Below are 143,431 nucleotides of genomic sequence, written 5' to 3' on the forward strand. Positions count from 1 at the left end.
TGGGATACCTTCATCCCTACAAGGTGTGTGTGTGTGTGTTGCGGGGGAAGGAGTGGGAACATGGAATGCTTTCTCTGTCGCCTTCATCCAGCACTGCAGCATCACAAAACAGTCACATGGTTCATGCGAGTCAAGCAGCAGCTGCAAGTGACACTATGACCCTGCTGCTGGGTTTGTCATTTCATCCCTGTGCTATGAACTCATCTGGGCTTGGCCACATTGGAACTATTCTGCTGTGCCGGACACCCTCAGGATGGCAGGGCTATTGAGCTCTGCCTGGTACCCTAACAAAAAAGCAGGACTGATCTGCTGGGCCTGACATCTCAGCTCTCTCCTCATGCATTCACCAGTGCAATCTTGTTTCAATCTGACTGCTAAGAGTTAAGGCATTGAAGTGGGCCCCAGGGTTTCTCAGTTATAATGCAGCTCACTGAGCACAGGGTCTCCATCTGGGCCCATCACATCATGCCACGGGACTTGGGGGCATAAGAACCAGAGCTATCGTGGTGGTGCAACTGCTGTCTGCTGCGCTGAGGCTCACTCTGATCATACGGTCTACTTTTAGCACCAATGGATGGCAGGTTTACTCCTAACAATCCAGAGGGTGGGGTTCTTCTCTAACAAAGATAAAAGAAGGCAAGATAAGATTTTTATCTCTCTCTTTTTAAAAAGATTTTATTTATTTATTTGACAGAGAGAGACACAGCAAGAGAGGGAACACAAGCAGGGGCAAAGGAAGAAGCAGAGTTCCCGCGGAGCAGGGAGCCAGATGTGGGGCTCGATTCCAGGACCCTGGGATCATGACCTGAGCCAAAGGTAGGCACTTAACGACTGAGCCACCCAGGCGCCCCAGATTTTTATCTCTTAATGAAGAATATAACTATATTCTAAATGGGTTCCTTCTTCCATTTCTTTTTCCTTTGTTCACCCATTAGAAATCACTTATTTAAAAGATAATGAATTTTACAAAGAGGTATCTGTACCCCCATGTTCACTGTGGCATTATTCACAATAGTCAAGACATGGAAACAAACTAAGTGTTGATGAATGAATGGATTAAAAAAATGTGGTATCTATTTATCTATCTACACACACACACACAGAGGAATATTATTCAGCCATAAAAAAGAAGGAAACCCTGCCATTTGGATAAAACTTTGATGGCAATAGGCTAAGTAAAGTAAGTCAGACACAGAAAGACAAAGATCATACTGTACGGTCGCAGTTACATGTGGGAATCCAAAAAAGCCAAACTCATAGAAACAAAGAGTAGACTGGTGGTTGCCAGGGGCTGGGGGTGGGGGACACGGGGAGATGTTAGTCAAATGTTATAAACCTCCAGTTATAAAATGAGTAAGTTCTGGGGATCTAGTATACAGCATGGTGACCATAGTTAACATGTGTTGTGTATTTGAAAGTTGCTAAGAGAGTAGATCTTAAATGTTCTCACCACAAAATTTTTTTAAAAAGTAATTGTAAGGTGAAAAAAAAGATACTGAATTTTAGCACAGCTAGAAATTTTTTAGATTATACATTTGGATAAGTTTTTGTTTGTTTTTAGAGCTCCTTGCAAACATTATTTCAAGGCCTGAAACCAAAGTTGTTAAAATATTTTTTTTAAAAGGTTTTCTCTCTTTTTTTTTTTTGATTTTATTTATTTGAGAGAGAGAATGCGAGATACAGAGCACGAGAGGGAAGAGGGTTAGAGGGAGAAGCAGACTCCCTGCTGAGCAGGGAGCCCGACGTGGGACTCGATCCCGGGACCCCAGGATCATGACCTGAGCCGAAGGCAGTCGCTTAACCAACTGAGCCACCCAGGCGCCCCAAAGTTGTTAAAATATTTGACACTTTCATGTCTTTTATAAGCAGGTATAATTTTAGGTTTCCTGGTAGTTTTTTTTAATGTTAAACACTCTATAAATTACACAAATGTTTTAAAAATCTGAAAGATGGGGTGCCTGGGTAGCTCAGTCAGTTAAGAGTCTGACTTAGGATGAGGTCAGTCTCAGGGTCCAGGGATCAAGCCCCATATCTGGCTCCCTGCTCAGCAGGGAGTCTGCTTGTCTCTCTCCCTCTGCCCCTCACCCCGCTTATGCTCTCTCTGTCTCTCTCTCAAAGTTTTTAAAAAATCCAAAAGATTAAATACATATTTAATTTATTACATATATTACATATTAATTATATTTATTACATATATTATATATTAAATATACATATATATTTTTAAAGATTTTATTTATTTGAGAGAGAGGGAGCACAAGTAGGGGGAGCTGCAGAGGAAGAAGGAGAAACAGACTGCCTGCTGAGCAGGGAGCCTGATGTGGGACTCGATCCCAGGACCCCAGGATCATGACCTGAGCTGAAGACAGACGCTTAACCGACTGAGCCACCCGGGCACCCCTTAAATATATATTTAATTTATTATATATTATATATATATATATTTTAAAAGCTGTTGATTAGGAAAGAAAAAGATCTGGACCTTTAGTCGACTCCACATTTTCAATTTTTCAAAACTTTTTACTATGCATATTCTCACACCTACAGAAGAGAAGGAACAGAGGATAAGGAACTTCCATGTATCCATCATCAACTTTAATAATTCTCAACATGTCGCCAATCGTATTTCATCTACTTCCACCCACTTTTTTTCCCAGAGTGTTTTCATAGAAATCCTAGACACTTCATTTCCCATGTAAATATATGTAAATCAATCTTAATACCAAATAAAGAAACGCAATATAAATAGAACTACAATGTATAGATGAAGGAATATACCTGTGCCATTCATTCATTAAAGCCAGATACCTAGGCACACTATGCTAGGTGCTGGGGCTATCAGAGAGAGAGAGCTACATGAGTATAGGAAAAGACAGTAAGTTCAGAGGTTATTAGGTGAAAAAACAAATGCAAGAATTATTACTCCTAAGTGATGATGATGGTAATAGTTAATATTTATAGATCACTTACTGTTTGCAAATGTTAACTCATTAATTCTTCACAATCATCCTCTGAGGTAAATACTATTATTACAGATGAGGAAATTGAGACCCAAGAATTGAAATAATTTGCTGGAGAGCATTCAGATGGTAAGTGGTCAAGCTAGGATTTTAACCTAAGTGGTCTGATTCCAGAGGCTGTGTTCTAAGGGGGGGGGGGGGGGAAGAGAGAGACAGAGAAGACTACTCTAATCTTCTGGTATAAACAATGCTATTTATTCACCAAACCATTTCATTTTCTACCTAGGCACACAAGAAGACTGTATTTCCCAGCTCCCTAGCCTTTATTTTAAAAAGAATTTATTGGGGTGCCTGGGTGGCTCAGTCGTTAAATGTCTGCCTTCGGCTCGGGTCAAGATCCAAGGGTCCTGGGATCGAGCCCCATGTTGGGCTCCCTGCTCAGTAGGAAGCCTGCTTCTCCCTCTCCCACTCCCCCTGCTTGTGTTCCCTTTCTCGCTGTGTCTCTCTGTCAAATAAATAAATAAAATCTTAAAAATAAATAAATAAAAAATAAAAAGAATTTATTATTGGGGCGCCTGGGTGGCTCAGTTGGTTGAGGGACTGTTGGTTTCAGTTCAGGTCATGGTCTCGGGGTCCTGCGATCAAGCCCTGCATCTGTCTCTGCGCTCAGCGCAGAATCTGCTTGTCCCTCTCCCTCTGCTCCTCTCCCCAGTCTCTCTAAAATAAATAATAAAATCTTAAAAAAAGAATTTATTATTGAAGTATAGTTGATATACCGTGTTATATTAATTTCAGGGGCACAACATAGTGATTTAACAATTTTATATATTAAGCTATGCTCTCCACGGTAAGTGTAGTCAACATCTGTCTCCATATAACATTATATTATTATTGACTACATTCCCTATGCTGTACTTTTCATCTCTGCAACTCATAACTGGAAATTTGTACCTCTTAATCCCCTTCACCTATTTCACCCATCCCTCACTCCCTGGCCCTCACTGCAGCATTATTTATAATAACCAAGTTATGGAAGTAACCTAAGTGTTCATTGATAGATGAATGGATAAATAAGATATGGTATATATACAGTGGAATATCACCTAGGCATAAAAAAGAATAAGGTTTTGCCATTTAAAACAACATAGATGGATCCAGCTCCTAGCCTTTAAAAGGGCCATCTGACTAATTCTGGCTAATGGAATTTGGGTGGACATAAAAAAATCTCCCAGTTAGAGTGATGACTTCCCAAGGTAGAAGGAGCCTGAATCTCTGGGTTATTACTTAGAGCTTAGGGTAGTATGGGCTTCTCCATCAGGTACATCTTTCCTGAACTTTGTGAGCATGAGAAATAAACTCTTACTGTGTTAAGTCACTGAGATTTGGGGGTTTGTTATGGCAGCTTGTGTAAATTATACTAATAGAAACACTTTAATTTAAACTTTAACAAATTATGAAATCTTCAAACATACTGAAAAGTACAGAATATATATATATTTTTTAAAGATTTTATTTATTTATTTGACAGAGAGAGACACAGTGAGAGAGGGAACACAAGCAGGAGGAGTGGGAGAGGGAGAAGCGAAGCAGGCTTCCCGCAGAGCAGGGAGCCCGACGCGGGGCTCGATCCCAAGACCCTGGGGTCATGACCTGAGCCGAAGGCAGACGCTTAACGACTGAGCCACCCAGGCGCCCCAAAAGTACAGAATATATTAACAATCATCTCTCCCTACCCAGATTTAATAGATACTAATATTGTCACATTTCCTTCAGGTATTTCTTCAGTAAACCCATTAAATATAACAAATAGCTAATAACCAATAATGCACCACCTCATCCCTCATCCCTCCTGGTAACTACCACTCTGAAATTGCTGTCATCCTCATTTACATTTTTTACTTTGACTACAATATATGAAATTATAGTGTTATTTCGTGTGCTTCAAAAATGGACAGAAGAAACAAAACAAATGAGCGAAGGAAAAAAAGAGAGAAAGAGAGAGACAAAGCAAGAAATAGACTCTCAAGTATAGAGAACAAACTGATGGTTACCAGAGGAGAGGTGGCTGGGCAGGGGGATGGATAAAATAAGTGACGAGGAGTAAGGAGTGCACTTATCACAATGGGCTCGTATAAAATGTATAAAATTGTTGAATATACTGTACGCCTGAAAATAATATAATAGTGTATGTTAACCATACTGGAATTTAAATTAAAATTTAAAAAATAAAAAAACAGGGGCGCCTGGGTGGCTCAGTCGTTAAGCGTGTTTTCAGCTCAGGTCAGGATCCCAGGGTCCTGGGATCAAGTCCCGCATCGGGCTCCCTGCTCGGCCGGAAGCCTGCTCCTCCCTCTCCCACTCCCCCTGCTTGCGTTCCTGCTCTCGCTCTCTCTCTCTCTCTCTCTCAAATAAATAATATCTTAAAAAAACCCTAAAATTAAAAAATAAAAATGGACAGAAATGGTATCAAAAAAGATTGGTGTTTTCTTTCAGTTTTGTTTTTGAGATGTATCCACATTGGTACATGTAGGTCTAATTCCTTCATTTGAACAGTTACATAGAAATACAGTAATTTGGGGCACCTGAGTGGCTCAGCAGGTTAAGCAGCCAACTCCTGATTTCAGATCTCAGGGTCCTGCCACTGAGTCCTGCTTCGGCTCCACACTCAGCGGGGAGTCGCTTGAGGATTCTCTCTCTCCCTCGTCCTCTGCCCCTTCCCCTGCTCAAGGGTGTGCTAATGAGTGCATGTGCTCTCCCTCTCTAAAATCAACAAATCTTAAAAAAAAAAAAAAAAGAAATACAGTAATTTACTTAGCCATTCTTCTACTGAGACAGTTAAGATCATTCACATGGTTTGGCTTCAACAGTAGGGCAATGAAATTCCTTGTACATTCCTAATATCATATAGTCAGGGGAGGCCTCCCTGAGGATTTTCTCATTTATGCTGATACTGGAAGGATGAGAAGCTAGCCATGTGAAGAGCTGGGAAACAAGTGCTTCCCATATTTGGAACAGTGGACAAGCCCTAACACCGTAGAAAACAGCACATATTAGACCCAGTGAGGTTACAGGTATAGTAAGTGAAGGAAAGAGTGGCAGGAGATAGTGGTAGAGAAGCAGGCAAGGGTCACTCTGTTAATGGCTTTAGAGACCACAGTAAGAAGTTTGGGTTTTCTTTTACAGGCAAAACAATTAAAGTTTTCTCATTTTTTCTAGGGTGGTCAGACCACACAGTATTGTGAGTTCCTTTCCTCAACTTTACCATGAACGGAGCATCTCTTGAATGAATGCAGTTATTGCTTTTGATCTCTGTTTTGGAGGAACTGGCTGCAGAATCTCATAAAAAGAAAGAAAAAATTAATCTCTTTCCCATTCATTTGTGTCTGAGGGGCAGCTGTATGCTTCAAAATGAAACTATATTTATCACAATTTCATTTTTCCACCAAGAGGGCTTAAAAGGAAATGTTCTCTTATTTCTCCATATTTTGCAATCAATTTCTTTTATTAAAATCGGATTGACTTCATGAAAGATGCCAAGTGTTTGGGTCAATTGAAGAGCCAAGGAAATATCATGCTGCTAGTTCTTAAACTATCTGACGTGTGGCAGAATCTGGTGATGACTAAATAGAGGAACAATTGAAAAATGTGAAAGAATTATGTATATACACTACAGTGCCAAACATTGTACTGTAGGCTTTAAAATTATAAATTACACGATTCCCAAAAGTGATTCAGATGAGTCATTCCTCTAGTAACTCAGCCAAACATGCTAATATTTTTTCTCCTTCCCCGTTCATTTCTTCACTAGCACTTCCTGTATTTGTCTAGTGGCTACACTATCAGGTTGGGAGGTGGGCTATCACCTCTTTGAGGAGCTTCCATTTATATTACCTCCCTTATTGCCAACAATTCAAGCATAGCACCTCTCACAGTTCTATTCCTTGATCTTTGCCCTGTTTTCCTTTGGACTATCTTTTTAACAAGTACTTTTCAATTTTTAAAGGTATCTATTGAAACACAGAAATTTCAATAGAATCTAATCTGATGGATGTGGGTGAAGTCTTCTCTATTCTAAAACCACCCCATCCAATTAATTTTTCTCTTTTATTTGCAAGTTGGTTGTACTGTCTCTAGGTAGAACCTTATTGCCAAATAGAATGTATACCACAACACATGGTGTATAACTGTGTTTAATATATGCAATAAGGCAGAGTTAAAATCCTATCAACATCACACAGAATCAGAATCTGAGAGTTAGAAAAGACCTTAAAGACCATCTTGTAGGACCACCTACCTTTCCTGTGTTTGTGACCACCGGCTTTTTTTTTTTAACTCAAGTCAATAGTTTTCAGAAAGGTTGGGGGGGAACTTCAATAAAACAAATCAAAACAACTGCAAAAGAAATGGTACCATTCTAGCTAACATAAAAATGTTTGTTCCCTGAGGTAACTTGCATAGGGAGGAATAATAGTCTGGGCCCTCCAGCAACTGCACCTGTAAGGGGTGTAAGTACTCCTAAGGCATTTTGATGAGTACCATGATGATAACCGCGTGTAAATGTGTTTGAAGGCCACAAAAGAGGGAGCAAGCGACTATACTCCAAAGGTTACAGGTGAATGGCCTTCAAGAATGACTGAGAATCACACAAGTGGACAGTAAGAGTATTTTAAGCTTAAAGAACAAGGGCATCTCCTACACCTAAGAGTACAGATATGAAATCTGCAAAAGGATGTTTCATAAAAGGGTCGCAGCAATTGACGCTTTTTAACAGTGGATTTCTACCTTAGCTGCACATAAGGAAGATTTTAAAAACCTCGAACCCAGATCTCACATCAGACCACTTAAAGTCGAATCTATGAGCTTAGCCTAAGTATTTTTTAAAGCCCCGCCCCCCGACGCCCCGCGATTCCAACGTGCAGACTGGGTTGAGAATCACCATTTTAAAGCAGGAAGCAAAATACTAAACGTGTTTTTTAGAAGGGGAAAACTGGAGGTAGGGCATAGAAAAATAACTGAAAACCCTGGGAGGGCAGGGCGTCTACTGCAGGAGCAGGGACAAGAACCGAGTGAGAGCCAGCGGTAGAGGATTTAAGGGCTGTTTCTGTGGTAGAACTCCCGCTTTGGGGGTCGGTAACGAGAGCAGCATATGTCCAACTCCATTAAAGTGAAGTTATTCTGCCAGCAGCCCTGCTCCTACCCCCCAACATATTTTCTCACATCTTTTCCCACACTTAAGAAAAAAAAAAAAACTGACGGAAACGTTGTCTATCCCACGAAAAGCGCATGAGCAGACTGTGGGAGGAGCAAAGATCTGAGAAGCCACAAGAGCGGCAATAGCCGCTACAATTTCTTTGCGATTCCAGAACCACAACTCACGAACATCTTAGGAGGGAGACTCCCCAGCAGCGTTTGCGCCCCACTGGGGAGCGCTGATAAATACCTCAGTGTAAATTGGAGACTTTTAAGCACCGGAGGGCGGCGACGGCAAGGGCGGGGCAACTACTGACGTTCGCGGTGACGTCGCCGGCTCCGCCCCCACACCCGCTTCCGGCGACGCGCGGCCCCCGCTTCCGCTTTCCCGGCCCGCGCGCCGGCCCCGCCTCACTCCCACGCGCCCCCAAGCGTCACGGCGACGGACAGCCGGAGAAAAAGCACAGGTTGCTGTCGGAAGTCCCCCTGCAGGTTCCCCTTCCGTTTTGCCTAACGACTTCCGCTTTGGGCCGTCAACATGGACGCTGCGGCTGCTTGCCGAAGCGGCCTCTGATCAGTTGCGGAGGCGCAGCTTCTCTGCGGAGGCCGCCCCGCTTCCCCGCCCTCCCCGCCTGCCCCCGCCTCCCCCCCCCGCCCCTCGCTCCAGTCGCTGGGGCCGGCGGGCTCGTCGCTACATGGGGGCGGGGCTCCGCGGCCGGCGCACGGCTTCCTGTTCGGAGGCGGCCTGGCGGTAGGCGGCGGCGACTCTGCCCGCGCCCACTTAGGCGCGGTGACCGAGCGCCTGGGAGACTCGAGGGCTTCATCTTGTGCCGCTGCGCCAAGCCCGGCCCTGCGCCGCCATGGCTCCAGTGCAGCTGGAGAACCACCAGCTGGTCCCGCCTGGAGGCGGTGGCGGGGCCAGCGGTGGTCCCGCGTCAGCCCCGGCGCCTCCTCCTCCCGGAGCCGCCGTGGCGGCGGCCGCTGCAGCCGCGGCCAGTCCGGGCTACCGGCTGAGTACCCTCATCGAATTTCTTCTGCACCGGGCCTACTCCGAGCTCATGGTGTTGACGGACCTGTAAGTGCCGCGAAACCCATGCCTGCTCCCCAGCACCCCCCCTCGCTTCCCGCCCAACCGGCTTAGAGAGGCTAGCACCTCCCCACGGGGCTGCTGTTTTTTCCTTTCCTCTGGGCTACTTAGTCTAGAATTTCTGAACTCTTGGGGCTCAGTGGACGTGGAGGAAAAGCTTTGCATTTGGGGTCTTTCTGGAGATGGAGCAACGGAGACTTGTTAATTATGTATGTTAGACTCACTGAAAATCCCATCTTTGGGGTTTTTGCTCGAGTTGCCAGCAGAACCCGATTGATTTCTTGGTTGGAAGCTTTTTAGCCGAAAGCCCAAGGTTAGGGTTTAGGAATACATAATATTCGAATTCCCAAAGACAGGAAATCTGTTTTACAGCGTCTTGACGGTACATTTTAAATTTAGGTTGTAATTGTTTCTGACAGTTTGAACTCAGGGGATCTATTGTGTATAAAATAATCCAAAATTTTGGATTCCAAGGTTGGTTTGTTTTTTCCTGAAATGTTTGAGAGTGTTTGAAGTTTTAACGCATTTAGTGTAAGTAAAAGATTTATTGTAACTGGTCTTCTGTTATTGTCTCTTGGAGTATGTAGGGAGTTTATAAATCAAGTTACCAATGAAATGCCTTGGGATATGATTAGGTTGTTAATCCCTTCAAAATAGGATCAGAATACACTAATTTTCAGTGTGTGAAGAAAAGGCACTATAAAATTTGGGGGTATATATACCTTAATTACTGTTATACATTTTAAATCCAGGTTCAGAAAAAGTAAGAATTTTAAGTTTTTACTTAATTTAGTTTTTATCTTTTATCTTGTTACACTCCAGATCAGTGTTTTCAATTGTATGCATTAATATGTAGATATTAGGCTGTAAAGTGGCATAGTAATTTCTTACCAGAGACTTAAAATATTTGTTCGCGGATGACTGAAAGAATTAGAATAGGTTCCACTTACTCCTGTAAAACATCATTCTCACTCAATTTTGACATATGGTACTTTGTTGAATGGAACAGAAAAAAGCCTTCCCCGTCTAACGAGAAACTTAAATAGCTGTCATGATTAGGTGTTATTCTAGTAATATACTTCTCTGAACCAATTACTCTTGGATTTCATGAAAATTTAAGTGTCTATGAAAAAATTTCACATATGTAAAGATCACCTACCCAATGTATAGCTATAGAAAAATGCTGAAAACTGCTATCAGTGATTGTATAATTTGTTCTTTCATAGAGGATTTCTAGAAATTTTTTGAATTATATTGTGTTCTTCCTATTTTACAACTTAGTTACAAAGAAATGTCTATTGCAGTAGAGTAAGTGTATAGTTTTAATCCTGCACCCTTTATATGATGATGATTCCCATACTTCTGTCTCCAGCAGAGACCTCTCCACTGAACTCCAGACCCTATATCCAGATGCCTACATTTAAATACCTAATGGGCATTTCAATCAATTCCACTTGATATATCCCCCCCCCCCCCCGCCCCAAACCTCTTTTGTCTCACTAAAGAGTATCTCCATTCTTCCTGTTGTGGCTTAGGCCACAAATTTGGAGTAATTCCTTTCTTCCAGTCCCATACCCAGTACATCAGCAAGTCTTGTCATCTCTGACTTCAGAGTCTGACCACTTTTCAACATTTCCATCAAGTGTGAATTCTTCTCCCATGTTAACTGCAGTAGTCTGCCAGTTGATATCTCTAACTGCTGCCCTTGCCCCTTTACAGTTTTTGTCATCCATAAAATAGCCAGGACGATCCTTTTAAAACTTCTCTGCCCCCAACTCTGCAGTGGTTCTCCATCTCACTTATGGTAAAAAGGTTTTATAGTCACCTGTATTTGGAATGACCATAAAACTTATGGTCCAGATCAGGACACTTTTGAGCATGAAAGATGGTGTTCTTAATAATAATGCCGGGCGCACCTGGGTGGCACAGTCAGTTAAGCATCTGACTGTTGGTTTTAGCTTAGGTCGTGATCTCAGGGTCATGAGATCGAGCTCCATCCTCAGTGAGGAGTCTGCTTGAGATTCTTTCTCTCCCTCCGCCCCTCCTGCCTGTGCTCTCTCTCTTTCTAAAATAAATAAATCTTAAAAAAATGTTGGCACAACAGGCATGAACCAGGACTGTCTTGGGCAAACCAGGACATGTGTGTGTGGTCTGTGCCTTCTCCCCCTTCCCTCTTTATCCTCATTTCCTAATACTCTCCTCTTTGCTTATTCTGTTTCGGCCACACTACCCTTCTTGATGTTTTTTGATAGTGCCAGGTACACTCCCACCTTAGGGCCTTTGTTTTCCCCCCAGAAATCTGTGTGGTTTGCTTTCCTATTTCCTTTAGGTCTTTGTTCAGATAGAACTTACCAGAAAGACTTTCTGTGACCACCCATGAAAAGCACTCTGCCCCTGCTGTCTCACTGCTTTGTTTTTTTCTTATCGCTACTGGGTACCAATAATTTATTGTCTACCTCCTCCCCACTGGAAGCTCCATGAGGATGGGAATTTTTATTTGTTTGCTATGTTCCCTGGGCCTAGAACATAGTTTGGCACATAGTTGGGGATTAACTAAGTATTTATTGACTTAATACATTAACAAATGAACTTTTAGAATTGCCATTGTAGACCATGGAGTATTTAATGGGAAAATACATTCCTGCTCTTCATACTTGGGTATATAAAATAACTCTTTTCTCTTTTGATTTGTGCTAGCCAAATTAGTTTAGGAGCTTACCTTGGAGTTCCTAAATCATGTATTTTTCCTTGTTCCAGGTGGGAACTGTCAGAATCAATGTATTGATGTAAAACTAGTGTTCTAGGTTTACTTTATAGTCTTATTTCTGCCATATTTGATGTTTGTGAACTATTGAAAGTAAAAAGGACCGCCTTGACAATTTCAGTGGTTTGTTTTTGGCCACAGATTTGTTTCCCCCTCCCCGCTTCTGCTTGTCTACCCCCACCTCCTCCCCAACACGCATGCTCTCATCTGAGAGTTTATACTCTGCCTTGACTTCTTAGGGAATTAGGTTCTACTCTTTTTTTTTTTTTAAACCTGTTTTAATTAAAATTAGAAAATGCTAGGATCTCAGTCACGTAAACTTGTCTTATTACACTTCAGTGTAAATAAGTGTCTGTGGGGCGCCTGGGTGGCTCAGTCGTTAAGCGTCTGCCTTCGGCTCAGGTCATGATCCCAGGGTCCTGGGATCGAGCCCCACATTGGGCTCCCTGCTCCGCGGGAAGCCTGCTTCTCCCTCTCCCACTCCCCCTGCTTGTGTTCCTGTTCTCGCTATGTCTCTCTCTGTCAAATAAATAAATAAAATCTTAAAACAAAAAAAAAGTGTCTGTGACTTCCAAAAATTTGCATTTTAGGGCTTTTGCCCCTAATGGTGGATTTGTTATCCATAAAGGAATTTTAAATAGATTAGGAGGAATTAGGAGGAAAGGGATGCAGACAACAAAGCCTAATCTTTGTCCCCGAAATGATTCCGCCTCTGACATGATCCTTTTAGGATCTCTGGGGCAGGTGGGAAGAGCTGGAATAATGTTTCCTGTTCTTTCTACCCCCAGAGGCTCTCCTCTTTTGTTTCTGTCTGTCTCTTATGCACACACCTGCATTCATGGTTCTCATTCTCCTTCCCTTGAGGACGAGGGTTGTGGCTTCTCAAAGGGAGTGTTCTCGGGAGCTTTCACATGTAGAGGAACTTGCCAGTAGTTGTTTTTCCTTGCAGTCTTCTAAGGCCTTAATTTCTGCTTCATCTGATCCTACTGGCCCTTCCAGCTTGTACCTAGTTTCCTTTATCACCTGGATCATAACTTCAACTTCTATCTCACTGTCTACTCTCAGAATTATTGTTAACTACAAGCCAGAGCTCATTTTGATAGTTTCCTCTCCTTGTACCTCGAACTCTGGTTTTATTTTTTCTGCACCTGTGGCCCGTGGGTGGGAGAAGAGAATCTAAGTGGCTCAGTGTGTGTTCTTCAAGAAGGGATTAGATGTAGAGGAGGCTTTAGAGTTGCTCAGGCCTTTGAATCTTGAGCCATGGGATAGAGGTTTCCAGAATGTGGTGATTCAGGAGGCAGATCAGGACCTTTGTAAGCATCAGTGGACGTGAGAGTGTTAAATGGTATAATTTACCAGGGAAAATAGTGACATTGGTTGCTGGCTGTTGTACTGGAGAACTAGCAAAAAAGAAATCAAAACCTTACTGGAGCTTAAAAGTAATCATTTACATCTAACCACCATGCAACATCATAATTACCATAAAACCATTGGCTGACACTAGTCCTTTTGTGTGCTTAGCTTCCAGTTTTTGCCCATCCTGACAAAACATGGAGAGATTATTTCTTGGAAGCAAGGTTCCATTGGATACAAGGAGGCTAGCAGCTAGTATTCTGCATCCGTGTCTATTTTGGTTTTAAAAGAATATTTTCTCTAACTATGATATAGTAGTGTGTTTAATGTACGACTTGAACTTTTTAAATGTTTGAGGTTCATGCAGTACGTTTTAGACCATCTTGAATGGGGAGGAATGTTCTTTGTTGGTTTTTCCCCTTATAGCCATATTGCTAGAAACTCGTAAAAAAGAGTAGGTAGCCACATAAGCCTGTAGTGGCTATTTATCTAGTTTTTCTGAAACACTAAGGTGTGTAATAGAATCAAAATAAAAACCGTTATCATAGTTTGATGAGGTATGTGTATATTTAGTCAATTTCTTTTGTTTTTCTTTTTTCTCTTAGACTGCCAAGGAAATCTGATGTGGAAAGGTGAGTATGAAAAAAACCTTAAATCTGTGTCTGTGTTGGTATATCTATGAGAGTGTATGTGAGAAAGAGAGAAAGAGAGAGAGTGTGTGTGTGTGTGTGTGTGTGTGTGTGTGTGTGTGTATGTATGTATGTGTATGAAGGGTAGGGCTGTGGATTGGAAACCTAGGTCCAGAGAACCTAGGGTGATGTTTTACACCATTTGTTTAGGGAACCCTGGGAAATGTGATTTCCTCATCCTTGACAATTGGTGTAGACCAGCTCTGGACCTTGTGTTCTGAAAACTTTGTTAAGTCCCCGAGGGGGAGAGGAAGATCTAGAAGGTATAGAACTTAATAGAAGAAGCTGAGGAACAGACTGACTTAAGTTGGCTGTTGATTTACCGTTTGCTATGAAGATGCTATTAGATGTCTTTAGAGAATCGACATTTGCATACTGCTATTGCCGTTTCATAGTTGAATTTTGATTGAGTTGGAGTTTGGGGCTTAAGACATAACTAAACACCACTGTTTCATAGGCCAAAGGAACAAGATAAATTAAGGTTTCAAAGTAATCCTGTGATGGAGGTTTAAGTTCTGGCCACAGTATAGGCTACTTGACTGTGTCTCTGGCACTCTTATGCTCCTTGGTTAATTTTTTTTTTCCTAAATACCAAGTCACTAGGGAAGATTTATTAGTGACTCTGCTCCCCACCCCCACCACCAGCTATCTTTCTGATGGAATTGGATCAAAAAGGTAGAGATGGGAGAGACCGTTGAAGCATACTTTTGTTATGGTTTGGCTGGTCAGTTTTAAAGGAAGGAAATGTAAATCCGGATTTCTTCTGTCCGCTCTGGGGTGGGAAGGGAAACTGGGCCTTGAAAAACTGACTCATGCTGCTGATCACTTGAGATTGCATGGTGTCAAAAAAGTCCTGTTACAATAGTTTACAAAGGTGGGTGTTTGCTTTCCAGTACAGGAGATCATTTGGGGAACCAAGTTAATAATAGACAGATATATTTGCTCTAGGAGAAGAGCAGAGAGCTCACGTGCTCTGTTAAGTCATTGCTGAGTTGGAATTTGAGTACTGGGGCTCCCAGCACTGAGATGGTGCCAGGTCTTAATGTATATTTCCTATTTCTGCTGTGCTCCAGTCTTGCCTGTGATGCTCTGCTTGTTACCTCTCTTAAGATCCTTCACAGACACTGGCAAGGAGTCTTAATTGTATCTGTGCCCTTGCTTCTTCTCTTTGTTCTACCAATAATCATACTGCTGGCTGAATCTTAAGGAAGCCTTTTCAGGTTTTTTTGTGGGCTACGCACACATGCTCTCGCTAGGAGTTAGACTCTGTAGTCCTCAGTCAGGATTATACTTTTATCAGGATTATACAAAAGCTTTTATTTTGGTGCATTGCCTCATGGTGTTGCTATTGGTGAGATACAGAGATGTGGGTTGGATCTGTAGGCCATTGAACAGCTGTACTGAGATTAATATAGGTCAGAGTCCACTTGGAGGGAGGTTGATGTCCTGCTGGGTCCTGTCATCAGTCCCGGCCTGTCGAATATATTTTTCAGTATCTTAGGGTAAACTATGAAAGTGATTTTCAATTTTATAGCTGTCAGGAAATTGAGAGGTCTAGCTAACATACTGACAAAGCTTTTAAGGCTTTATGGGATGATGAAAATACTGATGAGTATTGAGAGAAAAAGCATCGTAGTGGATATAGCATAAAAATAGATATGGACAGACCATCTAGCTTTTATTTTTAGTGCTCAGCTTACTTTAACTTTGTTTAGATGATTTAATATCTAAGTTTGTCACTGAAATTAGTTTGGTAAAGTGTTGCATAGTTCTTTGATTATTCAGGTGTTTAAATCACACTCTTGCAAGATGGGAAATGGGCCCTTGCTTTTGTAGAAGTGAGACACTTTCAAGCTTTGGTAAAGATCTGTTTCAGTTCCTTTCTCGTAACAAAAAGGTTGCAAATTCATAACTCATAGTCTTAATTATGAAATTCCTGACTCTTAATTTGTTCCTCTCTGTGACCTAGTTAACTTTTATGTTGTGCTTTTATATCTGTGAATTGGGTATAGTTCAGTAAACAACTTTTATTGTCACACAAAATTAATTTTTAAAATGTGATGGTGGTTTATTGCTAAAACATTTTTTTGGATTTATTACTTGGAAGTAGAAAATAAAAATGCATGCAGTATACAAAATGTGACAATAATTCATATTTAGGTAAGTACCTTAGGTGGTTCATTTTATTGTAATGGTTGTAAACAAAGATTGATTCATATTTTAGCCCAGATGAAATAAATTGTGAAATACTCTTTTCAGATATGTTGGTTCATTAAGAATTGTTTTATTTTATAGGAAAATAGAAATAGTGCAGTTTGCTAGCCGGACACGTCAACTCTTTGTTCGACTATTAGCTTTAGTAAAATGGGCTAATAATGCTGGCAAGGTGGAAAAATGTGCGGTGAGTTAAACTTTTGATTTTATTTTATATAAAATAACTTTTTGGGATGTCAGTTTATAATAGACATAGCTTCTAATTTTAGCTTTAATTTATATCTATTGATTTGTTTTGAGAGACAGTACTTGAGTAATCCTATTTCTGTATGAAAATGTGTAGGGGCACCTGGGTGGCTCAGTTGGTTGGTTAAGCGTCTGCCTTTGGCTCAGGTCATGATCCTGGGGTCCTGGAATCAAGCTCCACCTCAGGGCTCCCTGCTCAGCGGGGAGCCTGCTTCTCCTTCTGCCTCCCTCCCTGCCCCCGCCCCCGTGCTTTTTCTTGCTTTCTCTCTCGAATAAATAAGTGAAATCTTAAAGAAAAATGTGTAATATATTTCTGTAGAAACTTAGTATTTGATCACCCGAGCAGGAAAAGAGAGTAGGTCGTATCTGGAGACATTGTTACTCTAGAAGACATTAAATATGAGACTTAAACTATAGGGGGGAAATAGCTTTACATTTGTACGCTTCCTTAGAGTGTGCAAAGTACTTCCTTGAATTTTGCCTGTTGATTCTTGAAAACCCTCTTGAGCATGGCAAAGTTGGTATTTTCTTGTTTGGAATAAGGTTCTTAGGAGCTAAATGGCTTCTTCAAGGTCACAGAGCTGATAACAGCATTTATCTGTTTGTTATTCATCTACTGATTCTCCAAACCCTTTAGTGAGCACAGGGCATAGGATATGGCAGATGAGATTTAAGAAAGGCACAGCCCCTGCCCCCAAGAAGCTCATAGGCTTTGTCTGTTAAATCACTCTTGAATTCAGAGGAGGGACATGTAGTGAAGTATACCAGAGATGCTAAAATCTGCCTCCCCCGCCCCCTAACCAAAAGAAAAGAAACCCAAGTTATGAGCTCATAACTTGGGGAGGATGGCGCCGTGTTAACAAACGAGGCACATGATTACTCCCTTCTGTTTTACTTCGGTCACTTCCTGTGAGGAGAGTGGAAAGAGAGTAGAGTACCCTTTATTCATATTGGAAAGGGTAGAGTAATCATAAAGTGAATAAAGTCCTAAAACAATGAGAGCATTTATTCACTTTGAGGTCAGCTCTACAAGGCAAGTAACCTTCTAGCCACTGTCAGTTACATTTGGAAAGTAGGTAGATTCTCTAAGCTTGACACTGATGCTCATACTTTCTTTTCATTCAATTATGTAATAACATTAAAAATTTTTTTATCAGTTTTTATCAGTGAAGGCAGAAAAACAGCTTTACATTGGTTCAGTTTTATTTGAGTTCTTTTCAAATTCTCTTAAAGTTTACAAATTAAAATGAGCAGCCACCTGGTCAGTATAGAGGTACTGTAATAAATTTCTTTTTAGCACCCTGACAAGCTAAGTTGAAAATATTTTTATAGTACTTTTATATTTGCAAGTCTATCAGGGTTTGCCTCTTCCATAAAATCCCACATCAGAAAGGAATCTAGGACACATTTGTGTTTCCACATGTGATATCCTGACCTCTCCCCTCCATTGTAGCCACTGCATTCACTGTCCTCGGTTCTACTGGGTTCCTCATCATTAGACACAGAGCCTAGGTGAAAGTTGCTAAAGTGAAAGGAGAAAAGGGGTTGTGAAGAAGTTGAGAATTGTAAATTCTAGAATAATAATTTTTTTAAGTTAAAAATAAAACCCAATTTTCACTGAAGTTGATACTCAATTCCAGCTCTACCAACTAAGCTAGTGACAATGCTAGAAGAATTCTACCAAGATAAATTCCAGCCATGTATCTTTTGTCCATAGGAGTAAGCTGTCATCCTTCTGAAATACAACCTCGATCACAGGTTTATTTAGTGGGAGAATATTTTGTACCCCATATACTGTTTTTCTCATAGGGGAAAATGTTCTTTGATTCATCTGTTGTCTGTTGGTATGATAGGGAAATTAAAGTTTGTATTCAGAAGGTCTTTTGTCCACTGAAAAGCATCATTTAAAGGATAGTTGTGATTATAAATATTAATAAACAGACTTATACCAACCTTATTTATCAGAAAGTTTTATAATTCGTTTTTCTGGAAATTTGGACACCAAATGTAGTAAATCTATTTTGGTTGAAATGAAGAAGCATGGTATAATATTTCTGAAAAGCCTAGGGTTTCTTTTCAATAATTACTTAACTTGGGGTAATCTTTTCTTAAAAATGTTCAAACTTGCAATGAAAGTTAGGTGTCACTGAAGTATATCAAATCCAAGTGTTCAGTCTTTCAAACGTGGTGTTAAATCCCTAATTATATCATGGGTATTTCAGTTATCTGTTTAATACTACTGAGTTGTGCTTCAGTAACATAATGTCAAGGAAAATCCAAAACTCTTGGTTTTGATATTGAGCCGTATTGTAATTCATCTTTCATTAATTCATAGTTCAGCATTCTTTTATTAGTTTTTTGAATTGGCTGTTCAGATAAGTCACATTCTGAATAAAGTCTCATATTGTACTTACGTAAAGTTTTGGTATTTTTGTTTTGTGAATGTAGATACCACAGATGTGTTTATGTCAGGCATTAAGTCCATCAACTAGAGAATTAGAGGATTATTCATGTTTTGATTCTTCTGTTCTCAACCTAATGATTATTTACCTAGTCTCATTTGAGGTTCTTAATAGATAATGATCTTTAGCCATACCAGACATATTAAGTGTGTAACAGTGTATAATGTATAAATACAGTTTATAACTCTAATGATAAAACAGTCTCGATCAGGTTTTATCTAAGAAAAAAAATATCTCTCATATTCCTGGAGCTTTTTAAAAAACAGCTTTATTGAGATATAATTCATATACCATACAATCCACCCATTTAAAGTATACATTTCAGTGGTTTTTAGTATATTTAGATATGTGCAACCATCAGTCAATTTTAGAACATTGTCATCATCTCAAAAAGAAAATATGTAGCCTTTTGCTGTCACCTCCAAGTGCCCCCTCCCCCCGCAGCCCTAAGGAAGCATTAGTCTGTTGTCAGTAGATTTACCTACTCTGAACATTTCATATAAATGGAATCGTAATTTGGGGTCTTTTGTAACTGGCTTATTTCACTTAGCATAACGTTTTCAAGGTTCATTCATGTTGTAGCATGTAGTAGTTAGTGCTTCGTTTCTTTTATAGTTGAATTGTATGGATCTACTATATTTTGTTTATCATCAGTTTGTGGACGTTTAGGTTGCTTCTAGTTTTTGGCTGTTATGAATAATGTCGCTGTAAATATTCATGTACAAGTTTCTGTATGGACATATGTTTTCATTTCTCTTGGGTATATGCCTAGGAATTGAATGGTTGGGTCATATGGTGACTATGTTTAATCACTTGAGGAACTGCCAGACTGTCTCCCAAAATGGCTGTACCATTTTACATTACCACCATCAATGTTTGAGGGTTCCAGTTTTTCCATGCCAATACTTGTTATTGTCTGACATTTTGATTCTAGCCATCCTACTAGGTGTGAAGCTGGTATCTCATTGTGGCCATCCTATTAGGTGTGAAGCTGGTATCTCATTGTGGTTTTGATTTGCATTTCTCTGCGGACCAGTGATGTCAAATATGTTTTCATGTGCTTTTGGCCATTTATGTATTTTTCTTAGAGAAATGTTTATGAAGTGCTCAGTTAAATTTGAAAGGAGAATATTAACCATATTAACAGCTGGCACGTGAGTGCTTAAAAAAAAAAAAAAGAATGTGATGATCATTAGGGACCTGTATAGTTTTACTAAAAACTAAGTTACTCAAAACTAAAATTTTATGTTTATTCATTAGATTTCTAAGTCAAAGGAGTATAACTGAAGCTAGTGTATTTTGAATTGAGCCAGAGTGGTGTTGAGAATGTTTCATTAATTACCCACGTTTAAGGTGGAGCAATGTGGGCTGGATGAACTGTAATACCCCACTAGGGTTGATGCAGGTGTTCCCAGAGGGAGGTCTTTGGTATTCTTTGGCCTTGGCTTTGGTCTGATAGGCATTTTTACAGTGTCCTGGATTGGAGACTTGGGATGATCTAAATCTGAGTAAAAACCAGCTCAGAAGTTGAGAGAAGTAGGGGCGCAGTCAGTTGAGCATCTGACTCTTGGTTTTGGCTCGGGTAGTGATCTTAGGGTCATGGGATGGAGCCTGCATCAGGCTCCATGCTCGGTGTGGGTTCTGCTTGAGATTCTCTCTCTCTCTTCCTCTGTCCCTCCTGCTCGTGCTCTCTCTCTCTCTCTTTCTCTCTCTCTAAAATAAGGATTTTAAGATTTATTTAAATCTTAAAAAAAAAAAAGGTTAAGAGAAGTAGGATCCAAATGGTTTTAATGTGTTAGAATCAGACAGCTTACAGTTCTGCTTTAGTTTCAGGATGGAAAAAGGGCCTTGCCTGATAGAGATTCATGTACAAAATATCAAGTCCTTTTAGTGGACTCCCAGCTTGCTGTGTGTTAGCACTGTCATTGCTGCTAATAAGTTAATGTTGTTGTTATTGATAGAAATCCATTTTAGTAGTCATGCAAGGTAGCACTTCTGGGCAGTCTAAGAGAAGAAACATTTTTTGGTTCCAATTTCTCTGATTGTTGGCTTTCTTTGGGCAGGTGTCTTAACCTAAGTCTCAATTTTCTCATATCTAAGGTGATAGTCATTATCTGGTTTTGTCTATTTCCTAGAGTTGTGAAGATCAGACAATAAAAATGAGTATGGAAATACTGAGAAAATGTAGGGCATTGTGTACCGGTATTAATTGTAGGTGTGATGTGGTATTAATTCTGGATACCATGTTTTAAGTTGACCACTGATAAATCGGAGTATTTCCAAAGCAGCAGAACAAGGGTGGTGAGTGAGAAATTTGGAGATAAAGACTAAATGAAGTGACTTGGGATGTTTAGCTTGGAGATAGGATGGGCTTCCCCTATTTGAAGGACATAAGAGACATTACTTCTCCAAAATGGAAGATAAAAGTTTCAAGGAAGTAGTTTTCAGCTCCGTGATGAGCTCTGCTAGTTCAGGTACCCTTATGAAATGCATTCAGTAGAGAACTGATGGAAAGGATTTCTGACATGAAGTTGGCCTAGATTTCATACAACAGGCAACATTTATGGAGTATTTTATGTGTTCTGGGCAGTGTTCTGAAGGTTTTGTAATAACTTTAAAAAAAAAGATTTATTTATTTATTTGAGAGAGAGAGCGAGCACTCAAGTAGGGGGAGGAGCAGAGGGAGAGAATCTCAAGCAGATTCCCTGCTGAGCACAGAGTCCAATGCGGGGCTCCATCCCATGACCCAGGAGATCATGACCTAAGCCGAAACCAAGAGTTGGACGCTGTAACTGACTAAGCCACCTAGGCAAGCCTATATGCATTAGCTCTTAATCCTCAGAACAACCTTACGAGGTTGGAAATCATTATCTCCATTTCACAGTTGAAAAAACTGAGGCCCAGAGAGGTTAAGTGACTTGCCTAAGGTTATTGGGATAGTAAGTTGCAGAGTTAAAATTGAGACTAAGGCAGTCTGGGTCTAGGAGTCCATGCTTTTAACTACTTTGTTACCAGCCAACTCCAGAAGTCTAGGAGAGTAAAAAGCATTTTATTCTATTTATTTTTCCTAACTTCTGATAATGTACTGGTAATGTTAAGGATGGAGAAACAAATTGGAAAACCTTTTACTTAAAGTGATAGAAAGTTACTGTTTTTAATGCCGAATGCAAATGTATTAAATATTTCTTCACATTACTGGGAAATTTCTTGAAGAAATGTTTCAAAATGTGGAAAACTATTAATTCCCTCAAAGTTTACTTTGGAATGAATAAATGATATTTGAAGTGCAAAGCAGCTTGTTATCAATGAAGCTTAATATATTTACCCTTTGCTTTAAAGATGATTTCAAGCTTTTTAGATCAGCAAGCCATCCTGTTTGTGGATACTGCTGATCGCCTAGCCTCGTTAGCTAGAGATGCCCTAGTCCATGCACGCCTGCCTAGTTTTGCCATCCCGTATGCCATTGATGTACTGACTACTGGGTCTTACCCACGACTGCCCACCTGCATTAGGGTAAGTGCATTGCTCAACATTCCCCTTCTTAAAAGTTGGAAGAGTTTGGCAATGAAGTCTATTGTGTTATTAAGGAGCCCAACAAAACAACTATTCTCTGTTTTTAAAACAATTATTTCATGTAATTCACTTGTTTTTCTATAACTAAAATTGTGGTTTTTTGAAATAAATTGAGGGCCAGAATGTGAATAACTATCAAAATGGATGAATCTGTGTGTGTGTGTCTGTGTGTGGTTAAACATGTGCACATTAACTTACATCTATTTCAGATGTGAAAATACTACATGCTGGTTGCTTTTTGGAAGGTTGGTTGTTTTTTTTAAGTACTATTGTGGTAGTTGTTTACTGACTTGGTGCTATTATATTTTATACTTTTAAGAAGTGGTGGAAGTCATCTAGTGACATGAACTTGGTCTCATAAATAGAGCATGAAGAAGATCGTGTTGTATTACTGACTTAGCTGGGTGACTAGTGGAATCATTGGCATTCTAAAGCCTGATAGTAATGGTCATGTCACTATTATTGGATGTAGACCGCAGAAATGAGTGTTGAGATTCTCTTGGGCAAAGTACAAAAATACTATGTTAAGACAGGCGCAGGTAAAGATTGTGTCTCTTTGTAACATTATTTTAAAATCACTTAATTTTTTTTGTAGGATAAAATTATTCCTCCAGACCCAATTACCAAGATTGAGAAACAAGCCACACTTCACCAGCTCAATCAGATTCTTAGACATCGGCTTGTGACCACAGATCTTCCTCCTCAGTTAGCAAATCTTACAGTTGGTATGTACCTGAAGTTTATTTAGTTTTTTTTAAAGACTTGACTTGTTAGAATTTTTTTTAAACAGCTTTTGGGGTTTCGTTCGAAGAAATACTATTTTGAGGTTTTGGCCTGCAATTCAGGTGGTGTTCAAATATGTGACTTGTCATCCCGATCATTTTTCTCTTTAGTACCTGGGGATAAAATTTTAGTGCCTGGAGATAAAATGCTAGTATGTGAAGCTGGGAGCAGGGAGATCACCTAGGACTGGAGGAGAGAAGAAGCCCCCCGAGTTACGCCTCAAGAGAAAATTGTTAGTTGATGTTAGAAGTGTTAACTGCCTTTGGCTATTGCTTATGCAGGAACTACTGAATTCTTTGGACACTTAGGAAAGAACTCTCAAGCTATTTAAAATTTCTAAGTTAGACTGAACGTTCTAGGTTAGCAGGAAGCTGCTTATTTTCTAGCAAGTAATCATGTTTTTCTTCTAAAAGCAAATGGCCGGGTGAAGTTTCGAGTTGAGGGAGAATTTGAAGCCACCTTGACTGTGATGGGAGATGATCCAGATGTTCCATGGCGTCTTCTCAAGCTAGAAATTCTAGTTGAGGATAAGGAAACAGGAGGTAAATCATAAATACAGATTTAAATCATAAATAGTAATTCAGATGCTTGGTGTTTCTATATTATTGAAACATTCTTGCAGAATAATAAATGTTCAGCAGTTTATCCTGTCGTTTGAGGCAGATGTTAGGATGATCATACCTACCTACCTATCCGTAGAGGCTTTAGTATTTCTCAAGTATAATGTTCTCTGGTTTCGATAGATAACTTCAGTTCTTTTTTCTTTTTTCTTTTTTTTTTTTAATTGTGTTAGTATACTCTTCCTTAGTTGGTAGTATAATATGATCTGTACACTTTTCTGATTAACCACCTTCTTTTCTCCTGCCAATGGAAGATGGGCGAGCCTTGGTTCATAGTATGCAAATCAACTTTATCCATCAGCTGGTGCAGTCTAGACTCTTTGCTGATGAAAAACCTCTTCAGGACATGTATAACTGCCTACGTATCCTTTTGAAATTTGAGACATATATTTGTAAGGAATTTGTGTGTCTCTCTCTTCCCCACATTTCCATTTGCCCCCTCATCCTGAACTGTAGCAGACTAAAGTCCCCCTTCCTTTTTGGGGGTAGAAACAGGGCTGGGGAACAGGTCAGTGTGAAGAATAATTACACATCTGTAATAAACCAAATTTTAAATTTTACTGTTCACTCCGCAGGTAAAAATAAAAATGAATTAGAAATAGTACAACCTGGAGGAAAAAAACAGTGCTATTTGGTCTACACATATTCTCTAAACTGATGAATTAGCGGGCAACCTGGACCTTACGGTTTGTTTATGTTGGTTCAAAATTAAACATAAAACTTCTAAAATTGTGCCACAAATCATAACACTTTTTAGTATATGTCATTGGAGAAATATAATTCCAGAAATTTCTTTCATAGCCAGCTTTTGGGGAAATAAAGCTTTCGTTAAATGAAGTTTGCTTGTACTTCATTGGCTGTTGTAGTGATTTATTAAGTTTGCTTAACGAGACCCATCAGATTCTTTCTGCTTATCGCTTCAGTTAGAAGTGCTACATTCCCAAACTCTAATGTTAATCCGAGAGCGGTGGGGAGACCTTGTGCAGGTGGAAAGGTACCATGCTGGAAAGTGCCTCTCCCTCTCAGTTTGGAAGTAAGTGAAGTTGATTCTGGTGAGTTCATGCTGTGACTGTTAATACTCTGTCTTTTTCTTCCTTTTTTTCTCTCATGCATCTGATTTACTATACACCAATAGCTGTGTACCTCTTAGCTACATGATTTTATATAGTAAGGTCCCTGGTATCATATAAACCACATAGGACATCTATAACTGACCCCTTTCTTGGAACGTGGCATGTTTTAAATACGTAGACCTTTATTTGTACTAAGATTAGCTTTCTTAAAAAGTTAGATTACCCTGGGCTCATACCAGATTGCTGAAAGACCATTAAAATTGTTGGGTATGTTTTAAAACATGCTTGCTTATCATAGTTTTCCATTTTGAATTGTGCCTTTTAAGATCTTTTTTGGGGGAGGGTTTTGGGGAAAATCAGTATCAGGCTGTTTACAGTCCTTGATTCCCTGGAACTTTGTTTGATTCCCATTTTCTGTGAAGGAATCAGATTAGTAGACACCTCTTAGAACACAGGTTGTTTTGTTTTGGGATTTTTTTTTTGTTGTCTGTGTGCATGTGTTTTGTTAAATTCTGGGTCTTTTTTTTTTTTTTAAAGGACATAAATACTGTGTTGGATTATAGAATAGTCTGTGGGCCTCTCATGTTCTAGGCTCTGGCTAAGGTACACAATAGATTGTTTCTGTTTTATTCCAAAAGTTAACAGGCTGTTTTGGGAAAAAATTTTATTAATATTTCTTTTTTTCTTGGGGTGCCTGGGTGGCACAGTCAGTTGAGTGTCCACCTCTTGGTTTTGGCTAGGTTGTGATCTCAGGGTCATGAGGTCAAGCCCCGTGTTGGGCTCTGCGCTCAGTGCAGAGTCTGCTTAGGATTCACTCTCCCTCTTCCCTCTGTTCTCCCGCCTGTGCTCCCTCTCAAATAAATAAATGTTTTTTAAAAAGAAAATATTTCTTTTTTTCTCTTTAGTCAACAGGTTCTTGGGAGAAAAACAGGGACGGCATCTGTTCACAAAGTTACAATTAAAATCGATGAAAATGATGTCTCTAAGCCTTTACAGATTTTTCATGATCCTCCTTTGCCAGCTTCTGATTCCAAATTAGTAGAAAGGGCCATGAAGGTAAAAGATCTCAATATATTTTAATACTGTTTCGGTTAAATGAATATAACAATATTTATACTTAAAACTTTTAACACAAATTCTTTAAAATACCCAGTTTTTCCTAAAACCCTTTATGAAACTTGTTTTAGACAAATGTTATGCTTTTGCATTTTTTAATAACAAATGTTATATATATATAATTTTTTTAAATGTTCTTTCAAATTTTTTAACTTAGGTCAGATCACCATTTTATTCTGAAGTTCTGCCATTTAATCACTGATAACCAATACATATACTGTCTTGATACATACTTGCCAGAATGTTAGCTGTGGTCTTTAAGCTACCAGTACCATATACTACTGTATATTTCTTTTTAACTTTAAGCTTGCTTTCTTTTACTGGTTAAAAAATCAGTGTGATTCTAAAAGGAACTGTCTTGAAACAATAATCTGCTCTCAGACTTTTAAAGTAAATATGTTTAAAGTGCACATACGATTCTGTTGTTTTCATTTATGCAGATTGATCACTTATCAATAGAAAAGCTCCTGATTGACAGTGTCCATGCACGAGCTCATCAGAAACTCCAGGAACTGAAGGCCATTCTGCGAGGCTTCAATGCCAATGAAAACTGTAGGTTCTTTTAAACTGGCATTTCTGCCTTTCTTTTGTTTGTTAGTATCCACTTTTATGAAGCATCTTTCTTAATCTGACTTTTTTTCCTGGTTTTGTTGTGGACGTTGGGCATTTCTGCATTTTAATTTGTGATCTACCAAGCTTGTCCTAATTTTTCTATTTTCTTCTTACTTTTTTAGCTTGGCCTTATTTTTGAAATGTATGCATATTGACTCTCCTTAAAGCCTTTTTCCTATTGAAATGGAAGTTATTTTAACATCTTACTATGAATCTTATTTTTTTTAGGTCTTCTAAGAATAAGGCAGCTTTGCAGATACTTATTTATAAAATACGTCTTTTTGAGGGAAGCAGAATTTATCCCTCGTCTTTTTAAAGATTTTTTTTTAATTGTTAATACATTAGCAGGATTCAGATAAGAAATATAAACACACATAGTGCAAAAATCTTCTAAGTTTCCTTACTTAGTATGTTTAGAGCTTTGGGGGACAATCACTTAGAAAGCCAGTGCTTTCATTCTAGAAATAGTTTCACAGTATCATGAGCATATTCACTCTCCCTACCCCACTTGTTTTTGGTTGTGATTACCTCATGCTCACAGTGAACAGCCTTTAATTAAGTGAGCTGATGTAGGGGAAGTGCCATAAATATTATGATGTCTTTAATAGTTCTGGTCGCAAAGGGACTGCCTTTCATCGCCACAGAGCCCAGCCTAGTCCATTATACTTTAAAAAGCAGCTTCTTCTGTACCACTTTGACGAATTAGGTAAAAATACGCCTGAAGGAAAGACAGTCAGGCAAATACATTTGTATTTAGAATACAACAGTCATTCGAAGAAAGTGAAAGAAAAGAGGTGTACAAGAGGGTCTGAAAACAAACTAAAGACTAAGGGGAAGGGCAGCTTAACTTAACAAAACTGCAAGTGTTGGCCTTAAATCTTGTTTGCAGGGACATGCCCACTAGCCCCATCGGGGCTTCACAGATTTATCAGGTTTTGGTAATTTTAATTTAATTACAAGATGCAGTGGAAGTCCTCATCCCCCACCCACCTCCATTTTAATCCCTCAAGCAAGGATGTTCAATACAGACCTAAAATTTCTGATTGTAAAGTATACAAAACTTTCATTGGGGTTAGAAAGCACACATACCCCCCCCTCCGTTTTCTTCCTTTTTTGTAATAGTTTTGAGATAAAATTCACATACAATTCACTCATTCGGTGGTTTTTAATATACTGAAGAGTTGTACAACTAGCTCCACAATCTAATTTTAGAACATTTTAATCATCCCCCAAAGAAACTTTGTATCCATTAGCAGTCACTCCCCATTCATCCCTCCCTTCAGCCCCTGGCAACCACTAATCTACTTTGTCTCTTTAGAATTGCCTGTCCTGGACATTTCAGATAAATGAAATCATATAATGTGTGGTCTTCTGGATATTGTTGTTAGCATAACGTTTTTAAGGTTTGTGCATGTTAAAGCATGCTTCAATACTTCATTTTTATTGTCCAATAATCCATTGTACAGATACACCACGTTTTGCTTCTCCATTCATCATTGATGGGGTGGCATCTGATGTAGTTTTTGGATGTTGGTGTGTTTGGTGGGGTCCAGAGCCAATGGCCAAGAAAGAATTCTTAAGACGTCTTCGGTGCAAAATGGTGGTTTTATTAAAGCATGGGGAGAGGACCCGTGGGCAGAAGGAGAGGCTGCCCTGGGATTGTGAGAAGCAACAGATGATATACTTTGGGGTGGGGGGAAGTAAAGATAAGGGAAGTTTCAAAAGGATTTTCATATGCTAAAAGAAGACTGGGGAAACCTGAGGCCTAGCTGTTGTCAAACCAAGGTTGTTTTTCCCTCTAGCAAGGCATTAACATTAAGACGGTTGGGATCTTATACTCTGCCTGCCTCAAGTATTTGTTAGTGGGCTGCAGGTTATAAGGACATCTAATTTTATCTACATTTCCTTCTGTCTTTGTTTCTCACATCATTCCCCCCCTTGAACAGTTTTGACCCTTAAATCTTTAAGGTTGCTGAGGGTGGAAGGTCTCATCTTCTGTAACTTCTCTGTGCTGAATAGGGGTGTAGAGATGTCCCTACCTATGGGTCAACATTGGTCACTTGGGGAATTTATATATAGGAGTTACAAAGGCAAAGGCAGCCAGTCCAAGGTAGACAACATATACGAATCTCCTTGAGTAGAAAGGGTCATCCTGTCAGCTAGAAGTTACGGCAGTGAAGGAGTCTTGGCACCAGGCAGGGAGACACCGGAAGAGACAACAAAAGAAGGTTAATATTATAATGAGAATGAGAACTCTGAATAAAGGGACTTTCGATAGTTAACTAAAATTTTCCTCCAGTCCTTTATTGTTTGAAAAGAAATTTGAGGTCGTCACAGGTTCACAGGAATAAAAAGGCATGCTAGAGTTTGCTCGTTGGTTTCCTGTGAAGGAAATACAGGTTTTATTCTAGATATGTGAGTCCATGAAGAGTGCCCCTCTAATTTTACTGCAGTGGGAGTACATAATATGACCTGGTAGGGGCCCTTCCATTTTGGAGTTAAATCCCCTGCTGTATTAGACTTCCAGTCCTTTAAATAAACCCTGCATCCAAGGTTTATATGGGGTAGGTTGCTAGTGACTGTCAGATGAGGTTTAGGGAGGACATGGTTTGCATATTCATTTAGAGGTTTATGAATATAATATAACCCAGCCTCAAGAGAATAATTTAACAAAGCATTATAGTCTCCATCTTTTGATAGGTTTACGGTGAGAAAAGGTTTTTCATATAGTAACTCAGAAGGATTTAACCCTGTTGGTTGTTTTGGGGCAATCCTCATTCGGAGAAGCCCTGCTGGTAAAAGAGTAATCCAATTTTCTTGATTCTCAATGCTTAAAATCTAGTATCTACAAAAATGTGTTATTGAAATATTTTCATTTTTAATCAGAGATAGCCATATCAGGACTATTTTGTTTGTAAAACAAGTCCAGTTTTAACAAACTTGGCCTAATGATTTACATAAGCTCAACAAGAATAGTGAGTGATCAAAGAGAGCTTTTACAGTTTGCTTTGCTGGAACTTTTTAAAAGGAATCTCTAGGTTTAACTTTTAGTAGCCTCCCGAGGCCAGAAGCCAAGCCAAGTGCTTGCCAGACATGCCTGCAATACCTGTAGATTTGGGCAAATTCCTCTTTTTGAGATCCTCAAAGTATCCAGAGGTTCCTGCACCTGCCAGGAAGTGATACTCTTTACTCACCTGGTAAGGCTGCTGGGAACTCTGTAAGCAAGCTATCAGGCCAACAGTTCCAAGGGGCTCTGTTGGCTCCATGATTCATAAAGTCAACCTTAGTTCCTTAAAGCTGTATGGTCATATCTGAGTCAATGCTGGTCCCTCTCAAATATGACATCCCAGTCAAAGCCTTGGTAAAATAACCACTGTTACCAGTGGTGTCCTGTTACAAGGAGAACACTTATTCTTACTGAACTTAGGCAAATGACTGTAACTGCCATGGAAGAGAGAATACTTTTTGGAGACCTTTTGAATTTCAGAGGGTTCAGATAGAAAAGTAAAAGGCTTCCGTTTGTTCAGAGGAATATTTATCTTATTTTTCCATATCATAGATATCTTAAGAGAAAGTTTCCTTAGTCTGGAAGTACAAATATTAAAGAACCTGCAAAGTTTAAAACAAGAGTCAAACTATAATCATCCTCAGTTTAGTTAGTTCTGGAAGGTCTTAACCATTTCAATTTTATGATCTTAAAGGTAGAAAAAAATCTGTATTTATCAAAAGCCCTTTTTATGATTCTCCTTGAAGATGAAACACGTTTTGCAAGAGAATAAGAACAATAACTATAAATGAAAAGACTCAAAAATGGACATGGTTAAAGATCTGATAAGAGGTTACAACCATAGCTGGCAAGGAAATTTGGTTATTTCTGTTCAGTAATCAGAATATTAAGTAATGGCCTCATACCAGAACATATTAAAACTTTAGAACTGCATATCATCTCTAAATGGTTATAGCATTTACCCAAATGTAACCTAAGGCTTATTATTTGTTTAACAGTGCTTCCAGAATAACATACCAATAAAAAGGCCTAACGAGTCAAAGAGACTTTATTTCCAATTTAAATCTTGGGAAGTTCGTTAAAAAAAAAAAAAAAAAACTCAAAGTGGAGCGCCAGGGTGGCTCAATTTTGCTTCCATTTTGGAGTTGAATGGAGTTAGCAAAACTTAACTGCTTTAAGATTGAGAAGTTTTAACTAAGTGATCAAAGACCTGATAAAGGCAAAACATAGAAACAGGTTTTCTGGGCAGACAAAAGAGAAAAAAACCTTTGTTTACATTTTCTTACCAACAGCACACCAGTTAATTCAAGAAAACTTCGTCTTTTGAAGAGAGAGAAAAGCAAATTTCAATCTTATGCCCATGTACTTTTAAAAATCCCTTCATTTTAGGGATGCCTGGGTGGCTCGGTCGGTTAAGTGTCTGCCTTCGGCTCAGGTCATAATCTCAGTGTCCTGGAATGAGCCCAGTATCAGGGCTCCTGCCCAGTGGGGAGTCTACGTCTCTCTCTCTTTCCCTCTGCCCCTCCCCCCCGCTTGTGCTGACTCTCTCTCTCTCTCAAATAAATAAATAAAATCTTTTTAAAAATCCCTTCATTTTAATCTTAGTCCGTCTTGACCACATGTAAAATTCCTTTCCAAAGATTTCCCTACAACAGACCCACAACTTTTTCATTCAGAGTTGCTTCCCTTATTTCCATCAGTCTTAATTACATTTAGCAAAATTTTAACTCTTAGAAACCTTAGTCTCTAGTGAAAGCTAAGTAGTAACAAATTGTGAACTGCTACACCAAAACTCTTTAGATGCAAGTTTATGAATCAGTTAAGCACAGAACATGTTTACTGACAGACCCAAATATCCTTAGTTTCTCTGCAGTAAGAAGTCAGAAGCATAAACTGACATCCAGTAATCAGTGCTTTAGCACTTTATCCTATTTGGAAAAGATCTAGATGGCTAATGAACTCAGTCCCACTTATCTAAGCAAAACTTTAAAGTTTCTGGTTACCAAAGACTTGGAAAGCTATTTTAACAATTACCCATGAAAGCTTGAGACCGTTAACCATCATTTTAAGTCATCTTTTTGCTAATAAATTGCAACAGAGATAACACGAGCTTATTTGACCTTCAGTAAATCTTGATAGAATAAAAGTTTCACCTTTAATGCTGTTAACTTTAAAGAAAGGTCTACCTTAAACCAACAAACTTAAGTTGGTTTAAATAACTGAATTATATTCCACCTGGATTCTCTTTTCAAAAGTCAGTTTGTTCCCCATTGTCAGTATATCAGGAGGAGTTTAGTGGTCTGATTACGACCAAACACATTCTGCAAGAGGCCCTTAGGTTTGGGACACTGGTGGGGCAATCTCAAGTGGGTGGTGTTAAGTCCAGGGGATGCTCTTCTTCGCTCCTTGATAGTGAGGGAAGGAGGAGGAGGTACGAAGAATGGTCTAGAAGCCAGTTATGCAGGCCACACTCAAGGTGATGCAGAAACAGGAGGAGAGCGAGGCAGAAGAGGCAAGGGGCTGCCAGAAGGCAGAAAAGAGGGTTCCCAACTCTAGAGCTTATCAGCTCCAACAGAGGAGCAGATGCTGTTTTCCCACCAACAAAAGGAATTGGGCAGCCCATGGTAGGCCGGAGAAGACAGGGAATTTCCCCAAAACATAGGTGGTCTCGGCAGCTCCTTGGGAACATTCCTTAAAGTCCCCATCCCATGGTAGACTAAGCAGAGCACATTGGTTCCAATTATATCCATTAACCTGGGAAATGAGGGAAAAACCCCCATGTAGTGCTAGAGTAGCCTGGGTCTATTAGGAGGAATAGTGAGAGAGTCCCCTTTGCAAGGAATGGCCTGTGTTTCCTCCAGTAACCTGAGTTTATTGGGAAGAGGCCTATGTAGATAATTATCATTCATATATCAGGAGGGAGTTTAGTGGTCTGATTATGACCAAACACGCTCTGCAAGAGGCCCTTAGGTTTGGGTCCTAATTTAGAGCCCTGAAGGCCTGGATGGACTTAGGGTACCTCCATCTGTTTGCTGTTCCTTGCAGAAGAGAGCTGACTGATAAGATCCTACTGAGGCCATGTGGTACCTTTCTTAAATTTTGCAATCCGAATGGTTTCCAGTGGGTTAAAAGGCATTCCAAGGGAGAGTCCTTGGGGACTGAAGAGAAATGGTCCGTTACCAAAAGCCCCCCTATCCCTGACTCCCAGGTGGGGTCCCACGTGCAGGATATGTCAGAGGTTCCTGATGTCAAAGCAACACGGGGCGTCTCGAACAAAATCGCTATGATCACTGCCTGCCATAAAGGCCTTGTAGGAGGGAGGCATGCCTTCCCCCTGCTTCCCCATCACATTCTGCACTACAATGGGTGCGAGCGTATGGACCCAGTTTACCTTACTTTGAAGGCCTATCGTGCCTTGGCTTGCCTTGCTGAAGGACCCACTGTGAAGGCCGCACTGTGCCGTGGCTTACCTTGCCGTGAAGGCCACACCGTGCCTTGGCTTGGCTTGGCACAACGGTCACGCTGCGCCTTGGCTTGCCCTGAAGGCCCCGCCATGAAGGTCAGACCGCACCTAGGCTTGCCTCGCCATGAAGGCCACAAAGAACCCGCCCTTTTTAACCCATGGAAGATAGTAGAAAAGTTTTACAAGAGGAAAGTACCCAATTTTGTAACTTAAGTAGTTAGAGGACATTGACAGAAAACAGTAAAGAATAGAAATCCATGATGATCTAAGTGACATTCCAACACATGTAGTCTTTACAGCCAAATTTCCCTAGGAAACCAGTCCCAGGTGGGGTTTTAATTCAATCGGGTACTGGTTTCAGCCGGATCCCAGTGGAGGTCTTGTGGCCAGAAAAGGCAAGACCAAGGATGTGGAAAGGGATCACATTTGACCAGTGAGGAGGAAACCTCACGTGGGAGTCTTAAGATTGGTAGCCATGCTAGTCACTTAGGTGGCTGTTATGTGTCCAAGACAGACAACTTTGAGGACAGGAATAAAGAGAGGGCATCAAGTTCCTGGGTTTTGTTACCATTCCGGCCATTGTACTAACTTTCAGCCAAAAGGCAGGCTTTCTCCTCCCTGTAGAGTAGCCACGGGCTAGAGGATTGGAGCTTGGGCAATCGACATGAAAGGGTTCCAGTAAGAGTGTACTCCTTGAAGAGCCACTGAAATGAGAGTAAAGGGAGAGCAAAGTACTCACCAAGTGTGTACCAAAGCTCGGAGTCCAGCGGAGTCCAGATGAAAAGACCTTTGAAGCCCCACGTTGGGCACCAAATGACGTAGTTTTTGGATGTTGGTGTGTTTGGTGGGGTCCAGAGCCAATGGCCAAGAAAGAATTCTTAAGACGTCTTCGGTGCAAAATGGTGGTTTTATTAAAGCACCGGGACAGGACCCGTGGGCAGGAGGAGTGGCTGCCCTGGGATTGTGAGAAGCAACAGATGATATACTTTGGGGTGGGGGGGAAGTAAAGATAAGGGAAGTTTCAAAAGGATTTTCATATGCTAAAAGAAGACTGGGGAAATCTGAGGCCTTGCTGTTGTCAAACCAAGGTTGTTTTTCCCTCTAGCAAGGCATTAACATTAAGACAGTTGGGAGCTTCCTGGAGGAGCATTATACTCTGCCTGCCTCAAGTATTTGTCATTGGGCTGTAGGTTATAGGGACATTTAATTTTATCTACATTTCCTTCTGCCTTTATTTTCCACATCACTTCCACTTTTTTTTTCCTATGATGAATAACACTGCTTTGAACATTCTTGTACAGGTGTTTGTGTGGACCTGTTTTCATTTCTCTTGGCCATGTACCTAGTAGTGGAAGGGCTGGGTCTTTTGGTAACTGTGTTTTACCTTTTTACATGTTTAACACCACCTTATAATCCCATCACCAGCAGTGTGTTGTGAGGTTTCCAGTTTCTTTGCATACTTACCAATAACAGTTACTGTCTTTTGGTTTCTAGCTGTCCTGGTGGGTATGAACTGATGTATCCGCTGTGGTTTTGATTTGCATTTGCCTAATGATTCTTGAACATCTTTTCATCTCTCTTCAGTTTCATAGTTTTAGCTCTTAAATTTAGATTGCTTTCTGAGTTAATGTTTGTATGTGGTGTGAAGTAGGGGGTCCAGCTGTTTTCTTTTGTTTGGGGATATGCAGTTGTTCCAGGAACATTTGCTGAAAAAAAAAAACAATTTTCCCATTTAATTGTCTTGGCACCCTTGTAAAGAAGACTGTTAAGGATTTTTGCAATCTTAATTTTTTCTAACTTCTAACTTTTCAAAATAGTAAAATGATAAAATTTGTTGGCATTGCGGAAAATCAGAGTTTGTGTTCTTTTGATAGGCTCTGGTTTATTTTAGTATCCTCCACAAACAAGGCTTATTTATTAGTAATAAGTAAAAAACTCTTTGTGATTGCCCAGGGGATATTTAAATTACTTTGAGAAATAGACTAACCAAGTATTAACATAAGAATAGTTTTTTGTCTTGTTAATATAAGTTGCAAAAGATTTTTCTTCAGCGCCATTTTGTAGAGATCTCACTGGTTGGGCAGCCAGAAGGTCTGAGTTGAGCTGCATGCTCTTGAACAAGTAACACTCTTTGGGCCCCATTCTCTTCTGTAACTCAAGGATGTTAGTCCAGGTTCTTCCTAGATCTCTTACCTTTAGTGGGAGTGTGCTCCAGCAGTGGTTTTCATGTTCTACGTGTCTGTAGAGTCCTGGGTGTGAGAGAAGGGTGCTTTGGAGACTGTACTGTGTTTCGGAGGAAGGAGAGGGTGCTTGCGTGTGGCGTTGGGCTCCTCAGACCTGCTTTAATCAGAACAGTTCTGGAAATGACGACTGCTTTAGGAAAGGGCCTGCGGACCCACCGTTTTACAGCATATGCTTTAACTTGTTTTTAAACTCGTGTTCGTGCATTTGTATTCTTCATGCAGTCTTACTTGATCCCTTTTGTGATGGGAAAACATGCTTTAGTCACATCCTTTACTGGGACCAAGGACTGTTCTTGGAATCCTTTAGGGCAGTTACCCTTAATCACCTGGCTTTTCTTCCCACTCCTCGCTGTCATAAGCCCAGGAAATGAGTAGCTTGGACAAGGGAGCATTTCAAGGGAGGGCTGGGGGAATGGACAGACAGCAGGTTTTGGACAGTCTAGATGGCAGTGTGTGGTTTCATGGGGGTGGGAATGTCTCGAAGCAGAGTAGGCAGAACTTTGGAGAGAAGGTCAAAAAAGGCAGTGCAGGGCACGTAAAGTCACGTGTCAGGTAGCCCCGTTTGCAGCATTCCTGTCTCTTGAAAGCCAGGGGAGTCTCCCTCCTGTTGCGATGCGGCAGTGCCAGAATCAGGGTAGCGGGGGCAGTTCGGAAGCGGGCTTAGTTGCCTTTCTTTAATCTTCACACTTTATATTACTGTGTATCGGTCCATTCCTCATCTGGTCCTCAGTACATAGATAGGGAGAAACAAAAGAGATTTATATATACATTCCTGCTGCAGGAAGAAGTAGTGTACCATCCTGTCAGCTTGCACAGCTTTTAATTCTTCTATATTTTATTGGTAAGTTTTGCCTTGTTTGGATACCTTCAAACCAGTTGCCTTTAAATGCTTAGGGCCTTATAGATTTTATTTTCCGTAAAGAAAAATATGGACATTGGCAGTTAGAAGGGATACACACCAAAGTATTTTTTATCTTTTGGACTGTGCTTTCTGTATTCTCTGCCCTGTCTTTTCAGGAACACTCAATTTTGATAATTAGATTGAAATTACAATTGTTACCCCAATTGTCAGAATGAGCTTTACATCATTTCTCCACTTTAAAAATGGTTTTGCTAGAGAAAGACAATGATCATATGATCTCACTCATGTGGAATTTAAGAAACAAAACAGAGGATCAGAGGGGAAGGGAGGGGAAAAATAAAACAAGACAAAATCAGAGAGGGAGACAAACTGTAAGAGACTGTTAATCATAGGAAACAAACAGGGTTGCTGGAGGGGAGGGGGTGGGGGGCATGGCGTAACTGGGTGATGGGCATTAGGGAGGGCATGTGATGGTGATGAGTACTGGGTATTATATAAGACTGATGAATCACTGAACTCTGCCTCTGAAACTAATAATACGTTCTATGTTAATTAATTGAATTTAAATTAAAAGAAAACAAAAATAAAAATGGTTTTGCTTTAAAGAATACATTTCTAATCCATTAGGAATTATAACAGTACAGATATGTTAAAAATCAGCAGTCTTGCTTCAAATCTATAAGCACTGTTTATTATATTAACAGTAAATTCAGCAAAACATAATCTGAACTAATTTCTCACACTGCTCTGAATTATAAAATATCGTAAAAGAAATTTCTATACCTTTTTGTTCTTTTGTGTTTGTTTTAGGTGATAGTTCTGGCTCTGTATTGTTAAACATTTCTTTACAAATATGTGGTAGATCTACTTGAAAGAAATTTGTTTTCATCTGATTAAATATGTCTCCTGCTATTTTTTGGCTTTATTTACTTGTTTGATAATTTCTTTGTACAGATAGCACCAACAGTAACCTCACCCATTTTAATTATTGTGCAAATTCCTAGTAAGAGGTTTCGGTTTGTTTCTTTGATTCATAAAGGATAATGTACGTTGTTGAGCACTTTGCTTTTTAAAGCACCTTCACAAACTTGTCATTTCTTCCTCCTAAGGACCCATGGCATGGACAGGAAGATGTTATTGTTCTTGTTTAACAGAGTAGCACAGAGAAGTCACCTGGTGAAAGGCTGGGCCTACATTACCACTCTCCTCACTGCCTGCCTTTTCTTCTGTGCTGTAGTGTTAGAGGAACGTGGTAACTAGAAGAGTGTATTCCTTTGATAACTCCTCAATCTGACAGGCACGGGCTGCGCTTTCAGTGCTTTGCTCCTTTACTGGGTTTTGTTATGCCAGTTTGTGGGATTAAGGGAAGAGTTAATTGGGCCTGGTGGAAATACTATGAAGCTCTAGAACAAGTATATTGGCAGCTTTGGGAATTGGTGTTTAACAGTTGCTTGTGTTCTTATTTCATCTGTGACTTAAAAATGAGGTTGCATAAATAACTGGGAAAAATTTTTTTCCTATATAAGCAATAATGTGTAATGGTTTTCAGGTCTTTTTTTTTTTTTTTTTAACACACAGGCCCTAATTGCCAGAAATCCTCTGTTTATGAAGAATAGCATTGAAAATATTGAGGCCGTAGATGAAATTTATTCTATTTACCAATTTTCTTCCCACGTATCAAAAAGAAAATCCTTAAAAACTAACTACTTAGTAATTACTGAATGGAAGTAAAACTAGAATTCAGCTTACTGATGAAGTTCATGTTTTCACTAGCTCTTTTAACCTTTTTTAAGGAATCTGGGGATTTTTTTTGCTGTAGTATTTCGAGAGGGGTCTGTTTGTTTCAAGTCACCTCGAGGAATACATTCTTCCTTTTGAGCTACTAATTGACATAATAGTACTATTCCAGTTTTGCAAATTCCTGTTTTTCCTTTAACATTCAGGATTGTTTGATAGTTCGTATGTTTCTACTCACTGAGAAATATTTTTTTTCTGTAAAATATTCAGATAGAAATATAATTTTTTCCTTCTTAACCGTTCAGCTTCCATAGAGACTGCACTTCCAGCTCTTGTTGTTCCCATCCTGGAGCCCTGCGGTAACTCAGAGTGTCTGCACATTTTTGTAGACTTGCATTCTGGAATGTTTCAATTGATGCTTTATGGACTTGGTAAGTGACTCAATGATACAGTCACTCAGCGTAAAAGAAGAATGCTTTAACAAAAGCAAACAAATTTTTCTGCCATTACCTCTGGTATTGGAGGGGGTGGTTTAGCAGTACAGAAAGTCCATGTGGAAGGGATAACTCTGGCTGACGTCTGTTCCTTGAGGCCAATTTTAAGTCTCCTTTGGATTTTCTTGTATCAAAAATTAAACCTCCCAACATGAAGTGCATTCATGTTGTTTCTCTTTTTGTAAAAGTAATAACGTTGATGGCTGATGTTTCTTAGATTAACGATACTACCATTCATAGTTGGGTGACATGGAAACAACTACAGGGGATTCTGATGTCACTCATGGCTGAAGAACAAATTTATGACAGTGTAAACATCTAAATGTTAACTTAGGTTACAGAATCCTGGAGAAGAGGGTTTTTTGGTTTTTTTTTTTTCCCCTAGCCTAAACACAGTAGACATTAACGTTGGATTTCTAACATGATCTGTTACCAAGTTGGTGGTCTAAAATGATGAACCACTTGGCACTTAGTGTTTTTGTATTGCTAATGGAACAGTGTTCTTGTACATACTAGCACATTTACTGCTTGAAATTAATATTAAGCTAGATCAATGAAAATAAAAGGTTTTCTGGTTATACTGTATGAAGATAAATTTGTCTCTGAATTGTTCATAGAAGGCTGGTCTCATTACTTTGAATCATGTTGCATTTATGTTGGCTAAATGATAAGTGGCACACTTAGGAATTACCTTTTAACTATGGTTCCAAAGCACAAGGCAATTGTTAGTTCTTCAAAAAATTTTTTTATTTAAGGTGTTTTCTTGACTATTTACATAATACATACTCGTAAATAAGGAAGATGAACATGTAAAATGAGAGAAACAAAAAATAGTTACCTGTTGGCAGTCATTCTTGTTTTAGAGGATATGCTTGGCTCAGTTCAGGCTACCATAACAAAGAACCACAGAGAGGTTTGCTGAAACAGTAGAGTTTTACTTTGTCACAGTTTCGGAGTTTGGAAGTCTAAGATCAGGTTGCCAGCATGGTTGGGTTCTGGTGAGGGCTCTGTTCCTGGCTTGGAGATGTAGGCCTTCTCTCTGTCATCACGTGGCAGGAAGGAGAGCAAGCAAGCTCTCCAGTGTCTCTTCTTTTAAGACACCAATCACATCATGACCTCAGTCCTACCCTCATGACCTCGTCTAAACCTAATTATCTCCCAAAGGTCCCACCTCTGAATACCATCATATTAGGAGTTTATGGCTCCAACATACAAATTTCCATAGCAGTGGTATTCTAATTTTCTCCATACTTTTTTCTTTAGTTGAAATCATTTTATATTTTGCTTTTTGTGCAACATGCTATTACAACATTTTTTGGTGTCAATAAAGATTCTAAGTGACATTTAACAAGCTGAACTTAAGCCAAAAGCTCTTGCTTATGCCAGAAATCATTTGTGTTTAATAAACATTTTATTTTTTATTTTTTAAAGATTTTATTTATTAGAGAGAGACAGCAAGAGAGGGAACCACAAGTAAGGAGAGTGTGAGAGGGAGAAGCAGGCTTCCTGCTGAGCAGGAAGCCCGATGTGGGGCTCGATCCCAGGACCCTGGGATCACGACCTGAGCTGAAGGCAGATGCTTAACAACAGAGCCACCCAGGCGCCCCAATAAATAAACATTTTAATGGAGTTTTATAGTTTTTGCATTTTTAAGGTTCTAAGTTTAGTGATACTAGGAATTTGAAATACATGTAAGTGAAAAAATTAACTACACCGAGAGTTTTGGGAATTAAAATGTAGGCAAAGAATTAATTCCCATATTTGTTACTTGTTCTTCCTGCTAGTGTACATTTGCTATTAATTAGTTGTCTTACCTATAACGAGGGTAAACAAATTGGGTTAATTTATGCCTAATGATACGTTTAGTTTGGTTTTTCTCTGACTCAAAAATAACATTACTTTCTGCCTAAAACAGTAATTTTCATGTAAGTTTTGGGCTGCCTAAATATTTTATGCCTCATGTAAGCAGTGAATTAATGAAGTGCTATATTCTATAGACCAGGCCACGCTGGATGACATGGAGAAGTCTGTGAACGATGATATGAAACGAATTATCCCTTGGATTCAACAACTGAAGTAAGCTTGCTTATTTAGCTCAAGACTAAAAATGGAAAGTTACTTTGATACGATATATTTTCTTCTCCATCATTACTCTTGATCAGTCACTGTCCTTAATGTTTATGACATGAAACTTGAGCACCTTTTGGTACTTGGAATCGAAATTCTCTTGGAATAGGGCCAAGATGGCAGTGTTTTGTACCCAGTTCCCTTCCAGAGCAAATACAGGTATGAAGGGCATGGCACTCTACTTTTCATTCCTTGCCACATTTCCTCCTGTAAAAGCACTGTACAAATCGCTTACAATGAATTTTATTGAATCTAGTGTTCCCTGCAGTAGAGTCTTATTCTTACCCCGGATAATCTTCATGGTATGAATCTACCAGCTGACACTTCCAGAATAGTTGTTTCTGCTTCTCTAGTACTGTCATTCAATACTGCTTCAAAATCCTTTGAGTGCTTCATACTGTTAAAGAACACTGAAAATGGAGCTAAAGATAATTCTATGAGGTTTCATTACCATCCTGGTACACAGAGGTACCGTTATGGCAACTCTAACAAACTCTCTTTTAAAATTAATAAAACAGACTTCCAAGGGATAAAAATAAATTTCAGGGGTCAAAACCCAAACTGGCAAATGGAGAAGGGGGGAGGGGGCTAGACTGTTCAGAGAGATCTGTTGATTTTGTGATCTAGCCTTACCCCTTCTCGTTGCCAGTTTGAGTTGTATAAATATTTGAAGACTTCACTATAATCAAGTAATGTTTTCATTAACAAGATAAGATTTTTAATGCCAGTAGATAGTGTTTTATGAGCCTCCTTTTGAATAGCTGCTTAGTTTAATTGTATATGAAAAATGATAATCGTTATTCTGGGTAACACATTCCAGAATTTTTAGTGATTTAGCATATTTTTGTGCATTTGGCTAAACAAATAAGGTTTAAATACTTAAATGCTTAATAACTCACATCTTGCATGACTCAAGGTTATCTGGCAGTCCAGCTAGCAGAAATATAACATAAAACCAGAAAGCTAGGTCCCCAAAGCCTTAAACTTATCAAATGTGTCTCTGTACTTAAACACATAATTTCTAAGAAAGGTCCCCTGGTTATCACTTACAATAGTGCTTCTCAAATGATCTTTGGTGAATGACCAGTTGATTGCTAATCTATCATGGGACATTAATGTTTTTGAAATGACTTTATTGAAGTATAATTTCTGTACCATAGAATTCACCCATTTTAAGGACTTGTAAATTTACTGAGCTTTGCAGCCATAATCACAATCCAGTTTTAGGACATTTGGAACGTTTTCATCACCTCAAAAAGGTATTCATTTACAGTTAACCCCCATTCTCAGCCTGAGCCCCAGGCAACTATGAATCTACTTTCTGTTCTTACAGATTTTTTTTTCTGGACATTTCATATAAGTAGGATCATAAAGTATGTGGTGATTTGTGACTTGCTTCTTTCACTTAGCTTAATGTTTTGAGGTTTTCATCCATTTCGTAGCAGGTATCAAAGCTTAATTCCTTTTTATGACTGGATAATATTCCACTATATGGCTTTGTACCACATTTTGTTGATCCATTCATAGTTTGATGGACACTTGGGTTGTTTCACTTTTTTTTTTTTTTTTTAAGATTTATTTATTTTAGAGAGAGGGTGCACACAAGCAGGGGGAGGGGCAGAGGGAGAGAGAGAATTTCAAGCAGACTCCCCGCTGAGCAGGAGCCTGATGTGGGGCTCGATCTCATGATCCTGAGATCATGATTTGAGCCTAAATCAAGAGTCGGCCACTTAACTGATTGAGCCACCCAGGCGCCCCTGGGTTGTTTCGCTTTTTGGCTATTATGAATAATGCTGTTCTGAATATTCATTATAAGTCTATGTGTAGACATGCATTTTCATTCCACTAGGAATGGAATTGCTGAGTCACACAGTAAATTTATGTTTAACTTTTTAAAGAAACTGCCAAACTAGTTTCCAGAGTAGCTGTGCCTTTTTAAAATCGCATCAGCAGTATTTGAGGGTTTCCGTTTCCCTGCATTCTTGCCAACACTTGTTACTGTTTTTTCTGTAACCATCCTAGTGAGTGTAATGAGGTATTGCATTGTTTTCATTTATATTTTTCTAATGACTGATGATGTTGAGCATCTGTTCATGTGATTTCTTATAACGTGCAATGAAAACAAATTCTAAAAAAAAGAAACGAAAAAACGTGCAAAATATAGGCCCCAGTTTTTTATTGTAAGAACCAACAGAAAATTACATCTCAGTAAACATAATCAGAACAGTATAAAAATGAAGAAAAAAATCTATACACATTTTTCATTGGAAGTGTACATAGTTAATACAGAAAATTCACTCTTATGTTCAGATTTTTTGTTACATGAAATAAAAAAAAGTTAAGAGTAAAATGACAATTCTGTGTGCACATTGAAAAGAGTATCTTGTATTTAAAATTTATATAAATACACATATATATTTAGAATTTGTATTGATATTATCTTGTATTTAGAATTTTTATTTTTATTTTTATTTTTTTTTATTTTTTTTTTTTTAAAGATTTTATTTATTTATTTGAGAGAGAGAGAGGGAATGAGAGATACAGAGCATGAGAAGGAAGAGGGTCAGAGGGAGAAGCAGACTCCCCGCTGAGCGGGGAGCCCGATGCGGGACTCGATCCAGGGACTCCAGGATCATGACCTGAGCCGAAGGCAGTCGCTTAACCAACTGAGCCACCCAGGCGCCCTGTATTTAGAATTTTTAACGTGACAAATGGGCTTGTTTTTTGCTTGTTGGAACTAGTCTAGATTGGGTTGATGATGATGCTAATCACAGGAAATAATATATATCTTAACTGTTTCTATTTTTCTTCAAAAACATACATAGTAGAGATCCCAGTCTCACAAAGTCTCACATGTTGATGGGAATGGAAATAGAGATTTGAAAGCAGTTTTGGCAAGTTCAGAACATTCATTTTTAACTTTTATCTAAAACATAGCAAGTATTGTTGCATTTTCAAAATTTATCTTCATTTCTTCATTTGTAGCCAGTTCTAGCAGTTGATCCTGTGAAGTTGCAGATAAATTTAAGTTGTTTTTCAGTGAAAAAGACTGCTTTCTAGACTTTATACATTTTTGGGTAATAGTTGACAAACTACCCTTAAAGTGTTGTATGTTATGACATGGTTTTACTGCACGTACAAACTCTGTACTAGTCACGTGGTTTTACTGCACGTGACTAGTACAGAGTTTGTACCACATGCAGGTCACTACACAAGTGCAGCAGCACCTGAACTGGTCTACACCCTGTTCAGCAAGGCCAGCCTACTGATCATGAGCTTAGATGTTGTTGTAATTGTTACGTTGCTGTGGAAAGTTTCTAAATTTGTATTCTTATACTCTGTAGTTATTTCATTGTGAACCAGTGAGAGTTTATGGACCAGTCATTTTATGACATGGTTTTGCTGCATGTGACTAGTACAGTACTTTTTCCATATATTTTACACACACACACACACACACACACACACACACACACACACACACACACACAGTGTCTAGCCTCAATGATAGCTAATCAGATAAAAGAAGTGAGAGGAATATTATAAAAAGCATCAAACTAAAATCTGGTGGCTTAACCGAGAGAGAGGAGGGAAAAAAGGTAATTAATACTTATTGGCACCTGCTAGGTATAACCATCACTTCACACATACACAGTATAAAAACTGGGACTATATATCTCTAGTGATATTAGAAAAATTAGGTACATTTATACCTGTTTATTGTTTGTTCTATTTTCTTTTATAAACACTTCAGGTATTTTATAAAAGATGTTGAGGTTAGTTATTGCTGTCTTAATAAACCATAGGAAATTCGTCATTTTCTTTAATACACTGCTACAGTGTCCCAGCCTTAATACTAGTTAATTCTACCTTATGACTAAACAAAATCATTCACATTGTAGTTTCAACTCCTTAAACAGAACTAGAACTAACAGACCAATGCAAAACTTGGAGAAATGATTCATCATTATGGTTATGTGTCTTTTTACTAGGTCAGTTAAATTTCAGATTGTTATTTTTTAGTGGTCTTCAGTAATCAGTTTATTAATCAGTTGCACACAGTTAATCAGAAGAACTTACGATTTTGTGATGTGCGTTATCTCCTTTCAATTAAGGTTTTGGCTTGGACAACAGCGTTGCAAGCAATCTATAAAGCATCTGCCTACAATAAGCAGTGAAACATTGCAGCTGTCCAATTACTCAACCCATCCTATTGGAAACCTTTCTAAGAATAAGCTGTTCATTAAACTTACCCGTCTTCCTCAGTACTACATTGTAAGTATGCAAAGGGGGGATTTGGGTGATCAAGTTCAGTAATTCTATTAGTATTTCACATGATTTATTGCTTAATTTAATTGCAAACATATTTTATTGGATATTTGACTTTAGTGATTCTCAACCTAGGAGGTAGGGATGGGGGAGAGAGGAAAATCATGTCTAAGAAATGATACAGTGATCAGGCAGGGTTGGGGAATATAAGGTATGTCTCCATCCCTCTCACCCTCAGATCTTTCCTGTAGTGAGGCCTAGTTTCTGCTTGGGATGAAGCATCTCCTCTATATGGGAGGGAAAGCATTGAAAGCAACTACTGTGAAGGTGTGGAGATGTTTTGGTATCAGATAAACTTGCTTGGTTTTAATCAAATGTTAACTTGCATAATGCATCCTTTTAAATACAGCTGGCTGAAGTAGCTTTATATTCTCATCCTTAATTGACTGAAGGCATATATATAGATTTTTATTAATTGCGTTTTTATTGATTGCATGTACCTTTCAGTGCACAGTAAGATCCTTTCTTATTCTTTTTTCACTCTAGATTTCTCGGTGTTATCGAGTTAGTTTCTTTGAGATCTTTGAATTGGTTAAAAGTTGTAAGAATTTGAAATAATGAACTCACCCTAAATATATTTCCCTCCTTGTAGAAATTTCTGTATATACCACATAGATATTTTTGGCTAAGAATCTGAGATATTTGAGAAACTTAATTCAAGCTTGTTGGTGAAGGTAATAGGAGTGAATTTTTTTAGGGTTTTGAGCTGTATTTTTAAAAGATACTATCTTAAAAAACATGTACCCTGTCTAGCCTGACACATCTTAGGTTAGTGTTATTTATATGGAGCAATAGGTTTGTCATTGATATGAACTTCACTTTTTTTCTGAATTTTAAAACCCCAGCTGTTGAACTAGATTTGGTACATGACAAAGGATTGTTGTCTCTGTCCTTGGTGAGCTGCCTGGTCTACATATAAAATGATACTCAGAATACATGTATAATAATCAAACCTATGAACACACAAAGATCCTTATACTCAGCCACAGACAAAATGGCTTTATTATTTCTGACCTTATTTAGTATCAACAGAAACCAGATGTTAGTTTCAATGACTAATGATTTATTATAAAGCAATAATTTGTTGCTCGTGGCTTAGACCAAAACTGAATCTATGTTACTCTTCATCCTTCTTATTTCTCACTTAGGAGTGATACATTCATAGAAATGGGAAAAACTACTGTGGACATTAAGAACAGAGGAAAGGATTGGTCCCTTTAAATGTCTGCCATTTTACTTTTGTCAGCTTTGTTAAGATATAATTTACATATGGGAAAAGTTTAGACTGTGTCTGAGTTGTAATAAATGCATACACTATTGTAATCCGCCTCTCAGCAAAACACAGAACAGATCCATCACCCCCAAAATGCCCTCATGCTGCTCCTCTATAATTGGACCCTCCCCCCACTCTCAGTTGGTGACCACTGACCTGTTTTCTGTCTATATAGGTTTTCCCATCAGTCTAGTTTCTTTCACTCAGCATAATGCCTTTGATTTTCATCCATATTGTGATGTGTATTATAGTTCATTCTTGTAATTGGAGCAGTAGTCATGGTATGGATATACTACAGTTTGTTTAACCAGTCTCTGGTGGTAGGACATCGGGGTTATTTCCAGTTTGGTGCAATTATGAATAAAGCTGCTGTTAAGCATTTGCATATAGGTTTTTTGTTTTTGTTTTTGTTTTTTTTTAGTGAACTTAGGTTTTCACTTCTTTGGGATAAGTAACCAGGAGTAGGATTGTTAGGTTAGGTTATAATGTCAGTGTATGTTTAGCTTTTGCCAAACTGTTTTCCTAAGTGGCTGGGCCATTTTGCATTACTGATGGCAATACAAGAGAGCGCTAGATGTTCTGCATTCTTGTCAGCACTTGGTATTATAATTTTTTAAAGTTTAGCCATTCTGGGGGTACTTGGCTGCGACTCTTGATCTCAGGGTTGTAAGTTCGAGCCCCACATTGGGTGTAGAGATTACTTAAAAAATGAAAAGTAAAAATCTTTTACAAAATAAGTAAATTTTAGCCATTCTGATAGATGTATAATGGTGTGTGTTTTTTTGTAGTCTTAATTTATGCTGCCCTAATGACTGATGATATTGAATATCTTTTCATGTATTTTTCTTTTTTTGCCATCTCTATATTTTCTCTGGTGAAGCATCCATTTTCCTTTTAATTCTTCCATTTCCTCATGCATCAGTGTGTTATTAGGTGTTAGCCTAAGAATTTCCTGAAGAGAGTGTGTCGGGAGGGGGTGGGGTAAGGGAGAGAAAGGAGGCAGGAAGAGAGACAGGAAAGCATATGTTGGTCAGAGCAGTGGTCCAATGGCATTTATTTCTCCCCTTAAAGTATTTAGGGGACTTTTCTTAAATTTTAGGTAGAACTTGAAAACAGTAAACTGGTAGAGTGGGTAAGAGCAAGGTCTCTGGAGCCAAAGTGGAATCAAAGCATGAGTCCATCGCTTCTCAGCTCTTGAGACCTTGGGCAAGTAACCTAAGTATTTCGTGCCTCAGTTTCTTCATCAGAAAAATGAAGGCAGTAATCCCTTCTTTACAGAGTTATTAGGAGGTCTGAATGCGTTAACATCTGTCAGGTACTTGGGACAGTATGTGGCGTCTAGTACTCTCTATATCAGTGTTGGCTGTTGGTGGTGGTGGTGTCATCCTCACAATGACCATATCTATCAGGGTTTATTTTTATATGCTTCCAATTGTGAGAGTTATTTGTCATTTTTCTCGGCTCTAACAGTGGAATTCTTAGGAGCTTTTGTTTTTCTTTAAGATTTCATTTTTGAGTAATCTCTACACCCAGTGTGGGGCTTGAACTCACAACCACAAGATCGAGTTGCATGCACCACCAACTGAGCCAGCCAGGCACCCTTAGGATGTTTTAATGGTTAAGGAAAACAAGGCAATTTGAAATAGATAGATACCATTCTAGAAAATCTAGCAGATCTGCTTTACTTAAGCATACAATGTTTTAAGCTAAGATATGAATATCCAGAACACTTAATGCTATAATAGTCTAAATGTCCCATTTACTATAGTTTATGGTGGTTTTTGCTTTTATTCATTAGTCTGATCTATTTTTTAGAGAACAAAGTATATAACAGGAATGCTTTTTTTGTTGAGAATCATGATTAATTTGTCCTCGTTTAAAGAAGAAAGACCATCTGTTAGAGTTACAATTCTGAGCCCTACTTGCTATAAGGTGGAAAATATGCAACACTCATTAATTATTTCTCTGAGTCTCATTTCTGACTTGGGCCTTCTTAGGTTGTGGAGATGTTGGAGGTTCCCAATAAACCCACGCAGCTGTCGTACAAGTACTACTTCATGTCTGTGAATGCTGCGGAACGTGAGGACACCCCTCTCATGGCTCTCCTGCTGCAGCAGTTCAAGGAAAACATCCAGGACTTGGTTTTTCGCACCAAACCTGGCAAACAGCCTAGGACCGGTCCCAAGCGCAAGGTAGGATCACATATAGAAGTGAGTACAGGATTGGTGTGTATTAACTCTCTCCTGTTCTTTAACCATTTTTAACATGGGAAAAGAATTAGATCCGGTTTGTAAGAGATTGGTGGGCAATCAGGTTTAAGTAACAGTTTTCTACATTTTCTTGAAAATGCCTCTCTCTTAATTAATAATTAATTTTACACCATTTCCACAAGAGAGCTTGCTAAATACACAATACTTACATAAATTTCCAGTATTTAGGTTGAAATATTTGCTCAATAAATACTTGTTGAATGCATAACATTTGTTTTTGTTAACCTTGAGCTATAGTAGTTTAACTGCCTTAACTAATTGCATCACCTGTACTTTTTTACCCCAATTCTAGTTGTCTGATGATCCATGTCCAGTAGAACCCAAGAAAACCAAACGATCAGGAGAAATGTGTGCCTTCAATAAAGTTCTAGCTCATTTTGTTGCTATGTGTGATACAAATATGCCATTCGTAGGACTTCGGTTGGAGGTAATTTTTTGAAACAGTTTTGAGTACTCTATATAAAAGTAATTTTTAAAATGCCTTGCTAAAGCTACGTGGATTCCATTAGGAGAACCAGAATAGCTGTGATCTTGTTCATTTTGGGAGGGATGGGGTTGAAATTATAGCATCTCATGGTGTACTTGTAAAACATGACTTATATTATTTCATTTTTCTGATTCCAAATTGTGAGCGTTCTTCCCTTTATGGAAATGGAAAGTAAATTCTTCCTAATTTAAAAAGACAATTTTTGAGTATTAACATCTTACTTGCATACCTCTTAGTAGGAACATTATCTCTTAGAGGTGATTAGTTGATAAAGGGGTGGCTTATTTTTGAGTTGGTGAAGCTATACATATTGCTTAAACACCAATAAAACCGGGTTCCTTTCTGAGAAACAGGTCAGAAAGAATATTAAACCCGATTTTTACTCTTGTCATGTGGACTAAGGAATAGACTTACATAGAATTAGTGTCTTTCAAGAATACACAGTTGTGGTATCCAGCATTATCCCCAAACATGAGAGTAAAGGGCAGTAACAGAATCTGCATTTTTATATTTCCAAAAAGGACTCCAGCCAAGGATTGGCATCCCTTTAAAAGGGATACACCAAAACCTTAATTATTTCCCTCTATTTTAAAGTTTTACTTTTTGTAAGACTCCTCCCCTTTGTAAATTATTGGGAATGAAGTGGAGACTTTTGCCACAGTAAAACTAAAAAAAATATTTTTTTTGATGTTTATGAATAAAACAATTGAGGATACAAAAAAAAAAAAAGTAAAAGAAGAGACCTGGGAATGTGGAAGTGGATTATTTCAGTGAAACTGATGATGATAGTCTTGGGAAGACTTGTTGAACACTTTCATGGCTTAGAGCAGGAATCGCCAAACTTCTGTAAAGGGCCAGATAGTAAGTATTTTAGGTATTGTGAGTCATATGGTCTCTTATTATAGCTACACAGATCTGCTTTTGTAGTGTGAATCAGCCATGGTTGATGTTTAAACAGATGAGTTGTGGCTATGTTTCAGTCACACTTTATTTACAAAAACAGTCATTGGGCTGCATTTGGCCCATGAGCTGTTGTATGCTGACCCCTGCTTTGTAGGGTTTCAAGGTCTGAAGCCAGAGGGTGAGGTGTAAAACTATGAAGAAGGGAATAGCCCAGAGAAATCGAGGCCCAGAAACAGGCATCTAAAATAGATACTCATGACCTTGATGTCCTAGCTCCTAGAACTGTGAGCTTGATGAATGTCTTCTTGCCTGGGTACTGGCCATTGCTCCTAAACTGTACAGACAGTGTCCATGCTTCCTATCTAGTTGACTGTGTTCTTGGGCTTTTTTTATTGTGCCCTGTGGATTGATGACATGCATGTCATTCATTTACTACCTTTGTAGTGGGAAGGGAGGCTACCTGGTACCTGGGGGCAATGTGATGTCTCTCTCCCTGCCTGCCCTCTACCCTCACCACCTACAAAACTTGCAAAAACTTGTCTCTGTAGTGCCCACATAGACTAACACCTGTAGACATAGTCCTCTCTGTCCCCCTTCCCTGTGCTCCTATACCTGTTGCACACATAGGACATGTAAGAACATTGTATAGTAGTACTCTGTTGAAACCCCCTCAGGCTCTTAAACAGCCTACTTTTTCTTATCTCAATGAAAAAGCCATGTTGAAGACAAAAGCAAACACATTATCTGCCTAAAGTACTTTATACTGAGATGTGAATCTCAATCTAATCTTACCAGGGATGTTTATATCTCTGATCCATAGGACAGAGATGGTGTTTTTGAGTCCTCTTCCTTGAATCTGAACTCCTATGGCCTGTTTGGTTAGCAGCTATTTTTCTTAAACCTCTGCTCGTCCCAGGCCGAAAGAACAGGGCTCAGTCAAATACTTAGTGCTGCTTTAAATCCTTTCTGGAACAAGGTGTGTATAAATAAATAGCCTGCCATAGAAGACCTGTGAATATGTGCCAAAGACAAGCTTCTCTTTGGTAGATCATCAGATGACTTTTTGGCATACCTACATAACCTGCAGTTTCACTTACGGGGTCTCAGGCACTCTCCCTCCCTTCATCTTTTTAACTCACTTTCTGAATCCTCCAGTTGGGAAAGCTATCTCATTGGGTAAATGCATAAATTGGAAATCTTTTCTTCTTGGGTTTCACAACAGGAAGTAGTTTAATTGTTAAAAATAAAAATGTATTCCAGAGGGGCACCTGGGTGGCTCAGTCAGTTAAGTGTCTGCCTTCAGCTGGGACCGAGCCCCAGGTCAGGCTCCCCTCTCAGCGGGGAGCCTGCTTCTCCCTCTCCCCCCTTCTTGTGCGTTCTCACTCACTCTCTTTCTCTCAAATAAATAAATAAATAAATAAGATCTTTAAAAAAAAGTATTCCAGAAAAGTTATATGCTAAAAACTATTGTTTGTGATTAAAAGTGGGATGTGACTATGACTCAGACTTTGTTTTGAACAGACATAATTAAGACAAACATAAGAAAACCAGGCTTATTTTACACTTGCATCATTTGGAACCACCAGGATTGATTCTGGATGACTTTTGGCTCACTGCCGGAGTAGATTAGTCTCCAGAATTCTGAAGATTTGCCACCCGGGGGTGTTTTTGTTTTGTTTTGTTTTGTTTTGTTTTGTTTTGTTTTGTTTTTAACTAGAAGCTCTGGGTCATCTTTGGGTTTCACAGGATTTAATATAGTTGCCCAGGAAATCAGATGATGGAACTCAGTGTGCATGTCTGACATGTTGTTCCTTTGGAACAGAGTGGCCCTGAAACAGGTGCCACGAGAATAGACACTAGTACTTAGAAAAGGTAGTTTCCTTCGTAGAGTTGGTGGTCTGATCTTCCTGCTTTTCTCTTACCAGTTGTCCAACCTGGAGATTCCCCATCAAGGAGTGCAAATGGAAGGCGATGGCTTCAGCCACGCAATTCGCTTACTGAAGTAAGTCCCTGTCCTCTGTCTGCCTCGGTGCTGCACATTAGAGCCACACTGCTAGAGCTACTCCTCTCCCGTGACGCAGCATAAAGCAGAGTTTGGCACCTGCGGATGTCACAGATTTCTGCACAGAATTACTGTGGTCTGGGGGAGGCTTCCTTTTCACCTGCTGAGTGGAGATCCAGCACCACTTGGTATCTTAGGATGTCTTTCCTCTGCATTTCTTTTCATTCATGTAATGGATGTTTGCTCAGTGTTACTGTTTATCAGGTTGAATTCTGCTAGGGCCCTTCAGGATGCTGTGGGTTCATATAACAGGAGGATCTGAGCTAGTTCTGAAGCCAGAAAGGGTAGCCCTGAGGAAGTACCAGTTATATTTGGACTGAAGGAGAGGTGAGAATTAGCCAGAGGAAAGAGAGATTTGCGGGGGTGGGGCAGGGAGTGCTGACCAGAAGGAATAGCTGCTAAGGTGGAGGCAGTTTTTCTCTTCTTTCTCTTTCTCTTGCTTGGGGCAAGAGAAAAAAAGCTCTGTACCTGGGAACTGAAAGGAGGTCAGAGTGGCAGGAGTTGAGAGAGACGAGGCTGGAGCTGAGCTGTAAGTGGGAAGGGATCAGATCCTGGAGGGCTTTTTTTTTTTTTTTTTTAAAGATTTACTTATTTATTTTGAGAGAGTGAGAATGAGAGAGAGAGCACATGAGAGGGGGGAGGGTCAGAGGGAGAAGCAGACTCCCCGCCGAGCGGGGAGCCCGATGTGGGACTCGATCCCGGGACTCCAGCATCATGACCTGAGCCGAAGGCAGTCGCGTTTTAACCGACTGAGCCACCCAGGCGCCCTCCTGGAGGGCTTTGTAAGTGTCCTTAAGGAATGTAGACTTGATCCTAATGGCAGTAAGAAGCCATCAGATGATTTGAAGCAGAAACTGGCGTCATTAGCTAGGTGTTTTTGAGAGCTCATCCTGAAAGCCATATTGAGAATCAGTTGGAGGGGGACCAAGACTGAGTGGTGAAACCGGTTGCTGAAATGGTTCACACCGGGGTTGGTAAGCTTCGACCTGGGAAGGTTCCACAAGGACTTAGGGGATGGAATATCCAGGGGTTGGTGAGGAGATTGGTGTTGAAGGTAAGAAAGAGAAGATGGCACAGGTGCCTGTTGGTTTTATCTTGGGCACGTGATGGGTGATGGTGGTGTTTTCTGAGATAAGGGACACCGAAGATGTGAGTTTGAAGGGGCCTCGCTAGCTTTGAGGTGCCTACGCATCCCTTTGGCCAGGCAGGGCTGGATCGCAAGCTCTGGTGACGGGGCTGGGCAGGAGAAGTAAATGAGCCATCACCAAGGTGATCGTAATTGAGCTGGGATAGTAAATAGATCACCGGGAAAGAGTATACAGAGGGAGATGGGCAGAGGGCTTGGCTCTAAATGGATCGAGGACCAGGGGCCAAAGGATGCTTAGAAGGAAAGCCAATATGGTGCGTGTGCTATGAAGGCGACCAGGATGGACTTGGCAAAACTAGCGTGCCATTTACGAGAGCAACCTTTCTGGTGCAGGAAACAGTTTTTGGGGGGCAGGGTAGGGTGGGCATTTGTATTGTTTCTTAGACATTGCTTACCACTACAAATCACAGAAGCAGTTTTTATTTATCGAATTCCTCCGACTACCAAGACATGGCAGCTCTGCCAGCGGAGCTCTAATTTTTGTTACTTGGGAATCCGGTAGTTTCTGTGGAAGATGGGAAGAGCTAGCCCACAGCACGCACTCTACCGTGTGTCAGGGTACTCCCCTGAGACCGAGTGGAAGAACTAGGGTAGCTTCCCTTGCCGGCTCTCTGAACACCATCGGTACAAAAAGTTCTCAGGAGAGAGAGCTGGCCTTGTAATGCACATCAGTGGGAAAATGTGACACTTCTAATGGCTTTTGGTTTTCAGTTACTTCTGCCTAAAGTATAGGGGCTTGGGGTTTTTTGTGTTTTTTTTTTTTTTTAATCTTTTCACTCTTCTTGGCAACTGCAGATAAATAGATAATGTTAACATTTGTGTTCTGTTCTCTTAGTTATATTTTTCATGTTTTGCAGGAGTCTTAAAATATCTTGTTCTCAGCATTTTTATGAAGAAATTTCAGTCCCCTTCCTTCTTGAATTCGAGAGAACCCATAATATAGTCCTACCTAGGAAGGAAGCATTTCCTATTTTTTAAGCTTCATTTAATAATAATTTTTAAAAAGTCTTTATTATTTCCTGGCCATTATTTTCTTTATTTAAAACTCAAAAGGAAAAAATACAGAGAAGTGGATAATTTAAGATAATGAGTTTGTCTAGTACCTGCTGTCCGTTATGAGGATTATGGGGATAGGGTATAGAAATGAAGAAGGAAACAGTAAACAATAAATGTCTAAACATGATTTTACTAAATTAAAATCTAACATAAGTCTACTTAGTATATAATTGCTCTAATGCATTTAATCTTCAGAAAGTCTTAAGCCTTTATTCCTAGACATATTAATGGGAGTATGAGTTGATACATCAAAGCTTTAAAATTGAGCACATTTTTCTCCTCTTTGTTAAAAATATGTTCTGTTCTTGTTCAGCTTATCTTTTTGAGACTCCGTTGAACAGGCCTCCTTGAAGTATCTGTGACAGTGTCATGGTAAATACCTTAGATTGCTATGGTTCACGGGCCTGTTGCCCTGTGTAGATTCCAAAGAGCCTTGATCCGACAGCACAAATGACTCAGGTCTTACTCAGGTCTCAAGAGCAGCATGCTCACAGTTGCCTCCGTTTGAGCTCTTGAGCAAACTTCCCACCTTCTCCTAGGCTAACATTACACTACTGGGCAGTGTAATGTGCTGGTTTGCTAGCCACACCCACAAGCTTTATTCATCTTGTCCATTGTGTTTCTTTGCCTCTTGTAACCTATGCAAATAATGCATAGGCACAGTTCATTTTTGCAAGGTGTGTGATTCAGTTTCTATCAGTTGTGTGACTCAGTCCTTCTGCATTTGCACGTGCAACCTTTATGAAACCCTCTTCACTTTCCTTGTGGGCATAATTGCACTTCTTTTACTTAAAAGCACGTTCAGTGATCTCCCCCTCGTGCACTGCAGGGTTTTAGGTCCCTAAAACTCCTCAGAATGAAACTGACATAGAGCACATGATTGGACAGCCAGGGCCCAAAAGGAGCAGTGCTAACACACATCTACCCTGGAAGACCAGAGCCCAGTTCCTACATTCTTCCATACTCAGAATTGCAGAGAGACATCAGTCAGGAGTAGCTGTTTAGATCAAAAACCTTTTTTGGATTGGTAGAAATTTTCAGATAAGGTTAAGCCATTGTCCAGGAAACATCTTTCTCAGTTCTTCATTTTTTGGTGACTCTACTAGTATTTTGCCCTATCTTGAGTTTGTAACAGTTTTGTTTCAAAAGTTTCCTTTTGGGGAACTGTTTTCCTCCTCACATGGGGGAGGATTAAAGTTACAATTATAGTTTATTCTGTTACATTTGTAACCCTTAAAAGCAAGTAAATAGTTTACAGGTTCCTTGAAGCTGAGCCAATTACTTGTGTGTGGCAGATGAAGAAGGTGACATAAAATGCACTGTTAGGGGTCATGCTGCCCCTCAGAACATAAACTGAAAGGAGTCTTACTCTTCACTTGAAGACATGCTGGCTTCTATGAGTTCATTTTCTAACCAGATGGATTTCACGAAACACCTATTTATATGAAAGGAAGATAATGTACTGCATTTGTATTTTTTTTAAACCAAGATTTAAAACTTGATCTGAATTGGCTGCTTTATAACTCCTATGGGTTGGGGTTATGTTTTCAGGGATAAGGATAAGCAAAAGTCTTCAGTATACCTACGGAATTGACAAGGCTGTATGCGATGTATGTGATTTCTGTAATTTACCCCAAATAATATTGGACAAAATCTTTCTGGTTGTGAGTGATAAAAATTATGTAGTATGAAAGATAAACTTTTAAAAAAAGATTTTATTTATTTGATAGAGAGCGAGCACAGGAGCAGGGGGAGGGGCAGAGGGAAAACAGACTCCTGGCTGAGCAGGGAGCCCTACTCCGGGCTCATCCCAGGACCCTGGGATCATGACCTGAGCCGAAGGCAGATGCTTAACTGACTGAGCCACCCAGGCGCCCCAAAGATTAACTTTTGAAATGTTGGGGAAAAAAAAAACAAAAAACACTATACATCTAAGAGGAGCTGTGGTGGAATTTTTAATTAATTGACAAAATTTTGGTACTATGTTGATTTTCTTTTTATGCAACCTGTGTAGCTGTTTTCTCCCCTACAAATTTTTTTTATCATCTGCAATCTCTGTCTCTCTTTTGCCCTCTTAAATTTTTTATTCTAGGCAAGTGGTCCTTAACCCCAGGGCGATTTTGCCCTCCAGGGGGACATTGGGCAATGTTTGGAGGTATTTTTGGTGATCATTAACTGAGAAGAGGGAGTGGGAGATACTACTGGCATCTGGTAGGGAGAGGCCAAGGCTACACAACAAAGAATTATCCAGCCTCAAATGTCAGTATCGCTGATGTTGAGAAACCCTATTCTAGGTGTTTCTGAATAAGAGGCCTAAATCAAGATTCCATATTTCCAATTTTTGTTAGACTTAGATATAAATAATCATTATACCAAGTCTGAGAATTAACCCACCATCCCTAGGAGTTAAAGGATAATGTGTAATTAAAAAATATATTGTCTCATTATTTCATCTATTACTGAAAAAAACATTGAACATGTATTACTTTATAATGTTTTATGACAAGATAGTCCATAAAGCTGCAAGAGGAAAATGGATAGGTAGGTATTTTACGACACCAAAGCTAATACATTCCTCTCCTATATGTGACATATTTAAGTGAAAATATGTTAAATGAGTTGATACATGCAAAGCTTTATCACATGAGTGTTACCTTTACTGGAGAAGGGAGGAGAGATAACAAACCTGGCATTTTATCTTGGCATCAGTGAGACTTGGTTTTACCACAAAGGGAGCTAACATACACAAATACCTATTAGCTGCCATGAACACTTTACGTACGGTGTGTCATGTTTCAAAATCAGTGACCCATAAGGTAATTATCTCCATTGTGTAGTTGGGAAACTGAAATTCAGAGAGGTTAATGTGGCTGGGGTCAGAATTAGAATGCAGGTCCCTGATCCAAAGCCTGTGTTCTTTCCACTGTATCATTCTGTTCTCAAGGGTGGTTTTACACCTTAGCTTTTCCTTGAGGATGTTCTAGGTAGATTTCATAGAAAGCCAGTATCTTTGATTTTCACTCTGAAGAATCATAGTGTTTCTAATGATAGGAATAAGGATGAAGACAGACACACTTCGTTAAAACACTCAGACACACACTTAGTTAAAGCAAGAGGTCCTAATCTGCGTTGATGTGAGTAGAAGTGGGTTCAGTGCTGTGAATTGCCATGAGTTGCTATGAATTGCTTCCTTCTTTTGCAGAAGGCGCCTAGTGTGGAGCTTGAACTGAAGCGCTAACGAGATACCCCGAATGTTGTTGTGTAGATTGTGCTCTTGTCTTTCTGTGATGCAAAGTACACTTCATATGCTCTTTCATTGCCAGAATCCCTCCCTGTAAGGGTGTGAATGAGGAAACCCAGAAGGCTCTGGACCGCTCTCTTCTCGATTGCACTTTCCGATTGCAAGGTAGAAATAACCGCACGTGGGTGGCGGAGTTAGTGTTTGCGAATTGTCCACTTAATGGCACTTCGACTAGAGAGCAAGGTGAGCTGCTTCACACACTCTGTCTTTGTGTAATTTGGGGGTTTTCTTTTTAGTATTCACAGCTATTAATCCTCTTTTTTAATCCTGTAGGGCCATCGCGACATGTTTATCTGACATATGAAAACCTGTTGTCTGAACCCGTTGGTGGTAGAAAAGTGGTTGAAATGTTCCTTAATGACTGGAATAGCATTGCACGATTATATGAGTGTGTGTTGGAATTTGCACGTTCTCTACCAGGTACATGGGATAATCTTCCTTTTGGGGGGTACCCCTCTTTTCTAAACTGAAGAAGTAAAACATTGTAAAAAAAATTTTTTTTCAAAAGAATATCTAATGAAAAATAAGTTTGCCTTCTACCTCAGGCTTTTGCCCAGAGACAACCACTGTTAAGTTTCTTATGTATACAGGAGTTTTTTACTCCGAGCTCTACCATATTATAATAACAGGGAGTATTTATTGAGAGTCTGCTATGCGCCATACAGTGTAACAATTTGCTTGTGTTAACCCATTTAATCCTCACAGTCACCCTGTGAAGTAGTTGACTTATTCCTCATTTCAAAAATGAAGAAAACAAGTCGCAGAGACTGCAGAACTTGCTGAAGGTCGCACAGCTAGTAAAGAAAGGGTAGAGCTGGAATTGGAACCGCCCCACTGCTGTGCTGTACGGCTTCAGTACTCCGCCCCTGCCCTGGACCCCTTCTGTAGAAATGGACATGGAAGCCCACTGTCTATGCCATCGCTTTCCTTTTTTTATTTTTAATTTTTTTAACAAAATTACGTATCTAGAGATCTTTCCAGCTAGGCATATGATACTGCCCAGATGCCCTCTTCTCCAAATATGTGTTTTAAAGTTTTGCATGTATCATCTTAATCTCCTTTTTGCTTCCTTTCTCTTTAGACATACCTGCTCATCTAAATATTTTCTCAGAAGTCCGTGTTTATAATTACCGAAAACTTATCTTGTGTTATGGAACCACCAAGGGAAGCTCAGTAAGTCTATGAACTAATTAAAACTGAAATTCCTCTCATAAATCCTTTAAAAATGAAGAATTTGGAAGTTATGAAAACTGCCTTGAACTAATTGAGGACTCAAGTAAAAATTAGGGTTAAAATGGTAAATTTTAAATACTTTGATGATATATAGTAGACTAGTATACTAGAATGCTTAACTCTTTAAAATTGAAAGCGAAAATTATGCCTTCTTTGATGGGGTATATAATCTTGATGAGTTTTGGACCAGGTAATGTACTTTTGGTGTTTGTATTTTTTTTTTCTTTACCGATTTCAAATCTGGTTAGCAACATGATTACTATAATGAAGATTATGAATGGTTTTGAACAATACTGTACGTTTATGCTTTTGGTCATGTGATTATTAACATTGTTTGATCCTGTCCCAGTCTTGAAGGCATTCCCCGTAATCTCTGTTTCCTCATTTTCTTCCCACTCCATATGTAAAGTCCTAGACATTTAGTATAAAAATTCAGCCAGCTGGCTTCTTTCTGGACTCTTCCACGTCAAGTAATATCAGAAATTGAGTGTTTAAAATCTATAAACTGAAAGCATCTGTGTTAGAAGTGGCTTCCTTTCCCTTTATGACAATGCTCATATAGAGGATGACTTTTCTTCAGTCCTAGATAAAAATGAAAAATAAGAAACACCAATGATCATTTTCAAATAAAGTTTAATCCAGATTTTTTCTTTAGCACCTTCTCTTTCTGTTTTATTTGGTGGAAGTGGGCTAATACACACCTACTTCGCGAATGTACTGGGCCATAGTAACAGCACTTCTGGAGTTTATAGAGTCCAGTCTTCTGACTGGCTTTCCAAAAAGACCTCATGTTGATCTTTGGCATTTTGCCTTACTGTTTAAACATTGTTTTTTCTTCTACTTGAATCTGTTACTTTCTCAGTTTCTGAAACATGTAATCTCTTTGATTTAGATTAGCATCCAGTGGAATTCCATACATCAAAAATTTCACATTTCTTTGGGCACTGTTGGCCCAAACTCAGGTTGCAGTAACTGTCACAATACCATTCTCCATCAGCTTCAGGAAATGTTCAACAAAACACCAAATGTGGTTCAGTTATTACAGGTAATTAAGTTTATTTTCTGTGTAAAAATATGACTCCATCAGTGTTAGTGTCTCATGTAAAATTAAAAATCATGTGGGCTTGTCTTCAGTGACAAGGGTGCATGTTTTGTGTTTTATGTCTCGCAGTCTTCTTGGAGAATTTTCTTTGATTCAAAGTGGATGCAGTGATGTAGTTTGCATTCTCTTCAAGGGAAAGGTACATGGAATATGCCAGGAAGACCTTGGCTCATTTATGACTGTTAGACATGGAAGATTCTGAGACTTCAGCATTTGTACGGAAACTGGCTGGCTCTCACTGTGTGTGTTCCTTTTAGGTACTCTTTGATACTCAGGCTCCGTTAAATGCCATCAACAAACTCCCCACTGTGCCGATGTTGGGCTTGACCCAGAGGACCAACACTGCTTACCAGTGCTTCTCCATCCTGCCGCAGTCGTCCACCCACATCAGACTGGCCTTTAGGAACATGTACTGCATCGACATTTACTGCCGGAGCCGAGGCGTAGTGGCGATTCGGGATGGTGCCTATAGTCTTTTTGATAATAGCAAGTTAGTGGAAGGTTTTTATCCTGCACCCGGACTAAAGGTAACCAACTTTAGTATTCTAGCATAAATAAACATAAATGTCTCTAAAACAGTTCCTTTAAAAGGGGGAAATAATGGGGAAAAGCAACAAATTTCTGTTTAATAAGCAGCTGTGTTAGTTTATCACCTCCGCAGCGTCCTTCCAAAGGAACAGGAAGTTCTTATAAAGCGCTGTGCCTATGTGTATGAGATGATAAAATCTCCTTTCCTTGTAATGCATATGGTGAATGATACCGAAGAGAGTCCTGTTTACTAGTTGGAACTTTAAGGAACTTCAACAATGTCTTTCTCATCGATTATTGAGAAAGTTTGATTCATCAGTTCAGCCATGAAGTTTTTTTAAAATGTAGGGTCCTGGGCCACAATCCCTGCAGATTCTTGTATAATAGCTCAATTGTATGTGCTTATAGTTTAGAGTCAAATAGTTCCAAAGGCTTGTTTTGAAAATTAGTTGCTTGCAACCCAGTCTTGCCCTTTTCCTGCTCTGTTTTCAACTCTTAGGTGGTGATTCTCTTGGTATTTACATCTTTATCTCTAAATAACATGCTTACATTGCTGTTTGTGGACTTCTTAGTTGAGGGCATTATCTGATCCTCACAATGGAAGATGAGGGTTTAATTCTTTTTTAATTCTTATATGCCTCTTCATCCTCCCAGGCTGCTCCCAGTACACCTTTCCTACTATCCTTGCAGTATGGTTAGGCAGCAATTTTGATCAGATGATTTTTCGGTATTCTCATTATTATAAATATGTAAACACTGTACACCAAGCTTACTATAATTATTTTTCCTTTCTTGTTCAACATTTTGTTTTTCTGGGAGTTAATTTACTTTTTTTGCTTAACTTTTTGTATACTTACCACTACCTCAACCTTAAAGTCTCTCCCCTATATATATAAAATCTCCCCTCTGTGCGTTCACATCTCAGAAACCTCACTGGTTTCATCTTGAAGAAATCTCTTCTACAACCGTCTGACCTCCAATCTGGAATGGCAGTGCCCCATGCCCTTTGTGTTGTGTTGATTTAGGAATCTGTAGAAGGATGGGAAGAGGGAGAGTCCTTGGCTTCTCTCTCGCGTGGCATGCCCTGTGGTGTGGACTGCAGGTCTTTTTCTTGGTTTACTCCATTGTTTCGGTAGCATACCTCTATGTAGTTTCCTGGGAGAAGGTATGTGGGAGATTATTTTGAGACTTTTGTGTGCCTAAAACCATCTTTAGTTTACCTCATCTAATTGAGAGAATGGCTAGGTGTAGAATTCAAGATTACAGTCGTTTTCTGTAAGAGTTTTGAAGACATTGCTCCATTGTCTTCTAACTTCCACTGTGACCGTTGAGTTGTTTAATCTCATTCTAGTTCTTGAACCTTATGTAACTAAGTAGGTTCGTAGGTTCTTTCACGCTGGAAACTACATCCTTTGGCTCTGGGAATTGCCTTGTGTTATTTCTTGATTCTTTGTTTTCTCTCTCAGCTCTTTCTGGTACCACTACTATTCTGAGGCATGGTATCCTGGACTTATTCTCTGATTTTCTTATCTTTTCTGTTTTTATCTCTTTGTATCTGGGAGATTTCCTCATTTTTTTCCTTTCAGTCTTTGTATTTTTGATAATTTTTTTTGCCATCTTTAAAAACATTTCCAGGAGCTCTCTTTTGTTTCTAAGTGTTCATTTTATGACATCTTTGTTGTATATGGCTGTCTTATCTTCTCTTACCCCTTTTCTTCCTACATAATCTCCATTTCATGCACCTTGCTTTTTTTTTTGTTTTGATCTCTTTCATGTTAGTGATTCTTAACTCGCAGCTCTTACTAGAAGGTGAGACTTGCTGACTGTGGTCTTCATTGCAGGATGATCTGCTCGGGCCATTTCTTTGGGTAACTCCCAGCGTCAGTAGATTTAGGTCTTTTTGTTGGGCTGGTAAAGTACCAAGAGAGGAGTATTCAAGTCTCTGCATAGATGGTGTGCATCTGGCCCCCAATTTTTGGCAAATCAAATAAGAGAAGGAAACTACTATTTTCAACATTCAGTATGTAAACTTTAATCTTCTTCTTTTTTTTTTTTTTAAAGTAATCTCTGCACCCAACGTGGGGCTCGAGCTCACAACCCCGAGATCAAGAGTCGCATGCTCTTCTGACTGAACCAGCCAGGTGCCCCATAATCTTCATTTTTAATACGGCATTCCTCTCGATCAATGCTAGAGTCCCCCTAGTCAAAGACCCTCCACCAGAGTGGTAGAAGTCAACCTCACTCAGTGAGAGTGACAGAGGCTCTGGGAGGCTTTCAGTGTCTCTTAAAGAGACTTTTGACCAGTCCTATTTTTAATCCCACTTTCATCCCCACTTCCAGAGGTGTCTAGTGCTGCCAGTTCCTACGTGTCTTGAGGATCTGGACGGAAATAGCTTTGCTTCTTGGCTTTCCCCAGTGCTAGCTTTAGGATACAACTTCCTCACATTGGATAGTTCACTTACCACTCAGCCATCTGCTCCGCAGCCTCCAGAATTCATTGCTATTTTTTTCTTCTCCCATTCTTTCTGTATTTGTAACTTATTGCTTTAAAAAAAATTTTTTAGGAGTTTCAGTGGGGTATTGGGGAAGGATAAAATGTGTGTTGTGAATCCATCATCTTTTATTAGAAATCAGGCAGTGTACTTTTAAAAGCTTTCTAGTGATCCTGGTAAGCTTTTGATCTCTGTTTTTGAGGATGGGGAAGGTGGAGAGTATTAAAAGGAAGAGAATGCTTGAGACACAAACTCTGGTAGCCTTGCTTAATTTTTGATGACCTATCCCATAAAACGAGATTGTCCCACTCTTGGTGGTTTAAGATTTCAGTCATGTAAGATAAAAAGAGGAAAGATGGCTTAGTTTCTGCATTCAGTTTTCCTCTGTCATATTTTCTAGCTTACAAAATGACGACTCTCACCCAATAGGAAATTTCCCAAGTCACTGAAATTACTTAGATGGCCAACATACAACTTTCCTTTTGTTTCCTGCATTTCTGGTTCAGAAGTTAATAAGAAAATACTTTGACCTGGTGTGAGGAGTACCAGGGTGTACTTCTCTCTTCAACTTTGTACTTGCACAATACTTCTTAATGGACAGGATTTTTAACTTAGATTTTGTTTCTGTTGTTGCAGTTAACCAGTTTCCTCAGTTTCCCCCCCTTCAAAGTTATCCATATATCTTCCAGGTTGTCCTCATAATAGTGGCTGTGTACCAAACTTCTATTTTAGAGATGGGTATAGTATATTTGTTTTTCTTAAAATAGTCTAAATGATTAAAAATATCTTACTAAAGTTAAGTAAAATAATCTGAATTCTACCTGTTTCTATCCATAGACATTCCTGAATATGTTTGTTGATAGCAATCAGGATGCTCGAAGAAGGTCTGTAAACGAGGACGATAATCCCCCTTCTCCCATAGGAGGAGATATGATGGATTCTTTAATCTCACAGCTCCAGCCACCACCCCAGCAACAGGTGATGTCTTGCTGAAATTCCAAATGGTATCACGTTCGCGTCACTTAATGGGTTCTTCAGGTGTCTGAGTGTCTTTGTTGAAAGGCAAGGAGGTCCTTGGTGGGCCCAAGGTGTCCGAGAAGTCCATATGAAAAAATAGTGACAGGGAGAGAAGGAGGCTTCTAGTGATGGCAAGTAAACAGTACCAGAAGTAGCATTAACCTCAGACTCGTGCATTTAAAGTGATGTGGGGTGATTAGCCATGTGGATCACGAAAGAGGATGATATCCAAACGGCTGGTAAGCACAGAAAGGGTGTTCAACATCATGTGGCACCACAGAAATACAACTTAAAACCACAATGAGATAATACTCAAAACCCACAAAAAGGGCTTTAAGAAGAAAATTGCTCATTCTTGGCAACATTTGGTATTAGCGGCAGCTGAAACTCATTTACTACTGGAGGGTGCGTAAAACGGTATAACAACCATGCAGTGGTGTTTAGCAGTATTCCAGAGCACTAAATCTGAACATTAGGCATACCTGTGATTTAATAATTCTACTCTTAGGTATATGTACAACAGAACTGCATCCAAAAAACACAAGAATGTTCATAGGAACGTTATTTATGTAAAAAGTGTAAACTAACCCAAGTATCGAGCAACAGAATGAGTGAATAAACTGGGTCTATTCAGTATACAATAGAATACTTTACAGAAATGAAAAAACAAACTACTACATGGTGAATCTCACTGACGTGATGTTGAACAAAAGAAGCCAGACACTCAGAAGTACATTCAGTATTTATATGAAATATGAAAACTGGCAAAATCAAGCTTGAGTGACAGAGATCCGAATAGTGCTTACCTTTGGGGAAGTGATAAAGCCTTGGAAGGTGGCTGAGGGGCACTGGTAGTGTTCTTCAGGGTCTCGATCTCTGTGGTGGTGACATTTCTGAAAATTCATCAGACTGGACATTTTCTAAGATTTGTGTCCTTTACTATATGTGATTTGTACCTCAACTGAAAAACTAGGAAGGATTTCATTGTCCTAGGTTTTTCATTGCTGGAGATGAAGGTAAAGGTGAGGAGAGGTCAGGTTAAACGACTGTATTTCGTTGCCTTTAAAAACTCTGCCAAGTGTAAGATGCACTACTTTTTATGAATTGCCAGTTAAACTGTGCCATGCCAGGAATCGAAAGATACACCTTGACTTCAGAAATACTAAAGGGATGGGGAGAGAATCTTAGAATCCGGGAAATGGGAGAGAAACAATACAGATAAATCAGTGATATGGTAGATAAAATAAGCAAAAAACATCTTGAGGGTTAAAAGCAATGGTATTACAAGGTCAGGAGTGAGTTCTTGCTGTTTTTTAAACATTTTGAAAGTCGGGGAGTCTTTCAAAACTTGTGTATTTTGTACACATACAAAATGTGTATTTTGCACATTTTTGCATCTTGTGTTTCCTGTTGGTAACCAGTGAACTGTGTAAAGGTTAACTCTTCAGCTGTACGTACTATATACTATACGCGCGTGGCCCGTTTGACCAACATGTACTTTTTTTCTTTTCAGCCATTTCCCAAACAGCCGGGATCGTCAGGTGCTTATCCCCTTACTTCACCCCCTACATCTTACCACAGCACAGTTAATCAGTCTCCCTCTATGATGCACACACAGTCTCCAGGTAAGATATTACTTACTCTTTTGTTGTATTCAACTCTGACATCCGGAACATACACGGACACACCCAAGCACCACACATGTAGCCCTTCCTTCAGAGACCACTCCCTTATCTGTGGCTAGGTATGTGCCATTCGTTCCTTATGGCAGGGTTGTGAAAGCTGCGTTCATGACTCGGGAACACGTTGAAAGGTTTGAATTAAGTGGAGGTTTTGTCACCCAGAGCCAGGCTCGTGGCACAGCTCCAAGGAGAGCTGATCACAACACCATCCTGCCCATCACCTGTTTCTGTAGTTTTGGGGGAACCCAGCCACACCCATTCATGCAGTGTCAGGGACTGCTCTCCTGCTAGGACGACCCCTTACAAAACAAGTTTGCCGAGCCCTGGTATATATAAAAGGTGCTCTGCCCCGCAGAGTGGGCCAGTGCAGAGCCTGCTTGTCCAAACAAAATGACTCTGTAGGCAGCCCCATGAAGTGCACTATAAAATTGCTTGAGGATGCCTAATTTTTACTTTTAACGAACAATTTGCTGGTATTGCTTAAGTTCTTGCCCGGGGCCAGATGCTCCATGGCGCTGGGGATGCAGCAGCAAGCCAGATACCAGTCCTGCTCTCAAGCGTATCGTCTAGCAAGGAAAATGGGTATCAGATTCCTTGGGTACATGACCCCTTACCTGCTCAGCAGAGATGGTGGAACCACAGATGAAGATTTGGAAGTTATTGTCATGTCACTGAAGGTCACTGAAGGCTGGGCTGGGTGGGTGAGCTCAGCCCCTGCGGAGTACCAGCAGCTGCTTCCCAGGTGTAGGAGCCTGAGAAGGAGCTGCTTAGGGAGCAAGGAGGAAAACAGGAAATGTGGGCCGAGAACCCAAGGGGCATGTGTCTCTAGGATATGAGTGAGGTTTTATGTAGAAGGAAGTAGAAATACTGATTTTGAAATAATTATAGTAGCAGACAGGTATATAGTGCTTGCTGTGTGCCAAGCCGTGTTCTGAGCACTTTATCCATTTAATCCCCACAGCAAACCCACAGCTGAATATCTAAACATGACACTCAAAGGTTTATCGAGTTGATGAACATACTGCATGTAAGGCACTGCATTAGGTATAGAATGTAGAGAATATGAAATTCTCTTAGATGGTAGTAGAGAATTTGAAACATGTGAATACTGAGGATAGTGATGGTAATGTAGCAAGTGTCTCTGTGTCGCATTTATTCATAGTTTGGGGAGCATGGTTCCCCCTTTCCTGATCCTCAATTGAAACTAGTCCTGTGGCTAAATCCCATCTTTAAGCTCACTGCTCTCCGTTTTTTAATATCTGCCATCTAGACCTCTCCCCTGAACTCGAGTCCTGTGTTTTCCAGATGTCTAGTCGGCATGCCCTTGTTAGATGGGTAGACAATGGCTGAGACTCAACTCCTAACACCTGCCCCCCCCCCCCGCACCCTGCCCCCTGCCACCCCAACTCCGGAAACGGCAGCCCCTTCCTGCCTGCCGCTTGGCCAGAGCTGTTAGAGTCCTGCTGGACTCCTCTTTCTTTCACACCCACTTCAGTCAGTCCCAGATACTGTCCACTCTGTACTGAGAATTTATCCAGACTCTAACCCTCCTCAGCCTCCACCCTCACCCAAGCCATTAACCATCTCTCACTTGGATTATTACTGTTGCCTCTAACTGGTTTCCCTGCCCTTGCCCTATAGTCTGTTTTTTACACAATGGTTAGGGTGATCCTTCCAGAACACAGGCTAGTTTATGACTCCTTCACTCCAAACTTTGCAGTGGTTTCCCATCTCATTCAGGGTAAACCCTAAGTCCTTAGAGTGGCCTCCGAGTCCCCATGTGATCTGGATCCCCACCGCCACCTCTCTCTCCTCATCGCCTCCCACTTCCCCGTGGCTCCCACTGATCCAGCCACACTGGCCCCCTTCCCGTTATTTTTGCTGCCGCCTTTGGGGCCTTTGCATTAGCTCTTCTTTTGGCCTGGAATCTCTTACCCCCTGGGTATCTTCACGCCTTACCCTTCACTTACCCATATGCCCCCTTCTTAGAGCGGTCTTCTGGGGTTGCCTTACAGAAAGAATGGCACCCACCTCTGCCATTACATGATATTGCCCCCTTTCCTTGCCCTGGTTTTCTCCATAGCACTTATCACTACCTGACATACATTTGTTGTCTTTCTCATTCTACTAGAATAGAAACCTCCGCAAGGGCAGGAATTTTTGTCTCTTGTCAACTGCTGCATCCCCAGTGCCTACAGCATTGCTTGGCATGAAATTAACATTCATGCCCACTTGCTGAAAGAGTGAATGAGCGAACACAAAAGTACACTGGATTTTTTTTTTTTTTTTTTAAACTCAGGTCCATATAAGAGCTAGAAGTTGGGCCCCATGGAATTGATCTCTCTCTCTTTTTCAGTAACAAAATCATTTCAGATTTTCTCTGTGCTATTTAAGGGAGCTTTACTACTTATTTAATCTGTAGAGAGAGTCTTAACTTGAGGTTCTTGGCCAGGACATGCTATGTGTCCTGCAAGATCATCTGTAATTATTTTCCTTTATTAGGAAATCTGCATGCTGCCAGCTCCCCCAGTGGGGCTCTGAGGGCCCCTTCACCAGCGTCATTTGTTCCAACTCCTCCCCCATCCTCGCATGGAATCTCAATAGGACCAGGGGCCAGTTTTGCTAGTCCACATGGTGAGTCCATACATGGAAACCGCGATAGCATAAGAATTTGATGTGGAAGTAGTTTTCTGGTAAATAAATTCTTTTCGTATTGCAAAATTAGCACTTTGTTCATTGGGGAACTCGCCAAAGAAAATGAATTTGTCCTCATCCCACCACGCAGAGATCTACCAGTTAGTCCGTCTGCTTTGGACTCTCTCCCCCTCCCCCCTCGCTTCTGCCTTGCTCTTCCCATCACGCACGCCCTGCTCGCCTGCCTGCTCGCCTCTCTGTTGCTCTCCACCTGTCTGCTTGTCTCTCCTCTCAAACACCTCCCCCCACAATTGGGACTGTACCATATGTAGTTTTGAGACTTGAATTTTTTAGCTTTTTAACTCAAAAATTTTATTTTGAATTGGTTCAACTGAAGAATAGAAGAGATAGCCAGGGGAGTGTTTTGATGCCACCAACCACCCAATTCCTCTTCCCAGAGGCATTCAGTCTTGTTAATTTCTTATGTGTCCTTGCAGAGATGTTGTCTGCATACACAAGCAGATGCCTGTAAGTGTTCTCACTCCTTTTACACATACTTCAGTGCCTTACTTTTTTCATCTTTTTTTCCTGAATGCCGTGCCAAATCACAACATAAAGGACTTCCTCAGTTTTTACAGCTGTGTAGCGTCTGTGGTTTTGTGTATTATTAATATTTGTAGGGACATTTCTATCAGTAAAAACTCTACATCGTCATACTAAATGGCTTCATAGTATTCCCTTGTCTTGACATAACATAATTTAACTGCCCTTCTATTATATGTTTAGAATGTTTCCATTTTTTTTGTTTTAACGACTGAAGATGGTATCATCTCTGCTCACATGATTATTCCCTTAGGTAAGTTCCTAGACATGGAATTGCTGTCTCAAAGGGTTTGAGAAATTCTAAAGCTTTCGAAACATATTGCAAATTGCTCACCTGAAAGGCTGTACCAATTTCCTCTAGCATCGAACAAGAATGTCTGTTTTCCTGCGTCATTGCCAACATAGGGTATTACGACTTTCAGAAAACTTGGTCATTTTGATAGGTGAAAAATGGTATCTTTTTGTTTAATGTGCATTTCTTTGATTATTAATGAAGTTAAACCTTTTTTCTCTCATGGGTCTTTGGTATTTCTTATTTTATGCCTGCCTATGTGTTCCTGTGTTTTTTCTTACCAATTTATAAGACTTTTAAGTTAGGATCATTTACTCTCTGATATATGGTAAAAATATTTTCTCAGTATCCTTTGGTTACAGAGGCGTATAAATAATACGTTAAGGGTAACTGCGGAATGACATTTAAATATCAAATTGTTCAGGAAGTTGCTGCTTTCTTTTTTTTTTTTTTTAAGATTTTATTTGTTTGACATAGACACAGTGAGAGAAGGAACACAAGCAGGGCGAGTGGGAGAGGGAGAAGCAGACTTCCCGCAGAGCAGGGAGCCTGATGTAGGGCTCGATCCCAGGACCCTGGGATCATGACTTGAGCTGAAGGCAGACACTTAACGAATTAGCCACCCAGGCGCCCCTGGAAGCTGCTGCTGCTTTCAAAACTTGATTCTTGGTTCATTTCTCAGTCAGTGTAGCCTTTACTAAAGAAAGAAGAGGGAAAATTTCCCTCTCCTCAACCTTGAGTAGAATGAAAAACATAATTTGTCAGGGTTACTTGAAAAATACAAGATTTCTGCCCTGAAATGAGCTTTGAGATTTTTTTGCTTAACATTTTCAAAGACGTTTGCAAATGGGTTTTGAAAATAGTAGGTTGTTGCATAGTGTAAAGTAGATTGTTAATACATTGCACATGTTGAAGCTTGTGTGAAGGTAAATTTTATCCTTTCTCATTCTGTATTTTTCTAATTTTGTATCACGTTAAAAAGTAGGTAAACTATACAAAAGAGACATTCAGATGTGCCATATGAAGAAGCATCATACTTGAGTGAAATAGCGAAAAGAAAAATAAAATGATCGCCTTGTAAAGTGTCGGGCATTTCAGCACTATCAAGTACTTTTCAGTTATTAAAATACAGGTTTTGAAAACTATCTGTTCACTTGTTTACAGGAACCCTGGACCCTAGTTCTCCGTACACTATGGTGTCACCAAGTGGACGAGCCGGGAACTGGCCAGGGTCTCCTCAAGTGTCCGGCCCCTCACCAGCAACACGCATGCCTGGAATGTCACCAGCCAATCCATCACTACATTCTCCAGTTCCAGATGCTTCTCATTCCCCTCGAGCTGGAACAAGTGAGCGTCATCACCATTTTTGTGTTGGTTTTAGTCTAACCTCCAGATGACCTGTTTTTTTTTTCCATCCTCACATTTGAAGTTGTGACCTACTTGTTAAATGGGGATCCTTAAGAACTTAAACTTTAATCCATTTAGTAAATTGGTTAATGATAGTTAATTTGCACAGTTAAAGCAAAATGTAAGAAAGGGAAATGTCTCCTCCAGAAGTCTTGTGAGGTGAGCCCCAGTACCTTTGTTATGTGTACTAACTTAGCTGCAAAACTAGACCTTGAGGGACACCTAAAGTTAACTGACAAAGTTGTACAAATTAACACAGAACAGAATTGTGCACATATGTTAGTTAGCTTTGCCAGGTAACGTTTAATGACTTAGAAGAGCAATCTTATTATTAGCTCACCATTCTATAGGACGGCGATTTGGGCTAAGCCAAGCTGGGTGATTTTTCTAGGCTCTGCTTTGCTCACTCATGTGTCTGTGGTCAGCTCCTGTGTGCGCTGGAGCCTGGCTGGTCTAAAATGGCCCCAGCCGGTGTGGCTTCCTCTGCTCCATGTGGTCTCATACTTGATCACAGGCTTGATCACCTGGTGGCTGGATGGGGTTTCAGGAACATGAGTGAAATCCTAAGTTTGCAGCCGATACCACGTCCCTTCCACTGCATTCTTTAAGTCACAGCAAGTCACAGGGCCAGCCCAGATCCCAGGAAGAGAAATAGACTTGTCCCTCTATAAGGGCTTGCTCCAAAGTCACTTTGTAAGGAACCTAGCTACAGGGAGAAGAACCCTGGCCATTTTGCTAACAGGAAGCTAACATATGCTTGTTATGCCACAAGGAGTAACGAAAACAGTATGGATTGCTTTAGAATATCAAAGATTTATAATAAAAGCAAAACAGGACAGTGGGACCGTGTGTATTTGTGACTGAAATGACATGTTTTCCTTCCCAAAAGGTTCCCAAACTTTGCCAACAAACATGCCTCCACCTCGTAAACTACCTCAGCGCTCCTGGGCAGCCTCCATACCTACCATCCTCACTCACAGTGCCTTGAACATTTTACTGCTGCCCTCTCCAACACCAGGCCTTGTGCCTGGCCTGGCAGGTAGTTATCTTTGTTCTCCGCTTGAGAGATTCCTTGGATCGGTCATCATGAGACGGCACCTTCAAAGAATTATTCAACAAGAAACGGTATGGGTACCTAGTGAACTCCTCAGTGGTGGTTGTTGAAGGCGGGTGCTGATAAGTTGCCCCACAGAACAGCATCTGAACTAAAATGATGTTCCCTCACTTCCTTTAACTAGCTCGCTGGAACTGTGCTTTCAACCCTGCTCTGGCATTAAAAACGGACTCCACTGTTTTCTTTTCCATTCTTAGGTTAACATGTTCCTGCGTTTTATGGTTTGCTGTGCTATGGCTAAGGGGCCCAGAGATAGGTCCCACAGGGTCCCCACAGTGCCATGGGACAAATGCTCCCAGGATCTGCCTTTGCAGAGAGTAGCGTACAAGCAACTATGGGCCTTCTGGAATCCCCTTGCAGGCAGGCTGACTTTGAATCGGATTCTCCATTGAAATAAAATTATTTATGATCACAAGGTTGAAAACTCTTTAAATTCATGAACAACTGAACTGATTTAGAAAAAGTCAGAAAAAGACTTGTGTCCTGTGGTGATACCCTCAGGAGATAGTTCAGAGTTGATAGCCCCAGCTCCAGAGTCCGACTCTGTGGGTTTGTACCCAGACCATGCCACCAGCTAGTACAAGCTTAGGCAAATCCCTTTACCTTTTTGATAATGGTAGATAGTAGTATTTACCTAACTCATAACAATTGTGGGAATTCGAGATACTTCATATAAAGCCCTTAGCATAATGTCTTGGTATTATTCAGTACCTGTTAGTTATTTATAACTCTTGATATATGTATGTGTTAATGAGGTAGAATGGTGAATGTTTGAAATATCTACTCCATGGACGGCACCAAGCTATTTTGCAACCTTTATATTCAGATTTGAAAATAATAGAGGTTTTAACATAAGTTGAATAAATTAGCATTTTATAAAATGATTATTATGAGACCTGTGATCTACCCTCCCTCTGCCACTTACAAGCCATGTAAGTTTTCAGCTCTTTGAACCTCATTTTGTTCATCTGCATAATCAGTATGTTACGATAGAGCGCAGGGGTCGATAACTACTGGCCCTGTGGTGGGGGGTGGGGAGGGCAAGTCCTACGCACCACTTGTTTGTAAATAAAGTTTTACTGGAACGTAGTCACACCCATTAATTTATGTATTGTCGATGGCAGCTTTCAACATCGATGGCATCATTGAGTAGTTGCGACAGAGACCGTGTAGCCTAAAATATTTATTCTCCATTACTTTACAGAAAAATTTACCAACCCCTGGGCCAGTGTAAGGTCCCAATCCAGATCCAACATTTTGTAATGGTACTCTTTATTCTTTTCTTCTACTGTGCCCTTTTTTAAAAACTTCTTGTGGAAAATTTTAATCATATATAAAAGTTGAGAGTATAAATAGTATAAGAGGGTATAATGAACTTCTGTGTTCTCATCACCTACCTTCCAGCAGTGAACCCCTGTCAGTCATGTTTATTCTATAGCTCCTTCCCCAGGTGGTTTGACAGCAAATCCCAGACATCGTTTCATCCATGAAGACAATTTCTTTATCATCAGATAGCTAGTTGGTGTCCAGATTTCCCAAGTTGTCACGGTTTTTACAGTCTAAAGCAGAACCCAGACAAGCCTTTAAGTCCCTTTTATTGTTGAAGCAACTATATCCGTTGTCTTGTCGAGTTTCTCACAGTCTGGATTTTGCTGATTGCGTCCCTTTGGAATTATTTAACATGTTCTTGTGACCCTCACATTTCTATAATATTGATCCACCCTGCAGATCTAACTACCGAATTCCAGCTCAAGTTTGTTGTTACTTTACGAGAATATTCCATAGGTTGTGTTCTCTTCTTCCATTGAGAGGCACCTAATGTATAGTTCCTTCTTTGGGATGTTAGCAGTTCATGGTGCTCAGTGCCTAGATATTTTTGTTTGGGAACGGGTATCACCTTTTAGTGGTTTTCCCTCTGAAACAGTTCTCTGAGCAACATTTCCATTTCCTCTTTGTCTTACTTGTCTAACTTGATGCATCCTTCATGTTTTGCAGCTGCAGCTGATAAATTCCAACGAACCTGGAGTGATCATGTTTAAAACTGATGCCCTGAAATGCAGAGTAGCCCTTAGTCCCAAAACCAACCAAACACTTCAGCTAAAAGTGACACCTGAAAATGCAGGACAGTGGAAACCCGATGAACTTCAAGTTTTGGAGAAATTCTTTGAAACAAGAGTATGTGTTTCTTAGTGCATAGTTTTAATACAGGCATGCCTCGTTTTATTGCTTCACAGATACTGTATTTTTTTACAAACTGAAGGTTTGTGGCAACCAGGCATGGAGCGAGTCTGGCAGGGCCGTTTTCCCACCAGCATTTTCTCACTTCATGTCTCCTTGTCACATTTTGGTACTTCCCACAATATTTCAAACTTTTTCGTTATTACGGTGCTCCATGATTGTGACTAAAAGCTCAGGTGGTGGTTAGCATTTTTTAGCAATAAAGTATTCTTTAAGATAGATACATTTTTTTAGGCATAATACCATTGCACACTTACTAGACTACAGTGTGGTGTAAATAAACATAACTTTTATATGTACTGGGGAGTGGGGAGCCAGAAAACTTCATGCGATATTTGCTTCATTGCGGTGGGCTGGAACTGAACTCCCATCTCCAAGGTATGCCTATACAGTCAACAAAAGAGAAGAGTCAAAGTAGAATGCGGAGTAACTTGCTTTATTCATCCCCGTAGGTTGCAGGACCGCCGTTTAAAGCCAATACTTTAATAGCCTTCACCAAGCTGTTAGGAGCTCCTACACACATCCTCAGGGACTGTGTGCATATTATGAAGCTAGAGCTGGTAAGTTACAGTGAAATGCATACTTCTGTATATAGCAAGGTCTCTGAAGAGGTTGGAGTTGGTGGGAGCAGTATTTATTGGTTTTCACCTATTTATGCACTTCCGTTTTTCTCTTACACTCTTCTTATTTTTTAAGATTTTATTTATCTTTGAATAGGTAACACAGTCCTCCTGTATCTTTTGACTTGAGATCAAGATGTGATACAGGGGGAAATTTCCCATCTATCCCTGTCCAGCTGCCTAGTTTCCCTCCCCTACAGGCAACCCGAGTTACCAGTGGCTTACCTCTTACAAAAGCAAATACATTTAATTCACTCTTCCTGCTCCTGGATACTGAAATGATGCTCCCATGGCTTCTTTTAATACTGTTATGGATTCATTTTTTAAATTACTTATTTAAATTTTTGATCCACTTAAAATATACCTTGGTGTCAAATGTGAGGTGTGGATCTAGCTTTTTCACATGCCCCCCAATTGGCCTAATGTCATTTATCAAAAAAATCCGTCCTCCCAGGGGAGGTGAATTCCTCCTCTTTCCTGTGAAAGTATACAGTATGGAATCCAGGTGGTGGCTGATCATATTTTTCCAAGCTTACAGGACTTGGGTTCAAATGTTTTTAGTATTGTTTGGGGTAATTCAAAATACCTCACCCCTTTTTCCAGTCGGTGTTTTACTGTTAATACCGGGGATGGCAGTGTTCCTTTGCTAATAGTCTCAACATTTGGCTTCTTTCTGCTCTGGTAGCCTAGAGGAAACAGTACTTATAGTAAAAAGATATCCATTTGAGTTTTTGAAGGAGTAAGTATTCATGTGGCTAAAAAAAAGCACCAGTTGGGGGGCGCCTGGGTGGCTCAGTCGGTTAAATGGCTGGCTCTTGATTTCGGCTCAGGTCACCATCTCAGGGTCCTGGGATCGAGCCCTGTGTTGGGCTCTGCACTCAACAGGGAGTCTGCTTCGGGATTCTCTCTCTGCCCTTCCCCCTGCTCGCGTGCACTCTTTCTCTAAACTAAATAAATACATCTTTTAAAAACAAAACAAAATACCAGAGAATACAGTTTGAAATTATTAACATAGTTTGACAAGTATGTTTTAGGGAAGGAGCTGGGAGTGAGGCTGGGAAGTCTAGGTTGGCACCAGTTAAGAAGGGCCTTGAATGCCAGGTCTTGGTCCTGGCGGGGTAAGGGAAGGGAACAGCATGTGTCACTGCACATCACTAAACATTTGTGAGCTCGATTAGAACTGTGCTCGAGGACATTCTCCTGGCAGTGGTAGATGGAGGAACCAGGAGAGGCAGCCACTGGAAGAGACTGTTAGGGGCCACAAGAGAAGTCATGAATCCTGGAGCTTGGTGGCATCTGTGAAAATAGAGAGGTGGGAACAGATGTCAGAGACAGCAGGGAAGCAGAATCCATAGGCCTTGGGAATTAATGGAGTGGGAGGGAAGGAAAGGGGAACATGTCACATAGGTCTGGAGTGGACTTTTCATGTAGGAACGTCATGTATGCACTTTCTTTGAGATAATGCAGGCTGTCATCTTTATGTTCTGTTAATAATGGATTGTATAGGGACACCTGGGTGGCTCAGTTGGTTAAGCAGCTGCCTTCAGCTCACGTCATGATCCCAGGGTCCTGGGATCGAGTCCCACCTTGGGCTCCCCGCCCAGCAGGGAGCCTGCTTCTCCCTCTGCCTGCCAGTCCTCCTGCTTGTGCTCTCTGTCTCTCTCTGACAAATAAATAAAATCTTAGAAAAAAATAATAGATTGTATAAAATAAGATTTTGACCTTTCAGAATCTACTCCTCTACTAGAATGTAATTTTAAATGTTTATATCACTTTATCATGATTTCACGAACAGTTTCCTGACCAGGCAACACAGCTAAAATGGAATGTCCAGTTTTGCCTGACGATCCCTCCCAGCGCACCGCCGATTGCACCCCCGGGAACACCTGCTGTGGTGCTGAAATCCAAAATGCTATTTTTTGTAAGTACCACCCAGCGCGCGTGCACGTGTGGGGCGGGGTGTGCGTGCGCGCATGCACACGCTTGCACAAGGCCCCTGAGGAAAAAGCATGCAAGGATAATAGAACAACTTTTGGATTACTACAGAGTTAACCGTCACTGCCAGACACAGGTTCAGATTCCTTAATTGTCAGTTTAGACGTGATGTATTCCCGGTTCCTTTAGTAATAACAGAAATGTATTGAACTAGATAATTGTGTGGCACGGTTGCATCGTTAACCATAATGTTCAGTTGTCACTTTTCTTGTCATCTCTAGTTTTCTTATGCCCGAGGTATCTTAATCTGATAGAGTAAATAATAGTACCTTTGATAAATGTAGGCAAATGTTTTATTTTCTTATTACGTTTTTATTCTCTTTGTATGTGTTGTGTGTCTTCAGCTTCAACTAACTCAGAAAACATCGGTCCCTCCCCAAGAACCTGTTAGTATTATAGTTCCAATCATTTATGACATGGCTTCAGGTACAACCCAACAGGCAGACATTCCCAGACAGCAGAACTCTTCTGTTGCTGCTCCCATGATGGTCAGCAACATTCTGAAGAGGTTTGCAGAGATGAACCCACCACGACAAGGTACATGACCAGTAGATAATATTTTATTGCGTATATGTTATAAAAGTTCTTTTGAGAGATTCCTCCTTCTTCCCTCTGCTCCCTCCTTACCCCGCCGCCCCCCCCCCCCCCCCGTCCTAGTAACAGAGCGCTGATTGCTGTGGCCCTCTTAATGTCTGCCTGTCGCTTTCTTCCTTTCTCACTGGTTCTTCATTTTTGTCCATGTCTCTGCTGCCTGGACCTCATTTTTGTTAGTGATTTACTATTGGGACTGACCCAGTTGCTAATGCCAGAAGCTTGTATTTCTAGCACACATTGCCACAGAGCCGTAGGTTAGGATGATAGACTTTTTCATGGCTGTGAATTCCTGCCCTACCATCGATACCTGCCACTCTGTACATCACCAGTTGAAATGCATGTCGGTTTCTCATATTTCATGGTTCAATCATGAATAGAATATTATCATTCAAAGTTCTGTATCTTCTAAATGTTTTGTGAAGAATAAAAGCTGATACAAATGGCATCACTGCTTTTTGGGCTTCTTATATAAGTGTCAGGCGGGTGCAAGTGAACCTTTTCACCAAGTGCACAATGAAGCTCTCAAACAACATTTTCGAGGAACTCTGAATGTTTCTGGCAGGTAAACCAGGTCCCTTCCATACTGTGGTAGCCTACACGGAACACACAACTCCTGGCAGTTTTGAATGTTTTGTCACAAAACCTAAAGCTCAGCAAAGAGAACTTTTCTTGCATTTTGCTTGTTGCTAATTTTAAGGAAATTAAATTTAAATTAAAATTTGCTTATTTCTACTATTAAGGAAGTCCTCTATAGCTTTCTGCTTAGAGTAGTGTAACAGAATTATGTTTTTAAATGAGGGAAAGTTGTTCTCTGAAACATTTTTTAGGTACCACAGTGTTAAAATTTTACTAGAAACAGGAATCATGGGAGAAATTATATTTCTCACTGTTTATTTCTCCATATTGTATATACATAGGCAAGTTTTCACTCACATAGAGTTTACAAGGAATGCACCGGGCAGTAGAGAAGGGTACGCTTCTTTTGTTGTAAGACTTCTTCCACTTCTTACAGTTTTCTGCTTTCATCCTTTGACTTATCTCTTCTTTCAGCTAAAAATAGGTCCTTCAGAATCGAAGTTTAAAGCTAAAATAATTTTCAAAGTAGCAGTCCAGTAGAACTTTGATGATAAGACCATTCCTTCACAAGCAGATGATTATCATTATGTCTTGTGGAATTTACAATTAAAAGGAAAGAATGTTTTGATCCTCTTGGGATCAAACACGTTTTTCTATCTGTCAGTAATCAAAATGTGTTTTTAAAAAGGAAAAAGAAGGATATAACTTTTCCTTTTATTTGAGAAATTGTTGGGATGTTTTGGGAGTGTTTTTCTTTTTCTTTCCTTTTTTTAGTCTTTTTTTTTTTTTATGTCTACCTTAGACTGGGCAAACCTGGGGTTCCATTTTTTTTTTTCTGTACTGGTTGGAGGGAAGCTTGCAGTAGCTTGCACAGGGTCACTGCACATCCCGCCCTTGGCCAGAAGGCCATTCTTCCCTCAAGGCCTCCCGTTCTCTCATTCGCGGCCACCGTAGCATTAGGCCACGTACCAGGAAAGGGACCCAGCTTTTGATTTATATTATTTACAGCTGGTTTGGGTTTATTATATTTAAGTCTGTGTAATGTTCACAAGAAGTACGAGGCAGGGTCTCTGGGTTCTTTGAGCAAGGGGGAAATTGAAAGGATGAGTCATTAGCCCCCACCCCCAAACAAGTCTTGTTTTTGGATTGTCGGTGTGCCATACTTCACCGCCCCCCGCCCCGAACCCATCACTTCCTCCCCTCCCAGTGAAGTGCTTTTAAGAAAAGTCACTCTCTTTTTATTAATTGATATTCATGTTGAACTCGAGAAGTTGATCATTTCCTTTACATTTGAGAAAACTCCGATATATGTCATAGAAGTGCACTGCCCAGTATAACTGTCACTAGCCTCATGTGGCTATTTAAATTCAGGCTAGTTAAAATTAACTAAAATTCAGTTCCTCAGGCACACTAGCTACATGACAGGTACTCAGGAGCCACAGTGCACATATAGAATATTTCCATCAGCACAGAAGGTTCTATTGGACAGTGCAATCATGGACATTTTTGTCTGGCTTTTAAAGCAACATTAGAAGGACATCATTGATGTTGTAACGGATGCATAAATCTAAACTAGATCTTTTCATTAGATTCAAAATACATAAACTGGCAGTACTCTTGAAACCCAACTTTAAAGGCTTATTCAATGCTCCAGTGTTTCAGTGGAGAAACTCAAGGCATATCTCCTTAAATTCAAACCTAACTGGGACTTACCCAGAATTTCCCCATGAGAAGAAAAGCAAACAAAACCAAGTATTTGATACTTAACACCAACGCTTAATCCCCTATAACCTGTGCAGTTAAAGTTTAGTCTTTTATTTTGACCCTTGAAGTTCTTGCTGATTTTAGATTTAATTATCCCTACCCCCACCGGTGTGTTGACAGCATCTTTCCTGTATTGCGAATAGCTAATGACCATTTTTCTCTGTTGCAGGTGAATGCACAATATTTGCAGCTGTTCGTGATTTAATGGCTAATCTTACACTGCCCCCTGGTGGGCGTCCATAGACACTATTGTTTTTAAACCAGGAAGGCTGACAAATGAGACAAAACAGCAAAAAAAAAAAAAAAAAAAAAAAAAAAATCTGAATTTAGCCTTCAGTTTAAAAAAGGACTTTTTGACTTTAAGAGCTAAATATTCTAAACTGGCAAAAATTTTCAGGGTGCACTTCTTTCATCAAAAAGACCATCAGTCTTTTTTGTATAGTGAACTTGTATAGTGTGTTTAAACGGGACACATTTCAAACTAGGAAAACATTGGTGTCCGCTTGCCAGTAATAGATTTAATATTGTTTTATACTATAAAGTTATGGAAATGCCAAACTTGTTTATTTAATTGTTTTCTTATGTTTTGGGTGTAATAGTCCTTTTTTTGGTTTTTGTTTTGTTTTTTAAGGCAGGTCTGTCATTTTTGAATACTGTAAAACTGTGATAAACTTTATATTGAAGCTGTATTTTAATATGCCCGCTTTGAATCCTTACATGAAATGTTCTGGGAGTTGTTATAAACACATCCCAAAGAAGCAATATTTAATAAAACTAGGTTTAAAAAAAAAACAAAAACAAAAAACAGTGACACTCACTTGTGTGTATATCAGCTCTATAGACTTCTCCTGGCCTCCCTTCATCTTTCACCTGGTGGGGCCAATAATTAATTTCTAATGATACATGTCTGAAATTTGGCCAAAAACATCTTCTTTGTTTCAAGTTTAATTTATTTTCTTCGAACATTCCTAACTTGACTGGTGGTGAATGTTTAGCACCGTAGTTGTCTTTTAGTGTAGGATTTGGGTAAAAAAGAAGGTGAACCCGTCTTTGAGAAGAGACAATGAGTAGTTCATATTGATCAAGGATCCCAAATACTGCAATCATTCTCATCTGTTGAAGATATGGAAACTTTTCTGTTAGGCAAATTTAGTTTACAGGATACTTCTGCATACAGCATGAATTAGGAAACCTAGAACTTGAGTGTTCCACCCTTGCATGAAATTTCTGTGACATTTCTTTATCTTGCTTAACTTCTCCCCCCTTGCCTTCCCCACCACACTTGGGGTTGTTCTAAACAATCCCACCTTAATTCATTGTCAACAAAACGGTAAAATGTTTTGCTTGGAAGAAACCTGGTTACAGTGCCCTCACTTTGAAGAATCCAAGATCCAGTGCCCGTCCAGGGTCAAGTGGAGTTTCTGGTAACTGACACATCTCAGCAGAGTTTCTTTTTGGAGCACCGTGCTGTCTCTCCCAGTGAGTCAGGGACTTTTTTAAGCTTCAGAGAATGTGATCAGAAGCAAAGGTCTTCTGGTGACCTAATGTTATTTGGGAAAGTTTTTTATATGATAATACTGTACTGAGTTATCTGGTCACTGGAATATTGGCTCTCCAGTAAACTGTAGACACTCTAAGTCCACTTTAAGGTGATTTGAGCTTCTGTTAACTATCAACTACCAAATTCTAATTTCAAGCATCTCACTGCAGCTATGTCATATCTATTCTCAACTTCGCTTGATTCTCCATTCACTTCTGGTCAGAGTCGAGGCCTTCTTTGCCTTTCTTTGGTGTCTTATTTCTACTGTTATCCCCTGCTTCTCGCCCAGCTCTACCGCTGTTCAGGAGCAGGTGACTGGACTTTATCCTTCCTTTAACTTACCTTTATCCTTCGGTTTTCGGTTCTCCTTACAATGGGAATCACATCAGTTTGGCAATCTAACATGTCTTTATATCAAGGGTCAGCCCTTTTCTGTCGGGAGCTGAGTCCTTTCTTTCATGTAGAAATCTACATGTATATACAAGAAATGTATTTTTATCTGCAGGATAATACTGTCTCAAATTTTATGAAAAGAGTAAACTTTTTGGGTATTCTCCTTTTTAAGTGTGGTTTTGAAACGTTAATTGTATTTTTTAAAACACGATGCATTCAGTGGTTACTTTTTTCCTGATTATAACTTATCTCTGAATGCCTCGTGCAAATCAAAATAGGATTCAGTGAGCAGAATTTGCTTTCGATGCTTAAGAATAAACCCATGAATATGAATTTTGATATGTTTGGTACTTGGAATTGGTATATACTTTATTAAAGCTTGAAAACACTAGCATTCAAATCTTAGGTTTCAGCATAAACCATGTCTTTTGCCTCTTTTGTTACCCAGGTTCAATCAAAGGGACTGGATGCCCATAGTGATTTTTTTTCTGATAGGTGGTTGGGGTCTTCTAAGGTGTTTTCAATGTGATTTTAGTAATTTCGGTAATAAAATTTATACAAGTTTCAGAGAACTACCAACTCTCTCTAGTTAATTTGCATGGAGATGTTTTGGATAGTAGTCTGGTTTAGCATTAGTTTGATCTCGAAAGAAGAAATTGGTCCTGATTTGCCAACTTCTTTTTTTCATTTGCTGAAATGCCATTTCAGAATGTATAGAAGTACTTTCAGAATTAGGAAGAAACCGAAAAATTCAATAGAACATATCAAGTTATTAATAGCAGGGGCTGAACCTTATGTTTGAAAGTTAACTCTGAGCTAGTGCAAGCAGAAACTAAAATATACATGATTTGAATTTAAATACCACTAATAACTGTGTTGCAGTTAATACAATAACTCATTCAGCCACAGGATACTAACCGTTTGTTAGTCATTTGGACCATTATTAATTCGGTAACTTCAAAAAGTAAAATTTTGCTACTCTAAATTCAGAATCCAATTTCTATATTTAAAAAAGTTCCTTTCTTTCATGATTTTTCCCACAAAGAACTACCCATTATATTTTACTTTAATATTTATTATCCAAGTTCTTGGTATAAAATCAATATACAGAAAATTTTAAGAGAACTTATCAGGAAACTTAAGGGACAGAAAGGAAAACTGTTAATGTATATTTCATTATTTCTTGGGGAAGTTCCTTTTTCATTTGGTTTGATGGGAGTGGACAGTATGTCCAAGGAAATGATTTGGAAATTTACTTAGGGTGGATTTAGTATTGAGGTTATTAAGAAAAAAGCAGCAGAGGTCAGCCAGCATGCTGCTGCACAACCCCAGGAGACTTCCAAGTGGCCAGTGATTTGTTCAGATACCTTGCCCAGGAATATGACTGATTGGTGGAAGGGCGCGTTTAGATCAATGTAAAAATAATAGCTAATATTTACTGAGAGCTTACTATTGCCAGGCACTGTCCTAAGTATTTCAGTGTGTATTTAATCCTCACAACAACTCAGTGGGGTAGGTATTATTATCCTCCTCCTACAGATGAGTAAGCTGAGGCCCAGAGAAATGAAGTATTTTGCTGATACCAAAATTAAGTTTGCTTAAGATCAAACAGTTAAAAGGGGGCTTTTTAAATTCAGAGCTAGAGCTCCTACACACTTGTGCCACTTTGCTCTTAACCACGAAGTCAGGGAAAAGTTTTGTTTAGACTCTTCCCCCAGAGCCCTTTGACTACACACAATTTTAACACTTCCAAGCTCAAGAAGCTCACTAAAACGCAACTAAAACTGAGAGGACCTCTTGTCATACGGAGTTGACAGTCCATTGCCTTCTGATCCTCATGGCACTTAACTTGGAAGTTACTGCCTTATGTAAGAAGCACTAATTATAACCGAGAGTATTAAATAATCGTCTAAGCTGGATTCTTCGGTACCATAGTGGAAGAAGCCCTTATCCGGCTCCGGGCGGTGCAGCCCTCCACAGAATCCAGGGGATGCGTCGTCCTATTTGCTTCTGCTAGATGGCCCAATGGCGGATGTTTTTGAGCTTTGTGTCACCTTGGCACTGCAGACGCATGGTAGATGCGTGCTGCAGGTAGCCAGCGGTCACACTGCACTAATGCCCTTACTTGCTACAGCCAATCTGTTGGGCTTAGGGACAAAATAAACTTTATAGAATTGTATAATGCAAGGAACATAACGTAATTCAAAAAGTGCGTTGAGCATCTTCTGTATTTTTACAGTAAAAGAGCACAAACATCAGGAGAGGGAGTCGAATCGGGGGCTGGCAGGGTCTCAGTTTAGGGGAAGAGACAAGAGGGCGTTAAGAGTTTCAGGTACAAGCTCTCTGGGCAAGCATGGGGTAAAGGAATTACACATCTGCTGTCACCTAACACGGGGGGGGGGGGCGGGGGCAGGCGTACCCTTGAAGCCGGAAGGCTCCGCCCCGAGATCCAGGGCGCCGCGCGGAGAGCTCTGGCCCTGCCCTTCGCCCGGCACGTAGGGGCGGGCTCCGGGCGGGGCCGGCGGCACCGACCAGACGCCCGCGCCTGCGCACTGCCGCTCGCCCCGACCCTCGACCGTGGTTCAGTACCCTCCCGGGCCCGAGCGGGACATGGTGCTGTCAGAACTGGCCGCGCGCCTCAACTGCGCGGAGTACAAGAACTGGGTGAAGGCGGGCCACTGCCTGCTGCTGCTGCGCGGCTGCCTGCAAGGCTTCGTCGCCCGCGAGGTGCTCGCCTTCCACCGCGGCCTGCTCGCCGCCGCCCCCAGCCTGGGCCCCCGCGCCGCCTGCCGCAGCGGCTCTCGGTGTAACCCGCGCGCCCGCCAGGTGAGCCCCTGGCCCCCGCGTCCCCCGTCCCGGTCCCCGAGCGTAGGGTCCCGAGCCCTTCCTGGGGCGGGGCGGACCGCAACGCCCCGGACTCACTTGCCCAAGACGCCGCCCCTCCCTCCCGGGCCCCTTCTCACCCCCGCCCCCTGTAGTTTCAGCCTCAGTGTCAGGTTTGCGCAGAGTGGAAACGGGAGATTTTGAAACACCACACCAACAGGAATGGAGACGTCCACTGGGGAAACTGCCGGCCGGGCCGCTGGCCCGTCGACGCCTGGGAGGTGGCCAAGGTAAGCACCTGCTCAGGAGGGTAGGAGGTGACCCACCAGGTCACATGGAGCCCAGGGCCCCAGAAACAGGTGCAAAGATAGAAAGAGAGGAATGGGTGTTTGATCTAGGGTCTAGTGTCCAGGCGGTTCAGAGCTGCTGTCTGGATCTGATCTAGCTTAGCGAAGTAGAAGCTTGCGTCTACCTTTCTTCTAACAAGGCATTTAAGTTTGCTATCCCTGCTTGGACAGCTGTAGCAAAGATTTCAACAAGAGACGCTGACCCAAGATGTAGAGCGAGCATCGTGAGCACAGGCCCAGAGGGAGAAACACATAAGGCGTTTTTGAGTGTAGGCTCCCTGAGTAGCTCATTTTGGCTATAGGGTGCCATCAGGATGGCAGAGGAAGCCAAGGGAAGTTAGGGCTAAAACAGAAAGGACTTTAAGTGGCCAGGTAAGGAATAAAACTTTGGGATGGTCGGGTGGAGTGGGCAGCCAGATAGAAGGCTTTTAGATCTTGCCACTCTGACTTGCCAGCTGGGCCATTCGGGGATTTTTTTTTTTTTTTTTAATGTCTTCCAGAAGCCCATTAAGGGGTAGGGCAAGGCAAAGTCACCTCCTAACACACATTAACTTTCGTAGTCCGTCTACATGCTGATTAGCAACAGGCACAGGGTTGGTGCCTTGGAAGCAGGGATCAGAGTCCCAGCTCTGCTGCTGTTGTGTGACCTTAGGCGAGCCTCTGTTCCCTAAACCTCAAAAATGAGGAAGTTGGACTTGATCAGTGGCCACAGACTTGTGGCTATCGTGGACCCATAAACCCACCACATCTACACCCTCATCCCAATTTTTGTTGTTGTTGCGACCATAGAATTGCCAACTCTTACTTTTACCTACAAAAGAAAGAAACTTAAAATTCTGCCCTTTACTGTGACTGTCCCTCACCTGTTTGGTCTTCGTTGCTGCTTTCATACCCTTAGAATTCTCTTGAAGCCCATGTCCCCTGCCCATGCCCCTTTTTGCTGCTGTCACCCACAGACCTTCTAGTCCAACCCTGGTGTTTATGTTCTCCAACCACATCCTCCTTTTTTTCCTCCTTTCTCTGAACTTGCACAGCCCAACGGCAGCCCTGATGACACCATCACCTACTTGTGCTCAGGGGACGAATCTCACGAGGGAACTGACCGGTTTCACTTTTAGTTCTTGATCCTGTGCCCCAGTGGTCTGGCCACGGCTCTGTAGAGGGCTCCTGTTCCTGGGGACAGCTATTGCTGTCTTTCCCTCGCCAAGCTCCGATTCCTCCACCCTCACTCCCAGCTGCTGACTGTGCATTTTCCCTGCAGTTGATGCATGCCCCCACATACATGCTTCCTCATCTTTTTACCAGACCTGCGAACGTACCTCCACGTGCACCATCTTCTTCCTTCTGCCACAGAGGAGGAAGGGTGTCTCTCTTCTTACCACCTTGGCCCTCCACTTGTAGGTCGGACCATATCCCCTCCCACCTGCCTACAGACTTTCAGGCCTCAGGTATCTACTCTGTCTCCCTCGCGGCTTATTCCCATCACCATACAGGTAGCTTTAATATCGCCTCGGTTTATTCAGTTTTTTTTTTTTAAAGACAAGATTAAACAGGGTTACTATATGACCTAGCAGTTCCACTTCTAGGTTTATACCCAATGAAATGAAAATACACATCCGCACAAGAACCTGTGCTGTATGAGTGTTCATAGCAGCACTATTCATGACAGCCAAAAGGTGCAAACATAAATGTCCATCAGCCGATGAATGGATGAGCAAAATGTGGCCTGTCCATACAATGAGATGTCATTTAGCCATGAGAAGGAATGAACTGGGGAGCCTGGGTGGCTCAGTCGGTTGGGCATCTGACTCTTGATTTCAGCTCAGGTGGTGGTCTCAGAGTGCTGGGATCGAGCCCTGCATCGGGCTCTGAGCCCAGCAGGGAGTCTGCCTGGGATTCTCTATCCCTCTCCCTCTGCCCCCCCTCTAAAATAAATAAAAATCTTAAAAAAAAAAAAAAAAGGAGGGCACTTGGGTGGCTCAGTCGGTGAAGCAGCTGCCTTCGTCTCAAGTCATGATCTCAGGGTCCTGGGATCAAGCCCCCATATCAGGCTCCCTGCTCAGCAGGAGTTGGCTTCTCCCTCTGCCCCTCTCCCTGCTCATGCTCGCTCTCTCGCTCGCTCGCTCGCTCTCAAATAAAATCTTTAAAAAAAAAAGGGGGAATGAAGTACTAATACATGCTAGGACATTGGATGAATCTTGAAAACATTATGCTAAGTGAAAGAAGCCAGTCATATATGATTCCATTTCTATGAAATATCCAGAATGGGCAGATCTATAGAGACAGAGATGAGTGGTTGCCAGGGCCTGGGGGTAAGAGGGAGATAATAACTAATGGAGGTAGAGGGCTTCTTTTTGGGGTGATGAACATGTTCTAAAATCGACTGGTGATGGTGGCACAACCCTGTGAATATACTCAAAACCACTGAACTGTACATTTTTTTTTTATTGAGGTATAACTGACATATAACATTGTATCAGTTTTAGATGTACATCATAAAGGTTTGATATGAGTATATATTGAGAAATGATGCCACATCACTATACATAGTTATAAAAAGGTTTTTTTCTTGTGATGAGAATTTTTAAGATCTGTTTCAGCAGCTTTCAAATATGCAATCCAGTATTATTAACTGTAGTCACTGTGCTGTACATTACATCCCCAGGACTTACATATTTTATAATTGGAAGTTTGTACCTTTCGACCCCCTTCACCCATTTTGCCCACCCCCCACCTCTCACAACCACTGATCTATTCTTAGTATCTATGAGCTTGGGGTTTTGTTTCATTTTGTTTTAGATTCCACAGAGAAGTGAGATCATACAGTATTTGTCTTTCTCTGTTTGACTTGTTTCACTGAACACAGTGCCCTCAAGATCCATTCGCTTTGTCCCAAAGAACTGTATGCTTCAGGGGCGCCTGGGTGGCTCAGTCAGTTAAGCGTCTGCCTCCGGCTCAGGTCATAATCCCAGGGTCCTGGGATCGAGTCCCACATGGGGCTCCCTGCTCAGCAGGGAGTCTGCTTCTCCCTCTGCCCCTCCCCCTGCTCATGCGCACGTGCGCGCGCTCTCTCTCTCTCAAATAAAATCTTAAAAAAAAAAAAACTGTATGCTTCAAAGGGGTGAATTATATGGTATGTAGATTATATCTCAATAAAGCCATTTTAAAAAAAAACCTTGAATAAATATTTGGAAAATAAAATTTAAACAGAAAGGAAAGCTTCCCTTGAGCCATTCCCTCCAGCTCTCTCCCCATTTCTGTATCTGCCTCCCATACCCATACCCAGTGGAGCTTCTCAGAAAGGGTTTTATGCCTGCTCCCTCTTCCTCAGCTGCCGGTGACTCTTCAACCCATTCCAGCCTGGCTTCTGCCCCTGCCAGCCCACCGCGTCTTTGTGTCGGGCATGCGTGACCTTCAGTTCTCCAGCCTCCCCTTCCTTCCTCTCAGGCATTTGGCGTGACTGGCCCCTCTTCTTGAAACACCCGTGGCTTTGTGACATCATTATCCCCACACGGGCTCCTCCTCCTCAGCCTCCTTCCCGTCCTCGGCTGGCCTTTGTCAGGCCTCTTCTGTCCCCCTCTTCTGCTCTGGCCACACTGCCCCGGCCCTTGGAATTCACCGTTAAATACTACACTCATGCTGATGGCTCCCCAATTTGTCCCTCCAGCCCTGCCCTCTCTTCTGAGCTCCAGGTGCCCCTCTCCAGCTGCGTGCTCCACCCCTTTCCTTATTCCCGCCTGGGCACTTCTGAGTTTATTTTTCAAGCAGGATTCGTCATCTCTACTCCCCAAACCCACGGCCGTGCCCCAGCAGCCACGACCTACAACCACCCTCGCTTCATCTTTCCCCGCTCACCGCCCCCTTGTTTACACCTGCAAACTAGTTTTGGATTCCTTCTCTCTGACTCCTGCCTGGGTTCTCTCTGACTCCTGCTTGGCCTCTGGCGACAGCCTCCCACCCGGCCACCTCTGCCGCTGCTCTGGTTGCCTCTGGTCGCTTCTGGTCAGTTCTCCACACAGCAGGATGTGTGGTCTTCAAGGGGGAATTAGATTTAGTTTTAAATTAGCTTCCCTTGCATAAAACCCTTGGCTGGCTTTCTGATGTCCCTTTTAAAAAATTTTTTTTCTTAAGATTTTATTTATTTATTTGACAGAGACACGAGAGAGGGAACACAAGCAGGGGGAGTGGGAGAGGGAGAAGCAGGCTTTCCACAGAGCAGGGAGCCTGATGTGGGGCTCGATCCCAGGACCACCTGAGCCGAAGGCAGACGCTTAAGGACTGAGCCACCCAAGTGCCCTCTGATGTCCTTAGAATAAACTCCAAACTCCTTTCCAGGCCAGTAAGGCCCAGCGTGATCCGACCCCTGTTTGTTTCTGCAACCTCATCTACTCACTGAAGAGACAGGAGAGGGTAATGGGACGCAGTAACACGCATTTCCCACCACTGTGCGTTTGACATCTGGAACACAGTGGCATGTGATACCATTTTAAGAAACTCCTTTCGGTGGCAAGGAGGCAGCAGAGCCTCCCTGTCGGCTTCTAGTTCGGAAGAAAGGGAATAATTGCGAGAATGAAACGTGAATGTGGAAAAAACAGGTCTATATTGGTGAGAAAAGGCCAGGTGCAGGACACACCTTGCCATGGAAAAGAAAAACTATGCCTGGTTTTGAGGCACCTAAGACCCCTGGGATCATCCTCCCAGCAGGAGCTGAAGTAAATTTTTTTTCCTTCAGTTTTGTTGCACTAGTTTGGCTGTGATACAGGAGTTAACTTCTATGTTAACATCATAGCATCCATGGGCGCCTGGGTGGCTCAATCGGTTGGGCCTCCGACTCTTGATTTTGGCTCAGGTCATGATCTTGGGGTCATGGGATTGAACCCCACGTCGGGCTCTGTGCTCAGTGCTGAGTCTGCTTGGAATTCTCTCTCTCCCTTTCCTTCTGCCCCTCCCCCTGCTGGTGTGCTCTCTCTAAATAAATAAGTAAATAAAATTTTTTAAAAAAATCATAGCATGCATCATAGACTTTCAGAGGCTCAGCATGTCAGTGGCTGTTAAGACATGGAAAGAGTGATGGTACTGGCTACTGTGCCTTCTGATATGGGCCATTCATGCATACAAAGTTCTTTTTTTTTTTAAGATTTTATTTATTTGAGAGAGTGCACGAGAGAGCACGAGGGGGCGGGGCAGAGGGAGAGGGAGAAGCAGGCTCCCCGCTGAGCAGGGAGCCCGACATGGGACTCGATCTGAGGACCCTGAGATCATGACCTGAGCCGAAGGCAGACGCCCAACCAACTGAGCCACCCAGGCACCCCTCCAAAGTTCTTAATTATGGGAGGCTCCAGCAGAGGATTCCACCACTGTGAGGAAGGTAGCCCTGACTCTCCTTGGGGTGTGTGAGCCCTGACCACAGCCCTTTTTGGAATACCGTTACAAGCAGGACTGTAGGGAGCATTGTGGTTGCTTGCCTGCTGAGATGTGTTCCTTTTCAAGGGAACAGGTCTCTTTAGAATTCTTACTGCAAGCAATCTTCATATGTCATCTTTTCTAGTCCCTTGGCAGGAATGTACTGGTGAGCTTCTGAGCTTGGTAAAGTTTTTGCATTCAGGTGTAAATTTGGGATTGTTTCAGGAAAGAAATATACCCAAGCCTTGTGGTGACACCATTTTGGGTGTCCGTGCCTTAAAATCCTACAAAAGGCAAGATCATGCTAGAACAAGTCCCTTCTGATACATCGAGCATCTCAAACCCTAGGATTCATCTGTAACTCCTGGGGAGGTCATGCTCGCCTTGCACCATCAACATAATAATTGCCAACATTTACGGCCTAATTGGTTTACCATGTGCCAGGCACCGTGCAAGTGCATCCCCTGCATTAACTCATTTAATTCTCACGATGTCCTTCGAGGCGGATAAGGACACTTATCCCCTCCTTACTGATGAGGAATCTGAGGGTAAGTAACTTGCCCAGAGTCACACAGTTGGCAAGTGGCAGACCTGGGATTTGAACCCAGCTGTGTCACACTGCAAAGCCCGGGCTCTTTATGCTACCACACGAACTTGCTCAAGTCATCTTTATTTTTTTAAAAAAGATTTTATTTATTGGAACGCCTGAGTGGCTCAGTCGTTAAGCGTCTGCCTTCGGCTCAGGTCATGATCCCAGGGTCCTGGGATCGAGTCCCACATCGGGCTCCTTGCTCAGTGAGGAGCCTGCTTCTCCCTCTCCCTCTACTGCTCCCCCTGCTTGTGCTCTCTCTCTCTCTCTCTGACAAATAAATAAATAAATGTTTTACAAAAATAAAAAATAAAAAAGATTTTATTTATTTGAGAACGCACAAGCAGGGGGAGCGGCAGAGGCAGAGGGAGAAGCAGGCTCCCTGTGGAGCAGGGAGCCCGACGTTGGGCTCCATCCCGGGACCCTGGGATCATGACCTGAGCTGAAGGTAGACGCTCAACGACTGAGCCACCCAGGCATCCCTTGCTTCAGTCGTCTTTAAAGTGCCCATTTGGAAGTAACTATTATTTTTAAATTTCAAATCTTCTCCACAACTCAGCCGCTGAAATGTCAGTGCTTCCTACCGGTGCAGCCTGCTTCTACACCATTAGGAAAGGACAAGAAACCAGTTCTGTTGAGTGTTTAAGTATTTCCGATAGCAGAGGGGACAGGCAGAGCAGCCCTTCGGTTACCACCCTTGGCCAAGGCTTAGCTCTGACACCGGTTCCCGAACTTACGTTTTGGACTCACAAGACTCGACCTCGAAACCTCAGTAAGAGAATTTCAGTCATCATTTGGGAAGTGAGCAAATAACACCTGCCCCTCTAGCTCCTAGGGTTGGAGGAGACTCAGGTGTCCCTTGTGCGTCCCCTACCATAGGCCTTCATGCCCCGAGGACTGGCAGACAAGACCAGCCCCAAGGAATGTGATGCTGTTGCTCTTTTAAGTCTCATCAACTCCTGCGATCACTTCACGGTTGATCGAAAGAAAGTCACAGAGGTAAGAGCCGGTGGATTTAAAACCATACAGTGAGGGTCAGTCGGGTTGGTACTGTGAAGACCGCCTGAGAGACGCACCCTGTGGTGCCAAAGCAGCCGTGCACACATAGCATGCAGGCTGGCCCCAAAACAGTGGTGTGCAAGGAACGTTAAGCTTTGGTTCAAGGTTGGCGTCACTAAGTGGGCTAGCGGGGCTCACGGCACATGTGCCTTCTATATGTCCAAGAAGCCCCATGCGAATGTAGGCAGGAGATTGACCCCTTAGTTCTCCCTCACTGAGGTTTCCTAGCACCTTGATCTTATACAGTTTGCTACTAAAATAGATAAACCACAAATTTCTCTTCCCTGGTATGCCATAAACGGAAACAAAGTAATCTTCTATATTAAAAAAAAAAAAATAGAAAAGCAGCGCATCACTCTGTCCATTGTATGCCAGCATCTGAATCCTGCCCTTCTGCATCTCTTTGGCTAGAACAATTGCAAGACCAAGGCACATAGAACTGAAGGAAATAGAAACACTAATGGACAATGTCAGAATAGATCGCAATGCTTGTCAGATTTCCTCTGGGGGATTTAGACTTTCTCTGTTTCACCAGAGAACAGCTCTTGCACATTTATTACTCTGAGAGTTATCGAAAAGAGTGTATAACATATCTGGATTATATATAACATGCAGAGAAAATGCATGTGTATTTTACTGGCATGCCAGCAGCTGAAAGGACTGAGAATCTTGCTTGGTATCAGCAGAGGCAAAAACTGTCACAGTACCAAGTTGCCCCTTTGTATCTTTTAACCAAGAATGTTGAAGACTTTATGTGAATTATATATTGATATATGAGACATGGGGCACCTGGGTGGCTCAATCGGTTAAACGTCCGACTCTTGATTTCAGCTCACGTCTTGATCTTGGGGTCGTGAGTTCAAGCCCCATGATGTATATTTAACCCCTTGACCCAGCTTCCTGGAGTTCCAACAATATTTAAAAGATTTTCGTATTGTCTGCTTCAGCCTTTGGGTGTACCCAGAGCCAGAAACCAATATTCTTGCTTTTTAGCATGTGGTTTTAAGTTAAGAGATTTGAGGGATTGTGTAAGAGTTAACCAGCCAGTCACAGGATTTCAAGAGCTAACAGTAGTTGTAGGCTTGATTGTATTTCTTATTCCAATGACTCCCAAGTAGCAAGCGGTTGAACATCCCCTCAAGCCCTGGTAGCACCTATAGGCCACGCTTGTGGATTTTGTAATTAACAAAGCCTTTCTGCAGTTTTTCTTTTTTTTTTTATTCCACTTGACATAATGTCATGTGGCATAGCTCTTTTTTTTAAGATTTTATTTATTTGAGAGTGAGAGAGAGAACGAGCACAAGCAGGGGGAGCGGCAGGCAGAGGGAGAGGTAGAAGCGGAATCCCCCTCCTGCTGAGCAGGGAGCCCGGTGTGGGGCTTGATCCCAAGACCCCGGGATCATGACCTGGGCCCAAGCAGACCCTTAACCAACTGAGCCAGCCAGGCGCCCCTGTAATTTTTCTTCGGAACTTCAAAATCTGTTTACCTCGTCATTTGACTTTGAAACCTTCTATCCTTTTTGGCCTTTCGGTAGGTGATTAAGTGTCGTAACGAGATCATGCATTCTTCAGAGATGAAAGTGTCTTCTCTGTGGCTTCAAGATTTTCAGGTGAAGATCCAAAATTTCCTGAATGAATTCAGGAATATTCCAGAGATTGTGGCAACATACACCAGAATAGAACAGGTAAAAATCAGATTTAACAGTTCTGGCATAAAGAATTAGGGGGGAAAAGACAACTGCAGTCACTCATTAAAAGTTGAAGTTTGTTAGATTTAAATGAAATTTTAGAATGTAAGCTGGGGGGAAAATGTTGATATGAAATCCGTAATTGTACTGGGCTTGAGAAGCTTTTCTGTGGCCACAGGATATTGCTAAAGAGGATCCAGTCAAAGATGTTTAGTTACAAGTTCTTTGAGCAACCCAGTGGAGCATCTTTTGCATTCCATCATTCACACATCTGTTCGGTAATCCAACAGCTGCTGACATCTGACTGGGCTGTTCACATCCCCGTCGAAGATCAGCGAGATGGGTGTGAATATGAAACAGGAGTTTACCTGAGTGAGAGCCAAGTCAACGAAATAGAAATGGAATTACTAAAGGAAAAACTTCAAGAGATCTATCTTCAAGCACAAGAACAAGACGTGTTGCCTGAAGAGGTAAAAAAAAAAGAAAAGAAAAAGGTATCGTATGCTTTGTGTGAGTAAACAAAACAAAGAAAGGTGCCAGGGAGGAAGAGTCGCTCATTTTAACAGACTGCCAGCTCTGTTTCTGGTTGAGAAGTCAAATCGTTTCCAGAAATGAGTACGCTTTTGGCACACACTAATATTACCTCTCCACAAATATTTTCACTCAATCAGCAAACAGTTGAGTGCCTAATGTGTGCACGGAGTGGACCAACACGGTAAGGGCTACAGCGGGATTCCGAGCAAAAGGCTCAGGGGGTTCTCGACAGGTCAGGGGGGATTGCAAAAAAAAGACTTTGCCGAGAAGATGCCGTTGGGCCGGGACTAGCAGAATCACACAAGCATGTGGCAAACTGGCAAGAGCAGGAGGCTATTGTTGGCCGAAGGAGCTGCACTTGCAGAGGTATAAAAGAATAGCAGGGCCTGAGCAGTGACAAGGCAAGTGTAGGAGGGAGGGTCCGATGAGCTTGGAGCCGTAGTTTGAAAGGTTGCTATGCTGTTCCAAGGGGCTTGGGCCTTGTTCCCAAAAAGCAGTGGGGAGCCAACAGGTGTTTTTAAGCAAGAAAGAGTAAATCGAATCGATCCGATGTGGCTTTTAGAAAGTTAACTCATGGTAGTTGGAGACTGGAAACTAGCAGGAGACTAGCAGGAGGCTGTCACAGCCGTGTGAGAATGGAAAAAGGACAGAAACTAGAGGTGCGGCTGAGGGGCCGGATTCTGCAGGCATTACTTGGGCAGAGCTGATGGCTCTTAGTGGCTGCTTGGATTACTTGGAGGGCGGCATGGGGCTTGAAGAACATGGGGAAGGAGGGGTTAAAGGATCAACAAGGTTTCCAGCTTAGGACACAGGCAGGCTGATGATGGTCTTAAGTCCTGCTAGGGAACACAGGACAAATGAATCCCCTTTGTTACATGCAAGGTATAAAAAAAGCCAACAGTAGTAGAATTGTATTCTAGTAAAGTTCATTCATGATTTTATTTATTTGGGTCCTTTCTCTTTTCTTTTTGATAAGTCTGGCCAGGGGTTTATCAATCTTGTTAATTCTTTCAAAGAACCAGCTCCTAGTGTCGTTGATCTGTTCTACTGTTCTTTTGGTTTCTATTTCATTGATTTCTGCTCTGATCTTTATTATTTCTCTTCTCCTGCTGGGTTTAGGCTTTATTGCTGTTCTTTCTCCAGCTCCTTTAGGTGTAGGGTTAGGTTGTGTATTTGAGACCTTTCGTGTTTCTTGAGAAAGGCTTGTATTGCTATATACTTTCCTCTCAGGACTGCCTTTGCTGTATCCCAAAGATTTTGAACAGTTGTGTTTTCATTTTCGTTTGTTTCCATGAACTTTTTAAATTTTTCTTTAATTTCCTGGTTGACCCATTCATTCTTTAGTACGATGCTCTTTAGCCTCCATGTATTTGAGTTCTTTCCAACTTTCCTCTTATGATTGAGTTCCAGTTTCAAAGCATTGTGGTCCAAAAATATGCAGGGAATGATCCCAATCTTTTGGTACCAGTTGAGACCTGATTTGTGTCCCAGGATGTGATCTATTCTGGGGAATGTTCCATGTGCACTAGAGAACATGTGTATTCTGTTGCTCTGGGATGGAATGTTCTGAATATATCTGTGAAGTCCATCTGGCCCAGTCTGTCATTTAAAGCCCTTATTTCCTTGTTGATCTTTAGCTTGCATGATCTGTCCATTTCAGTGAGGGGGGTATTAAAGTCCTCTACTATTATTGTCGATGTGTTTCTTTGACTTTGTTATTAATTGGCTTGTATAATTGGTTGCTCCCATGTTAGGGGCATAAATATTTACAATTGTTAGATCTTCTTGTTGGATAGACCCTTTAAGTATGATATAGTGTCCTTCCTCATCTCTTATTACAGTCTTTGGTTTAAAATCTAATTTGTCTGATAAAAGGATTGCCACCCAGCTTTCTTTTGATGTCCATTAGCATGGTAAATGGTTTTCCACCCCCTTACTTTAAATCTGGAGGTGTCTTTGGGTCTAAAATGAGTCTCTTGCAGACAGCATATCAATGGGTCTTACTTTTTTATCCAATCTGACAGCCTGTGTCTTTTGATTGGGGCATTTAGCCCATTTACATTCAGGGTAACTATTGAAAGATATGAATTTAGTGCCATCGTATTGCCTGTAAAGTCACTGTTTCTGTAAATTGTCTCTGTTCCTTTCTGGTCTGTGTTACTTTTGAGCTCTCTCTTTGCGTAGAGGACCCCTTTCGATATTTCTTGTAGGGCTGGTTTGGTGTTCACAAATTCTTTTGGTTTTTGTTTGTCCTGGAAGCTTCTTGTCTCTCCTTCTATTTTCAATGACAGCCTAGCTGGATATAGTATTCTTGGCTCGTATTTTTCTCATTTAGTACCCTGAATATATCATGCCAGTCCTTTCTGGCCTGCCAGGTCTCTGTGGATAGGTCTGCTGCCAATCTAATGTTTCTACTGTTATAAGTTACAGACCTCTTGTCCCAAGCTGCTTTCAGGATTTTCTCTTTGTCTCTGAGGTTTGTAAGTTTTACTGTTAGATGTCGGGGTGTTGACCTATTTTTATTGATTTTGATGGGGGTTCTCTGTGCCTCCTGGATTTTAATGCCTGTTTCCTTTCCCAAATTAGGGAAATTCTCTGCCATAATTTGCTCCAATATACCTTCTGCCCCCCTCTCTCTTTCTTCTTCTGGGATCCCAATTATTCTAATATTGTTTCGTCTTATGGTATCACTTATCTCTCGAATTCTGCCCTCGTGATCCAATAGTTAATCTTTTTCTCAGCTTCTTTATTTTCCATCATTTGGCCTTCTGTATCACTGATTTTCTCTTCTGCCTCATTTATCCTAGCAGAGCCTCCATTTTTGATTGCACCTCATTAATAGCCTTTATGATTTCGACTTGGTTAGATTTTATTTCTCCAGAAAGGGATTCTCTTGTGTCTTCTATGCTTTTTTCAAGCCCAGCTAGTATCTTTATAATCGTCATTCTGAACTCTAGTTCTGACATCTTACTTATGTCCATGTTGATTACCAGTTGGTACTGCCTCTTGTTCTTTTTTTTGAGGTGAGTTTTTCCATTTTGTCTTTTTGTCCAGAGGAGAATAGATGAATGAGAGAATAAGATGTTAAAAGGGTAACAACAACCCCAGAAAAATATACACTAAACAAATCATAAGAGACCCGAAACCAGGGGGAAAAGAAAAAAAAAAAAAGAATATGATCAGACAGGTGAGTAGAACAGAGCCACACTAGATTTTGGGTGTATTTTGGTCTGTTAGAAGAAACTGCCTCTCAAAATTTTAAAGAAAAAAAAACATATGATGAAGGAATGGAATATGACTGTAAAAATGAAAATTAAGATTTTAAAAAAGGAATTGATAAGTTGCTTAAAAATTTTTTTTTTAATTGAAAAATTAAAAAAAAAAGAGAGAATGTGATCAGGCCAGTGAATAGAACAGAGCCATACACTAGATTTAGGGTATATTTTGGTCTGTTAGAAGGAACTGCATCCCAAAATTTTAAAGAAACAAAAGCTTATATATATACAAAAAATAAGGATAAGTATGATGAAGGGATGGAATATGACTGTAAAAATGAAAATTAAAAAAGATTTTAAAAAGGAATTCGTAAGATGTTGGTTGAAAAGGAAAGAAGAAATATTCAACTAAAAAAATAGAAAAAGAAAAAAAGAAAATTTTAAAAATTAACTTTGAAAGACTAAAGAAAGCATCATGGGAAAAAAGCCCCCCTAGCGCTGGGGTTTTGTAGTTGTCATTGATCGGTAAACTTGGTCTTGGCTGGCTGTTCTTGCTGATCTTCTGGGGGAGGGGCCTGTTGCCTGGTTCCCAAACGTCTTTGCGGGAGGCAGAATTGCCCCGCCCTTGCCGGGTCCCGGCTAAGCAATCTGCTCGGGTTTGCTCTCGGAGCTTTTGTTCCCTGCGAGCTTTCCGCACAGCTTTGGAGGACGAGAGTGAAAATGGCGGCCTCCCAGTCTCCGCCCCCGAGGAGCCAAGAACTCGGGGCCCCGCTTCTCACTGTGCCCCCAGAGAAAAGCAGCCAATCACTCCCATCTCCCCGGTCTCTGGCTGCACTCTGTGCTCACCTGGCCTGTGACCAAGCATTTCTATCTCTGGCACCCGACCCCGTGTGGAGTCTCCAAACCCGGCTGATCCCTGCCTTGCGATCCCGCGCCACTCCTCCCGGGGGAGGGAGGGGAGTCTCCCCAGCTCTGCCGCTTGTTAGGTCCCTGCTGGAGGAGCAGTGGCCCGACTGGGCCGCAGATCACCGTTTATGGCAACCCCGAGCTGAGAGCCTGTGCCTCGGCTCCGTCTGTGGAGCCGCTTCCCTGCTCCGATACCTGGGAGCTCTGCCGCACTCAGGCACCCTGAGTCTTTCTGTGACCCCGAGGGTCCTGAGACCACACTGTCCCATGAGGGGTCCGTGTCCCCCCCCCCCCCCCCCCCCCCCCCCCCCCCCCGCTTAGCCACTGGAGCGACGTCCCTCAGCGGAGCCGACTTCTAAAAAGTTCCGATTTTGTGCTCCGCGGCTCTACCACTTGCCCGTAGCGGCTGATGGAGGCCCCCTCCCCTGCCGTCTGTCCTCCCAAATATCACCTTGGATTCACTTCTCCGCACGTCCTGCCTTCCAGAAAGTGGTTGCTTTTCTGTTCAGAGTTGTGCTCTTCTTTTCTTCGATCTCCTGTTGAGTTCGTAGGTGTTCAGAATGGTTTGATCCCTCTCTAGCTGAATTCCTGGGACCAGACGAAATTTAGGTCTCCTACTCCTCTGACATCTTGGACCAATCCCTTCTCTAGTAAAGTTCAGACTTATTCCAGTACTTGCTGGCTTAGAGTTCTAGATCACCAGGAGATCTTGGACAAATCATTTTACCTCTCTGTTCTACCTTGTCTCCAAGGAAAGTAGTTTTGCTGGTTACCTCTTTAAACAGTGTTTATTTCATACAACGTGTGTTTCATTCATTAAGCCATGCTCCTCACTGCTCCATAGGCCTCTGTTAACCGTTTTGACCTTGACCTAGCTGCTTCATTCAACTTGGTGAGCTCCTTTAGCAGAAGGACTGAGAACCCCTGGTTTTTGGATGCTCCCACCCCAGCACACCGTAGGCGTTTACAGTGATGAAAAAGATGATTGTGTCTTCTATTCTCTAGATCCGTGTGTTTTATCTGAGTTTATTTTAAAATACCATTAGAACCAGCCCCAGTTTTGTTTTTGCTGCTTCCATCAGAAGCCGTGTGGAACAGGGGCACCTGGGTGGCTCAGTCGGTTAAGCGTCTGCCTTCGGCTTGGGTCATGATCCCAGGGTCGTGGGATTGAGCCCCGCATTGGGCTCCCTGCTTGGTGGGGAGTCTGCTTCTCCCTCTCCCTCTCCACCTCCCCCTGCTCGTGCTCTTTTGCTCTCTCTCTTACACTGTCTCTCAAATAAATAAATAAAATCTTAAAAAAAAAAAGGCCGCGTGGAACAGGAGAAGACACAACCAGGTCAGGCTTAAGGCCCCAGAGGTGTCAGTAGCTCCGTCTTCTCTCTTGAGGGAGCTGTAGTTCTTTTTTCTGTTTGTGTAACAAACAAAATGCCTCTGTAGCGGTGCGCTCAAGCCAGGAGTCTATGTAAGTTAGGAGCTGTCAGGGAACCTGGCAGGGACCAGATCCCCCTGCTTTCCATGCGAGGCAGCAACCGCTGACAGACTCCAGGCCACACGGCTGGCGAGTGAGGGCTGGCTCTGGGGGTCTCGCTGCTCTGGTCCTGTGCCTTTCCGCATGCAGCCCTGCAGCTTCTGCCTCACCGAGGAGCTAGCTACTGTAAATTTTGAACCCTCGTTATCTCTGTTTCACAGACAGGAAATTGGGGTGAGTGGGCTTGTCTTCTGGGTCCCCAGAGTCTCTGGATAGAACTGATAAATTCTCATTTTTCATGCTTTCTGTTCAGTAGGCCATAGCATCTCTCTTGATATTTCAATTGATCAAAATGTAAGTTAGGATTGATTAGCATGTCATCTCGAAGAAGTTGAAGGTTGGCTTTCCACAATGTGTGGAAGTGCTCTCTTTTGAAAGTTCGGTACCGTATATGGGCATCCATGTTCTTTATCTGTAAGAACTGTAAGACACCATGAATCCAGTTACTTCTAAGAAAGAAACAGAAAACACCACTGCTAATTTATTGTAAGACACTATCAACTGTAAGGTGCCTTCTCATCTGAGATGCTAAAAGATGAAGAACCAGGCATCCAGGAATTTAGAAACACCATGCTTATAGTAGGTGTTTGTGAAAACAGCATGGCTAACGTTGGAAAACCACGGTGAGAAGAAATGGTTCGTGGTGGTAATTTAGGGTGCCAGTTTCCAGCAGCGCGTCACGGAGCATGGGGGTGCCAGGGACCGCAGAGCAGACAGAGCTCATCACCTCCGTCCTGTTCTGTTCAGGTGACGAGCCTCAGTGATGTCTCGCATTATGAAAAGGGGTTCCCATTAAAATACACTCTGCCTGTAGAACTGTGATTGTGAAGTGCATTCCGCTCCAGAGCCACGGAGCAGCAGCTGCTCAGGCCCCTTGCGACATGTGTGGACTGTGTCCACCATGGGCCCTTCCGCAGCAGCCTCCGGCCGCCGCCCAAGACCCCTCCATGTCACCCTGCCAGCCCTCAGTGCTGTTAGGATCCAGCGGATTTAACCATTCAGCTAAAGCACGTGCAGTAAGGGGCTGAAAAAGTGCAGTAAGGGGCTGAAAAACATGTAAGGAATTTGTGCATTCTTTAAAATCATTACTGATTTCTTAAACCCTGGTGAGGAAACTGTCTCACGCCTGGGGAGCCTTGAGCAGCAGGGGCAGGGACAAAATGTACCTGCAGCAGTCAGGGAAAGGGTCGAAATGACCCTTCATTTATTACATTTCAGAAATAGTTACAGAGCCTGTGCCTCCAGTGTGCCAGGCCCTGTTCTAGAAGCTTGGTGTGCATCAGTGAACAAACCAAAGACCCCTGTAGGGGGAGACAGTAAATAGTCAACGTAGTAAGTAAATGACGCTCCTAAGCATTAGAAAAAGTGCTATGTAGAGCACGGTGTGGGGCATCAGGAGTTAGCAGAGGGGGGCCGAGTAGCAGGTTGCGTTCTGGTGGTCAGGGGGGCCTCGTGGAGGATTGGCGAGGCGCATAGCTGGAGGAAGGGCCTTCAGGCAGGGGGCGTAGCAGGTTGAGCAGGGCAGCTGGTGTGGGGGTAGAGAAAGAAAAGTGGGTGAGGACGTTAGAGAAAGGAAGGTGGAGGAAGCAAGTCCTTGTGGCCTGTGAGCCACTGGAAGGGCAGAGGCTCTTCCTCCTGACATGGCAGCCGTAGGACGGGAGTGGGGAGACCCAGGAGGAGACTGCTGCCTGTACCAGGTTCAGACCAGGGTGGAAGTGGAGACATAGGGTCACCGGTGAGAAGGGGCACAGAGACACGCAAGACAAGCCCAAGAGTTTGGAAGAATGGAGGCACTAAGCCTCTTTTGCCTGGAGCAGTGCATGGCTCGTAATAGATTAGCTCGGGATAAATATTTGTGGAATGAACATAGAAAGCAAGGGATATGCCGGACACAACGCTAAGCACTTGGAGTAGATTATTTCTAGTCCTCATGAGAATCCTAGGTGGTGTTGGTATCACCATCTTTCATTTGCATACATGCAAGGAAGCTCAGAGAGATCAGGTGTCTGGCCCAGAGTTACACAGCTGGTTAAGTGGTAAAGCTGGGCTTCAAAATCCAAGTCTGTCTGACTACATTCCATAAGTTTTCTAGTACTTTCAGTTTTTCCACCTCTATTTCCTCTTCTCCCTTTACCTACAAATGTGCATAAGTCTTCCCCATTCTGAATTTAAAAAATTTGTTTTGACTGTGTCAAACTGGTTTTTTACTTTGTTCCCATGTGTTCATTTTGAATTTTGTACCTGTACGCTTACTACTATTAAACTTATGAATATTTTATAAATATTTAATAGTAATAAGTGTATACATATATGTAATAGTAATAAATGTGCGGGTACAAATGCCAAATGAAAGGGCTTCATTTTATTTTATTTTTTTAAAGATTGTATTTATTTATTTATTTGAAAGAGCGAGCGAGCATGAGCGGAGGGGAGGGGCAGAGGGAGAGGGAAGGACGGAATCTCAAGCAAGACTCCCCACTGAGAGCAGAGCCCATCAAGGGGCTCAATCCCACAACCCTGAGATCATGATCTGAACCAAAATCAAGAGTCGGCTGCCCAACTGAAAGCCACCCAGGTGCCCCTTATTTTATTTTTATATATACATATATATGTATGCAAATATGTGTGTACATACACATATAGAGATAGATATATAGCCCTTTCCTACAAATGTAGGAGGTTTTAAAGCAAAAAAGAATTTTTAAAATTGTTTCCATTTTTATTGAGATATAATTGACACTGCATAAGTTTAGGGTGTACGGCATGATGAGTCAACCTACATATATTGTGAAATGATCACCACAGTAAGTTTAGTTAACATCCATCAGCTCATCTAGGTACAAAAAGAAAAAAAGAAAAAATCTTTTAAGAGATGCGAACACTTGGGATTTACTGTCTTAACAACGGTCTTGTGTATCACACAGCAGTGCTAGCTGTAGTCATTCCTGTAGTACGTTCCGTCCCGAGTGCTTATTTATCTTATAACTAAAGTTTGTACCTTTTGACCACCTTCTTCGCATTCCTCCTCCGCCTACCCTCTGCCTCTGGTAACCACAAGTCTGATCTCTTCTGCTAGGAGTTTGTTTTGGGGGGCTTTTTTTTTTAAGATTCCACATATAAATGAGATCATACAGTATTTGTCTTTCTCTGACTTCTTTCGCATAGCATAATGCCCTCAAGGTCCACACACATGATCACAAATGGCAGAATTTCCTTCTTGTTGATGGCTGAATATCCCATTGTATATATACACCACGCCTATTACCCATTCATCTATCAGTGGTTGCTTAGGTTGTCTCCATGTCTTGGCTATTGCAAATAATGCTGCTTATGAACACAGGGGTGCAGATAATCTCTTCGACATGGTGTTTTCATTTCCTTTAGATATGTTCCCAGACGTGGAACTGCTGGATCATAGGGTAGCTCTATTTTTAATTTTCTGAGGAACCTCCATACTGTTCTCCATACTGGCTGCACTAATTTACATCCCCACCAACAGTTCACAGGGCTTCCGTTTCCTCCACAACCTCTCCAGTGTTCGTTATCTCGTCTTTTTGATGACGGCCATTCTAACAGGCATGTGGTGAGATCTCATCATGGTTTTGATTTGTGTTTCCCTAATGATGAGCGATGTCAAGCACCTTTTCATGTATTTGTTGGCCAATCATACACCTTCTTTGGAAAAATGTCTATTCAGGTCCTTTGTCCATTTTTCACTGGATTATTTGGAGGTTTTTGGCTATTGAGTTATACGAGTTCTTTATCTCTTTTGGATATTAGCCCTTAAAAGTAAAAAAATTTGGGATGCCTGGGTGGCTCAGTCCGTTGAGCGTCTGCCTCCAGCTCAGGTCATGACCTCAGGGTCCTGGGATCGAGTCCCGCGTCGGGCTCCTTGCTCAGTGGCGAGCCTGCTTCTCCCTCTGCCTGCTACTCCCCGTATTTGTGTTCACTCTCTCTCTCTATCAAATAAATAAATAAAATCTTTAAAAAAAAAAAATAAGCAAAAAAACTGGAGGAGACAAATACCCCCTTGTGTGGTCCCAGAACCATCTGTTGGCGGACACATGAGCAGGAGCCAGTCTCGGACCTAGTAAGTTTTCCATCTGAATTACAAGCCTGCTGTAAAATGATCTAAGCCGTACATTATATGGTTTCCTCTTGCAGATCTTAAATCGACTGCAAGTGGTGAAAGAATTTCTGAGAAGCAACAAGGATCTTAGAAATGGTCTTAGAGAAGATCTGCAGAAGCTAGACAGCCTCCATCTACAGCAGCAAAAACCAGATTCCAAGGAACCTGGGGCCCAGAAACCTGAAGGGAAGGCCTGAGGTGAGTTTCCGCATATGAAGATAAGTAAGGACTGAATATTACCTCATCACCTTGATGCTTGTTCTCTTATATAAGGCCATGATGAACACACAATTTAGTCTAACCTGAAGTTTCCCTGTGTCCTTATTATTTGTTTTTTTTTTTAGATTATTTATTTATGTATTTGACAGAAACACAGCGAGAGAGGGAACACAAGCAGGGGGAGTGGGAGAGGGAGAAGCAGGCTTCCTGCTGAGCAGGGAGCCCAATGTGGGACTCGATCCCAGGACCCTGGGATCATGACCTGAGCTGAAGGCAGATGCTTAACGACTGAGCCACCCAGGCGCCCCGTGTCCTTATTATTTGAAAGAAGGGACACTGAGCTTTGTGCTCTAATTGATGGTTCTCACATCTGTGAAGTAATTCAACATAATCTCCCTGTCAGCTTTGTTTATAAAGTCCAGTATACCTGAAGTCACTGGTCTAGTCTTAAGTAAATCAACTTTCTAACTTAAAAGCCTGTCAACCCTAAAATGATGCCACTGCTGCCTAGCTCTTAGCAACTTGTTCATTTCCGTAAGAAAAACTTGTTAAAATGACTGTCTCTGATGTTTCATGGTTTTCCCTTCAAATAAAGAAAATTAAGTGTTTTAGGTTGCCCTTTGACAAAAATCAGGCGTGTTATGTGAAGGTCAGTACGGCTTCAATCTCAGCTCTTCTTTTTTGGGCAAAAGGAAACACCAGAGTACCCCGCCCAAACAAGAAGGAATTTTTGTCGTCTTTCCTGGACTTCCTTTGACTCTTTGGGAATATTTTTTTTTTAACATTCATAAGCTTGGTGTCGTGTTATCTGTAACCGCCCAAAAAATGTTAGATGTTGCTGTGCCAAAACTTGCTATCATCCAGGGTTTTTTTTGTTTTGTTTGTTTGTTTTGATTTTGGGGTCTTGAGGTTTGGGGTTTTTGTTTTTGTTTTGTTTTGCTATTCAGAAGGTGAGGTTCTTTTCTGGTCCTAAACTTAAAGGTGCCTCACACAGTGAGGTCTGTGTTTAGCCAGGCCTGTGCGAAGGGTCACACAGAGTTCTCTGCCTGCCTGCACCCAGGCCCTCTCCCCACACCCATTCCTGAAAGTCTCATTTACGAGGATGCCCAAGGGGTGGGCTGTGATACAAATGTTGAGATATAAATCCTTCCTTTTTGAAAGAAGGCAAGAAAACAAATCGCCTGGAAGGCCATTTCCTAGCCTTTTCCAGTTAGTACAGAACTGTTGCTCCCCGTTTCTGGTAGGCCACGGCAGGAGGGCGAGGAGGTGGGCCCAGGCTGGTCAGGGGGCACCGGAGAACACGGTGACTTGACTGACCAAAGCAGGCAGAGGGCCCAAGCCAGCATCACAGATGGGGATGTCGGGGAAAGCTCCGCAGTTGCTGGCTTGTGTGTGGTACTCCTGGGAAGAGTCACCTCCCGTAGCCATCACAGCTCTTTCTTGGTCAGTTCTATATATTCCGAGTGCCGAGCACAGGGCCCAGCCCTTGTGTGCTCTGTGGCTATTTGTTGACAGAAGGATCCACCGACAATTTATTCTTACACATGAATGTGTGTCATACTGTTAAACTAAGCCTGGTCCTTTGTTAATGAGATTTAAGGATGAAATGTCACCGTTCTTCTGGAAATTCAAAGGCATCATCAGTCTCTTTGCACAGATGGACAAATTCATTTGTAACTGCTTCTATTGCTTTACCCCAAGAGTCTTCCACTTCTGACTTTGTCCTGTTTGTTTCCTCAGCTACAGAACCCCTGTCCAGTCGTTTGCAGTGGTTCAGGGGATCAGCCTCACCCTCCCCTCCATCTGCTCCTTTTCAAAGCCAGCAGCACTTAACTGGGCCAAGTCACCTCTGGACCTTCGGGGACAGAAGTGCCACCTGCCCCGCTCCCTGGAGGAAGTGCTTCCACTCCAAGCCCAAAGGAAGCCATCCTTCACTTGTCTAGCTGCCCATCAAGAACGTGGTCTGTAGACACTGGGCAGTGGGTGGGGGTACATTTGGTATGTTTTTACATTATAATGCTGTAAACCCCGGATGAATGCAAATGTGCCTGTAACTGACTATTTGGTCTTGAATCGTACATTTTCTTTGTCCGTTCACTTCATGCCGTTCCTTCAGAAGACTTCCATAGTAAAGTAAGAATCCTCATTCATCTCGCAGCTATGCCCAAACTGAGAAATTTGCCAAGACGTTTCCCAGCTTCTAGATGTAAGGTATATCTAGAAGGTGGGATCCAATTAAATCTTGATTCACTAACCAAGTTAAGACCTGATTTCTAGCTTTAGGAACTTGTGGTTATGAACACTTTTGTTTCATCCCTCCTGTATCCAGTTAGCTTCTCCTTCTCTGTCCAACATTTATCAAGTGTCCGCCATGGCCAGGTGCTGAAATGGATGCAGATGTGAGGATTTATAAGATGTGGACAATGGTATACATGCCGTCATCTCTGGATTTATTGTATGCTCTGATAAATGAATGATACTGTGCAGAAAACATTATACTGGCAACGGTTTAATTACCTTGAAATCGAAGAAAGGGAAGACATGTCCAGAGAGGGCTTTAAAGCAAATGGAGCGTGCATGGGGACGTCAACCTGTGGGCCTCTCCTCTATGGATCTGTGCACGTGGCGCAGGATGTGCACACAAGGGTGCTCACAGCAGCGCTGGCCGCTGGGCATCAAGAGATGACTGGGTAAATCCCAGCGCGTCCACGCCACAGAGCATTATGCAATTGTAAAGAATGTCATACTGCTGCAGTGCAGTAGTATGGACTGCTCTCTAACACACACGAAACGGAAAAGCAGAATGTTCAACAGTGCATGGTATGCTATAAAACTATTTGTCTTTTTCAATAAAAGGTCTGGAAAGTCGTGTGCCTTTCCCAGGCTCCTTTGCTGGGTTACCTCTGGGAGAGGAATTGGGGTCAAGGGGTTGGTTAGCAGAAATCTGGCTTTTCTGTTTTGGGCCTCGTCCCATATGAAATGTGTGCAACAAACACATGCTCCTAGTATTTTGAAAGTTCTTAATTACAGTTTGTTCATTTCAAGATAATCAAGAGACGTGAACAATACAAATTCAAACTATAAGACTTATGTGTCACATTTCCTGGAATAGGCTGTAGCCTCCCATTTTTGTGGGTGTCAGCTCCACCTCTAGGGGCACTTGGGAGGCGTCAGGGTCCAGAGAAGCCCAGGAAGTGGTCTCCTTTCCACACAGGGCTGTTTTGTCTCTGAGGGCCTGGTTTTCATTCAGCAATATGATTTACTCTCTCCGCCTCTCCCTGCGACACAATATGTGGAAAGAATTAGAGGAGAAAACGTTTCGGCATTAGGGTTGCAAAGGTAAGGCCGTTCTTTGCATTTTAGCCTGTGCTTTGCCCGGGAACTCAGAGGACCTAAGGAGAAGGACATTACTTTTTAAACTCAGCATAAAGCACGAATTCTGGGTAATAACGAAAGTGTGTCAGTAACAAAAACTTCTGGAAAAATAGCCCTGCCAATTCAAAATGTTCTTGGCTTCATAAAGTAGCAGAAGAGATCTGTAGACAGGTTAAATTGGCAAGGCCAGAAAGGATTGTGTTTGAGAGTTTGGGGAGATTATGAAGTGATTGTTACCCTAATGATTTGAAAGGCTCATTTTTATTAAAGTATTAATCACTTATATGGCTTTAAACATGAATATCCTAGGCAACAAAGGGTGCGACCTCTTGGGTGGGCATACTACAAATTAGATCCTGTAAGTGGAGCATTGCCTGAGAGTTGGAGGCATTGGAATCTTTTGGATTTTTTTCTCTAATCATTTTGCCCTCTAAATTGTAAATGTAGAGTGATAGGGAATTATCAGTAGGGATTATTACCCACTTTTGCCTTACCAGGTCAATTAGAAACCTACCTGCCTTTGATCGAAATATACTCAAATTACAAAATACATGTTGTAAGACAGATCTAAAAATATATTAATTTCTACTCACATAGTAGTGAAGGGAAAAATTCCTTTCAAGTTTTAATAAAAACCTTGATAAAAGGTTATGACTCACTTCAAAACTTTAAGAACTGGTTTTTATTATTACATTATAGTCTGAACTATCTAAAATATGAAAATACCATCTTCCAGAGACTTCTTTCCCTCTTCTCAAACCCATGCTTCATGATATATGCATGTTAGTTATGACCACAAAAACTGTAAACTGAGCATTTTGTGACGTCTTTTGGGGGAAGGTGGGTGATGACTTGACATGCTTTATTACTTTCTACTGAGTTTCAGAAAGGCATGAGAATTTTTATTTCAGAACCATATGTGGTAGCCAGCCTCCAAGATGGCCCCGCAAAGATCCCTGCCCTCCTGGTATTCCCATCCTTGTATTTTCCTCCCACAATGTCCTGGGGTTGGTTCATGTGGCCAATAGGACACAGCTGAGTGATGGTATGTCACTTCCCAGATGATGCTATAGACTATGGCTTCCATCTTGGGCTTTCTCTCTCTTGGAACACTTGGAGGGAAGCCCTGTCGTGAGCAGCCCTGTGGCTCCCGTGCCAAGGGACTGAAACCTGCAAACAACTGTGTGAGTGAGCTTACCACTTACTGCAGTCCAGAGACCGCAGCCCCAGCAGACAGCTGAAACCCTGAGCCAGAAGCACCCCGCTAAGCCCCTCCCAGATTCCTGACCCTCAAATTATGTGAGATAGTATTTGTTGTTTTACACTAAGTTTCGGGGTGACTTATTACATGGGAATAAATAACATACACAGTAGTTTTCCAGAGTTTTTCTCCCCCGTATGCAGAGTGTAAAATGCAGAAACTGCCTACAAAAAGGACTACTGCTTAGATGCCATAGAAGATAAGGTAAGGGGCGCCTGGGTGGCTTAGTCGTTAAGCATCTGCCTTCGGCTCAGGTCACGGTCCCAGGACCCTGGGATCGAGCCCCACATCGGGCTCCCTGCTGGGCGGGAGGCCTGCTTCTCCCTCTCCCACTCCCTCTGCTTGTGTTCCTGCTCTCGCTGTCTCTGTGTGTCAAATAAATAAAATCTTAAAAAAAAAAAAGATAAAGGGGAATCTTCCAGAGTTCCACTAACGTTGTGCCTGTCTTATCTAAGACCTGATGTCTTCAGAACCTTTCAGAGAGTTGTGTTCAATTTCTTTGCATTTGAAATCTTTTTTTTTAAAGATTTGTTTTAGAGATAGAGTGAGCGAGCATGGGGAGGGGCAAAGGGAGAGGAAGAGAGAAATTTTAGCAGACTCCTTGCTGAGCTTGGAGCCCAGTGAGGGACTCTATTTCAAGACCCTGAGATCACAACCTGAGCCCAAACTAAGAGATGCTTAACCAACTGCTCCACCCAGGGGCCCCTCTTTGCATTCAAAATCTTTAACAAAAGCAGGGTTTAAGCACTCTTCACCCAATAAACCACTCTAGAACTTCCTGCATCCTTCAGAGGCAGGAAATTTGGGGTCAAGTCCTAGAGGGCAGCCTCTGCTGCAGAGACAATGGCCTTACACTCACAGCCCCACCCTTCTCTTTCCCCTCCTCATGCAACCTGGTTTAAGACAAGTCCTTAGTTTCCTAGGGGGACACTGTGGGCTAATTACCGTTGACCACTGACCCTCACCCCCAACCCTAGCTAGCATTCAACACAGGGCAATAGGCTTACCAGTTTTACCAACTGCCATTTCCCAAATTTTTAGGCATGAAGAAAAGAGGAAAGGATTGTGATTTTGTCGTTCTTATTTTCAGTTTACCTAGAATCCAGGGTTGACAGCAACTAACCTCAGAGTTATTTATCCTGTTTCCATGGTAGATTCTATAATTCCTGTCCAATCACCAAGAGATTCTAGGTTCTCTTAATAAGTACTTTTTAAAAGCCTAAACTGGTTTTTCACTGAATTCATTTAAACCCACTTCGAAGTATTTCCCTCAATAGCAGTAACCCCCGACTTATTTTTGCCGTAGAGATTAATGCCTGTACCAAGTTTTAAAAATCATTTATGCTACCGAGCAGCGTTATTTGGCCTGGACACCCAAAACGAGGAACAAAACACCATCTCAGGAACACTTTTCATTCAGTTTTCCTCCCCCTGTAAAAAACTAACCCTCGAAGTGAGGGTCCCATGAAGAGGAAGACCAGCAAATCTACCCTCACCTAAAGAACATTTTATTTCCAGATCACAAAATAAACAACACTCAACACTTTGCGTTCTGTGCTATTTTCTATTTTTTACTAACCAAACTGCAAGTTTCAATCAGACTCCGCACTGTTTTATTAGAGTCAAAACCAAACTTCCCTGGTCTCTTCTTCAGGGAGAACAGTTCAGTGCTTGTAAGCTGCAAAGATGCGATCGGGCCCTCTCAGCCACGTTTCGGGGACCACGGGTTGGGGCAGGCGGCTGCTTAGCAGGAGTCGTCATCCTTAAAGTCGCAAACAGCCACAGGATCGCTGGTGGGACCGGTGGTGGCAGCAGTGGTGGAGGCCTCGGTGGCGGTGGTGGTAGCTGTCGCCGGCGCGGCGCTCCCGCCGTAGTGGTGATCCAGGTAGCGGGTCAGCTGCACACTCTGCGCCACCACGTTGGTGCTGTGGCACGCCAACAGCAGCAAGTTTCGAGGCTGTACACGATAGGCGAAACGCATGAAGGCCATCGAGTAGAAGAGGAACGCTGTTGTCATACGGCCACTGATGATGTCAGGCGGTTCGTTCATGTCCTTAAAGGCAGCCGCCGGTAAGCCGCAGTTGACCACGGGACCCCAGAAGTGCGTGCTGGTCACGTATTCCCGGAACTCCTTGGTCTTCAGGTAGTCCCTCGCCCTCCGCCACAGTGCCGCCACCATCGCCATGATGGCCGAGCCGTGAGAGCACCAACGAAATAAACAGCCAGCCCACAATGACGTAGGACGCAGAACTTACCCCGCGCAGCGTGGGCCTGTGACCTCGCGCCTTCGCGTGGCTGCCAGAAAGTGCTCCACACAGCACGTGCGGCTGTCGTGCGTGCCTGTGGGCGCGGGAGGTATAGCCACGACCCCGCAGTGGCTTTGCGTGACTGCCGTAAAGTGCGTCGGACAGGCACGTGCCGCTGTCAAGGACGCCTTTGGGGGCAAGGGGCGTGGCTTCACCCTCACCCCCGAGCAGTATAGCCGTAAAGTGTGCAGAGCATGAATGCTCTCGTGTGTGCGTGCGTGTCTGTTTCTCTAGCAAGGGTGAGACCACAGCCTCATCCTTCGCTCGCCATTGGGCTGTGACCACCGTATAACTCTCAGGGCTCCACGCGCCACCCAGGGAGGTGAGTGTCCAGCTGTGTGCTTCTCCTCAACTATCCAAAGGGAAAATTTGCCTGTTCTGCCAAGTCCGTGGGCAGTGTTGACTAGATGTTGATACAAAATCCTTCAACCAGGTACACAATTTTAGTCCTTACACAGTTCGCCTGAGTGTTGCAGATATAGTGACATCTCACCCATAAACATTTCCGCATCTGGCTCTCAACAGGGACATTCTCCTACTTAACCACAGTACAATAAACGACTCAGATACTTAACATTATGTACAGTGCTATTTAATATGCAGTGCATACTTAAATTTTATGGTTTTGTGGCTGGTGTTTTTTGTTGTTGGAGAGGGGAGATCCAGTCAAGATTCACATTTAGTTACCTCTTTTAATCTCCCTTAGTCTAGAGGAGTTCCCAGCGTTTTTTCTTTCATCACATTGACATTTTTGAAGAGTACAAATCAGTGGTTTTTCAGAATATCCTTAATTTGGATTCATATGTTTTCTCATAATTAGACTAAACATTTTGGGTCAAGAATACTACACATGGGATGGTGTGTCCTTAGTGCATTGCAGTGGAAGGCACATGATGTCATTTTGTTCCATCATTGGTGATATTAAGTTTGATTATTTGGTTTTTTTAAGTTTGACTATTTGCTTAAGGATTTGTCTGCCAGATTTCTCCCCTCTAATCAACAAATAATCCAAGGGGAGCCTCTCTGAGAGTGTATGGAAGTTCTACTCCCAACAGTCTTTCACCTAATAGTTAATCTCCATTGATGAAAATTATTAATGACAAAACTGATGATTATTTTCTAAGTGTTTTCTGTTTTTCTAATTGAAAATAACTATTGAAAAGTAGTTTTCATACATTGAGATACTAATACTTTAGTGATTTATAAACAAGACCATGGTATCTTTTAAAATTAATACATTCATTATCTTTATTTACATCCCAAATATTTCACAGATGTAGCTTAAAATATGTAGTATAATCATTGCTCAGAAGGAAAACAGCATGATTTTTAGATAACTTTTTTAAAATGCTGGGCTTCCAAATACGGATGAGTGGTATACTAGTGTAAATTAGTTCAGTATAAGTTTGGATTAATAAATCAGCAACCATGAATTGAAAGACATTTTAGGCCTACACTGTCAGATGCTCGATGCTCCAGTGTCCTAAAAGAAAGGTGAGTTACCACTTCTGTCCGCACAAAAACTTTCAGTACTTGTAGATCATCTCACTTGGGTTGTTACTTCATTTTGATTACCTATCGCTGTGTAATAAATTACCCTAGAAGTTAGTGGCTTACAACAACAGTCCTTTATTTTATTCACAAATTTGCAACTTAGGTGGGACTCAGTAGCTGTCCTTATCACCAGCTGAGGCAGCTCAGTTTGGGGCTGGAAGATCCGCTTTCAAAATGGCTCACTAACATGGCTAGCAAGTTAATACTCGTTGGTTAGGAGCTCGGCTAGGACTGTTGGCCGGGAGTCCTCAGTTCCTTTTCACAAACTGCTTATACTTCCTCACAGTATGGAGGCTGAGCTCCAAAAATAAGCGTAACAGGAAAATCAAATAGAAGCTCTGTGGTAGGCAGAATTTTACCCCCAGTGATCCTTGCCCTGGTATATCTCCCCTTGAGTTGGGTGGAACCTATGAATATGATTAGATTTCACTCCCATGATTATATGACAAAAGGGATTTTGCAGGTGTAAGTAAGGTCCCAAATCAGTTGACCTTAAGATAGGGAGATTTTGCACGTGAGCCTGATCTAATCACTTGAGCCATTTTAATCTGGGTCCATTCTAGAAGCCAGAGACAGGATGTCAGAGATTTGAAGTGTGAGAGGGATTTGATGTGAGGGAGATTATCTACAGCTGGCTTTGAGGGTGGAGGTGGCCATGTTAGCAAAGAATTTGGGTAACCTTTAGGAGCTGAGCGCAGCCCCGGCTGACAGCCAGCAAGGAGAGGCAGACCTCAAGTCCTGCAACCGCAAAGAACTGAATTCTGCCAACAATGCTGGGAGCTTGGAAGCGGATTTTCCCCTAGACTGTCTGAGAACTCAGTCCAGCCAACCCCTTTAATTAATCCTTGTGAGACCCTGAGCAGAGAACCCAGCCGTGCTGTGCCTAGAATTCTGACCTACGGACTGAGCTAATTAGTGGGTATAAGCCACTAAGTTTGTGGGTAATCTGTTGTGCTACAATACGAAACCACCAGTATCAGCTAGACTGACTTCTGTGATCTAGCCTCAGAAGTCACATAACATCGCTTTCTCCAGTCACACGCCCACCCAAAATCAATGAGAAAGGACATAGACCCACCTCTCAAAGGCAGGAGTATCAGTCCCACTTTAAGAAGAGCATGTGGGATGGGAAATATTGTGGCCACCTTTGGAAAACACAGTTTACCTTATTACTTAACTTGAAATCACATAATTCTAGACCATTGGAGTTGAAAGGATCTCACGGATTATCTGTAAAATGGGGATAGTGGCCCCTACCTCACAGCAGTATTGTGAGATTTCAGTGTGTTAATCCTTGTTCAGTGCTTAGTATAGGGCCTGGTATATAAGTGCTCCGTACATTTCTGTCATCATTATTGTCATCATTATTGTCATCCACTCCAACCCCCTCATTTTACAAATTAAGGCATGAAGCCTTAAGACATCGTGTCTTTTGCCATGGTGACACAGTGAATTGGCAGTAGACCGGGATTAAGGTTTCCTATTTCTCCCATCAGTCCTCTGCACAAATCACTTTATTTTTTTAAATTTAATTTTAATTTAATTTACTTATTTGACAGAGCTCACGAGCACAAGCGGGGAGTGGCAGGCAGAGGGAGAGGGAGAAGCAGGCTCCCCGCTGAGCAGAGAGCCTGATGCGGGGCTCCATCCCAGGACCCTGAGATCATGACCTGAGCTGAAGGCAGACGCCTAACCAACTGAGCCACCCAGGCACCCCATGCACAAATCACTTTAACATCTGATGTGTTTCTGTCTTTCCAGCTTCGTTGTAAGTTCCCTCAGACCAGGGAAAATATCACCGAAGAAACTGTTCCTTTTCCCCATGAGCCTTTTTCAGATGTGCTGACTGGACATGGTCCAAGTTGAACATGACAAGGTCTGCCTTTCAGTGGGGCATTTTACAGCTAGAGAAATGGAGGTACAGACAATGTGTGACTTTCCTGGTCGGTTCCAGGCTGGTAGATGCAGGCTGAATACAGTCTTTGTATAAGGTTTGTGCCTCGTAGATATTTGTTGGTCGTTAGAGTTGAAATGAACAGCCCCATTGGAGGGTAAGGCATTGTCATGGAGCTTGGCTAGCACTTGAAGAGAAACTGGAGGAAGTATACAGAGCTAGGGATGAGCAAAGCTATAGAAAATCCTACCTGACTGAGGCAAAGATGGTGACAGAAGAGTTTTAGGATTAGAGAACAGAAGTAATGTTACCGAACCCAAGCTCGGCTGCCCACTGTCTGAAAGGCCAGTACTCAAGAGACGAGTGTTGATTGGAAAGGGATATGAACTTTATTCAGGCGGCCGGCCACCTGGGGAGAAGGCAGACTCTTGTCCAAAAGCCAACTCCGAGGTTTCTGCCTGGCCCAGAGATTTTTAAAGGGATTTAATCAGTTAAGGGAGTGCAATGGTTTGTGACTTTTTTTTTTTTAAGTTTTTATTTATTTGACAGAGAGCACAAGCAGAGGGAGTGGCAGGCAGGAGGAGAGGGAGAAGCAGGCTTCCCACTGAGCAGGGAGCCCGATGCAGGACTCAACCCCAGGACCCTGGGATCATGACCTGAGCAGAAGGCAGACGCTTAACCACCTGAGCCACCCAGGCTCCCTTCTTTTTTTTTAATTAACATATAATGTCTGTTTCAGGGGTACAGGTCTGTGATTCATCAGTCTTACACAATACACAGCGCTCACCACAACACATACCCTCCCCAGTGTCCATCACCCCGCCACCCCATCCCTCCACCCCCTCCACTCCAGCAGCCCTCAGTTTGTTTCCTGAGATTAAGAGTCTCTCATGGTTTGTCTCCCTCTCTGGTTTCTTCCTGTTTCATTTTTCCCTCCCTTCCCCTATGATCCTCTGCCTTGTTTCTCAAATTCCTCATATCAGTGAGATCATATAATACTTGTCTTTCTCTGATTGACTTATTTCACTTAGCATAATACCCTCTAGTTCCATCCATGTTGTTGCAAATGGTAAGATTCCCTTTTTTGGATGGCTCCATAATATTCCATTGTATATATATACACCACATCTTCTTTATCCATTCATCTGTGTCAATGGACAACTTGGGCTCTTTCCATAGTTTGGCTATTGTGGACATTGCTGCTATAAACATTGGAGTGCATGTGCCCCTTTGGATCACTACGTTTATATCTTTGGGGTAAATACCCAGTAGCGCCATTGCTGGGTTGTAGGGCAGCTCTATTTTCAACTTTTTGAGGAACCTCCATACTGTTTTCCAGAGTGGCTGCACCAACTTGCATTCCCACCAACAGTGTAGGAGGGTTCCCCTTTCTCCGCATCCTCACCAACGTCTGCCGTTTCCTGACTTGTTAATTTTAGCCATTCTGATTGGTGTGAGGTGGTATCTCATGGAGGTTTTGATTTGGATTTCCCTGATGCCGAGCGATGTTGAGCACTTTTTCATGTCTGTTGGCCATTTGGATGTCATCTTTGCAGGAATGTCTGTTCATGTCTTCTGCCCATTTCTTGATTGGATGATTTGTTCCTTGGGTGTTGAGTTTGATAAGTTCTTTATAGATTTTGGATACAAGCCCTTTATCTGATATGTCATTTGCAAATATCTTCTCCCATTCTGTGTGACATTTCTTGATTACATGCAGACTCCATGATGCTAGCTACAGAGTTCTCTGGGTGCTCAGAGGTTGTGCAGGAAGTTCTAGACATTCCTTGGTGCCCCAGGGGGTAGGGGAAGGGGTTGTGCAAGAAGGTCTGGTTCCTTGGTACTTTGGGGGCTGTGCAAGAATACTCTGTTCTTTCTTTCTTTTTTTTTTTTTTTAAAGATTGTATTTATTTATTTGACAGAGAGACAGCGAGAGAGGGAACACAAGCAGGGGGAGTGGGAGAAGGAGAAGCAGGCTTCCCACCGAGCAGGGAGCCCGATGCGGGGCTCGATCCCAGGACCCTGGGATCATGACCTGAGCCGAAGGCAGACGCTTAACGACTGAGCCACCCAGGCTCCCCTACTCCGTTCTTTCTGCAAAGGCGCAGGGTCTATAGATGCACACAGGGAGGTCAGTAAAGTCATTTATGTGACCTTAAAAAGAGAAAAACATTTTGCTAAAGGATGTTTTAGCTAATCAGAAAGTTGAGGCAGCCTTAAATAGACTTGCTGGCCTCTATGGTCTGGGAAAGTTCTGGTCCTCCACTCCCCAAGGCCAGTGGTCTGTAAATCTCAAAGAAAGTAAATTAGTTCTGTGACAGATCAAAGGCCTTAGGTCGGGGCGCCTGGGTGGCTCAGTCAGTTAAGCGTCTGCCTTCGGCTCAGGTCAAAATCCCAGGGTCCTAGGATGGAGCTCGACTGCCTTCAGCTCGGGTCGTGGTCCTGGGGTCCTGGGAGGACTGAGTCCCACATCAGGCTCCCCCTGCTCTGTGGGGAGCCTACTTCTCCCTCTCCCTCTGTCTGCCACTCCCCCTGCTTGTGCTCTCCCTCTCTGTCAAATAAATGGATAGGATCTTAAAAACAAACAAAAAACAAAAACAAAACAGAGGCCTTAGGTCAGCAAGCCAGGAGTGTGTTAACCTGAAGCAAGTTAACCCCTGAGACCGGCTGTGTGCTATGACGGTAATGCTGGCCGGTGACTACCCTTCCCCACGGTGATTTAGCCCCGCTGTGTATTTCACTGTGTTTTAATAGAGGAGACTAAAGAGCTGAAGGTTTATCCTTATTTTAAATAATATTTCTTTTAATAGAGGAGACTAAACAGCTGAAGGTTTATCCTTATTTTAAATAATATTTCTTTAACATTAATATTATTGGAGGTGGCATTTCTTCCACATAAAGCGGCCAGAGACTCAGCCTAGAGACATAACGTGAACATGGTCTGTAAGCTCACCATCCTCTTTCAGAAGAAAACGAGGGGAGAAGGCAACCAAATACAAGATTCAAATGGATTCAGACCTTTGCCCAGCCCCCTCTTCTAACCAAGATTCCAGCTCACAGGGTCCTATGAGATCCTGCCTAACGTTAACAGCCCTAGCCCGCCACGACCCTTCTGGTGAGTTCTGACGCAGTGGACCATAGAGAGCATACCTTTTTATTTTAACTGTTCTTCTTAACTTTTTATTTGGAAATAATTTCAAACTCATAGAAAAGTTAAAACAGTTTAAAGCAAGTATAACAAGCAGGAAGTGTCAAAAGAACATCCACGTAGCCTTTACCCAGATTTACCAACTGTCAGCACTGTGCAACATTTCCTGTCAAGTTTTCTCTTCCTCGAAGACTATTTCTTAAGAATGTCAGTGTGCATTCCTAAGCAATCGGAGGCTCATGACTTTTTTTTTAAGATTTTTATTTATTTGAGGGGCACCTGGGTGGCTCAGTCAGTTAAATGCCTTCGGCTCGGGTCATGATCCTGGGGTCCTGGGATCGAGCCCCGCATCTGGCTCCCTGCTGGGTGGGAGGCCTGCTTCTCCCTCTCCTCCCCCGTCCGGCTCGCTCTTCTCGCTCATGCTCTCTGTTGCTATCTTTGTCTCTCTCTCTCTCAAATAAATAAATAAAAAATCTTTAAAAAAAAAGATTTTTATTTATTTGAGAGAGAGCATGAGCAGGGAGTGGGGGAGGAGAGGGAGAAGCAGGCTTCCCGCCGAGCAGGGAGCCCGATGCGGGACTCGGTCCCAGGACCCAGAGATCATGACCTGAGCCGAAGGCAGATGCTTAACTGACTGAGCCACCCAGGCGCCCCTCATGACTTTCTGTCACATTACTGCAGTACATCCATCAGAATCAAGACGTTTAACAATATAATACCATAATCTGCAGTCCTTCACATTTTGTTCATTGTCCCAATAATGTCCTGTATCATCAGTTTTGTTTTTTAGTCCAGGATCCAGACCGGGTAACACACTGTGTTTAATTGTGATGTCTCTCTTATCTCCTTCCATCTAGAACAGTTCCGCCTTGCTCTGCGTTTGCCGTTCATGACCTTGACATTTTAGAAGAGTACACGCCCGCTATTTGATAGAATGTCTCTCAATTTGGGTCCGTTTGATGTTTCTTCATGACTATCCTCAGGGCAGGGGCCCCACGAGAGTGTTGTCTCCCCAGTGCATCAGTCCCATTAGGAGACATGTGATGTCTGTGTGTCTGGTTATTAGTGATAGTAAGGCAGTATTTGCTAGGTTTCTCCACTGTAAAGTCAGTGTTTTCCCCTTTGTAATAAGTAGTTTGTGGGGAGATACTTGGAGACTATATAAATATCTATTTTCTCATCAAATATTTAACCTAATTTTAGCATTCATTGCTGATTCTTGCCTAAATTATTAACTCTAATAATAGTGACATTCTATTTTTTTAAAGATTTTCTTTCTTTGACAGTTTATTTTTATTTTTTAAATTATTTATTTATTAGAGTTCATGCACACACACGCAAGTGAATGGGGAGGGGCGGGGGGAAGCAGAGGGAGAGAGAGAATCCTGAAGGAGACTCCCCGCTGAGCACGGAGCCCAACCCGGGCTCAATCCCAGGATCCCCAGATCATGACCTGAGCCGTTGAGCCGTCCGATGCTTAAGCAACTGAGCCACCCCAGGCACCCTGGCAACATTGTATTTTTTAAATGATTTTATGTCTTCCGTTTTTTTGATTTTGTTTTTTTAAGATTTTATTTGAGAGAGAGAGACAAAGATAGCAACAGAGAGAACAAGCTAAACGAGCAAGCACAAGCCGGGAGGAGAGGGAGAAGCAGGCTTCCCGCTGAGCAGGGAGCCCGATGCGGAGCTTGATCCCAGGACCCTGGGACCATGACCTGAACCAAAAGCAGACGTTTAACTGAGGGAACCACCCAGGTGCCCCATGTCTTCTGGTTTAAAACAAAAGTCAGAAATGTATTTCATTAAAGTTGTCCTGGAATGCTCACCAACATTTACAATACATACGACTATTCATGAATTACAGCTGTGAAAACTGAACATTTAGGACTTGGGTATTTTATGAAAAAGAAAAAAAAATTTTTTTTTTTTTGCCATATCTATGCTGATATCCTTGTAGTATTTGCTCTTAAATTCTACCAAAGGGAATAAATAGCAGAGTGCCTCAAGAGAAGCTGGATGAATAAAACACTAGGCAGATATATTGGCTCTGCTGTTTTCAGTTACTGCTGAAAGTAGTTTTAGAGCCATCTGTGGCCCTGATTCTAATCTCCTGCCTTTACGTGTGCTCTTTTTCCCTCTGGTGAATACAGTGGCTGACGGCTGGGTGGGTGCATCTTTCATTCGCTATGAGAATGTCAGTTAAGTGTGTTGTAACTCACTTTCTCTAGCAATAAAGCATGCCGTAGCCTGGTCCGGGTCCAATCAAGTGGCAGGAGGGGTAGGTCGGGTCCAGCCCCCAACAAACTGCTGCTTTTGTTGGATTTCTGCCTTATTCAAGTGTCCTCCGATCAGGCCCATGGTGAACAGAGCAGGAGCCTACAGAGCCTCCCTCTACCTGCTTTTCTTGCCAGGGCCTCGTTGGAGGGTCCTGTCATCAGAGGTAGCTCAGTGCCACCTTCTCGGACTTTAAATTAGTCTTTGCCCCAGAAATGAAATGAAAAACCTTTTTTTTTTTTTAAACCTTTGAGTGAGTGGCTTATCCAGTATTTTAAATTCTACAAAAACATAGAACTTGGAAAACTTTTTGTTTGAAAAGTATTTCACATTTACCAAAAAGTTATAAGAATACAACTTTCATAGACCCTTTACTCAGATTCACCAATGGCAGGGTTCCATCAAGGAGGCGGGGCCACTGTGAGCGAGAAGGGATTTATTACAGGGACTAGTCAGAACAGAGCCACAGAAGGAGCTGGGGAGGGGATGGTGTCTGAAAGGGGGGACCTGGAGGGTGAGAGATCACCAACCAGTCATGGTGAGGAGCCAGGCCCGTTCAGCTGCCAAAGCAGGGCCTGGGACGCTGAAAGGGAGGCTGGCAGGCAGGCCTGGGGGGCTGTTGCCTCTGGGGTACTGCCACCAAGAGTCTGGTGATGGGCCTGGGGACGGGGGGGGGGCACTGTTGCTCAGTAAGCCCCACAGTTAGGAAGAAGAGCTGGCCACGGAGCAGAGCCTAGAAGGAGCTGGAATCTGCCAACATCTCTGTGTCTTCCACAGCATCTAACCCCGAATGCCTTCAGAGAGTCCTCTTTTACTTCCGGATGCCAAATCTCTGACCTGGAGCCATGGGGAGGGGGATTCTGGGAAACCGGGTTCTCTCACGTAGCCACAGTAATCATTGATGGAACATTGTTTACAATACTTCTTGTCGTTTTAGGCCCAATTTCAGTTTTGTCACCTGTCCCAGTAATGTCCTTTATACCATTCTTTCCTTCAGTGCAGGGTCCCATCCAGTATCATGCGGGGCATTTCATCTGGAACACTTCCCCAGCCTTTCTTTACTTTTTATGATATGGACATTTTTGAAGAGCACAGGCCAGTTATTTTCTAGAATTGTTCCTCAGTTGGGGCCTGCCTGATGTTTCCTCAGAGATTCAGGTTCTACTTTCTCAGCCAAAACGCTGTCAGTGATCTGCGTCCTCAGAGCATCACATCCAGAAGCACGGGTCTGTCTGCCCCTTGCCGTAATGGGCATTTTGATCACCTGGTCAGAGCATTGTCCGGTTTCTCTGCTCTAGAGTTACAGCTTTGCCCCTTGCAGCTAGTAAACGGTCAGTAGAGGGATACTTTAAGACTGTAAATATCCTGCTCCTCATCGGACTTTCTCTCCCATAGATTTAGCATCCATGGATGATTCTCGTCCAAATCAATATTTACTATGATGGACACAAGGTGAGGCTTTTCCAGTACTACCAGTCCTTCCATATATATGTCAGCACTACTGTAAGGAAGAGCTTCCTGTCTCCCCCCATTTATATACTTACCTATTGTTAATACGGTCTTGTGAATTCCTGTTTTATTCAGTGGGTTAGAATCCTTTACTGTCGTCTTAATTTTGATGATCCATTTGGTCTGTATTTGGACAGTGGGAGCCCTTGGAAGCTATCTTCTCTGACCCCAGCATTAAAGTACACAAAAAGATACACCCTGGAAAGGCTGTTCCCTCCCGGATTTATTCCATGCTGTCCACCCTACCACGCACGCACATGCACACACATTATAACTTCATTGTGTTCTGGTTCATCCTTCCTGTGTTTCCTTTTGCAAAAATAAGGAGATACATACATATTTACTTCCCCTTTCTTACACAAATAGGAACAGACTATTTATATTCTTTTTCACTTTACAGTATATCTTGGAAACCACCCTGTATCACCTCATAGAGATCTTCTACCTTCTTTTTTTTTATGTTATGTTAATCACCATACATTATTACATCATTAGTTTTTGATGTAGTGTTCCGTGATTCATTGTTTGCGTATAACACCCAGTGCTCCATGCAGAACGTGCCCTCTTTAATACTCATCACCAGGCTAACCCATCCCCCCACCCCCCTCCCCTCTAGAACCCTCAGTTTGTTTCTTAGAGTCCATAGTCTCTCATGGTTCGTCTCCCCCTCCGATTTCCCCCCTTCATTTTTCCCTTCCTGCTATCTTCTTTTTTCTTTTTTAACATAATGTATTCTTTGTTTCAGAGGTACAGGTCTGTGATTCAACAGTCTTACACAATTCACAGCGCTCACCATAGCACATACCCTCCCCAATGTCTATCACCCAGCCACCCCATCCCTCCCACCTCCCACCACTCCAGCAACCCTCAGTTTGTTTCCTGAGATTAAGAATTCCTCATATCAGTGAGGTCATATGATACATGTCTTTCTCTGATTGACTTATTTCACTCAGCATAACACCCTCCAGTTCCATCCACGTCGTTGCAAATGGCAAGATCTCATTCCTTTTGATGGCTGCATAATATTCCATCGTGTATATATATACCACTGCTTCTCTATCCATTCATCTGTCGATGGACATCTTGGCTCTTTCTGTAGTTTGGCTATTGTGGACATTGCTGCTATAAACATCGGGGTGCACGTACCCCTTCAGATCCCTACATTTGTATCTTTTTTTTAAGCTTTTATTTATTTATTAGAGAGAGAGAGAGCAGGAACACAAGCAGGGGGAATGGGAGAGGGAGAAGCAGGCTTCCCGCGGAGCATGAAGCCCAGTGTGGGGCTCAATCCCAGGACCCTGGGATCACGACCTGAGCCAAAGGCAGACGCTCAATGACTGAGCCACCCACGCGCCCCCCTACATTTCTATCTTTGGGGTAAATACCTAGTAGTGCAATTGCTGGGTCATATGGTAGCTCTATTTTCAACTTTTTGAGGAACCTCCATACTGTTTTCCAGAGTGGCTGCCCCAGCTTGCATTCCCACCAACAGTGTAGGAGGGTTCCCCTTTCTCCACATCCCCACTAACATCTGTCGTTTCCTGACTTGTTAATTTTAGCCGTTCTGACTGGTGTGAGGTGGTACCTCATTGAGGTTTTGATTTGGATTTCCCTGATGCTGAGCGACATTGAGCACTTTTTCGTGTGTCTCTTGGCCATGTGGATGTCTTTGGAAAAATGTCTGTTCGTGTCTTCTGCCCATTTCTTGATTAGATCATTTGTTCTTTGGGTATTGAGTTTGATAAGTTCTTTATAGATTTTGGATGCTAGCCCTTTATCTGATATGTCATTTGCAAATATCTTCTCCTATTCCGTCAGTTGTCTTTTGGTTTTGTTGACTGTTTCTTTTGCTGTGCAGAAGCTTTTTATCTTGATGAAGTCCCAGTAGTTCATTTTTGCCCTGGCTTCCCTTGCCTTTGGCGATGTTTCTAGGAAGAAGTTGCTGCGGCTGAGGTCGAAGAGGTTGCTGTCTGTGTTCTCCTTTAGGATTTTGATGGACTCCTGTCTCATTAGGTCTTTCAACCATTTTGAGTCTATTTTTGTGTGTGGTATAAGGAAATGGTCCAGTTTCATTCTTCTGCATGTGGCTGTCCAATTTTCCCAATACCATTTGTTGAAGAGACGGTCTTTTTTCCATTGGACATTCTTTCCTGCTTTGTCAAAGATTAGTTGACCATAGAGTTGAGGGTCCATTTCTGGGCTCTCTATTCTATTCCATTGATCTATGTGTCTGTTTTTGTGCCAGTACCATACTGTCTTCATAATTACAGCTTTGTAATAGAGCTTGAAGTCCAGCATTGTGATGCCACCAGCTTTGCTTTTCTTTTTCAACATTCCTCTGGCTATTCTGGGTCTTTTCTGGTTCCATACAAATTTTAGGATTATTTGCTCCATTTCTTGAAAAAAGTTGATGGTATTTTGATAGGGATTGCATTGAATGTGTAGATTGCTCTTGGTAGCATTGACATCTTCACAATATTTGTTCTTCCAATCCATGAGCATGGAACGTTTTTCCATTTCTTTGTGTCGTCTTCAATTTGTTTCATGAGTATTTTATAGTTTTCTGGGTACAGATTCTTTGTCTCTTTGGTTAGATTTATTCCTAGGTATCTTATGGTTTGGGGTGCAATTGTAAATGGGATTGACTGCTTAATTCCTCTTTCTTCTGTCTTGTTGGTGTATAGGAATGCCACTGATTTCTTTGCATTGATTTTATATCCTGCCACTTTACTGAATTCCTCTATGAGTTCTAGCAGTTTTGGGGTGGAGTCTTTTGGGTTTTCCACATAAAGTATCATATCATCTGCAAAGAGTGAGAGTTTGACTTCTTCTTTACTGATTCAGATGCCTTTTATTTCTTTTTGTTGTCTGATTCCTGTGGCTAGGACTTCTCATACTATGTTGAATAGCAGTGGTGATAGTGGACATCCCTGTTGTGTTCCTGACCTTAGGGGGAAAGCTCTCAGCTTTTCCCCATTGAGAATGATATTCGCTGTGGGTTTTTCATAGATGGCTTTTATGATGTTGAGGTACGTACCCTCTATCCCTACACTCTGAAGCGTTTTAATCAAGAAAGGATGCTGTACTTTGTTAAATGCCTTGTCTGCATCTACTGAGAGGATCATATGGTTCTTGTTCTTTTATTAATGTATTGTGTCACATTGATTGATTTGCAGATGTTGAACCAACCTTGCAGCCCAGGGATAAATCCCACTTGGTCGTGGTGAATAATCCTTTTAATGTACTGTTGGCTTCTATTGGCCAGTATTTTGGTGAGAATTTTTGCATCCATGTTCATCACGGATATTGGTCTGTAATTCTCCTTTTTGATGGGGTCTTTGTCTGGTTTTGGGATCAAGGTAATGCTGGCCTCATAAAACAAGTTTGGAAGTTTTCCTTCCATTTCTATTTTTTGGAAGAGTTTCAGAAGAATAGGTAATAATTCTTCTTTAAATGTTTGGTAGAATTCCCCTGGGAAGCCATCTGGCCCTGGGCTTTTGTTGGGAGATTTTTGATGACTGCTTCAATTTCCTTAGTGGTTATAGGTCTTTCAGGTTTTCTATTTCTTCCTGGTTCAGTTTTGGTAGTTTATACCTCTCTAGGAATGCATCCATTTCTTCCAGATTATCTGATTTGCTGGCATATAGTTGCTCATAATATGTTCTTATAATTGTTTGTGTTTCTTTGGTGTTGGTTGTGATCTCTCCTCTTTCATTCATGATTTTATTTATTTGGGTCATTTCTCTTTTTGATAAGTCTGGCCAGGGGTTTATCAATCTTGTTAATTCTTTCAAAGAACCAGCTCCTAGTGTCGTTGATCTGTTCTACTGTTCCTTTGGTTTCTATTTCATTGATTTCTGCTCTGATCTTTATTATTTCTCTTCTCCTGCTGGGTTTAGGCTTTATTTGCTGTTCTTTCTCCAGTTCCTTTAGGTGTAGGGTTAGGTTGTGTATTTGAGACCTTTCTTCTTTCTTGAGAAAGGCTTGTATTGCTATATACTTTCCTCCTAGGACTGCCTTTGCTGCATCCCAAAGACTTTTATTGTTTCCATGAATTTTTTTAATTCTTCTTTAATTTCCTGGTTGATCCATTCATTCTTTAGTAGGATGTTCTTTAACCTCCACATATTTGAGTTCTTTCCGACTTTCCTCTTGTGATTGAGTTCTAGTTTCAAAGCATTGTGGTCTGAAAATATGCAGGGAATGATCCCAATCTTTTGGTACTGGTTGAGACCTGATTTGTGACCTAGGATGTGATCTATTCTGGAGAATGTTCCATGGGCACTAGAGAACATGTGTATTCTGTTCCTTTGGGATGGAATGTTCTGAATATATCTGTGAAGTCCAGTGTCTTTATTTCCTTGTTGATCTTTTGCTTAGATGATCTGTCCATTTCAGTGAGGAGGGTGTTAAAGTCCCCCACTATTACTGTATTGTTGTCAATACAAAGTTTCTTTGCTTTTGGTATTAATTGCCTTATATAATTAGTTGCTCCCATGTTAGGGGTGTAGATATTTACAATTGTTAGATCTTCTTGTTGGATAGACCCTTTAAGTACGATATAGTGTCCTTCCTCATCTCTTATTATAGTCTTTGGTTTAAAATCTAACTTGTCTGATACAAGGATTGCCACCCCAGCTGTCTTTTGGTGGCCGTTAGCGTATAAATGGTTTTCCACCCCCTCACTTTCAATCTGGGGGTGTCTTTGGGTCTAAAGTGAGTCTCTTGCAGATAGCATATTGATGGGTCTTGTTTTTTTATCCAATCTGATAGCCTGTGTCTTTTGATTGGGGCATTTAGCCCATTTACATTCAGGGTAACTATTGAAAGATAGGAATTTAGTGCCATTGTATTGCCTGTAAAGTCACTGTTTCTGTAAATTGTCTCTGTTCCTTTCTGGTCTGTGTTACTTTTGGGCTCTCTCTTTGCTTAGAGGACCCCTTTCAATATTTCTTGTAGGGCTGGTTTCGTGTTTGCAAATTCCTTTAGTTTTTGTTTGTCCTGGAAGCTTTTTGTCTCTCCTTCTACTTTCAATGACAGCCTAGCTGGATATAGTGTTCTTGGCTGCATATTTTTCTCATTTAGTGCTCTGAATATATCATGCCAGTCCTTTCTGGCCTGCCGGGTCTCTGTGGATAGGTCTGTTGTCAATCTAATGTTTCTACCATATTGTAGGTTACAGATCTCTTCTCCCGAGCTGCTTTCAGGATTTTCTCTTTGTCTCTGAGACTCATAAGTTTTACTATTAGATGTTGGGGTGTTGACCTATTTTTATTGATTTTGATGGGGGTTCTCTGTGCCTCCTGGATTTTGATGCCTGTTTCCTTCCCCACATTAGGGAAGTTCTCTGCCATAATTTGCTCCAGTAATAACTTCTGCCCCTCTCTCTCTTTCTTCTTCTTCTGGGATCCCAATTATTCTAATATTGTTTCATCTTATGGTATCACTTATCTCTCGAATTCTGCCCTCGTGATCCAGTAGTTGTTAATCTCTCTTTTTCTCAGCTTCTTTATTTTCCATCATTTGGTCTTCTGTATCACTAATTCTCTCTTCTGCCTCATTTATCCTAGCAGTTAGAGCCTCCATTTTTTATTGCACCTCATTAATAGCCTTTTTGATTTCAACTTGGTTCGATTTTAGTTCTTTTATGTCTCCAGAAAGGGTTTCTCTAATATCTTCCATGCTTTTTTCAAGCCCAGCTAGTATCTTTATTTTTTATTTATTTTTTTTTAAAGATTTTATTTATTTATTTGAGAGAGAGAATGAGCATGAGAGGGGGGAGGGTCAGAGGGAGAAGCAGACTCCCTGCTCAGCAGGGACCCCGATGTGGGACTCGATCCCGGGACTCCAGGATCATGACCTGAGCCGAAGGCAGTTGCTTAACCAACTGAGCCACCCAGGCGCCCCCAGCTAGTATCTTTAAAATCATCGTCTGAACTCTAGTTCTGACATCTTACTAATGTCCGTATTGATTAGGTTGCTGGCAGTCGGTACTGCCTCTTGTTCTTTTTTTTGAGGTGATTTTTTCTGTCTTATCATTTTGTCCAGAGAATAGATCAATGAGAGAACAAAATGCTAACAGGGTAACAACGACCCCAGAAAAATATACACTAAACAATTCAGAAGAGACCTGAAACCAGGGGAAAAGAAAGGGAAAGAAAGAAAAAGAAAAAAAGAAAAAGAAAAAGGTAAAAACAAACAAATGACAACAACAAAAAACAGAATATGATCAGATATGATCAGGCTGGTGCATAGATCAGTGCCACACACTAAATTTTGGGTGTATTTTGGTCTGTTAGAAGAAAGTGCCTCCCAAAATTTTAAAGAAAGAAAAACTTACATATGTACAAAAATAAGGGTAAATACGATGAGGGGATGGAATATGACTGTAAAGATGAAAATTATAAAGGATTTTATAAAAGGAATTGATAAGGTAAGAAGTTGGTTGAAAAAAGAAAGAGGATTTAAAAAAAGGGGAGAGAATGTGATGAGGCAAGAGACTAGGACAAAGCCATACACTAGAGATTTAGGGCATATTTTGGTCTGTTAGAAGAAACTGTATCCCAAAATTTTAAAAAGAGAACAACTTATATATATATATATCACCAAAAAGAAGGTTAACTACTATGAAGGGATAGACTATGACTCTAAAAATGAAAAAGAGAATAGATTTTTAAAAAAAGGGATTGATAAGATGTTGGTTGAAAAAGGGAAAAAGAAAAACTCAAAAAAAAATTAACTTTGAAAGACTAAAGAATCGTGGTAAAAAAAAGCCATGAATTCTATGTGCTGTATTCCCCTGGTGCTAGAGTTCTGCCGTTCTCATTGATCGGTAAACTTGGTCTTGGCTGGCTGTTCGTGCTGATCTTCTGGGGGAGGGGCCTGTTGCCGTGGTTCCCAAATGACTTTGCCGAGGCAGAATTGCCCCGCCCTTGCCGGGCCCCCGCTAAGTAATCTGCTCGGGTTTGCTCTCAGGAGCTTTTGTTCCCTGCCAGCTCTCGGTACAGCTTTGGAGGACCAGGGTGAAAATGGCGGCCTCCCAATCTCCACCTGGAGGAGCCGAGAACTCGGGGTCCCGCTCCTCAGTGCGCCCCCAGAGAAAAGCAGTCACTCCCGTCTCCCTGGTCTCCGGCCGCACTCCGTGCTCACCAGGCCTGTGACCGAGCGTTTCTATCTCTGGCACCCGACCCCGTGTGGAGTCTCCAAACCCAGCTGATCCCTGCGGTGCACTCCCGCACCGCTCCTCCCGGGGGAGGAAGGGGAGTCTCCCTGGCTCTGCCACTTGTTGGGTCCCTGCTGGAGGAGCAGTGGCCCGACTGGGCCGCGGATCACGGTTTATGGCCACCCCGAGCTGGAGCACGTGCCTCGGCTCCGTCTCTGGAGCCGCTTCCCCACTCTGATACCTGGGAGCTCTGCCGCACTCAGGCACCCCCAGTCTTTCTGTGACCCCGAGGGTCCTGAGACCACACTGTCCCGTGAGGGTTCCACCCTCCGCTTAGCCACCGGAGCGATGTCCCTCCACGGAGCCAACTTCTAAAAAGTTCCGATTTTGTGCTCCGCGGCTCTAGCACTTGCCAGAAGCGGCCGTGGAGGCCCCCTCCCCCGCCGTCTAACCTCCCGACTATCGCCTCGGATTCACTTCTCCGCACGTCCTACCTTCCAGAAAGTGGTCGCTTTTCTGTTCAGAGAGTTGTGCTATTCTTTTCTTCGATCTCCTGTTGAGTTTGTAGGTGTTCAGAATGGTTTGATCCCTCTCTAGCTGAATTCCTGGGACCAGACGAAATTTAGGTCTCCTACTCCTCCGCCATCTTGCTGATATTTCCTCTTTTTTGTTTGTTTACAACTATGTAGTACTCCATCATGTGGATATGTCATAGTTTGTTTAGCCAGTATCCTTCATTTAGACATTTAGGTAGTTTCTACTATTTTGCAAATATAAATAATAATGACTATCCTTACACATGTATATTTTCTCGTTATAGGTGTATTTTAAGAGTAAGGCCCTAGAGGGGTGCCTGGCTGGCTCAGAAAGGAGTGTGGGACTCTTGATCTCAGGGTTGTGAGTTCAAGCCCCATGTTGGGTGTAGAGATTACATACATACCTATATATATAAACTTAAAAAAAATTTTAAAGATTTTATTTATTTGACAGAGCACAAGCAGGGGGAGCAGCAGGTAGAGGGAGAAGTAGGCTCCCCGCTGAGCAAAGAGCCCAATGCGTTCTTGATCCCAGGGCCCTGGGATCATGACCTGAGCTGAAGGCAGACACTTAACCAACTGAGCCACTCAGGTGTCCCACTAAAAAAAATTATTTATTTATTTATTTTAAAGATTTTATTTATTTGAGAGAGAGAATGAGAGAGACAGCATGAGAGGGGGGAGGGTCAGAGGGAGAAGCAGACTCCCCGCCAAGCAGGGAGCCTGATGCCGGACTCGATCCCAGGACTCCAGGATCATGACCTGAGCCGAAGGCAGTCACCTAACCAACTGAGCCACCCAGGTGCCCCTAAAAAATTTTTTTAAAAAAAGAGTAAGGCCCTAGAAATGTTACTGCTAGGTCAGAGTGTAAATACAAATTTAATTTTGTTAGATATTGCCAAATTTGCCTTCCATTTTGCATTCGCACAATGTACGGGAGTGTCTCTTACCCCACAGCCTTGTCAACAGAATATATTGTAAAGCTTTAGAATGTTTGCTGATGTGACAGTTGAGAAATGGTATCTCATCGTAGATTTTTTAAAATATATATAACAGCTATATTGAGGTGTAATCCACATGCTGTACGGTGCACCCATTTAGGGTGCACAATTCAGTGGTTCTCAGTATATTCACAGAGCTGTGCCTCTATCACCACAATCGGTTCTAGAACATTTTCATCACCCCAAAAGGAAACCCTATACCCAATAGTAGTCTCCCCTTACTCTTCATTCCGTAAAGCCCCTGGCAACCTCTAAACTACTTTCTGACTCTAAGGAGTTGCCTGTTGTGGACATTTTGTATAAATGGAAATAATAATGTGACTTTTATGTCTGGCTTCCTTCACTTAGCATATTGTTTTCAGGGTTCATCCTGTTGCGGCATGTAGTAATACTCCATTCCTTTTTCTGGCAGAGTACTGTTCTACTGGGTGCATAGACTACCTTTCATTTGTCCATTCATCCATGGATGGGCATTTGGGTTGTTTCCACTTTGGGCCATAGTGAATAATGCCACTGTGAACAATTGTGCACAAGTTTTTGTGTGTACATATGTTTTCATATCTCTTGGTTGGATACCTAGGAGTGCAATTGCTGGGTCATATGGTAACTCTGTTTAATCTTTTGAAGAATTGCTAGACTGTCTTCCAAAGAGGCTGCAGTATTTTACACTCCCGCCAGCAGTGCACAAAGGTTCGATTCTCCACATCCTTGCCAACACTTGTCATTACCTATCTTTTCTTTATAGCCATCCTAGTCTATGTTCTCAATACAGTTTTTTTTTACGATTTTTATTTATTTATTTGACACAGAGCGAGAGAGAGGGAGAGACAGAGAGCGAGCACAAGCAGGGGAAATGGCCAGCAGGGGAGAAGCAGGCTCCTCGCTGAGCAAGGAGCCCGATGCGGGACTCGATCCCAGGACTTGGGGATTATGACCTGAGCCGAAGGCAGCCGCTTAACCGACTGAGCCACCCAGGCGCCCCCTCAATACAGTTTTAATGTGCACTCTTGTTATGAGTGAATTTCTTTTCATATGTTTAAGGGACATTTTAATATCTTTTTTTTTTAAAAAGATTTTATTTGAGAGACAGAACATGAGCAGGGGGAGGGGCAGAGGGAGAGGGAAAAACAGACTCCCTGCTGTGTGGGGAGCCTGGCGCAGGGCTCGATCCCAGGATCCTGAGATTGTGACCTGAGCTGAAGGCAGGTGCTTCACTGACTGAGCCACTCAGGCGCCCCCATTTTAATATCATTTTAGGGGAATTGTCTATTCGTGTCTTTGGCTCATTTCTAAATAGGAATTTGGGGCTTTTCCTGTCAAATTTCGAAAGCTCTTTATTAGAGATATTAGTACTTTATCTGTGATGTATGTTGCAAATATTTTCTCCTTGCTTATCGTTTGTCTTTTGACTTTTTTATGGTGTTTTTGGCAGCATTATTCATTTTGTTTTAAAGATTTTATTTATTTATTTGAGAGAGAGAGTGTGTGTATGGAGAGGGGCAGAGGAGAAGGGAGAAAGAATCTGAAGCAGACTACGTACTGAGCACAGAGGCTGACTTGGGGCTCGATCCCACCACCACAAGATCATGACCTGAGCTGAAACCAAGAGTCAGACGCTTAACTGACTGTGCCACCCAGGCACCCCAGCAGCATTATTCATAATAGCCCCAAATTGTGAATAGACAAAATGTATATCCGCATAAGGAATATTATTCAGCAATAAAAAAGAATAAACTATGGACACATGCTATGATAATCAACAACCTCAAAAACATATGCCCAGTGAAAGAAGCCAGACACAAGAGACTCCATGCCACATGATGTAGTTTATATAAAATGTCCAGAAAAGGCAAATCTGTTGAGACAGATTAGTGGTTGTAGGGTTGCGGGAGGATAGGATTAACAGTAAATGTACATAAGAGATCTTACTGGGCTAATGAGAATGCTCTAAATTGATATATGGTGATGTTGTACGACTTGGTAAATTTACAAAAACATCATTAAATTACACACTTGAAATAGATACGTGATATCTAATATAAGCGTCAATAAAATTTTTTTTAAAGATTTTATTTATTTATTTGAGAGAGAGAGAGAATGAGAGAGAGAGAGCACGAGAAGGAAGAGGGTCAGAGGGAGAAGCAGACTCCCCGCTGAGCAGGGAGCCCGATGTGGGACTCGATCCCAGGACTCCAGGATCATGACCTGAGCCGAAGGCAGTCGCTTAACCAACTGAGCCACCCAGGCGCCCAATAAAATTTTTTTTAAAGATTTTATTTATTTGAGAGAGAGAGTGAGTGAGAGAGAGAGCACAAGCTGGGGAAGAGGCAGAGGGAGAGAGAGAAGCAGGCTCCCCGCTGAGCCAGGAGTCCAATGCGTGGCTCGATCCCAGGACCCCGGGATCATGACCCAAGCCGAAGGCAGACGCTTAACTGACTGAGCCACCCAGACACCCCTCAATAAAAATTTTTAAATTCACATTTTTAGATGGCCAAATTCATCAACATTTTCCTTTATTGCATCTGGATTTTGATGCAATAGACACAGAAAAGCTGTTTCCTGCACTTGGGCTATGAAATAACCCTGTTTTTCTCTAGTACTTGTATGGTCTCTCTCTTTTAAATTTAGATCTTTAATCCATTTGGAGTTTATTCTTGTCTATGGGGAGATCTGAGTGTAGTTTTATCTTTTCTCAAATGGGTATCCTGTTGTACCAACCTCATTTATTAAAAAGCCTACCTTTGCCCATTGATTTGAGATACTACCTTTATCATCTACCAAATGTCTCTATTTCTAGATCTTCTGTTCTATTCCATTGGTTCATCTGTTAATGGACCAGTACCGTACTGTTTTAATCATAGAGGCTTTAGGTTTCCATATCTGGTAATGCTAGTTCAGCCTTGTAACTCTTGCTTTTCAGTGTTTTCTTAGTTTTCCGTACATAAACTTCAGGATCTCCTTGTCCAGCTCCATAAAAACATTTTGATTTTCGTTGGGATAGCATTAAATTAACTTAGGGAGAACAGACTTTTTTAGGATGTTGTCCTGGGTTGAATTTTGTCCACCAAAAAGACATGAAGTCCTAACCCCTTGTACCACAGATATGACCTCATTTGGGAATAGGGTCACTGCAGATGTAATGAGTTAAGAGAAGATCATAATGGAGTAGGGTGGGCCCTTCATCCAATATAACCGTTCTTCTAAAAAGGAATTCTGCCTCAAGACTGTAACAGAAATATTACGTGAGTTTCCAGCCTGCTGGCCCTACCCCCACAATCACATGACTGGATTTCTTAAAACACATCTGTGCGCATGTGTGCATATATGCGTGTGTAGAAACATATTTTTTCATTTATTCTCTGAAGCACATGGACTGGCATACATGTTTTCCTATTCAAAAAGATGTCTTTTCACTTGTCAAGTCTATTTTTGTGTCTTTTTAGGAGTGTTTCAAAGTTGAAACTTGTTTCCTATATACATGATTCTTCAAGGGCAGCCAGAGTAGATAAACTATTCTTGGCTTGCCTTTTCTTTCCTTGGCTTTCTTGAAAATGTTGTTCCTTTCTTGCAATACTCTGTGTATTATGTTTGAGAATTCTGACGCCAGGCAAATTTTCTTATTCATATAAGTAATTTGATCTTTTGCCTGGAAGCCCTGAAGATCATTTGTCCTAAAAGTCTAAAATTGTATTAAGGTATGTCTCAGAGTTGACAGATTCAGGTCAGTTTTCCCCAAGTACATGGTGGGCCCTTTCAATATGCAGATTTGTTTTCTCTTATTTCTGGAAAGTTTTCTTGAGTTAGAGATTTAAAAAATTCTCTTCCATTGTTGTTTTCCTTCAGGGACTTGAATTAAGTGTGTGTATGTTGGAGTTTTCTTGCATATTTTCTATTTCAACCACTTTTTTTCCTGACCCTTTTTACTTCTTTATCTGCTTTTCATTTTCTTGGTTTTTTTTTTTTCTCCCCATCTTTATTCAGTATTCTTTATTTTCATTTGACTCTGTTCTCTCTTGGGTGCCTTGTAATTTTATTCATTTATGGATGGTTGTCTTTTACTTTGACTCAATTTCTTTCCTGAGTTCAGTCAGCTCTCTTGCATTTCTACCTGTTTTTTTTGTTCATTTCTATTCTTAGTTTTTACATTTCTGATTCTAGGATTTTTTTTTATATTGAAAAACATGTTTGAAAGCATTTAATTCAGTTTCGATTTTTGTGTTGGGGTTTTCTTCTGCTTCATGGTTGGCTTTTATGGGGAGAATTTTCATCAGCTGATTTTTGTTTTGTTCTAAAGTATTTTGCATTGAGTTAGTTTAATTATTTTTCTACTCCCAGGCATTTTGTGGACAGAGTTCCTAGTTCAGGAGCACCTTCATCTTCCTCTCAAAGAGCAAAGAGGGTTGAGTCCACACCAGGCAGGAGTGGGGTGGAGGGACAGAGAGGGGTTCTCCTGGGACCCGTTTTTATTTTATTTTTTTTTAGTATACGTGCTGCCGAAGTGAGCACCCAGTTTTTAATTTTAATTTCAAATCCATTGTGGGCCAGTATTTTTGTAAAATAAGGTGAAAATGAATTACTTTGAAAACGATTATTTTTAAATGACCCCAAAAATACAAGCCCAATTGTTTTATTTAACAGATAAAATTGCATTTTAATCAGTATAATCAGAAGAAAAGCAAGGAAAAAATTGTAAAAACTGTACACATTAATTGAAAGTGAATATATAGGCAGTTAGTAATCACTGTTATATTCATAACTTTATCATTACACAATTATAACTAAGTAACAGTTAACAGTTACGAGACAAAGCAATTCCCCCATATCCAATACCTATATGTACTTTGAGCAAAAACCATGTATATTATTTATTTAAAGTTTTAAATGTGACCAGTAAGTTTGGTTGCTTGTTACCTTATCTAATTCAGGTTGGACGGAGGACAGTGCTATATGTAGGGATGATACGGAGCTGAATGACTTCTCTGTTTTCATATATATTTCTAGTAGAGAAACTAGAGTCTCGCAGGGCTATGTTGACAGAAACGAAAGAAGATATTTTAAAGTAATTCAGCAAGCTCAGGATATTTATTTTTAATTTTCATCCAAACTAAAAGGAAGTGATGACTTACTCCCCAAAATAGGTCTTCAGATCTTCAGGACTAACAATTTATGATGTCAGAATTAAATTTTTATACTTTGGGGTAACAGTTGGCAAACTGACCTTAAAATATCTTCCACGAGGACATGGTTTTGTTGTGCGTGACTGGGACGCAGCTTGTTCTGTATGTGGCTCACTGTGCAGGCTTTACACCCAAACTGCTCTGTGGTCTGTACCATGTTCATTTGAGAGGAGTCTGTTGATCATGTGTTTGGATATCATGTAATGTCAAATTGCTATAAAAGCTTCTTAGCACAGATCTCCATTTTTGTACTTATCACATCACAGACTGGTAACAGCCCACAGATTGGCGCCAGTCTATGGGGGCCACTTTGAGCAGCCCATTTAGTCCACTAGCAGTTTACTGGATGATTCCTTCAACCTTCAGGGACAGAGGGTTTCTGCGATGAGTGAAGAACTAGCTGAGATGTTAGCTGAAGGTAAAGGGAACATGAAGGGAGTAGTAGACCATCAAAAGTCCTCCCAAATCCAACTCTGACCTTGTTATCTTTTGAAGCAACAAGAACAGCTACCCCTAATCCCTCATTTTGTTGTGTATATGTTTACATATTCCAGCTGATACCACTGTTTCTTTCCTTACTTGCCCCGTTCCCCACCCATCTTTGTCTCCATCATGTAAAGGTATGGTCGTGGTTAACTTGAAAATTCAGTCCATAAATATGTGGTGCCAGAAAGTAAAGAAGTGCTCAAAAAATGATGGGGATCTGTCAAGAGGACGTAGGAACCAACCAAAGGGTCTCCCAGTAACCAAATCTGGGACAACTGAGCAACAAAAAGGACAGTGTTGGATTGTAACACAGAGCCTAAAATATCTGTCAGTTGGTGCTGGTATAAATAATGGAATAAATAATGGGGAGAAGGGAAAGCTCTTTACAGAATTCCAATTAATATAGAAGGAATGATAGAAATAAAACATTATTTGGCAAAAACCACAGTAATTCTTTCAGGCAAGAATATCAGATGCTAGAATGGGTGAAAGATGAAAAATGAAATGTTAAGTCTTTTAAAAAGATTTTATTTTAGAGAGCATGAGTGGGGAGGGAGGAGACAGAATCCTCAAGCAGACTCCCTGCTGAGTGTGGAGCCTGAAGTGGGGCTTGATCTCACTACCCTGGGATCATGACCTGAGCTAAAATCAAGAGTCGAGCACTTAACCAACTGAGCCACCCAAGGGTCCCCTTTGTGTGTGTGTGTGTGTGTGTGTGTGTATTTGTTTTTAAGGTAAACTATGCCCGATGTGAGGCTTGAACTCACAACCCTGAGATTGAGTGTTGCATCTACCAACGGAGCCAACCAGGTACCCCTGAATAATAGTTTTAATTACAAAAGAAATGTAAGTAACTATAGGGGAGAAAACTGGCAGATACCACCTTCACCAGTTAATGTCACCAAAAGTGAGACCTTGACATCCATATGCCTCCTGATTAGAACATGAAGATGGACACATCACTTCTGTGCTAATTCATTTTATTTATTTGAGAGAGAGCACACGTGAGCAGGGGATGGACCCACAGAGAGAATCTCAAGCAGACTCCGCGCTGAGTGTGGAGCCCGACGTGGGGCTTAATCTCACAACTGAGAGACTATGACCTGAGCCGAAATCGAGTTGGATGTTTAACCTACTGAGTCATGCAGGCACCCCACTTCTCTGGTATTCTTTCCAAAAACATATAACCTGAATTTCATCATGAGCAAATATCAAACCCAAACTGAAGGACATTCTGTCCATTACACTTCAAAAATAAACTGTCCCAGGTTAAAGAAGCCTAGGGAAACATGAGAACTAAATGCATTGTGTGCTCCTGAAGTGGACTGTGGGCTAATAAAAGGCCTTAGTAAGACAGTTGGTGTAATTTAACCAAACTGTTACTGTTGTTTGCAACCAAGAAAACTGGCTAGGACACATCTATGGTACAACCATGGGTCCAAGCAGAGCTCCTTGAATTTAGCAGTTGTTATGTTAAGCATTCGCAAACCTTAGAACATGCTAGTGCACTGAAGGCTCATTTCCACAAACCTGGAGTATTACCATCCCCATGATGTTGATTTAAAACTGATTCGGGGGCGCCTGGGTGGCTGTTGGTTAACGTCTGCCTTTGGCTCGGGTCATGATCTGGGGGTCCTGGGATTGGGCCTGCCCAGGCTTCCTGCTCAGTGGGGAGTCTGCTTCTCCTTCTCCTTCTGCCCTCACCGCCACCCCCCCTGCTCATGCTCTCAAATAAATAAAATCTTAAAAAAAATAAAACTCTGATTCAGAGAGAGTGAGGGATTTGCCCAAGACTGTTCAGCTATTAAATGGTGACATGGTGAACTGAATTCATCTGTAGGACTCGAGGCGTTTTAATCCTAGTGGGTCTTAATAATGGCCTTCTCCAGCAACTCTGTTGTTCTAAGAAACCATTGCATAGTCATTCTGTCACAAAAAGGCTACAGAGAAACTCTGCCTAAGCCCAAGGTTAGGAGAGGCTTGATGCCATTGCAGAACCCAGTAGGCCTGGTCACTGACCCCAGTTCCTGTGTCCCTTAGAAATCATTGAACATCCATTAAAAAGTAAGTTCATGGCTTCTACATTATCTGGTACCAATGAGAATGTACTCGGATGACCATTCCTTCAAAATAGGCATAGCCAGAGAATAAAAATCAATTCTGTATCATTCCTAATCGAATTAGGCCATAAGCAGTACTTAAAACATGTAGAATCTCAGATATTTTATAAACCAGGAATATTCTGCCAATTAGATATAAAGTGATTGGGTTTTTTCAGCTCGTCAGAATAGTGTCATGAGTCTAGCTTTCCTGCCTCACACAAATCTCGACACTGTGATTTATGTTCCTGAACAAATTAGACTTAAGAGCAAATCATCAGCAACAGGTATAATCATCTTGGCAGAACATTTATTTTAATTAATTGCTTTCTGCCTAACAGAAGGGTGCTGGTGCCATTTACCCTATAAGGACTAGTGCTGTCATGTAATTCTTTTCTCCCCTAGAACATAGTCTCATCAGTTTTAAATTAGACATTAGTTTACTTCATATGTAATCACAGTCTTCTATGGCAATGTTTATATAAGAAACTTGTGAAAGAAACATGGATTTTTAACTACTCTGCAGACTTAGGGATTCCTGACTTCCCAAATATAGGCCCTGTTGAGTTCTGTGAGGGGTTAGTGTTTTGGGGCCAGGCGGCTGAAAACACCCTCACCCCCATAAACTTGCCAGGGAGTAGCAGTGGAGAATATCTAAGTGATTTTGGAACCGTGTCTGTTCTCTCTTCCCGGTGACGGTGATTTCCAGCTTAAAGGTATCTTGCATTAAGTAGTAGAAGACACAACTAGCTGACTCCATCTTTTCAAACCTGCCAACCTGTTATTTAGAAAGGATCTGATGATCTTTCTAAAGAGGCACAGAAACGGCTCATACTAAACCCAAGTAGGGTTCCCAGGGGCAGGGCAGCACAACTCTCAGACTGATTTTGCTACATAATCATGAAATTTAAAATTCTAATAAGTCTTTAAAATTATAACCTTTAAGACTTTACCTTAGATAGTCCTTATTTTGACCAATTACTTACTCATCTTTTAAATACTGTAGGGAAATTTAAGCTTTTCCTACCTAGAGTCTAGTGTGAATTCATCACATATTCTGTATAAATTCAGTAACAAGAATGGTAATTAAAATGTCTTCCTTGTCTTGATACTGAATCTCGGGAGGCAGTGAGAATAAATGTAAAAAAAAAAAAAAAAGCATGAAACCGTTTGTGTAACAGCCAATTGATTAAATAAAACCCTGTTTAGTTAGGATTTTACAATATAAAATAGATTTAGTATTGAAATGACACAAATGTGGAATCAGTATTAACTTTATTTGTCACTCTTTATAGACATTGGTCCACTTCCACATGAAAAGTAGGGAGCATCTACTTCCACTTAATATTCTAGAGAATGACGTACCACAAACCATTAATAGTAACTTACACAGGAAAGTTGACTATAAAATAGTCAAGCCCCAAGATGTCCCCCCAAAATTGGTTTTTGGGTGTATAATTACAGATATCTATTAACTCCACAAAGCTAGTTTCTTTTTAGATCAATGTAGTATTTTTAATATCCACCTCGTGATCTGGATCACCAGACTTTCAGAAGAGGTTAAGAAACAGCCACCCTCTGTCAATCAGATGCAGTTCTCAATCTCAGTCACTGTGTAAGTACTCCCAGATAGTCCACTTAGGGCTCTTTGAAGTTAAATACCTTCTGTTTCAGAGATATTTACATCAAATTAAGACATTTACAAATGGTTCCTGGTATAGAACAGCCCAAATGTCATTTTCATCTGTCCTGTGTAAGGAAGTTAAGCACTAAGTTTGTCTAATAAATTCAGTGCATTTTCCCCAACATAAATAACACAAGTTATTCTAAATGTTTTACATTTATTTCAGTGCACATTTCCAAATGTTAAATGGAATGAAATTAAATGGTTATATCATATTTGAGCATATTATAGAATCTATAGCACACAGATCAATTCACATCAATACTATAATTCACTCTAAAAGAACATCACAGGCACACGGAGAACAAAATTTTCTTTTTTATAAATTTAAAGTATACTATCTACTTTTAAACTACACTAAAAGATTTAACAAAACAGCCAATTTCCAAATCCCTTTTCTAAGTTTGGCATGAGGAGAGTTCAATCCATTCGAATCTTCTGGTTTGTCATCCTATAAATAATGCTGTCATATCCAGGATCCATGTTCCAGATATTGTAAGAGGTGATAATCACGGCCAAGGCCAAGGCGATCATTATCCAAAGTACCATGTTGAAAACCACTGGATACTCAAGGTTATACTTATATGCGAGGTTATAGGGGCTTGATGGGTTCTTCTACAACGAAGAAAAGAGGGAAGAATTTTAAGTTCAGAAATTATCCCCATTTGGTAGCTGATTCGTTTATCAAACATTTATTCCTAGGTGGCATTAAGACATGCTTCTACTAGGAGGCGCCAAGAAGGGGAGCCTTCCCGAAAGGGGAAGCGCATGGTCAATGGAAGTATAAACCAGTCCAACTGCTTGAGAAAATGTGGCGACACCAGCATGGTCAAAGCGTGCGTATCCCGTGATCCAGCGAGTCCACGCCCTAGGGAAACCGTGTGTGAGTGTGTGTGTGTACCCAGAGCCACGCACAGCGGCCTGCCTTAACAGCACGTGGCACATCCACACAAGGGGAGCCATGGCAGTGAGGATGGACCTACGGCCCGTGTGCCTCTGAAACAAGACTGGGCAGCAACAGAAAAAGTAGGATTCCATTCACATACAATTCCAGTGCAGGCAAAACCAAACAGTGTTTAAGGATGAATCCATTCTGTGGTCAAGCTGTAAAGAAATCAAGGGCATGACTAACGAATCGGGACAGCAATTCCCTGCGGATGGGGAGGGCACAGGGATAAGACCGGGGGCTCAGAGGACCAAGTATTGCATTCTCTTCCCCACGTTATATACTTATGTGTGCTCCACTTGAAATTTTAATCTTAAAGAGGAAAACGGTTCATTCAACGCCATCCCCATCCTGCCGGGCCTTGGTGGCGGGGGAGTCTATTCCAGGCCCAGGCAAAGGCGCTGTGTGGGCAACTTCATTCATTCCGGCTGGAGAACAGAGCAAGGAGGGCAACCACCAACACGGGGAACCTACGGGCAACCTGGCCTTGAGCCTATGGGCGAGGAGAAGCTGTGGACAGGTTTCAAGCAGGAAGTGAGTGACAGGATCAGGTTTGTCCTAAAAGGACACAGAAGACGATGTAGCCCCAGCACCTGGCATGTCGTAGGCACTCGAATGTTTCCTTCAACTCTCTCTCCCTCAGACTGAAGAAAGAGGGATTTCAGTGGGGGAGAGGATGGCCAGTCCCACGTGCAGGGAGCTTAGGAGGCAAACACAAGAGGACTTCCCCCTTGAAGACCTTTCTTTTGGGGGGTAAGCGGGTTCTTTCTCCCTGCACCTTAGTACTTATTCCCAGAGCCGCACAGCCATCAGCACAGTCTAGCTGTAGAACATTCCCATCACCCTACAAAGACCCTCAAGCTGAACGCCTCGTTGCCTGGCGGGCTGGGGAGACCGTCCAGGGCTGAGAGGCAGAACGGTATTCCCAAGGATGCAGGGCACCAGCCTCCCGTCTCCCAGTGCTTTAGTCCATTAGAATGAACAAATACAACACTGTAATTTTCAGATTACCTATGTAAAATGTTAATTCACTTCGAGTTCCTCTTGCTCCTTAAGAATGTCTGTCTTGAAAGCTAAACTATGCACTCAAAAGCTGTTTATCAGTATTTCTAGACGCTCGGTAGTGGGAAAATTTGGGGGACTGTCTAGCCTGCCATGTGATATTAAATGGTCCTCCCACTCCCATCAGAACGAAGCCATCTCAAAGCAGTCACGTCTAGATTATCTTGAGCACGCATTCCACCTCTGTCCCACCCTGAGATCAATGAATGGGTCCAGACGGAAGTGTCTATAAATGACCGTGGAGCACCCATCAGTAAGGTTCTCGGCCCCAGGACGCTCAGTGCTGCCCTCCTCTCCGTGCAGGCGGGCACCCTTGCCTAGGACCCTCTAAATGCTGAAAATCAAAGCAAGATCCAGGCCAAAAACTTGTAAATCAAATTCTTAGGAGTATAAACAGCAGATCCTGGAAAATGAGAGACTGGGCCACACAGACAACACACCTCCAGGAAAAGCAGACTCCGGGTGCTGAATCCTCCATCCTCCTCCCTCCCGTTAACTTCTGACGTCTGCTTGTAAGAGCAATATTGGAATGAGCTCACTGGCTCTGACAGACTTACCCTAACTCAGATTCTTGTATCATCTGATTACAAGCAGACTGAGCATCACTGGCAAAACGCACATGCCTACATGAATAAGCAATCTGGGTTTTCACTGAAATTGTCTCCCAGATTTACCCACCGCTCGTCCATGTTGCCCACAGGTGAACGAGGATTTAGTGGGTTTTTTTAAATTTCATAGTTTTAAAGCAGGGTCTAAAACTGTACTCACCACTTGTTTTGCCTCAAGAATAGTCCTTGTCTTCCTGATGAGAGATGTGTCAAACGATCGGACGGTCACTAACTCCACCACTGCATTCCCGCCATAAAGGTTGTACATGTCATCTGCGAACTGAAGACTTACTGGCATTACTATGAATTGCGAACATGCACTTACTCAAATAATGTTAAAGCTGTGCACCTAGGAGAACATACACTCGCCTCCTGGCTAACGAAATACACTGTCTTAAAGGTTTGATTATGTCAAAATATTCAGAAAAGTGCTCATCTTCAACATGTATTCAAATGTTCAAAATAAACAGACAAGTTGTTGGCATGTAAACTGGGGGGAAGGGAAGTAGGAAAGGGAAATGAAGATGTTCCTAAGTGGTCTCTGGTTAATCACGAACACCTATGAAGTTTGACTCATGGAAGAGCTGCAGGCGAGCAACTCCCAAGGGCGGAGAGAAACGCGCACTTACTACGTGTCTATTCAGTGTCTGCTGCTGTGCTGTTTTCCTCCCATGATTTCATAGGGTCAATGGGGACAGTTTCAGGTAGGAAAGAAGAAAGTTCTGGCAATGGATGGTGGTGACAGTTGCACAATGTAAGTGTACCTAATGCTACAGAACTGTACACTTAAAAATGGTTAAAATGGTAAATTTTATGTATATCTCACCACAATTAAAAGAAAAAAGTATAGTGCTGGAGTTACTGATCATTTCCCCTGCCATCTGCCAGCATGAGAGACATCCCAACACACACCTCTGACCCACTCCACCCTTCGTCACTAAAATTAGAGGTCCTCCAAAGAAGGGGAGACTTCAATCAACAGTATTTCACTAAATAGATTTTTCCATTAAGAAGCTAAAATTGAAATGGTCATACTCTAACCTCTCATACCCCATCAACAATTTACCTTTTGCAGGGCATCAACAAGGATCTTGGAAGCATCTCTGAATTGTTCAGAATCTTCCCCATAATGTTTCCCAATTTCATCCAAACCTGCCAGCTCCAGCGAATATAAATCCGGAGAATGATCCTTGGCTAGATGCTTATGTCGAGACAACTGAGGAGAATGAACGAACGAACGACCAAGCGAACAAAAGGAAGTGGGTAATGTCAGACTCAGCCACTTCAAGTTTTATATGTAACTAAACTAGGCTGAAAGGAGCCATACCAGTGTGCCAAAAGATACAAATAGTTTTAAAATGGTGGCAAACAGAACTAGTTGAAATGGGAGTTTCTGATAAACCCAGCACAAATCTCATTTTTAAGAGCAATTGTAAGACTCCTTGAATATTTAATAAAAGCTCCTAAAAAAAACAACAAAAAACTCCTCAGTTAAAAAACCTCAGATACAAGGGGCGCCTGGCTGGCTCAGTCGGTAGAGCATGCAACCCTTAATCTCAGGGTCAGGAGTTCGAGCCCCACA

General features: G+C 41.7%; 4 protein-coding genes across 8 annotated transcripts in view; 2 read left to right on the plus strand and 2 right to left on the minus strand.

The window, feature by feature from the left end:
• The first annotated feature begins 8,687 nt into the window (after positions 1-8,687).
• On the plus strand, positions 8,688-81,746 carry MED14 (mediator complex subunit 14). 2 transcript variants are annotated; one of them, XM_027608711.2, is made up of 31 exons: positions 8,688-9,225; positions 13,960-13,986; positions 16,339-16,444; positions 22,305-22,478; positions 23,134-23,263; positions 23,735-23,863; positions 24,196-24,303; positions 24,842-24,974; positions 25,920-26,070; positions 26,571-26,682; positions 38,360-38,485; positions 40,546-40,624; positions 44,791-44,950; positions 48,275-48,469; positions 48,840-48,974; positions 51,863-51,939; positions 57,526-57,686; positions 57,777-57,923; positions 58,585-58,676; positions 59,629-59,781; positions 60,096-60,365; positions 63,696-63,836; positions 65,389-65,500; positions 68,060-68,191; positions 70,251-70,433; positions 71,383-71,618; positions 73,603-73,782; positions 74,298-74,405; positions 76,261-76,386; positions 76,805-76,997; positions 79,564-81,746. In XM_027608711.2, the coding sequence occupies exons 1-31, from the start codon at positions 9,011-9,013 to the stop codon at positions 79,635-79,637; spliced, it is 4,365 nt and encodes a 1,454-aa protein (XP_027464512.1). In that variant the 5' UTR covers positions 8,688-9,010; the 3' UTR covers positions 79,638-81,746. The 2 variants fall into 2 exon arrangements, with proteins under 2 accessions (XP_027464512.1, XP_027464513.1); XM_027608712.2 differs by lacking the exon at positions 68,060-68,191.
• Positions 81,747-83,860: 2,114 nt separating this feature from the next.
• Positions 83,861-107,791, plus strand: CXHXorf38 (chromosome X CXorf38 homolog). 3 transcript variants are annotated; one of them, XM_027609471.2, is made up of 7 exons: positions 83,861-84,153; positions 84,306-84,440; positions 91,369-91,488; positions 93,084-93,233; positions 93,527-93,730; positions 103,584-103,746; positions 105,508-107,791. In XM_027609471.2, exons 1-6 carry the CDS (start codon positions 83,938-83,940, stop codon positions 103,743-103,745), a joined length of 987 nt encoding a protein of 328 aa, XP_027465272.1. In that variant the 5' UTR covers positions 83,861-83,937; the 3' UTR covers position 103,746; positions 105,508-107,791. The 3 variants fall into 3 exon arrangements, with proteins under 3 accessions (XP_027465272.1, XP_027465274.1, XP_027465273.1); XM_027609472.2 differs by having other exon boundaries at positions 83,862-84,153; positions 93,527-93,706; positions 105,508-107,790; XM_027609473.2 differs by lacking the exon at positions 84,306-84,440.
• Positions 107,792-109,950: 2,159 nt separating this feature from the next.
• Positions 109,951-110,643, minus strand: MPC1L (mitochondrial pyruvate carrier 1 like). The gene has a single exon (XM_027608989.2). It carries the CDS (start codon positions 110,586-110,588, stop codon positions 110,148-110,150), a length of 441 nt encoding a protein of 146 aa, XP_027464790.1. The 5' UTR covers positions 110,589-110,643; the 3' UTR covers positions 109,951-110,147.
• A 28,164-nt stretch (positions 110,644-138,807) lies between these two features.
• Positions 138,808-143,431, minus strand: part of ATP6AP2 (ATPase H+ transporting accessory protein 2) — a 19,805-nt gene continuing 15,181 nt past the window's right edge. For both annotated transcript variants that reach the window (XM_027608314.2, XM_027608313.2), the window contains 3 exons: positions 142,916-143,065; positions 142,010-142,129; positions 138,808-139,848 (listed from right to left, as the gene is read on the minus strand). In XM_027608314.2, the coding sequence (XP_027464115.1) occupies positions 139,654-139,848; positions 142,010-142,129; positions 142,916-143,065 (465 nt within the window). In that variant the 3' untranslated portion in view covers positions 138,808-139,653. The remainder of the gene's footprint in view (positions 139,849-142,009; positions 142,130-142,915; positions 143,066-143,431) is intronic.

The sequence above is a fragment of the Zalophus californianus genome, chromosome X, assembly GCF_009762305.2.
Source record: "Zalophus californianus isolate mZalCal1 chromosome X, mZalCal1.pri.v2, whole genome shotgun sequence".
Taxonomy (NCBI): Eukaryota; Metazoa; Chordata; class Mammalia; order Carnivora; family Otariidae; genus Zalophus; species Zalophus californianus.

What these genes read in the sequence shown, in the direction of transcription:
- MED14 (XM_027608711.2), top strand. Translation starts at nt 9,011, where the DNA reads ATGGCTCCAGTGCAGCTGGAGAACCACCAGCTGGTCCCGCCTGGAGGC. An exon ending in GGACCGGTCCCAAGCGCAAG is followed by an intron (nt 48,470 to 48,839) that starts GTAGGATCACAT and finishes CCCCAATTCTAG; the next exon opens with TTGTCTGATGATCCATGTCC. An exon ending in AGAAATTCTTTGAAACAAGA is followed by an intron (nt 73,783 to 74,297) that starts GTATGTGTTTCT and finishes TCATCCCCGTAG; the next exon opens with GTTGCAGGACCGCCGTTTAA.
- CXHXorf38 (XM_027609471.2), top strand. Translation starts at nt 83,938, where the DNA reads ATGGTGCTGTCAGAACTGGCCGCGCGCCTCAACTGCGCGGAGTACAAG. An exon ending in ATCGAAAGAAAGTCACAGAG is followed by an intron (nt 91,489 to 93,083) that starts GTAAGAGCCGGT and finishes GCCTTTCGGTAG; the next exon opens with GTGATTAAGTGTCGTAACGA. An exon ending in CATACACCAGAATAGAACAG is followed by an intron (nt 93,234 to 93,526) that starts GTAAAAATCAGA and finishes GTAATCCAACAG; the next exon opens with CTGCTGACATCTGACTGGGC.
- MPC1L (XM_027608989.2), bottom strand. Translation starts at nt 110,588, where the DNA reads ATGGCGATGGTGGCGGCACTGTGGCGGAGGGCGAGGGACTACCTGAAG.